General features: G+C 36.9%; 2 protein-coding genes across 2 annotated transcripts; both read right to left on the bottom strand.

Annotated features, from left to right (window-relative positions):
• Nucleotides 1-26,443: 26,443 nt before the first annotated feature.
• LOC137393601 (exonuclease 3'-5' domain-containing protein 2-like) lies at nucleotides 26,444-85,240 on the bottom strand. Its single transcript, XM_068080230.1, has 11 exons — nucleotides 85,169-85,240; nucleotides 84,589-84,791; nucleotides 81,777-81,934; nucleotides 36,301-36,420; nucleotides 36,097-36,208; nucleotides 32,266-32,439; nucleotides 30,963-31,155; nucleotides 30,705-30,881; nucleotides 30,259-30,481; nucleotides 29,290-29,421; nucleotides 26,444-28,093 (listed from the first exon to the last, which is right to left on the bottom strand). Exons 1-11 carry the CDS (start codon nucleotides 85,227-85,229, stop codon nucleotides 27,877-27,879), a joined length of 1,770 nt encoding a protein of 589 aa, XP_067936331.1. The 5' UTR covers nucleotides 85,230-85,240; the 3' UTR covers nucleotides 26,444-27,876.
• LOC137392941 (exonuclease 3'-5' domain-containing protein 2-like) lies at nucleotides 71,565-80,745 on the bottom strand. The gene is made up of 8 exons (XM_068079304.1): nucleotides 80,651-80,745; nucleotides 80,448-80,559; nucleotides 77,429-77,602; nucleotides 76,039-76,231; nucleotides 75,783-75,957; nucleotides 75,335-75,523; nucleotides 74,366-74,497; nucleotides 71,565-73,169 (listed from the first exon to the last, which is right to left on the bottom strand). The coding sequence occupies exons 1-8, from the start codon at nucleotides 80,743-80,745 to the stop codon at nucleotides 72,953-72,955; spliced, it is 1,287 nt and encodes a 428-aa protein (XP_067935405.1). The 3' UTR covers nucleotides 71,565-72,952.
• Nucleotides 85,241-109,796: the final 24,556 nt, after the last annotated feature.

Below are 109,796 nucleotides of genomic sequence, written 5' to 3'. Positions count from 1 at the left end.
CGAGGCAACACGACTTAAATAAATTTTTAATGATGCTTAATTCATCTACGGAATAAAAAAGAAAGTTTCTATTGTACAGTTATTTATGGGTGTTTGCTGTAACTAGTTTATCTACTATTCTACTAACTCTATGATTCCATTGAATGTTCTTGACCTTTCTATTATGCATTGTTGTAACCTTGACCTTATTGAATAAAGGGGACTTCCTGTCTAAATATCTAACATGGTGGCAGCGTGTCCTCCTTTGTCTGTGAAACTATCTATTTAATCCTACTCTCAGCTGATTGCTCGTAGCCATCTAGTGCCTATTCTTAGCTTACAATCATGTCTAAACTAGAGGCACCACAAGGATTTGACTTTTTATTACCAAAATCATTTCCAGAATGGTTGAAACGATTTAAACTGTATAGGGTAGCAACTGGTTTATTGGATAAGGACGGTAGTGTACAGATAGCAACCCTCCTATACACTATGGGTGGTGATGCTGAACAATAGTATGAAAAATTTACATTTACTGATGATAATGAAAAGGATTTTGATATAGTTTCTAAAAAGCTTCTGGATGACTTCAACCCAAAGTGGAACGTAATTCATCTTAGAAGTATATTTCATGCAGGAGCTCAGAGAGCAGACGAGAGTATTGAGAGCTTCATTAGGAACTTATACAAACTCAGTGAGCACTGCGAGTTTGCAGCAGAAAGAGACAAAACTGTCAGAGACAGATTAGTCGTTGGACTGCTAGATAAAGAGCTGTCTGCAAAGCTACGGCTAGAGGAAAGCCTAGACCTTAGCAAGGCTATTTATATGTCTCGACACCATGAGCTAGTCAAAAAGGAGGTTGCTAAACAAGTAGAGGTTGATTCGATTAGCAGATCCCCTGCTAGCTATGGCACCAGCCAGAAGAATAGCAACAACCAAGTAGTAACAAAGTCATACGCCAACTACCAAGAAGCTGTTAGCTGTAATAACTGTGGCCTTATACACAAGAGAAAACAATGCCCGGCATTCGGTAAACAATGTCACCATGACCAGAAGCTAAACCACTTTGCCAAGAAGTGCAGGAGTGGAGCCAGATCAACTCCGGCTGCTGCAGAGATTGTCGATCGGAATATGCCGCAAGGAGCTCAAGGAAAGACCTACTACCTAGATGCAGTGACACAAATACATGACAACAGCGAGTCGTGGTTTGTGAGTATCCCTATGAACAACACAAATATAAAGTTCAAGGTTAACACAGGTGCTGATGTCACCATATTATCCAAAAACACTTATGACTTACTTATTGATAAACCTGTTCTATCTAAAACCAATACTGAATTAAAGTCTGTTAATTCTAATGTAACTGTTTTTGGCTATTTTATATTGAACACTAAGTGCAATGGCCATGAGTACTCACTCAAATGTTACGTAGCTGATTGTAGATCTAGCCTTTTGTAAAGTAATGCGGTTAAGCACATGGCGGTCATTAGCTCCGTGGTTGGTGCTGCCGGGTGTGGCACGACTTTCGCAGTTCGGCCTAATGCTGCGTTGGGTAAGATTAAAGGCAAATCTGTAACCATCAACCTCAACAGTGACATAAAACCTACATGTACTTGCATCAACACCCCCCCCCTCCCCGTCGCATCCCCTTTCCAATTTTAGACAAAGTTGACAAAGAACTAAATATAATGCTCAGTCATAACATCATTAAACCGGTAACACAACCCACTGAGTGGTGCTCCCCCATAGTTTCTGTCCGGAAAAAGTCTGGTGATGTACAACTCTGCAAAGACCTTAGGGCTGTGAACCGCGCAGTAGTTAGGGAAAATTATCCTATACCATCATTCAAAGAACTGACAGCCAAGCTTAGCAATGCAACAGTATTTTCTACACTTGACGCCCGCAGCGGCTACCACCAGATAGCTCTCGATGAGGAATCAAGTCGGCTGACCACATTCATCACACACAGAGGCAGGTTTAGTTTCACACGCCTACCATTTGGAATATTCAGTGCCAGCGAGTTGCTTCAGAGAACCATGGAAGGAATTTCATCGGGTTGTGAAGGAGTTGTTGTCTATCAAGATGACATACTTATTTTTGGTCGCGACATGCAAGAGCATGATCGGAGGTTAGAGGCAGGTTTGAAGCAAGTGGCAGAACATAGACTGGAACTTAACATCGACAAGTGCTCATACAGGTAGTCTAAAGTCAAATTTCTGGGCCATATGTTCGATGCTAGTGGCATATAACCAGACCTATCCCAGCTGACAGCGATTGAGACCATCAGTCATCCCACAGATGTTCATACTCTGCGACGTTTTCTTGGTATGGTAAACTACATGCAACGATACATCCCGAACCTCTCACAACTTGCCAGCCCATTGAACAAGCTGCTAAAAATGAGACTGTCTGGACCTGGGAACAACCACAAGAGGAAGCGATCAAGGTCATAATAGACCGTCTTAAAGGTTCTCCCGGCCTTAGATACTATGATAACAAGCTCCCAGTTTCTCTGTATGCGAGACTTTTATCGCAAGTAGCCGATGTGAATACGAGATATATTGACAGATATATCACGCGTGACATCATTTTGGGCAAGTCTGGGAATGTTTTTTTGGCCTGAGCGTTTTTACCGCGATCAGATTTTTTCGATTTTAATCTTCAAATATCTTGGCAATGAGATCGCCTAACACAACAAACAACATATCAACTGATAGAGAAAAAAATGCTTTCTTTTAAGATCAACTCAAATTTGACGCAACCACATCTTTAATGCCGATATGACAAAGAGCTCTCAGCAAGCTTTCAATCCTAAATTGCTGGGTCTTTCGGATCTAGACCACAACTTGGAGGCCCCGTGTACCACACTGACAACGTGAGCACATTAAAGATCTACCTCTGTCCTGCGCACATTGGGCAATTGAAATGGTTACCTGGCTCTGTCAGACGGAACATGTTGCAAAGGCATCCCTTCAGGTTAATATGACAGTTACTGAAGTGGTACACACTGAGAACTGGGTCACCTCATCTCTACCATACTGCTTGACCCATGCATCACTAAAATGCAAGTCATAGTCGGTTCTCGACAGACAGCCATATATCATTAACATAGTATTTACCAAATACACTGCCAGCTAGACAGTGTATTGGGTAAATAGAAGTCTGCAGAACTGGAGGTTGTGAGTTCAAATCCAGTTTGCAGCAGCTTTCTCATTCTTAAAACTTTATCACTGTAGCTGGGCAGACGAATGTACAGATGGACTAATAATATTGAGATTTATATATATACATGTATATAGAATAAGATGAGAAGACAAATTTAACACTGATGTTGTGTGTGGACTCAGGTTAATTGTGTATAACATAGTTTCTCCTTATTAAACACTCATGATAATTACACAGCAGTTTTAGTAGTTGTTGCTTCTTAAATTATTATTCAATAATAATAGTCATTATTATTATTATAAAATAATTATTATTTTGTGTATTTAGTTATTTATTGCCCGTTTCTCAACTCTCATTGATCAGAACATCAATTAATATTATTGTTATTATATTTGTTTTTAAATTATAATAATTAATTGCAAGAATAATACGTGGTCTCTGCTCTGTTACAAACTTCAGTTGTCTCACATGTTTCACCCACACAGGCCACACATACCTTTCATTAGTTGTTAGACTTATTACTTACATCACTCATTGCACAAGTAATAAGGAAAATGCAATACTAAAGGTAACTAAATAATAAAAGATGATAATAATAATGGTGGTATATAAAATTTTCACTTGTTTTCATTTTTCCAATTTTTCCCGCATCAGGATGGAATTAGTTGTTGCTAGAAAGGAATAAAATATTTGTGTAGACAACATGAGAACGCAGTTATCCAGTAATATTGTGCGAGATGGTGGCAGTCAGCAGCATGTTCTTTTTTTCACTAATTTCTGGCATTTGTTCGGGATTTCCTGTCAACATTGTTGAGAGCAGAGATATATCTCTCCCCAAACTTCTCCTCTAAAGATTTAGCAGTTGCAGAAATTTTTAAAACGAGCCATTCTAATTTCACTATCTATCGCATTGATCATATTGTTTTAATTGAAGCATTTTATTATTGTTGTTATAAGACTTGTTTGTAACTTTATAGTTCACAGTTAATGTTCTAGCATCTAGGAGCTGTTTTCTCTTTTAATTACTAATGATGTTCAGTTTTTGACCTACTTTTGATACAACTGTTTACTAGTGTTGTCGCATGTATTTCTGTTAGCCAATCATATGTTAGTGATTCATCACATATTATAGTGATACTCCTGCCCTTTGCTCTCTTTTTACTATCTGAATGGTGCCAATAAAACTTGCTTAGCTACAAAATAGTTCTCAAACTCCATCAGTTATAAACAAAACAATGCCACCTTTTGTGCTGCATTAGGCTGCAGCAAAAAATTTTTGAAAGCACCTGACAAGTCTTACCACAGGCATTAGAAACATTTCACCGGTTTTTTAATGATGTGATAGGCATCTTATCAAGATTTCAAACATCCCATGTTACTATTTTAAACTTTACATCTGTACTTGGTATTGGTTGTGGGTTTTCTTTTGATCCAGTCGCGTCAGCGGCATCAACAAAAGCGCTGAGACACGAAGGGTTCATTATGAATGAATTTTTTCGAGTCTCCTCTGATTATTTCCCGTTTGACAGCTCTACAGCAGTGCTAGATAGAAAAAAAAATTTGAAGCCAGAAACGATTTCAACTATAGAAACACAGAATATAGAGCTTAGTTGGCTTCATTACATGTCCTAGATACTACAGGATGGGCCTAGCTGTCATTGCAAAAGTTTATTCTTTTCATCTGCCTTCCTTTCATTATTCTTATGGGGTTTTGGTTGTATTGCTGCTACTTCATTATTATTATATTATTATGATTATTATTTATTATTACTTACTACTACCAGTACTACTTTAGTATTAGTTACTACTACCAGTACTGCTTTAGTATTAATTACTACACACTCGCGTACACCCACACTGTTACCACTGCTGACTACTGTCACGGGAGAAAAATTATGAAAATAATAAATTAAATAATATATGTAATAAACGAAATAATATAATATATTTAAATTATATAATTATATTTTTGTTTGTATAAATATAATGTATTTCTAAATTACTCGTAGTGTGGTGCAAAGCTACAGCTTTGTCACTGGAGAAAATTTAATAATATTTTATAAATATGTATGTATATAATTATTCAAACTAAATGAAAGTTTCAAAATTTAATAAAATACAACTTATAAATGCAATTGTGTTTTAGTGTGGTTCTATATAATGTTGTGTAAGGTAGCACTCCTGACTGTTTTTCTCACGTAACAAATAAATTTTTTCGAACTGGCAAAGTGGCTCTTCCTGCCAGGTAAAGAAATGTTCTCTATATCAATCAACTGTCAAATCAATCCTGCGAATTTTGTGTATGATCTGTTACCGTATCTGCAATTCTGACACAATTTGTCTTCTCCAGAATATTTTATACTTATCTGCCAGCTCAGTAGTTGTCTTGCCTCGCTTGGGCACCAATGTATGTTCCTCTGTAGAATGAGTGTTGTTTTATCAGTATATAGCCTCTCTAGGGCGTCAATTTCAAGTGCTGGTTGCAAACTCAAATATTGTTGTCGTATCAATAATAGATTGGCCTATCTCAGGCTTCGATATAAAGTATATTTATCAATAACAAGTCTCACTTGGGCATAAAACGAATAAAGAAATTTGTTCAAGTAATTCGTAATTCGTAGTATAATAAGTGTATATCTCGTCAAAATGAGCGATAAAATGTGTCCTCAGAAACGTACAAATATTATCGTAGTATTCAGCCAAATGGCTTTATCTCTTCGAGGCAACAGTTGTAAAAGGGGTATACAATTTCACCCACTTGGCCTCCCTGGCCCGCTCTCTCTCTGGCCTGTCCGGCGTGGCCTCTCTCTGGCCTGTCTTCTCTTATCTTAATCACTTTCAGAGGCTCCTTATATACAAGCCATCTGAGAATAACAACTTTTAATTGGCTTCTAGTCAGCATTTTGCAAACTTTGTGCAATCGCTGACTGTGCATATCGCAACAGATCAGCTGTAGTGGAGCGGGTGAGCTCATCTTTCTGGAAAGCCCATGATGTTTAAAAAACTTAGCCAACTTTCTGAGTGTGGAATTTATAAAAGTGTCTCTATCTCTTTTGTTTTTAGCTTTAAAAATCTAGAAAAATTCTGGAGTATGTATTTCGCTCCATTCTTTTCATTACTATAAATGTCATATTTTTAAAAAATTTATTTTAGCTGTGAAAATTCTTGAAGCTTATGTTTTTTGAGGCTCTGCTTGCTGCTAGAAGCCAGCTCCTTGGGAAATTCCATGATTAAATGGAATCCCATGGAGACATAGTTGAAAGGACTGTTTTTCATGAGTTTGATAGTTTCTGAGGACTGCTTTGACATTGCTAGTGTATAATAACAAAAATTAGCATAAAACATAAAATTTAAAACCAACATAGAGTAAAAAAAAACATAAAATACAAAGATTAAAGTGTAAGCTCAAGTCATGCAGTTATTGTTTATGTCAATCTTTTTATTGTAGCTCGGGGATGTACGCATGGAGGCTCTCTTCTACTCTGTACTGGCTCTATATAGGATTGGATGGCTGCTCAGCTCTCACGTCTCTCCTTCCAATGTTTATGCAATATTTTGATGAGTTGTGTTGAATCTGAATAAGCATATAAATAAATGTATATATTATGGTGAGATACAGTGATTTGTGGTTTTCCCCGTCCAGCTAGCATCTGACATCCTGGGGTGGTCTGTTTGTTGTGCTAAGATGAATAGGTGATTAAATTTCCTTTCTGCGTGTATTGTTTTCATCATAGGTCATAATAGTTGCTGGTTTCCTTGGCAAAATAGGTTCTCCTGGTTTTCTTCCAGAACTGATATCTGACACTACTAATGCTTTCTCCTCTCACCTACACCCACTGCTATATTTTTTCATTACGAAACAGTAGTTTATGTAGTTGTTTTTTAACTTATTATTCAGTAATAATTATTATTACATGATTTGATAGGTATGGTAAAGTATCCGCTATTTACGGTTTGTCGTCACCGGAGTGCTCTGTAATACTGCTATTTGGTCAATGTTTCAGAGTTGCCTTTTTATGTTTTAATTTATAGATGGGCAAATAAAGAATAAGATGTTATAGTTCAAGTACTCCAAAAGACCAAAACAAGTTGTTGTTACGTGTCATAATATGATGTCAGCTAACATTGTTTAGCTATGGTCATTTGGTGGGTTAACTATGGTCATTAGTTGTGGTGTATCACATCCTATTTCATCATGTTGTTTTTATCATCCTATGTGAAATGTGTCCTCAGTTAATATCCCAATGTTGTCAAGAACAGTCTACTTGTATTCATTCAATATATACCGTACTCAAGCATAATACATTGAGTTTCTATATACGCATCAATTTGACAAAGATGAAAGATAAAGAATAAGATGTTATAGTTCAAGTACTCCAAAAGACCAAAACAAGTTGTTGGTACGTCTACAGTATTTAAATTTCCAGCATTTGCATCTGATTGTTGTATACACATTGATCGCCATGGTGATAGCTGGACAAAATGTCGCTCCAACAAAAAGAATAAGTGGATCCATGTTAGCTTAACGCTTTTCGACCAGAACCGTGTAGCGTGGGCTAATCGGCTTGCCCACGGGCACCGTAAAGCACCGAAGGCATGAAACGTAACGAATCACGTGATGTAAACGTGACTAGGTTGTTATAGATGTTGACAAGGAAGCCAAGCGTAATAGACGACTAATTATACTGCTACCGCGTATCCTGGAGAGGAGGGATGCTTACGATCACTCTAAAAGGTTACATTAAATAGATCCATTAAAAGGATACATTAAATGGTATCAGAAGTAAGCTCCGATGGTCATTCCAGGCGGCTATAGCCGCATTGCGTTAATGTGTTTAATAAATCAGGAAATGAGCATCACTTTCCAGATTACATTCATATTTGCTTATTGAAAAGTTGTAAGTAATAATGACAGACAGCGCTAAGGGAGATCGATTTTGCAAGCGTAATTATTTCTTTTTAATAATCTTAGGTCGGATTGGAAGACTTTCTAAATGCAGTTCTAAACTTACAAGGTTGCGAAAAATTACTCAGCAATGTTCAAAGACTCTCACCTCAGACGGAAGCACAGATAGCAAATATGTTGATCCAAACGGGTCATAATTGTATTCCAACATAAAATCAGTTTGTGTTTCGCGATAACTAGGCGTCTGCTGAAGATCGTGCCAGAAAATTAACTAACACGAGGGTTTGATGACTATTTTGAACCTGTTAAGAATGTTATATATAACAGCAGGAATTTTATTTTATTAAGACATCAAAGGTAGTCTATTCATTAATTGTTTGTGAATATGCAGAGTCAAGCAGACCTGTCTGAGTATGGTGAAGTTTGAGCTGATCTCATCCGGATCACATGGTGATGGGTGTCATCGATAATAAATGTGCAAATATTTGGTGGATATTGATGATTTTGATTTTAACAAACATATTATTCAAAAAGTTTAGCAATGAATTAGCAATCATTTACAGTCTGCCAGGTTTCAGGACACATGGAAAACAATTTATATGCGGCTGTCAAAAAAGGTCAGAAGGTTTACAGACCACAACAGCTCTAGCTCCTCTTTAAGAAGAACCCTGGGAAATTCTGTATGAAAGCTTTACGTAAGAACAAGAAATGTCCAGATGTAGGTTCAACGTGCCATAAACCCAAAACTAAAAGACATTGGGAAAAGTCTCCAATATACAAGCTATTTGGACAAATGGATGAAGTAGAGTCCGCAGCTGAGGAGATGGGTGGCTTGTTCCATGAGAATAGTGCATGACTAGATGTGGACTCTATGATCAAAACGAAAAAAGTTTGTACTATTATGTATCAATAAATAAGTTGCCCATCTGGTTTAAAGGGAATACCGGTGCAGCTGTTTTAGCTGTCCCATCCCACATGATTGAAACACACCAGATCAGTTTACTACCTACAAATAAAGTTCAGTTAGCTGGCTGTGTAATCAGAGGCTGGAGGTGGTAGGCAAAGCTGTGGTAACCTTGTTGATAAAAAAAGTGATGGCGGGAGAAACAGTGTACTTTGTAAAGTGCTCATGGCCTCACGACTAGGTAAGCCTGCAATATCTAAGCTGAACATTTGTAAAGGAACCTGCCCGTTCTTTTACTCTCCACAAGACAGTCCAACAATAAACATACCAAGTGTTAGCCACCATAATATATATTTGAGCAATATATATATATAAATATACATGTATGTCACTGTGCAACTAATGAGCATTCATGCTGAGAGTGTGTGCGCAGTACAACTCTGCTGTAACGATCTAGGCAAGCTCCTTTTATATGCTTCTTCTCATGATAGGCTCTGCCTCCTGCTTAACACTTCCCGCCATCTTCCTTTGTGATGTAACCTCTGTACGTGACTCAGCTCTTGTATCCAGAACATAATGTAGCTGGCTTAGCCAGGCTGAGTATAGCCACATAGGTAGCTGCGCTGACTCTTTTGTTCAAAACAACCGAGGTGGCCCTGGCGGTGCCGACTTGATTCTGTCAGCTGAGCTAGTTATTACGCAATTGCTCAGCTTATAATACATGCCATTACTTTGTGACCTTCTAGCCGGAATGCTCAGTGTTAGTCCTCGGCTAGCTGCCACTACACACGATAGATTTAATGTGTAATGTAAGTGCTGACCGATGGGTAGCCATGTACTTGTGCAAGGAATTATTTTTAGGTTTGTGGTCTTTGCGCATGGCGGTAGAAATTGCTTTGAAGGACAACCACAAGCCATTTGCCCTGACAGTACCCAAAAAACACCAGGAAGCAACCATTGAAAGAGGAGTTGCTATGCATAAAAAATTGGGAATAATACAGAAGGTCGGTGGACCTACACAGTGGTGCTTAACCTGTCTCATTGTTCCAAGGCCTAATGGGAAGATTCGTTTCTATATTGACTTCACTAAACCAGGTGATATGATAAGTGTATCACCTATCGCCTCTACCGAAGGAGCCCTTGTCGAACTCGGTTACTCCAAGACATGGGCTAAGCTTAATGCCAATTGTAGTTATAGGCAAATGCCGTTGAAAGGAATGTTTCGGAAGCTGACTACTCATAACTTCGTTTGGTGTATTTTGTTGCCACAGATTTTTTCAGAAGTGTTTTAGCAGAAGATGCAGGTATTTTAAGGTCTGGATGGGGTGATATGTCAAATGAATGATATTCTGAATTGCGTGTAATCTCAAGAAGAATGCAATATGAGACTGCAGGCAATGCTGTCCAGACTGAAAAATGCAGGCATTACCTCGAACCCTTAGAAATTCAACAGGACATTAGCTGGTCTTCTGGCACAAAGTGAGATTCATATCAATTTAGAAAAGACTGTTGGGATATGTGAATACAGAACAGAAGGAATTGGAGAGGTTCTTTGGCATGATCAATTGCTTGAGAATTTTTTTTGCAGAAGTCTTAGCTTCAGGGTCGAGCTGTTTGCGCTAGCTGCCTCAAAAGAACACAGAGTTTCCAAAGTTGAAGTCTATTATAGCTAGTGCTCCAATGCTCCAACCATTTCACATAAAAGCTAAGATTATGGTCAGCATAAATACAGTTGCCTTTGGACTGGGAACCACTTTGTTGCAGAAGGGAGAGACGGGCTGGAGACTTGTCACCTATTTTTCTTGTTCACAGTCAGCCACAGAACATAGATATGTGCAGATAGAAAAAATCTTGCAGCTCTGTTGATCACGTAAAATTTTTCTAATTACCTTGCGGGCAAGCAGTTCAGGATTGCGATGGACCATGCATCTTTGTTAGCCCATCCAGGTAACAAAGAGTAAACCAAATTGCATTAGTGTTCAGAGGTTTAGGCTGAGGAGTCTAACTTATTCTCACATCATTCACTACACTCCAGGCGAGAAACTGGTTCTAAGATACTGTCATGCTTTGTCCCAGGCACCTCTTCTCGACGTGCCGATTTGAAATGGGGGTTGGATGTTGGTTGCAGAAATCAAGGGTTTTTTGCCCTTTTTTGTAAGAAGACTGGCTAACCTGCAATCATCACCTCAAATGAATACAGAATTTGCTACTCTGTTGAAATATAACATCCAATGCTGGCTGACCTACTATCAACTTGATCTTCTTGTTTAGAAATACTACACAAACAGAGCCTTCTTGATGGCAGCTGATGATAATATATACTTCTGGGATAGTGTTTATTCCGAAAGTTGATAGGTGTAGAGTGCTTGATGACATCTATACGGCACATAAGATACACTATACACTTTCATTTGCTGTGGAATGAAAGCGCATGGCGGCCTGGGATGTGTTCAGAGATACACAAGTTAGTCAAGTTATGTTTGCTGTGCACAGAATATTGGAGAGGTTCATGCGATCATCTTAACACAGCACCACCTCCGAATAGACCCTGGTCTAAACTGGCGGTTTATATATGTAATAAAAATGTTGACAAAATTAAGCAATACACAGGCAGAGCGAGTGGTTCAAATTATTAAGGATTTCCTTAATAAGAACGCCATTTTGTAGGCCAGTCTGGCTAGCTACTGCTACATACTGACTGAAAACGGGTATTCAACAACTCAGCTCATAATTGGCGAATGGCTTAATCTGATGGGCATTCATAATGAGTGTGTATCACACAGTGTTTGCACCCACACTTAGCACTGTGTTGATCAAGACTGGATCCAGTCTCATGATTGCATGCTAAAACTCGGACAGAAAACAGATTATAACTGTCATTACATATTTAACAGAAGGGGAGGATAGCTGAAGACGAGACAAAACTGTGAGTAGCAACAGTGGTAGGCACTACTGGGCCAAAGTAAGGGTCGTATACCCTTAAGAAACTGTTGTCAGATCTGTCTGCTAGCTGCCCAAGGTTAGATTGCCAACACAAAGGGTGTGCTAAATCAACACTATAGGGTGCTCATTCAACTTCTCCAATCTGAAGTGGTCTTGATGCTCCGACTCAATTCTTTGCCTTCCTTGAATAAAATATAGTTTCTATGGTACCAGGGTGTACTTGTTTTGGTAGAAGTAAATACTTCCTGTAAATCACAGGGTGTACATACACCTCACTGTTTTAAGCTTGCAAATGCACCCCAGTCAAGAGAGGTAAATGCATCTTCCGGTAATCAGATTACGGTCCAAATCGTTATCGGACCCAAGTCTATATTATTAGTCTTATATTAGTACTATTTTGTAGACACTTCTCTATTGATCAATTTCTATTATGTGTTTGTGAAGATCAAACAATGTCAGTGGCTGGCAATTAGAGGTGGCATTCAATTAAAGGCTGGCACTATATTTTTCAACCCTTCTTATATAGTGGCCTTCTATTAGAGGTAGCGTTCAACTAAAGGTGCCATTCAAATAAAGGTTTTATGGCGAATGCATTTCAGCCGGCAAGTGTCGCGTATGCCCCACGGTGAAGGGATATACACGGTTTTCCGAACTCTGAAGCGCACTTACCTAGTGAGCCATTGTTAAATATTCCAAGTGCAGGTGCCCTTGCACAGACAAGGTTTTCACTAAAGGCTCACAATCAAACAGTTACACAATCAGAGCGTAGGGTATAATTCAGAAAGGCCCTTGACTTGTAAACTCTAACTGTTGATAGAAACATTTCACTATCTAGTTCCTTTTAAAAGAGTATCTCTTAACCCTTTGTAAGTTGAGCGACATTAATGTCGCCGGTAGTTTTGAGCATAACGACATTTATGTCGTTTGGGAAATTCTAATAATAGTTTTTTGTCAGACGCTCTGTTATTGGCTGTTTCATGTCTAGTTCACCGAATTATGTTTTTAGCTTTATGTTATTCAACAATGTTATTGGGTTCGCTGTAATAGTTAGTTATACCCAAGAAATGGCAAGTCAAACGCAGAGACCACGTCGAAGAAATGCTACCAGAACCAACTACGAAGAAAATATTGCTGGCTATGTGGCTGCAAGTGATGAATCTGACTCTAGTGGAAGCGTTTCTTTCATGTCTCAGATCGTAATAAAGAACCAAAACACGGTTTTCCAGAGTATGACCAAATATACAAATTCCGCCCAGTGTTTGACCATCTGAATGCTACATGGTCACAGCAGTACAAACTGTCATGTACAATATCGATATATGAATCTATTGTTGGATCCAAGGGTCGCCATAACCTTGTCAAGTACATACGAATAAAGCAACACCACCAATGGGGTTGAAAAAAATATAACCTTTGCGATGCAAAAACAGGCTACTGTTTCCGAATCCTCTATCACACAAGTAGAATGCCCACATCACTTCACGATCAGCCTTACAAAGTGTGTGAAACGCTGATATCTGGCCTCTTTAATAGAAATCATCATCGCGTTGTGGTCAGTTATCACACCAGTGTTCCGCTCTGTGAAGAAATGTTGAAAAAAAGAGTGTACGTCACCTGCACTGTTCACTCCAGCCGTAAAGGACTTCCACCAGAAATGAAACAGAAACTGAAACAGAAAAGAGACTTTATTGCATGCACAATAGTAAGCATGATAGCAATAAACTGGATGAATCGCAAACAGGTACAATTACTAACAACTCATGCACCTGCTAAACAAGTGCAAGTGGTGCGACGACGATTCGGTGACCCCCGAACTATCCCTAGACGGTACTGGAATACAACGCAGGAATGGGTGGCATTGATTTGAGTGATCAGATGACAGAGGCGTATGCGGGAAAATTTTGAACAGTAAAATGCTGGAAAAAGTAGTGTTTCACTTGATTGACCAAACTCTCACAAATGCATACATATGTTGCAAAAAAATTCAAATATGACTGGCAAATCACTGACTCATCACCAATTTATTACCGGCATTGTAAAGGGCTTAATTGTCAACTACTAGGAGCCACGCAGTCAAGTCGGGAAACCAAGTATTGGTGCACCTGCTAGCAGAAAGACTGAGAGACACTTCCTGGAAAGCATTCCAGACCAAAAAGCAAAATAAAAGTGCGGTATGTGCTAGCAACTGAGGTGTTGGCAACTACAAAGGCACCAGAATTACTACATGGTACAAGGACTATGGGGTGGGGTTGTGCAAAGGTGACTGCTTTAAAAAATATCACTTGTAAAGATTTCTATGTGTGTAAGTTACATGTATTTCAAATTTCATGTAGCTATTCCTGTAAATAAAAAAGTTATGACGTTTTATGTATCCCTGTGTGCAAAATGTTAGTCATTGTACAAATATATTCACTCTATACACAAAGTTTTAATTAACTAATATAGTTGCGAAAGGATTAATCATCGTGTTTATAGACTATTACTACACCGATGTACTTTAAAACTGGCATATGCCGCATTGTTATCGTATGTTGTTTTTTTTTCTTGTTGCATGTATTCGTTTGCTTGTGGTACTGGGAAATTCTTTAGTCAGGAACCTGGTACATGAATTATTGTTAGTTTTCAGCACTCTTGATTTTTTTGTTTTTCTACTGATGTTTACAAGTGACTTAGTTTATTCACACTTCTTACCATTGCAATTTTTTTCTTGGTCTGCGTTTCACTAAATTTTTATGTACTTGGTACTCACAAATTTTAAAATGACTTTGCTCCTTCCAGTCTGATTGATGGTGTAAAGACAACTATCCAGAGTGCATATGAAAACTTGCGGAAAAAGTCATTGCATTGAAATGTTTTGCTTAAACCCGCCACCTAACAACCTTTGTTAATACGTGAATTAAATCACGTATTCTATACAGTGAACATTTCTATACAGAAATCATTAATCTCCATGATGTATGTTATATCATCCATCTTTCATTTAATTTACTGTATAAATATTCGAGAGCAACGATTTTCTGCAATTGTCCAAACTAATGAAAAACAAAGTACAATGGACGCTGCTTAGTGTGATTATTTTTGTTAATACCAAAAATAAAGTAATACAATCAAGTAAAACAAATATGTATCTTTATTATAATAAGCTCGGTGTCTAATAGTCCATCGTCCATCTGTCTCCAGGGTTCAAGGTTAGAATAAAAGATAGCTTCCGATGATAGGCCTACTCCGACTCTTGACATTAAGATTGGCTGGCCAACTCTTTAATGCTTTCAAGCATTTTCAAGCCACTGGCGCTTCAAGTATTTCTGAATAATTGCCCAGCTACTTCTTTATGCGCTTTATCGACATAACATCCCTGACGATCTCTCACAGTGAACTAGATTTTCACGGTACTTGTATGCGGTATAACCCTAAATGTCGTTTTCTCTGCCAAGTGCGGCAAGAGAGAAAGCAATATTTTAAGACTAACTACAGGATTCTCATTATTCAAATTGAATTTGAGAACTTGCATAACTTAACACTTTCCATATAACGTAGTATATGGAAAGTGTAATACGAAGCAAAATCTTTATATAAATTCTTTACATTGCGTGGAGTTTACGTTATAGGAGCGTCTACTGTGTTTAATAAACAGTAATACTTATAACAGACACAGTACAATACATTATTTTTTTAGGAAATCATCCAGCTTTGTCTGCTTCATGTCTTCTCGCAGCAAATCATTTATAAAGTATTCATAATGTAGCTCATGTTAAGGAGATTAATTTTGCATTCCAAACATCCGAAGGGCTTCAGAATTTCCTTATTTGTTGGAATGTGCACTGCTGGTTGATTTTCCTCTACGCCATCGTCAGTGACTACTTCATTCTCCCCAGCCTGTGTAACAGCGTCGCAGACATCAGCCTCCGTTAACTTTGCAGCCACCTGGAGGTTATTGTCCACAACCATCCACTCCTCAAAGTGGGTGGGTTTACGCGTGCCACTTGGTTTTTAGCAACAAACCCTCTATTGTTGTGGCTGTAGTGGTACTCGAGAAACCGCCTTTCTTGAAACAGTTTTGAATTGTTTCTTCCGAAACACGCTTCCACAACAAGGCTAACAAATGCAAGGCTTTGAGCAGATTAGTTTTTGTGCCCAGTTATTTGCATTCATTTTTATAACATCTTCAATTTAGTATAAAACATTGGCATGCATTTCTCTTCTGTAATGAGCTTTTAATGACCGAATGATTCTTTGATCCAAAGGCTGGAAAAGCGATGTTGCATTGGTTGGTAGAAAGATTAACTTTATGCTATTCACGGTTACACTAACAGTATGCGCTGTGCAGTTGTCAACGAGGAGTACATGTACAATATTTTTGTCAGCTGATTATTCATCTTTATGAGCCATTCTTCCAATGTGACACTGGTCATTCAAACATTAGCATTTTTTCAATATTTTACAGGTAATTTTATAATGCCTTTGAAGCAAGCGGGTTGCGGCTTTTTTCCTACCACTAAAAGCCTCTGCTTCTTACCGCACCTGTTTACACAACGACGCAATTACGCAGATCCTTTGACACTGCACCCATACACATTCTCGTTTTTAAAAAGATATCAGCTGAATTCCCTACGTTGCGCAGGGAATAAAAAACAGCTTATAAATATTACATTACCTTACCTCCTACTATACCTTGACACTACACTAATTGCAACTGTTTATAGGCTGTTTCTATTACTCGTACAATATTGGCATTAACCTAGTGAGGCCGTGAGGCCAGCTGGTAATCGTTACATTTCAACCGATTTAATGAACATGTTTACTATTATTGACCACTATGCTCAGTTGAAGGGGTAGTCTCATCTGTAAGCTCGACGCCTCCAGAACCGAATGTCGCAAGATTGAATCCTTTGTGAATTGGTTTTTTCGTTAGTAAAACTTTATGGACAGACAAACACTCACATTTATATAGGTATACTAGCTGAATGCCTGGCGTTGTCCGGGTATTAAAAATCAGCTTATAAACAATGAGAGGTAATGTAGTTGCCTGCACTTGCTATTCTCTAAATAGGCTTCTTTACGCAGGCTTATTTAGCCTGGCACATTGCCAGTAGCTAATTTGAGTAAGCTTACTAATAAGAGCTAACTACTTGCTCTCTCACGGTTGAGCATGCATAAAATTATGCTACTGCTCTCCATGATGTTGCGTCGTAACAGAGAGCGGTAGCGTATTCGCACCCATATAACGACATATATCGCCTAATGATTCCATCAAGCTCGTGGGCTTAATTGGTAAGGTATGAGAGTGATGAAGGGGAGGGTTCGAGATCAAATCTGCAATACGGATTATTGATTCCAAGATTTTAATAGTTATAGTGAGACATACACAGACACATACCAACATTTAGAAATATAGATATACAAATGTATATTGTAGATAAACTAGCCGGATGGTCGGCTTTGCACAGGTATTTCACTACGTGAAGCCGTTATAACGGCTCACCTGGTACCTCTACAAAAACATTAATTATGGATCACAGAATTAACAAGTCTCCCAAAATTTTGTACAATAAATCTTAGAAATTGTGTTATCATTTCGTCAGAACAAAATAAAGTGGTTATTCTCTTTTTACTCATAATTAAAAGCATAATATCATGGTTTCCATATTTTGTTTATTTCCAGTTTGGCAAAAATGGATAACAATAACCGATGTACTGATTGAATACAGTAAGCAGCATATTTGTAATGCATATTGTTCTTTTCGGCGGGTAAGAGGAATTCCAAGAATATTAACCAATTGATAACATTATTCATGAGTGCATTAAGCGGCGTCCATTCTAGTATACTAAGCTTAATTTGTGTTAGTCTCCCATGAGCATTGCATTCTCATAACAAAAACCTCTTTTGACATTGCTTATGTGATTTATAGTAAATCACTGCCAATTACCTTGTAAAGTTAACATGCTTTGAGCTACATAGCTCAATAGCTACACCACTCGCATATGCGTTTGCAAATTCGCTTATCTGTATGGAAAATGCCTCAAAGCTGCAAAAAGAGAATTTCTGAATGCCTCGTGGAAGTTATCTATTCACAGGATTTTGAAATTCACACTTGTGAACAAAAATTGTGAATAAAAATGTCTGGCTGTCTGCCAAGTAGCTTTTGGCTTAATTTTTTCATTTTCCGATTGCATGTTATAAACTTTTTTGATAATTAGAGCATTGCTAAACCTGTTTAGTTTGATAGGTAAAATTTGCACATTGCCACTTCCAGATAACATTTTACAATGTACAGCAATAATCTAAGTGTATGATTTTTGATCATGCTTTACTATGTTATTTGTTTCAAATAGAACTATTGCAAAGTTTTATGGATCATGGTTAACTTGCTCCTTGTTTTCAAAAAACAATTTATCTTTGAAGAACAAAGTTCAATTTTTTTAAATTAATTTCAAAGAAGCCTATGCCGGGCTTGAGTTTGTTGGAGTTCAAGTGATGATCATATATAAATACATATCTTTTATGCTGTATCTATTAAATCAATGATAGGTTTGTCACATGTATTTTTCAACCCTTTTCTATAGTGGCGGTCAAATAAAGGTGGCGTTCAAATAAAGGTGACGTTCAAATAGAGGTGGTGTTTAAATAGAGGTGGCGTTCAAATAAAGGTGGCGGTCAAATAGAGGTTTTATGATATATATTTTTTTGCGGTTTCTATTAAATCAATGATAGGTTTGTCACATGTATTTTTCAACTTTTTTATTGTGGCGATCAAATAGAGTTCAAATGAAGGTGACGGTCAAATAGAGGTGGCTTTTAAATAAAGGTGGCATTCAAATAGAGGTGGTGTTCAAATAGAGGTGGCGTTCAAATAAAGGTGGCAGTCTAATAGAGGTGGTGTTCAAATAGAGGTTTTACGGTATATATCTTTTATGCTGTATCTATTAAATCAATGATAGGTTTGTTAGACGTAAAAACTTAATACTAATAGGTAACTCCAACTAGTAACACACAAACATAGCAGTATAAGCATATAGTTTGTAATAAGCATTAACGAATCACTTTTAAATTACTCATTCACACATTTGTAAATCTAAAAATCTGTTTTCCTTTTTATGGCAGACAACATGCAGCAAATATATCAATTTGGGCATTCCCTCTTTTCACTTTGAATCTACTTTTGGAATCCATTTTGTGAATCTATTTGCAAGCCTGTCCATAGCGTCAGAAACTGGTAACATTAAATTTTTATTTGCCAGGCTTAAGGTATTTTCACATCAGCTATTTGTTCAAGTGTTTTGCAACTTATACATGTAGATTTTCTTTACTGTTGAAGTTAAAACTTCAAAATGCATGGAAATAGTCCATCATCAGTACAAAATTACTGCTGTAAGGCAAATCTTTTCATGGGACAAACGAGTTTTATATGTTGTACCCCTTACTTTGTTTCTTTTGGAGTTTGCAAGTTATTTAGAGAATTGTTATTTTCTAATTAATTTGCTAAAAAAATCACGAAATTCACTATATTGTAACAATTTTGTATTTACAGGTTGATAGAAACTTATTGTTGAGTGCCATGCCTCGACCATCTGGTGAGTCATGAAAGTAATTTACTCTTTGCTTTTTTATGCTGCTTACTAAACTAACTAATGTGGTACACAATCATCAAACTTCATTATGTCACTGATTCAATTTGAGCTCAATGATTTTTACATCAGAATTTTAATATTTGATATCCTTCATGATACTGTCTGCTGATCATTATGCTAAATGTATTAAATCATTATGTGTAGATAATCGCTTGTGTTTTTGTAGGGCATTTATTATATGTGCATTTTCCTTCTCCCTACTAACTTTGCTTAATTTTCTGATCATTTTGTGATTCAGGGTTAGTCATACAACACGTTGCCCATGAAGATACCACAAGAATTAGAAGAGCTGTTGCAAGAAATGACACACTTGATATCAAGCGTTATTTACATGAGCAACGACACAAAGGAATGTATATTCCTAGATGTCCGATTGTGGGTGATGGCACCTCGATGATTTGTTTTGTTAGACAAGCTACATCATTTTCACAGCATCAACAAAATGACAGAGATGCAAATTCAGGTGTAGCCACATCAAGTCATTTTATTGGACTTGCTGATATAAGCAATTCAATATTCTCGATGAAATATAATGGAGTCGAACTGACCTTTGCTATCATGGATAGCAGCAATATAGACTGCCCAAGCCGAGGTGTGAGGCGTGTAGCGATCAACTCCATGAATAGCTTTTCATTGGTTAATGACGAAACTGGACAAATACTTGTTGAAGTAGATTGCGCAGGGCATAATCTACTGGCAACCAATGCTTCGCTTGATGGGGATCTTGTATTGTTAAACGAAAGCAATGCAGTGGAGCCATGGAGCTCCATTTCAGTGCAACGTATTCATAACAGCTCTGAAATCATCTCCTTTATATTAGAGATGGTTCCTCCTGAAAACAGGACTGACTTTTGCACTAAAGTCGATGAAATGGGCTGGAACTCGTTGTCTTGGTTGTGTTATATGGATGATGAAGAACGCGTGACATCTATGATGAACAAATTGTCATTGGAACAGCAATTGGATGTTGCTCAGAAGAGAACTTCAGATAGCAGAGGTTGGACTCTGCTTCACTGTGCAGCAGCTGGTGGAAATTCATCCAAAACTGTCAAAACTCTAATGGATAAGTTCCCGAAAGACGAAAAATGGCATTATTTATTATGTCAGGCAGCTGATGGGAAGACAGCATTGCACATCGCTGTAGCCGAAGGGGATGTTAAAACGGTTATCATTTTGCTAGATGAGGCAGCTGATGACTGTACTAATCTTCTTGATGCCAGGGATAACGATAATTGTTACCCTGCGAACTACACAACAGAGTCATCTTTGCTTCAGCAACTACTTATAACTGTCCGAACGGTAAACAGCTCAAGCCTGCATGAACTGGCTAAAAAGGGTGACAGACATTTGGTAGGTTTGCGATTAGATAATTTGTGTAATACGACGCCCGAGGCTGAAATTAACAAGAAGGACGAGCAAGGGATGACAGCACTGCATGTTGCTGTAAAAACGATAAGCATCGAGGTCTTGGAAGTTTTCTTTCAGTCGCTGTCCCATGAGGAGTTAATGAGATGCATTCTAAAACCAACACCAGATGGAGATACCGCACTACATCTTGCTGCTCAATCAAACTGTCCGATGGTCCTGTGGATGCTCCTCAATGAAATCAAACGGGAAGAAAGAGAGGAGTTTCTTTATAAAACAAATGATAAAGCAGAATCTGTTTATTGCATTGGAGGACAACAAAATTTTATTGATGACCTACTGAAGTGTAAGTATAATATACACTAGGATGCAGTTAGTCACACTAAACACATGGAAGCTATAGAGAATCAGCGTAAAGTTTCACAAAATTTTTTGCTCTTTTTCAGAGCGTATTTAAAGAGTTAGGCTTTATCTTATCTGTTTCTACAGTTGCAGTAAGATATCAGATTTTTGACAGTTATTAGTGCCTGCCTAATATTTGTCTAGAATAGTGTCTAGAATATGTCTAGAAGAATTTCATAGTGGGTATCATCAGGTTTGCCTCTTGTTTCTTCATTTTGCATTAAAGTTAATCTTTGAATTCCAACTACACTAGTAGACCATCTAGTATATTAGTATTGCAATCTTCTTGCAATGTTTGACGAACCAGGCTGCATTTTGTTTTTCTATTTAAACGTAAACATGTACAATTGTTTTTAAGTTCACAAATAATTGGCTATTAAAAAAGTTTCTCCTTTAACACGTTGGTCAGCCCTGGAAAATCTAAAGTAAATGCTTCAGCCTAGGTACAATTTTGCTGTCATCAGCTAGTCAACAACTGGAGGCGTAGTAAAGCTGTCATTGATAGTTTATGTCAAAGTGTGACATGCACTATTAATGTTTTGTGGAATCTGTTGTTCTACATAAAACATTTATAGCGGAACAGATTTTTGTAAAGTGGTCCTGCCAGTAGGCGAGAGCAGTCTTACATAGCAGAAATAACAGTCATAAAAATTAGCTTATCGTCGATGTTAGATACCAGACTGAGTAGATGGACTTGATTTGGCATGAAACTCACATTTTATATAAGTAGATTTAAATTACGTTTTCAGAGTTGGCTTGAACTTAAGGCACAAAGAGCTTATGATAATTATTCTAGAACACTTCAGGCTAGCCTGTCTTGACAAACTGTTGTTTTTACGGAGTTGTCCCCCGGCAAGCGCGGCGAGCGAAACAACAACTTGTCACAAGACGCACTGCACCTGATGCATCAGCTGCACTGAAAGGGAGTTGTTCTCTTCTCTCTATGCTGCTTGGCTGCGACGTTATGTCGGTCGCTCCATTAGTAATCATAACGGATTTCGCGCAAAAATTTATGTAGAAAATTATAAGATTAAAACGTTTAACCAAAGGCTAGTCATTGCTGTAAAATTTAGTAGAACTTAAGAATAAAATAAATTACAAATAAAATCAATAAGAACAAATAATACTGACTGATACAAAAATAGAAATAAAACTGACTGAGCGCACAAATAATGACATGTTTAGTTGTTGCTGTTGCCTAAGTTTCTAAGTTCTACTAAAGTTTACCGCAGAGACTGGTCTCTGGTTAAACGTTCTTATCTTAATTTTTCTACAAAAATTTTTGCGCGAAATGTGTTATGATTACCAATGGAGCGACTGACATAGCATAACCACATAGATGGAAAAGAACAACTACCTTTCAGTGCAGCTGACGCATCAGGTGCAGTGCGTCTTGTGACAATCTGCTGTTTTGCTAGCCGCACTTGCTGGGGGACAACTCCGCAAAAACAACAGTTTGTCAAGACAGGCTAACCTCAGGCCTATTTGTACTTGTTTATACGTTCATTCTTCAAATGAAGTGTATTTGATGTTGCAAACTGCTCACTATATAATCACATGGGAAATTTCACTTGCCAGATAAATCACTGTTGTATTGCTTGTAGTTGATCATTGGATTTCGGAGAATGATTTCCACAAGTTCTTCTATAGTTTTGCGTTCTCACTCTTGAACATAGAGCTTTCTCCGGCAACCATTAGGAACAAGTACGGTTTGATTGAAACAAGAACTCCGTTAGCGTTAGGCTATGAACGATGTATTAACTATGACGCTGCTACATGTCTACTGTACGAAAAATATGCACACGCGGATCAGTTAATTCGCACTGCACTGGATAAGGATCCCGATGGCATTCAGGCTCTCTGTAACAAAGGTGCACATCTGCTGAAAACAGGTGCCCATCGAGATGAGCTAGAAGAAATAGCAACAAGGGTCTTGAAATCGTATTCTAATCGAAGTGGAAAAGCACGGTTTTACGCCAAAGTAGACTATGCCTATTGGTTAGCTAGGACAGATCGCACAGAGAAGGCTAGAGATAAAAGCTGTCAGATATTTGAAGAATGTACAGAGGAAGCACAATCGTTCACTAAGGATGACGACCTTGTGGCTTACTGCTGTTACTTTCACACTAAAATATTAGTGGGAATACTCAAGGAAAAAACCTCTCAACGCAATCAAAATTTCTTCACAGAAATTCTTAAAAAAACCTTTCTTAACTTCCTCACATTATCTAAAGCCTGCAAAAATGCATATCGTGGAGACCTTTTCTTGTTGATCGCAGAAGTGCGAACATCAATTGTGTGGAAGCGTACTAAAACCGCTCTGGAAGGTGAACTTGCCCAACTCGTGGAAGCATGTAAAAATGACCTTGGCTGTAGTGAGTATTCACTTGAAACATGCATAGGTGAAGCTGAGAAGTGCCAGCGTAGATACCGCTGTGACAGAAAATTCAGAATGAGGATCGGAAAGCTTAGCCTTGAGATTGCGTATGAGACTGAAGACCTACGGGATAAAACACAGTGGTTTACGAAAGCGCTTGATCTCAGTCGAGAATGTAGTGAGAGTCCAGATTGGTATTTCATGTGCTCATCCAACATTTCGCAGGCTCTTCTGAATTTATGGGCAATTGACTTGTACAACCGCGACAAACCAGCTGTGGAAAAACAGTACCGGGCTCGCACAGGTATGTGATCGCAATATGAATGGCTGTGGTTTATGGCATTGTGAAAATGTCTCTACATGCAGACTTTCAAGCAAGTTCCTTTCTTGCGATATGGGTAACCTTTGAGATATGAGCATACAAGACAGTTCTCGATAGCCAAGTATACGACAGGCCGCTTTCAAGAACAGCATCGGTCAGTCTTTCTCCTCGAATCAGTTTGAAAATTTTTTCCAAAAGGTTGGCTAAGAGTTATAGTGAACACGAGGCAAAAAGCGCCAAACCGGAAGCATATATAATAAAAAATAGGACAACAAAAATGAAGTAAGTTTAGGAAAATATTAAAACATAGGTTCAAGTGTGTTCAGTAAGCTAAATTCAATTAAGTTACATTTAAATTTCGTGTTACATAGCGTCACAAGTTTCGTGCACCGAACGCGCTGCTGTCAAGTCTCTCAGGCTGCCAATATCCACAATGGCTGTCTCGAAAGAGACAGGTGACTGCCTTCAGACACGAGTAAATTGACATACAAGCTCATTCCCAAGGCGCATTAAGCTTGTATGTCAAGCAGGGATCGCTAAACATATTATGGAAATATTTACTTTTCCATATCCATTTCCATAAACATAAATATTTCCATAATTTTATGGAAATGGATATGGAAATTTTATTTTAGAAATATGGAAATGTTATGGAAATGGAAATAATATAGAAATGAATTATTGAAATGTTATGGAAATGGAAAAAATATAGAAATAAATTATGGAAATGTTATGGAAATGGAAAAATATATGGAAATGAATTATGGAAATGTTATGGAAATAGAAATAATATGGAAATGAATTATGGAAATGGAAATAATATGGAAATTATGGAAAGGAAATGGAAATTATGGAAATGAATTATGGAAATTTTATGGAAATGGAAATAATATAGAAATGAATTATGGAAATTGTAACATACACGTAATCCAAGATATAAACAGAGGGGAGTTATATTGTATAGACTAGGCTACATGTATAGACAATGGTAGTACATAAACCCAGCTAACATTCGTGATATTACAAAAACTATTAAAGGGGTCTGGAAGAAATTAACTCAAATTGTCTCGGGACTTGGCTACTTGTACAGACAATGGTACCACACACCCAGCTAACGTCAGTGGTATTACAGAAACTATTAAGGGAGTCTGAAAGAAACTATCTCAAATCGTCTCTGGCTTAGTTATAGGCAATGGTAGCATACAGCTTTGATGTTGCCTGGACCCTAAATAAAGTATATTAGCAAGCAAATATCATATTCATATTATGTATAAATTAATCAGATGTTCGGGAAGATTGGACGATTGCACACACACACGCTCATTTGATACGCAAGCGCGCACACATACGTACACACCAGGGATCGCTAAACATATTATGGAAATGTTTACTTTTCCATATCCATTTTCATAAACATAAATATTTCCATAATTTTATGGAAATGGATATGGAAATTTTATTTTAGAAATATGGAAATGTTATGGAAATGGAAATAATATAGAAATGAATTATTGAAATGTTATGGAAATGGAAAAAATATAGAAATAAATTATGGAAATGTTATGGAAATAATATGGAAATGAATTATGGAAATGGAAATAATATAGAAATAAATTATGGAAATGTTATGGAAATGGAAATAATATGGAAATAAATTATGGAAATGTTATGGAAATGGAAAAAACTATGGAAATGTTATGAAAATGGAAATAATATGGAGATGAATTATGGAAATAATATGGAAATAAATTATGGAAATGTTATAGAAATGGAAATAATATGGAAATGAATTATGGAAATGTTATGGAAATGGAAATTGGGACAAACACGTAATCCCTGATGTCAAGGTATGACAGTATAGGATATAATTCTTCCAACAATACATTTTAGGTTTAAAAAATATACCTATATATCATCTTAAATTTGTCAGATTTATATTCGAGTGTATGATATATATAGAGTAATTATTTATATTTGCAATCGGTTTTATCTATGAACATGTATATATATATATATATATATATATATAATATATATATTATATATATATAATATATATATGTAAATCTCCATCTGTCAAGTGTGTATCCAGCTATAACAATTGAAATCTAGCAACGAACAATCCGCATTGCACTGAATTGAAACTCGTAACCACCAGTTCTAGAGGCAGCGAGTTAACCCATTAAGCCACACGGTCTACTTGCGATACAATGAATTAATCGTGCACATAGTCATTATATCAAATAAGCATAACGATGCTGTGTGACACGTAACGTCACTAGAGATGGCGTCACGAATCACGGCTTTGACGGCTCTTATTATAGCAAGTTTAACAACATACCAGCTTCAAGTTACCCAAATTAGCCAATGTCAACCGCATTACCTGCCATTGTTTATAAGCTGATTTTTATTACAACACCTGGCATTCATTAGTATACACATATTTTAATACTAATAATTATTGTTCTATGAACAGGTACACGTCCACGGTATCCATTTGAAGTTCTGAGATTCCTCGTGGATGAGTACTACAATTATGCAACTATAAGAAACTGTTCACGCATAGGGTATCTTACAGAAGCTAAAAAGCATCTTGAACTAATTGTTGAGCGTGGTACAAAAGGCTGGGTAACACATGGAGTCAAACTGGCAAGGGTAAATCATTTACTGGCTGAACGTCCTGCAACGATCATCTCAACCTTTGAAAAGTCTCTCCAAGAGCTGAAGATGGACTCAGGGGCGAATCCTACTCGTGATTACATGATTGCACATGAAAAGTTTGGTCGATACTACGAAGTCACAAAAGATTTTTCTCATGCGCTGTTCTACTATGATGAGGCAATACAGCTTGCTGAAAGGATCCATCAACAGGCACATATTGCGAAGCATGGCAAAAATACGATCAGAACATATAACAATGATTATTTCTGCCAATACTACCGTCGCAGGTACTAACTCAATGATGCTGTAATGTCATTGTATCTGTATAAATTTTTTCGATTTACACATGAGAAGGAGGCTTAAGAAGTTTAATGTTGTTTTATATTATTGACAGTATATTTGTTAACAGTTTCCTCCTTGTATTGTAGTATTGACTTGACTGCCGGCAAGTAGCCTTTTTATAAGTGAGGGAGTCTTTCCTACTCATATTAAGGATACATTTTATCTTCTATTTATATCATTATATTCTATATAGCTGAATTTTTGTTACTATAATTTGTATGACTTGTTTATTGTTGTAGTCATTTAGAACTATTTCTACTTTTAATTGATTTATTAATAAAAATGATTTGATGCTCTCACTAATAATTCTGAACGAAACTATCATTGACAGGCTAATATATGCTGATAAAAGATTCTTGTCAGCTTATAAAACTTTACCTACGCTCAGAAACTGTTATCCTAAAACTCAAAAAACCTAATCAAACTACTAGCGGAATAACAATACTCTAAGATATGTAAGAGCTTCCATCAATCAGAAATGTAGTAGTATTACTTTCATAACATGTGAAATCATTGCAATGTAAACAAATATGCCAAAACATTTAAGTTAAGTTGAGCTTGTCCCTAAAACCTGCAATACTCAGATTCAAGTTCGATTATAATGAACTACTGTTGGTAATTCACAAAAGTGTCAATTACAAAATTTTATAAGAAAGTGCCTTGTTTTGTATAACATTATTAAAACCTGCATCTGGAATGTGTTAAAACCTTGTTGTCAGTCCTGTCAAACCAACTTTAGTCGGTTACCAATGCACAACAATATTTTCATAAAACAGACTGTACTCTAAAAATGATCATCACAGCCACAGGAATGTCAAGTCATTTGAAGCAAGGAATACACTAGCTTTAAGTTACGCAAACTAGCCAATGGCTATAGAAGTCTAAGAGGAGTCGGTGTCAGAGCCATCCATCTCTCTGTCTGTTTTAACCCAGAGATAGTCTAGATGATTGTAGTCAACATGCCAGTACTCTCCTAAGTGTTTGGGTGACATTACCTCTAGAAATCTCACTCTCCACAATCTCTGGAACTCTTGCACACTCGAGTTGTCCATAAAATACTGCACCACCATCCTCCCATGATCTTGAGGAGTGGAATCACTGTAGTGCAACAATTCCAGTTAATTTTACATTATTTCAACTTCATGGCACAAGAACGAATAGAGACTAGAAAAGCACTTTCACAAACATGAGACGACCTTCTATTAGGTAAACAAAGCCAATCAGTTCTGTTTAATACAGTGCAGCAGAGGCGATGGCTCCAGAGAGGCATCCGTGCAAAGAACCATTTCGGATGTGATTTGGCAATTATGTAAGAGAATTGAGAGAGTTCAATGAAAACGGATCCATAAGAAAACACAACTAGATCAAAACAGATCTTTTGGTTTTCTGATTAATCTATTATATGCAGAAGTAATCAAAAAACCAAAATCTTTTCATATTCATTACATATTTATATAAAATATAAACAAACTGGCCAGGGGCTAATTATTTTGGTTCTGAAATAATATGAATATCCTATAAAAGATATGAAAATATAGACAAAGAATTTTTGGAGACGAATTAACACAATATTTTTTGCGCAAAATATTTAATCAAGTACTTACAACGCATTAATTTTTGAAAGGTTCTGCCAATTAATAAAACGCTATTAATTTTTTGCATCTGCTGTTTAGTTGGGACGCTACAACTTCAACTATGTGTCGGCCCAAAGACATTAGATCGCAGTGTAGAAGAAGATCTGTATGTCGCAGCTCTTGAGATCCCTTTAAATAAGGTGGACAAGGGAGTGAAAAGGTATTGCTCGTATGTTTAACTAGTCAGGCCTAAGTTATGGTAACGAAACAGGCTTTCAACAATTACCCTCTGGACTCAGCTAATACAGGCGTAGACTGGTGTAATATCAGCAATTGTACATTTGAACAACAATTTTGAAAACGGCAAAATAAAATATTATTTTGTTCGCACGAAAAAATAACAAATTGTGAGATTCTTTACCTCTCAAATTTTTCATACAAAATCTTCTCCACAGCAAGAGATTGTCATTTTTAGATGATCATAATCTACACGCCAGAGTTCATGGAGGTTTTCTGGCTTCATTTTGTCAATGAACCTCTGTCTCCAGAGCTTCTCAAAATGCTGGAGTTGCCCTCTCTGACCCATATACTGTACAACTAAATATCCGTGAGAGGGAACATCACTCGCTATCACTCTAAAAGCATATGGTTCCTAAAGTCAAAGATGTCCGAATGAATAGGCCTAAAAAAAGAACCAAAGTAAGTCTTTCATCTGCTCACCGCTCATCGAGAGATGACGCTGACTCTATGTGTTCACGAGTAATATCATCCGTCTTGTAAAACTCTCTCAATATGCTTCTGCACTCCTCAACTCTTTTGGCTGGAATTTTATCCATATATCCATTCAGAGTTCTAAAATAAGCTGAGCCCACTGGACCAATTGTATTATACGATACGGCGTGACACCATGTAAGCCTGAATGAAGGACTCTGCATAAAAAATCTGTTATGATTAACAGAACAACAACAGATGCATTGGTGTACATGAACCAATGTGACTGACAGGTCAGACTCTAGAAAGACCCATAGCAATATGTTAGTGTTGACACGAGACATCACCACGCAGGCTCCTTGAAATGCCGATCATCAATCAGCCATGTTCCAGGTAAGTACATGTATGTGCTCTTTACAAACAAATTCAAGTAAACATTTGACGAGAAACTACTCTCAGTTACAGTGTGCAGTAAGAAATGGTTTGTTGAGAGGCTAGTTAGTGCAGTCATGATATAGTAGTGATTGGCCATCCCTTCCGTTACCTACCCGGTATATTTATATAATGCGTACATTCATACTAATGAACATAGCCACATTATGCTATTCAATCCCATCGACATGTAATTCCAAATTCTAACCCGTGTTCACCATACCTTTCAATTCACAGACAGCTCTCAAAGCATACAGTTTACAACAAGTTCACATAACATCAGGTTTAAACACGTCCACATGGTATCCACTTTAAAGCATGCCCACATGGTATCCAGTTCACAACACATCCACATGCTATACAGAGTACAACACCTCTGCATGGCATCGAGTATATAACACGTCCACATGATATCCAATTACAAGGCAACTCTTAATTAAAGCATACAGTTTATGATGCCCTCAAGGTTTCCAGTTCATGCAACTTTTGCTTCACTGGGCCATCTGAACAGTCTCAACCACTGTGAATTTAATTGAGGGCACTTACCTCGCCGCACTTTTAACTTTCTTCAATTCTTGATTGACAGTTACTGCTCCAGTCGTATAGGGAGCATTACAGAGATCGGCAAAATGCATCTTATACCGCTGATCTGAGATACCAGACTTTTGATGACATAAAGCGCACAGGAGCACCACATCGTGAGAAGAATGCGACTTTAGAATTTCAGGGAAATGTCTACAGAATGAGAAAGAGCATAGAGAAATTATATTACATGAATAGAGTGCATGGACAGTCGGTAGTTATCACTCTTACCCGCTGCAGTTGGACTAAGCCTGTAGCAGCGCTCGACACCATAATAAACACAACTTAAGACACTAAGGCAGTACAAAGTTTACTATGTGAGAATACCGCAAATTCATCTTAGAAACTGCTTTCAGGAAACTTGAAATCCACTTATTTATTTTATGAGAATTTATTAAAATAATACACTTACTTCCTATACTCTCTAGGCACAATATTCTTTCTGAGAAAAGATTCATCAGCTCCGCATACAACGCAGATGTTTTCCTTACGAGATCGGTAGTAGTCTCTCTCAGTGGTCGGCCTTCCTCTTGGCTCAAACCTTAGCCTGATGACCAGCTCCTCTGCTCCTTCCTCAGACACTTTATCTAGACATTACAACACACTACAGATTGCTGGCTGATGTATTGCGCAGCAGTTAGCATTTCGAAGCAATTACAATAGGTTACCTGCGAGCTCCTTGTCACAATACCACTGCGCCTTCCTCACGTCACAAACGCAAAGCACCTGACCATCTGGAGCTTGCATCACACAATTACTGTACATAGCCTTAGAGCGGAGAGCGTTAGAAGAGATGCACTTGGATGGAGCCCGAATGGAAGGTGTTAATACAACTGATATGGCTGCAGTGCCAGGTGTAGGCTGAAGTGAACCAACAAAATCCTATTAGCCAATCAACTTATTTACATTTTCTTTCAGCCAATCAACTTAATTACATTTCCTTACAGCCAATCAACTCATTTACATTTTCTTTCAGTCAACCAACTCATCTAAATTTCCTTTCAGCCAATCAATTCATTTAGATCTCCTTTCAGCCAATTAACGCATTTACATTTCCTTTCAGCCAATCAATCCATATTTTACATTTCCTTTCAGCCAATCAACTAATTTACATTTCCTTTCAGCCAATAGACTCAATTAGATTTCCTTTCAGCCAATCAACTCATTTACATTTCCTTTCAGCCAATCAACTCATTTACAGTTCCTTTCAGCCAATCAACTCATTTAGATTTTCTTTCAGCCAATCAACCCATTTACACTTCCGTTCAGCCAATCAACTCATTTAGATTTAACACCAGACCAACTCTGTTGTGCTGCTATACATACAGTTTCACGTATTTAACAATTGACCATTGAATACACGTGTTATATATATATGGCTTGATAAGATGTATTGAATAGCTAGCCAATTTCAAGATAGACAAACCACTCTGCTGCTTTCTTCCTGAACAGCTAAACCGCCGTAAACACACCGGTATTATTCTAGTTCAGCTGACAGCATCAAGGAAATGACTAAGCAGATAAAGTAAAAGAAGCTGATATCAAGACAACTACCAATGTGAATCTGAACCATAAACATACCATACATAAAAGTAAATATTACATCTGCTACGTAATACAATCGACAATATATTTTATTCAAAAGAAAAACTAGCTACAAAATGCAGCGCAAAGTCATATTCTCTTTTCGCATACCTTGTCATGAGTTAACATGGAAGACTATTCATTATTCACAATATTTCTGTATGTTTGAATTATCAGCTTTATAAATTTTAATACAAGTTGAATTATTATGAATCACGTAACGTAATTATATAAAAATATAAAACATGCTCAGAAATGTAACAAAATTTAACTCGACTATTTGACTGCAAGATGTTGTAAATAAAATAAAATATTGATAAGTAATTTAATGACTATTTATCCTGCAGACATCTGTGAGCACTGAATGACCAAATGAAGAATACTCACGCTGCCGGCCTTGTAGCGGAGGTCTACGATGCCATGGCACATGGGCAGGGCTCGTGTCTGTATTGCGCAAATTGCTTTGGCCTCATTTTCCCACATGAGAGACGTAAGCTTCAATGCCACGAGACACATGAATATGGCGAGTCCCGATTGAGAGTCTTTGGCTGCATAGCAACTCTACAAGGTCAAGGAGGATGCGGCCTGGTGTGAATTCATATGACTTTTGCTAGTGCATATACATACAACTAACAACACCAAAACTGAAGAGTATTAAGGTGTGGCGCGGAAACGTCAAAATTGAGACAAGTCTAGTCTTGCTCAGTTTTTTATTTACAAGTTAAGACAGTGAAAGATGTTTTACGCATGTATATATATATACTATATCAGAGAAAAGTATTTTAAACACGCTATGTCAAACATTTACTTGATTATATTGGCTAACTGTTGCTGGTTTTTTGTTTTGATTTAAGATTGTTGTATGGCCTAATTTGAACAAAAATTTGTTTGAAATAAAATTATTGCCAATCTATATATTTCTCAAAGTTTATCTGTGTGTTTGTCAAGCTATAGCTATTAAAATCTTGGAATAAAGAATCCTTATCACAGATGATTAGATCTCGGACTACTCAATCACCAGTTCAATTCCTTACCAATTAAGCCACACGAGCCTGATGGACTTATTGAGCAATATAAGTCGTTATATAAATGCAAATACACTACAGCTTTCCGTTACGACGCAACATCAAGGAGAGCAGTAGCTAGTGTAATTTTATGCATACTCAATCATGAGAGAGCAAGTAGTTAGCTCTTATTAGTAAGCTTACTCAAATTATCCATTGACAATGTACCAGGCTAATAGCAAGTGGCAGGATACTCTCATTACCTCTCATTGTTTATAAGCTGATTTTTAATACTGGGCAACGCCGGATAGCACAGCTAATATATATATACAGTCAAACATGGATAACTCGAACTTCACGGGACTGAGCAAAAGTGTTCGAATTATCAGAGCGTTCAAGTTATCAGAGCACTGTCACAAGTCCATATATTTACTTATTTATTAGTAGATACATGTACATATACAAACTATAATATAAATCAAAAGCACAAATGGCTTGTTTCAAATTAAATGCTTCTAATGTAAAGTTTAAAACGTTTTTATGAAAAAGTATAGATATTTTTCTATCACTTGAGATTGGTTTGTTGTTTGAGGTGATGTTATTGCCAGGATGTTTTTTAGATTGACTTTGGCAAAACTTGATTGTTGTTGAAATGCTCAAAAGAAAAGACTTTTTTTTCTTTTGGTGTTTTACCCACGATCAATTTTGCCGTTTTTTCTTGAAGTTTATGCAAAGATTACCTTACTTTACCTGGGACCATACAAAAACAACATGCGATTTTTGTTTTGTATGTGCGTGGCGAAAATCCTTGGGCGCGTGACCCGGCTAGCCCGTGCTAGTCATCGTATAGCAGTATAAATCAAATTTCTCCAAACCTTTAGAAAAGTCATTGACAAAAATATTTTGCCGATGGTGGTAATAACGACGCTTATGAATTACGAAAAGATGAAGTTTACCTCTATGGCTTTGAATAAAGTGATTTTCTAAAGCGATAACAACCGTTACGGTAGCCGTTGGGCAAAAAAACAGTTTAAATTAACAGTGTTGAGTTCGAGTTATCTATAGCAATTTATCATTACGTGGGAACGGACCAAAGAAACCGTTAGAATTAACCATGTGTTTGAGCTATCCGTGGATGAGTTATCCATGTTTGACTGTATATATATCTGTGTGTATATATATATATATATATATATATATATACTCATGCTACAGACAGTACTGTCTCGGCTAATGAAGCCTCATCAGTGCAGCTCAGTGCAGGCAAGGGACACAAATCCCATTACTAATGAGAGTTGATTTTCTGCCATGAAACAAGTGAGTTGCCTCACAGACTTGAAGAAAGTCAATGTGCTGACACCAAAAAGCTCAAATCACAATGGTGATGAGCTATGCACAAAGGCTAATAGTGCTGCACCTCTTACTGAAAGCTCAACCGAACCAAAGGGAGCATATACTTTTATGGGTTTTATGGTATATATTTATATTGTATATATGTATATATATTGTATATATATATATACCGTAAAACCTCTAATTGAACGACAAGGCGCTCTACTTTTCAACCCTTCCTCTCTAGTAGTGGTCAATTGGAAGTGGCGTTCAAATAGAGGCTGGCGTTTTATTTCTCAAATGGCTCCTCAGAATTTTGGGAAGATAAATTTAGCTCTGTTTCGGACGAAACAAATATCACCTATATTTTGCCCTCTTCTTCCGGTAGAGCAATGTTAAAACTTCTGGATGCAATAAATCTGCTAATTTACCTTTAACTTGTCAAAGATTTCTAAATAAAATACGCATTGGGAAGCCGAAAGATATCTCTACCAGTTATTATCTATTGCTTGCAAGTGATCTATGATCTATATTATAGCCTGTGCCTTGCTTCGCGATTTGTTGGCGCTTTAAATTTCTTGTTTCGATCTAAATTTAAAGGCATATTTTAATTTTATATTTATATTTACCAATGTTGAATAAAATCTCATTGCACTCATTAATATGTTTGCTACAGTTTGCAGCCAACGTTAGCTTTTTATATGCTATAGAAGAGGTGCTACGAGCGTCAATCCATTGTAAACTGTGTTAAGATAACTGCAAGAATGCTATTAAATAATATGCTATAAAACTGCGAATTTATAAGTTATAGAACGGTAATCGATCAAATGCTACAAACATATATATTCATGAACAAGTGACATAAATGAACCATACTTATATTTCATGCAGAAACAAAAGTTAACATTTTTAAAACAAAGATATTTGCATCGTTTGATCGAATAGCTGCGTTTTGATTGTTGCTTTCGATGGCATGTGTTTTTCTGGTTGTTCAATGCCTTTTACAATGTCTTCTAAACTCAACTCTTCCTTTGCACTACTGAACTAGTCGATATTAGCATTCAAACAATTTTTTGGCAGAGCAACACTTTTAACCGTTTTATTTAGCACAAATGCAATGCGTAAAGGTTTTGCTCGCTAAACACAACCTTCACCCTAAAACTAGTCGTTCATCTACCATCGTAAATGTAAACCGCTTTTTATATACGTGTACTTCGAAGTACCAAGATGGCGTTAAACAAGGAACTACTATTAGCCTGTGGCAGTTATTGATTATTTCTATGGTGTTGTTTTTAAAATTTTAGCGAAAAAAATCCGATAAGTTTTGGAATTGGACAACGAGAGAATTAACTGTTATTAATGTAAACGATTCATTATTAATACGGTTTTGTGGACACTTTTCTACTGATCAATTGATATAATGAACTCGAAAAGACCAAATAATCCCAAAGTGGCGGCAGTCTAATGGAGGTGGCGTTCAATTAGAGAATGGCGCTCTATTTGTCAACCCTTCTCTCAGGGAGGCGGTCAATTGGAGGTGGCGTTCAAATAGAGGTAGCGTTCAAGTAGAGGTTTTACAGTGTATACATATATAAAATAGATATACATTATGTATATTAGGAGGTGAACGCAATCACTGCAAATTTAAACTAGCGATGCATTTAACTATTACCTTAAGATCAAACTGTTGGAAAATCAATTTCTCAAAACGAGTGATGTGCTGATCATTGGAGATTTTCAACACTTATAAATTAGCTACTAGAGAAGGCCATTATAAAAACTAATAACAGCGCATCTTGCAATTGCACTAAAAGTGTACCAAGGAATTCATAACACAGAGTGAATGAACTACAGTAAATATCATTCTGTTTATGAGAATCACCATGCTGTGTGGTAGCTGTTCTTGCTCCCAATCTCCGCATCTTAGCTGATTGGATTTGTTCAGTGAGATTCCAGCAACTTCTTGAGCTAGGCTTTGAAGGCCACCTTTGTTCCTACATGAACACAGTTGTGGAATAACTATTCTCAATCAGGAGCTAACAAATAGGAACTATAACAATAATGACAAATAGCATATTCCACTCACCAGGATTTTTTATACCTGCCAGCCACATATCGGAGGTCGACACAGCCAAACATAGACATCAGGTAATCTGTGAAAAGCGTATCTCTGTCATCCATGACTCCCACACCTACTTTGAGAATTCTAAAAACAAACCAGCACAATATCTGTTAAAAATCTGCTTATATGTATCAGAAAGACAAGAATACAAAATATATTTGTTCATGCACAGGAATTCCTACAAGCTAGTTGCTCCTAATATGCATGCAAAGGGTGGATAACTTCTAAAGCTGACAAAAGATATTATTTTTTTAGAGTGGCAATGCGCTATCGGGTGTCATGAATGTTGCATCTATGATATAAAACAATTGTATAACAATATATTGATGACAACAATACAAATCTATGAGACATCTTGAATCGAGGCTATTCAGCAAGCCTTCTGCTCAAGCTTGGAATCTGCATAAGACATTTGAAATGTCTAATATGACCTGGTAACACAGCCATGTAGTTGTAATCAGTAGATGTAGTCAGTACGATGTAGTCAGTGCGATGTAGTCAGTACGATGTAGTCATTGCCATGTAGTCAGTACAATGTAGTCATTACGATGTAGTCATTACGATGTAGTCAGTACGATGTAGTCATTACGATGTAATCAGTAGATGTAGTCAGTACAATCTAGTCAGTATGATGTAGTCATTGCAATGTAGTCAGTATGATGTAGTCAGTACGATGTAGTCAGTACGATGTAGTCATTTCGATGTAGTCAGTACGATGTAGTCAGTGCGATGTAGTCAGTGCGATGTAGTCAGTGCGATGTAGTCAGTGCGATGTAGTCAGTACAATGTAGTCAGTACGATGTAATCATTGCAATGTAGTCAGTACGATGTAGTCAGTACGATGTAGTCAGTCAATGTAGTCAGTATGATGTAGTCAGTACGATGTAGTCAGTACGATGTAGTCAGTGCGATGTAGTCAGTACGATGTAATCAGTGCGATGTGGTCAGTACGATGTAGTGAGTGCGATATAGTCAGTACGATGTAATCAGTGCGATGTGGTCAGTACGATGTAGTCAGTGCGATGTAGTCAGTACGGTGTAGTCAGTACGATGTAGTCAGTGCAATGTAGTCAGTATGATGTAGTCAGTGCAATGTAGTCAGTACCATGTAGTTAGTACGATATAGTCAGTACGATGTAATCAGTGCGATGTAGTCAGTGCGATGTGGTCAGTACGGTGTAGTCAGTACGATGTAGTTAGTACCATGTAGTCAATACGATGTAGTCAGTGCAATGCATTCAAATTAAAATCAATGTAGATGATCCCAAACTAGCGTAGAGAAATAGGGGTGAACTCAATAGACACTATCCTAACTTACACGGATAGAGATTAATGTCTTACGTTTTATCTTCGATGAGAGCAATTAAAGAACCAGGAATGTGTAGAGTAAATAAGTGCAACCTAACCAGGGCTGTGCAATGCGACGTGGACAACTGTAGCATTGACACAGGTTTTCTCTTTTTTCCTTTTGTGACCCACTCACAATCCATTCCAATCACCTGGTAAAAGTTGTGTACAATGTATTCACTACGTGAAAATATGGAACAGTGCTTATTCCCCTAGTAGATTTTTATGGGTCAATTAAAGATAAATTATTAAAAGGACACTTTATATCTAAACATGAATTTAGTCACATAGTAACAGATATTCATTTCCAGGATTTTTAAAAATATTTGCATGACAACCAAAGCAAGTGCTCCAGTCTATCTAAGCTATGTTCTCACAAAGGTTTGACAACCGATATTCAGAGCAGATAAGAATTACTGTACACTGATAATAATAATACACTGATAAGCTAAAGGAATGAACATAAACACTTCAAAGGGTTAATGTTAACATTGCTAGAATGAACACCTGCAGCTTTATAATTTAACATTTATTCTGAAACATTGACATTCAATACTAGGTGTAACATGTAAATATTCATTCAAGAACTTTTTCCCATTCTTTTCAGACCAGTTTATGATAGAGGTGAGTTACCTCCTCTTACCCTTTGTCAATACAATTGCGCTATAAACTATACTCATGCTTATCAAAATACAGTCAAACATGGATAACTCGCCCACGGATAGCTCAAACACATGGTTAATTCGAACGGTTTCTTTGGTCCGTTCCCACGTAATGATAAATTGCTATAGATAACTCGAACTCAACACTGTTAATTCGAACTGTTTTTTTGCCCAACGGCTACCGAAACGGTTGTTATCGCTTTAGAAAATCACTTTATTCAAAGCCATAGAGGTAAACCTCATCTTTTCGTAATTCATAATCGTCGTTATTACCACCATCGGCAAAATATTTTTGTCAACGACTTTTCTAAAGGTTTGGTGAAATTTGATTTATACTGCTATACGATGAATAGCACGGGCTAGCCGGGTCACGCGCGCAAGGATTTTCGCCACGCACATACAAAACAAAAATCGCATGTTGTTTTTGTTTTGTATGTGCGTGGCGAAAATCCTTGAGTGCGTGGCGTGACCCGGCTAGCCCGTGATGAATAGTTTTCCGACGTTGACTCCGTGTTGAATCAACGTCGGAATATTGAATGTTTAAAACGTCTTAAAAATGGTTGTAATTAAACGTATACGTTGTCTTAGCTACAAAAAACTATTCATCGTTTGACCTAAACACAGAATACGTGTGTACATTCAATAAGTATCTATTAAAAAAGCGTGAGTGATATAGAATGTACCGTAAAACCTCGTAAAACTTCTAATTGAACTGCCTCGGAGTGTTGCTCTTAACGAATCCCAGGTAAAGTAAGGTAATCTTTGCATAAACTTCAAGAAAAAACTGCAAAATTGATCGTGGGTAAACCCCCAAAAGAAAAAAATGTCTTTTCTTTTGAGCATTTCAACAACGATCAAGTTTTGCCAATGTCAATCTAAAAAACGTCCCGGCAATAACATCACCTCAAACAACAAACGATTCTCAAGTGATAGAAAAATCTCTATAATTTTTGATAAAAAGTTTTAAACTTTACATTAGAAGCATTTAATTTGAAACAAGCCATTTGTGCTTTTGATTTATATTATAGTTTGTATATGTACATAAATCTACTAATAAATAAGTAAATACATGGACTTGTGACAGTGCTCTGATAACTTGAAGGCTTTGATAATTCGAACACTTGCTCGGTCCCGTGAAGTTCGAGTTATCCATGTTTGACTGTATTAGTTATATATTATCACATTGAATTCACAAATTTTATCATGATGATTTGACAAAAAATATGGAAGAAAATTTTTGGAAATGTAAAACAGTATCTAAGTTTAATGATATTAAGTTTATCTTTGATTATCATAATGGTGACATTATTACTGGCAAGACAGCAAGATGGTTGCAATAGCCTTTTAGTCCTCAGCAATAAATTAATTTGGAGCATGCAAAAATACCATTTTACCATGTCAATGACTTCATATTAAATAAAGACTAATTGCGCCGATGGCATAAATAAGGTACAAGAAAGAGAGTTTTGCAGAATGATACAAAAACATGATTCTAAAAATATGACAGAAATCTTTAAAGGTTTACTTGCAACAAAATTCAAATTATAGTTATTTGTTATCAAAAAAATTCACCATGTCTTACTCTGCTGCGTTGTAGGTGCCAAATATGTAGAAATGTGATTACAAGCTCTTAAAAGCTCAAAAACGAACAGTTAATCGCAGCCATCACAAAAACGCCAGAGATTGGAATCTCTTGTCAAAACGGCTTAAATGGGATGTAGCTGAACAAGATGGCTTGTTTACACTTTCATGCAACCTCATTCGTCGAAATATTTTCACAAATATGCTTCTCGCATTCAATAAAACCATGTCTATTGTCATTATGCGTCTATTTCATCATCATTGTAATGCTGTCATTTTGAGCACTGATATCTCAAAACCCACTGTAAAAAATTCGTTTAATTTTGTAACCTTAGCTCGAAGGAGTTCATATCATCCGCTGATAAACATGACGAGCCTGTTGGTCACCTGTGATAGATGAAAAATGCTGCAGAAATTATTCGCGCTGTTTGACAGGAGGTATGGGCCACATGATCAAATTACGACTAGACGATAACACCAAGCCGAAACAAAACCGTAAAGTAGCGAGCATCTATATTTGATACGAGCTTTCCGGTAGAACCTAAAGTGTTTGTCATAAACTAGTGCTACGAGGAGTTTTATATTAAGCCTTTTAATGGCCTTTCAATCCACGTGATAACATCACGTGTCAAAACAATAACCAAATTGTTTGAGTATTTCAGAGAAATAAATTGATTCCAATCTACAGCGTTTTCGTGATGGCTGTGATTAACTGTTCGTTATTGAGCTTTTAAGAGCTTGTAAATCACGTTTCCACATATTTTTCACTTACAACACAGCAGAGTAAGACATGGTGAATTTTCTGATACCAAATAACTGTAATATGAATTTGGTTGCAAGTCAACCTTTAAAGTGAACGCATGAACATTTTATATATTCAATAGGTATTCATGCCACTTTTTATTTGTTTAACCGAAACCAAGAACTTGGTGTATTCAGTTTAAACCCTTTGTACAAACTTTCAGTGATGATCTTTAGCTTAAACAGCAGTTTTAAATCGAATAAGAACAAATGTCAGTATGAGGCAAACACTAAGCAGAATGCCTTGAAAAAAGCTCTGCAGTAGCTTCTTATGCTGCTATATTGTAGCGCAAATGAACCATGTGGCAGCGTGCATTTCGGCATAAAGCTTGTTTTAGACCAGCAATGGAACCTTATACCCAATTGTGCCTACATCGATGGCATGATTATTTGTACTGTCATACTATAATACATGAAGGAGGTATGTACCAAAACAAACATTGTGATCAAAATGGTGTGTTTGACTGTAATATTGGAAATCTATGCTTTAAAGGTAAGCTTAACAACTCAGCAAAAGTTAGCCGATGTAATGCTTTAAATTTGATGAACTATGTGAAAGTGTTTACTCTTAAAATAGAAGAAAAGAATGGGCATAAATGCATCAACAGATCCGAGTAAAAATTCTTGACAATGTAATTTGATTAACAACTCTTAGGCATAGGCGAGGTATGGCAAAATATATAAATTCCTATTGCGTTAAAAAACCGGGTCTCCAATAAGGAAAAGGGGTGAAACCGAGGCTAAAATATTTTTATCACCTTGAGAGTGGCGAGATCCTCACATATCAGTGTGTAAGCTCGGTCCCAGTCGCATTCTGACTCAACAAGAATAACTTCTGCTTGCTCGATGCATTCCTTGCAGAGAGATTTTACTTTATCATAAATATTACTTTGAATATTTTGTACGGCTGGTTTGCCTTGTTTTCGTTTTGTTCTTTGAAACAAATAATAGATTAATAAGCCTACAAGAAAGCATCAACAGTTAAATAGTAACAAATAGTAACAATAGAAACTCTCAGTATTATGTACAGCATACGCAATGCAGCTAACTGCAGTAATTTCAAAGAACACCATCAAGTGAGATAGTTTAGTTGATGTTTCATCTAACAATCTTACATTATATGATAAACCAAAGTATGAAGATAAATGCATAAATTGGGTCTTACATTCATGATGAACAACTTGTATCAAGCAACATAAGAAACTGATTTTGTCTATCAACTCTTCATAAATACACGTAGTTTTGAAATAGCTAAAATTTAACAGCAGCCATTAGTACCATTGCTGACTCATGTGTTCATGTTTCATAACAAGCTCATGTAAAATTGGTAAATATACCTCCAGCAGCCAAGAGTGTTGCAGTCGCAAAGCTTTTCTGCAGAAGGCTGTTTCCAGTCATGCTTGGTTTCCGATTCTAGTCAAGAAAACAACAAGAAACAGAAATGAGGAATATTTCCTCTCCAGCAAATACCATGTTCATGTCTCACCTTTAATCCTATCTTCAGAATGAAATACTTAAATTGTAGCGATTTACTGACAAACAGAAGACAATCAAGATGATGACTAACGAGCGAAATTACGACACAAGAATTCAGACAATACTTTAGACGGCTCATTTATGTGAAAAAATGCTCAATTTATAAACATACATCTTGGTTGATTCGTTAATCTAACAGTTTTAGCAAAAAATATCATTGTGAAATATCACAACGGATGCATATATACTATCATATAATGATCTATCTTAAAAACAACAGGGTGTAAATTTAATGTTTTCTACCACATAGAATACACCCCAAACATTATTGTACAATTTTTATTTACAATACGCATCTTTGCTTTAGAATATAGAACAAACAGTTATTGTTAGATTTGGCAGCGGTCCAATATCATAATTGCTGTTATCATATGCTCTTGCCTTGCATGTGTATTTTAGATATTGGTCTAACGAAAATTTATGCTAATTTTCTTCAGTTTAAACAGTATTTGTGAACTACCAAATCAATTAACACTTAGTGCAAAGTTCTTTTTTTCAGCTTACTTTAATTGCTGAAAATTAAAATACAAAAAATTTTAAAAATTGATGATCGCTATTGAACAGGCAATATACTCTATACAACAACAAATTGATTTTGCATTTCTTAACTGTATTAAATATATAATAATAGTCGAAATGGCTTCACTTTTTAAGGTTTTTAAAAGACAAGACCAACTAGCTGTGGCCAAGTCTCTTGCTTTAGTAGTATCAGAATAACAAGCTGGTAAATTGTTCAAGAACAGTTTGAAAGTGTTGATGTACACACAGCTGGACTGAACCAAATGCCGGTGATTCCAATTTTTTAAAGAAATGTTATAAAACTGACATCGATCCTGACTCTTATACCTAATATAACACACTGTTACCAACATGAACAGCATTTACAAGCAGAAGTCTCTCTTGCATCGAACTAAACTATAATAAATAATTCTCCAAAAACTTAGCGAATCAAAATGAACCAACATAATTATATTCTCTAAAGCAGCAACTGATAGACTTACGACAGACGAAAAAATAATTTCACAAAAACAATAAGTGATGATATAGAACAAATAAAAAAATAGTAAAACTATTGCTCTGTTGACACCCAAATCTGTAAATCCTTTGAGAATATTAATACCATCTTTTGGAACAATCATCGAGCATAGGCCCACTAGTAGCTAATTCAAGTCTATAAAAGATTACTCTCGAGTTTACATTATTTCACTGAAACATAAACGGCTTTTCTGGATGCATATGCCTGATGGTAAAGACTCACATAGAAAGCATGAGTAAATAAAACTATCAGGTAAGTAGCTTAACATAATATCTGACTTACACTAGTTAAAATTTCCTAATACTAATTTGCTCTGCTAGAACATGCATTTGAAATGTATTATGGTGTACACCATCGCAAAAGCTGTAGAGCTAAATAAGAAGATGGAGACTTAACATCTAGGTGGTCGAGCTGGTCGGATGGATCTTGGTGATAACGCAAGAGAAGTTAAACAGCATTTCATAGTGATTTAGCATAATAAACAAAAATATAGAATTGTCTGCCTGAAAAAATGGTTCTTGCAGATATTTTATGAATTGCAATTTTTCGCAAGTTTCGCTCTGTTCTCATTGTGGTTCAGAAAAATTAATAGTAATGCTAACGCCTTCTGCTTTGTGGGTAATGCATTATGCCATCACATCATGAATTTATTTTTCCATCTATTTTCAAAATACAAGTATGTCTTTGAGAGCAGTTGTCATTGATAATTAGCAAACTCATGGCTAAATCCCAAATCCATCTTCAACCGCGAGATAAGAAACAAACATACTGTTTGCAGTTTTAACCTGCGAGGCAACACGACTTAAATAAATTTTTAATGATGCTTAATTCATCTACGGAATAAAAAAGAAAGTTTCTATTATACAGTTATTTATGGGTGTTTGCTGTAACTAGTTCATCTACTATTCTACTAACTCTATGATTCTATTGAATGTTCTTGACCTTTTTATTATTGTTGTAACCTTGACCTTATTGAATAAAGGAACTTCTTGTCTAAATATCTAACATGGTGGCAGCGTGTCCTCCTTTGTTTGCAAAACTATCTATTTAATCCTACTCTTAGCTGATTGCTCGTAGCCATCTAGTACCTATTCTTAGCTTACAATCATGTCTAAACTAGAGGCACCACAAGGATTCGATTTCTCATCACCAGCATCGTTTCTAAAATGGATGAAACGATTTAAACTGTATAGGGTAGCAACTGGTTTATTGGATACGGATGGTAGTGTACAGATAGCAACCCTTCTATACACTATGGGTGGTGATGCTGAACAATAGTATGAAAAATTTACATTTACTGACGATAATGAGAAGGATTTTGATATAGTTCCTAAAAAGCTTCTGGATGACTTTAACCCAAAGCGGAACGAAATTCATCTTAGAAGTATATCTCATTCAAGAGCTCAGAGAGCAGACGAGAATATTGAGAGCTTTATTAGGAACTTATACAAACTCAGTGAGCACTGCGAGTTCGCAGCAGAAAGAGACAAAACTATCAGATACAGATTAGTCGTTGGACTGCTAGATAAAGAACTGTCTGCAAAGCTACGGCTAGAGGAAAACCTAAACCTTAGCAAGGCTATTTATGTCTCGACACCATGAGCTAGTCAAAAAGGAGGTTGCTAAACAAGTAGAAATTGACTCGATTAGCAGATCCCCTGCTAGCTGTGGCACCAGCCAGAAGAATAGCAACAACCAGGTAGTAACAAAGTCATACGCCAACTACCAAGAAGCTGTTAGCTGTAATAACTGTGGCCTTAAACACAAGAGAAGACAATGCCCAGCATTCGGTAAACAATGTCACCATGACCAGAAGCTAAACCACTTTGCCAAGAAGTGCAGGAGTAGAGCCAGATCAACTCCGGCTGCTGCAGAGATTGTCGATCGGAAGATGCCGCAAGGAGCTCAAGGAGAGATCTACTACCTAGATGCAGTGACACAAATACATGACAACAGTGAGTCGTGGTTTGTGAGTATCCCTATGAACAACACAAATATAAAGTTCAAGGTTAACACAGGTGCTGATGTCACCATATTATCCAAAAACACTTATGACTTACTTATTGATAAACCTGTTCTATCTAAAGCCAATACTGAATTAAAGTCTGTTAATTCTAATGTAACTGTTTTTGGCTATTTTATATTGAACGCTAAGTGCAATGGCCATGAATACTCACTCAAATGTTATACGTAGCTGATTGTAGATCTAGCCTTTTTAAAGTAATGCGGTTAAGCACATGGCGGTTATTAGCTCCGTGGTTGGTGCTGCCGGGTGTGGCACGACTTTGGCAGTTCGGCCTGATGCTGCGTTGGGTAAGATTAAAGGCAAATCTGTAACCATCAACCTCAACAGTGACATAAAACCTACATGTACTTGCATCAACACCCCCCCCCTCCCCGTCGCATCCCCTTTCCAATTTTAGACAAAGTTGACAAAAAACTAAATACAATGATCAGTCATAACATCATTAAATCGGTAACACAACCCACTGAGTGGTGCTCCCCCATAGTTTCTGTCCGAAAAAAGTCTGGCGATGTACAACTCTGCAAAGACCTTAGGGCTGTGAACCGCGCAGTAGTTAGAGAAAATTATCCTATACCATCATTCGAAGAACTGACAGCCAAGTTTAGCAATGCAACAGTATTTTCTACACTTGACGCCCGCAGCGGCTACCACCAGATAGCTCTCGATGAGGAATCAAGTCCGCTGACCACATTCATCACACACAGAGGCAGGTTTAGTTTCACACGCCTACCATTTGGGATATCCAGTGCCAGTGAGTTGTTTCAGAGGACCATGGAAGGAATTTTATCGGGTTGTGAAGGAGTAATTGTTGTCTATCAAGATGACATACTTGTTTTTGGTCGCGACATGCAAGAGCATGATCGGAGGTTAGAGGTAGGTTTGAAGCGAGTGGCAGAACATAGACTGGAACTGAACAACGACAAGTGCTCATACAGGTAGTCTAAAGTCAAATTTCTGGGCCATATGTTCGATGCTAGTGGCATATAACCAGACCCATTCAAGCTGACAGCGATTGAGACCATCAGTCATCCCACAGATGTTCATACTCTGCGACGTTTTCTTGGTATGGTAAACTACACGCAACGATAAATCCCGAACCTCTCACAACTTGCCAGCCCATTGAACAAGCTGCTAAGAATGAGACTGTCTGGACCTGGGAACAACCACAAGAGGAAGCGATGAAGGCCATAATAGACCGTCTCAAAGGTTCTCCTGGCCTTAGATACTATGATAACAAGCTCCCAGTTTCTCTGTATGCGAGACTTTTATCGCAAGTAGCCGATGTGAATACGAGATACATTGACAGATATATCACGCGTGACATCATTTTGGGCAAGTCTGGGAATGTTTTTTTGGCCTGAGCGTTTTTACCGCGATCAGATTTTTTCGATTTTAATCTTCAAATATCTTGGCAATGAGATCGCCTAACACAACAAACAACATATCAACTGATAGAGAAAAAATGCTTTCTTTTAAGATCAACTCAAATTTGACGCATGCACATCTTTAATGCCGATATGACAAAGAGCTCTCAGCAAGCTTTCAATCCTAAATTGCTGGGTCTTTCGGATCTAGACCACAACTTGGAGGCCCCGTGTACCACACTGACAACGTGAGCACATTAAAGATCTACCTCTGTCCTGCGCACATTGGGCAATTGAAATGGTTACCTGGCTCTGTCAGACGGAACGTGTTGCAAAGGCATCCTTTCAGGTTAATATGACAGTTACGGAAGTGGTACATACTGAGAACTGGGTCACCTTATCTCTACCATACTGCTTGACCCATGCATCACTAAAATGTAAGTCATAGTCGGTTCTCGACCGACAGCCATATATCATTAACATAGTATTTACCCAATACACTGCCAGTTAGACAGTGTATTGGGTAAATAGAAGTCTGCAGAACTGAAGGTTGTGAGTTCAAATCCAGTTTGCAGCAGCTTTCTCATTCTTAAAACTTTATCACTGTAGCTGGGCAGACCAATGTACAGATGGACTAATAATATTGAGATTTATATATATACATGTATATAGAATAAGATGAGAAGACAAATTTAACACTGATGTTGTGTGTGGACTCAGGTTAATTGTGTACAGTCATACTTCAACTTACGAGCTTAATGCGTTCCGAGACTGAGCTCGTACGTCAATTTACTCGCATGTTGGTGCAATTAATTTATATATAGAACAATTAAATATATATTGATTGGTTTCCATACTCTAAAAAAAGGCAAATAAAACACTCAAAACAAGATGTTGTAACAGAAAGAACATGTTGGCTATTGTCCTTACGTACTACATGCTTTCAAAAAGCAACAAATAAAAAATAATGCAAGGAAATGTGATTAATTAAAATGTAAAATTAAATACATACATTAGCAGTTAACACTCGCATTTGCCAGGGAGGGAGATATAAGTTATCCTTCGTTATAACAGTTGACTTTGATAAATTTAGATTTTATCAAAGTGTTAAAAGACAAACTTAGAAGCAAACCTAAAAGCAAACTTTCATTTTCAACTAAACGTAATTAAAATTTCTTCGGCGTTCATAGTTTGAAATTTCTCACTGGTTAGCGAGAAATCTTTCCTTTTTTTCGCTTTCACGACTAGCCGGCCGTTTTAAGATAAACCTATCTAAGGACGTTTGCCTTTGTCGCCCTTGCAACATGTTGCGATTAGGACGAACACAGGTGTCGTCACAAATGGTTAACACACGATCACTAGCCAACTTGTCCGAATGTCTATTAAACAGTTTGGATAGATAGCGCCGGCCTTTTCACATTGCATCGTTTCAGTTACGCTGTCACCGGCCAATTGTTTGTCCAATGACATGAGCGGTCGTGAAGATCGCTGCACCGTTTAGAAACTATGGCTAGTCCTTTTGCGAACTAAATGCCCTGAATATAATCCTTCTGTTTGATAATTATGAATGTATTTCTGTCATATTGCCGAGCTATCTGAATCACGCATACACATTTCGCATATTTTTCAATACTTTTCTGTTTAATATCGACTGTTATCATTTGCTTTTTCTTTGTATTATCTTTCATTTTACTGGCAAACTTTCGGTCTACGCACAGTACTTTTAATTCACATAATTCTGCACAGAAAATCGTGCACAAAAAACACGGTACAACAGTATAACCTGAGCAGTTGAAAAATACAGAGTGATGCTGTTCTAATAAAACACCTCCGGCATACTTGGCAACTCACTCAAGTGCTCGTATCTCAAACATGGCCTCGTATGTTAGTGCTAAAACTTGCTAGAAAGCTGGCTCGTATCTTAAGTTTCTCGTACGTTGGAGCACTCGTAAGTTGAAGTATTACTGTATAACATAGTTTCTCCTTATTAAACACTCATGATAATTACACAGCAGTTTTAGTAGTTGTTGCTTCTTAAATTATTATTCAATAATAATAGTCATTATTATTATTATAAAATAATTATTATTTTCTGTATTTAGTTATTTATTGCCCGTTTCTCAACTCTCATTGATCAGAACATCAATTAATATTATTGTTATTATATTTGTTTTTAAATTATAATAATTAATTGCAAGAATAATACGTGGTCTCCGCTCTGTTACAAACTTCAGTTGTCTCACATGTTTCACCCACACAGGCCACACATACCTTTCATTAGTTGTTAGACTTATTACTTATATCACTCATTGCACAAGTAATAAGGAAAATGCAATACTAAAGGTAACTAAATAATAAAAGATGATAATAATAATAATGGTGGTATATAAAATTTTCACTTGTTTTCATTTTTCCAATTTTTCCCGCATCAGGATGGAATTAGTTGTTGCTAGAAAGGAATAAAATATTTGTGTAGACAACATGAAAACGCAGTTATCCAGTAATATTGTGCGAGATGGTGGCAGTCAGCAGCATGTTCTTTTTTTCACTAATTTCTGGCATTTGTTCGGGATTTCCTGTCAACATTGTTGAGAGCAGAGATATATCTCTCCCCAAACTTCTCCTCTAAAGATTTAGCAGTTGCAGAAATTTTTAAAACGAGCCATTCTAATTTCACTATCTATCGCATTGATCATATTGTTTTAATTGAAGCATTTTATTATTGTTGTTATAAGACTTGTTTGTAACTTTATAGTTCACAGTTAATGTTCTAGCATCTAGGAGCTGTTTTCTCTTTTAATTACTAATGATGTTCAGTTTTTGACCTACTTTTGATACAACTGTTTACTAGTGTTGTCGCGTGTATTTCTGTTAGCCAATCATATGTTAGTGATTCATCACATATTATAGTGATACTCCTGCCCTTTGCTCTATTTTTACTATCTGAATGGTGCCAATAAAACTTGCTTAGCTACAAAATAGTTCTCAAACTCCATCAGTTATAAACAAAACAATGCCACCTTTTGTGCTGCATTAGGCTGCAGCAAAAATTTTTTGAAAGCACCTGACAAGTCTTACCACAGGCATTAGAAACATTTCACCGGTTTTTAAATGATGTGATAGGCATCTTATCAAGATTTCAAACATCCCATGTTACTATTTTAAATTTTACACCTGTACTTGGTATTGGTTGTGGGTTTTCTTTTGATCCAGTCGCGTCAGCGGCATCAACAAAAGCGCTGAGACACGAAGGGTTCATTATGAATGAATTTTTTCGAGTCTCCTCTGATTACTTCCCGTTTGACAGCTCTACAGCAGTGCTAGATAGAAAAAAAAATTTGAAGCCAGAAACGATTTCAACTATAGAAACACAGAATATAGAGCTTAGTTGGCTTCATTACATGTCCTAAATACTACAGAATGGGCCTAACTGTCATTGCAAAAGTTTATTCTTTTCATCTGCCTTCCTTTCATTATTCTTATGGGGTTTTGGTTGTGTTGCTGCTACTTCATTATTATTATATTATTATGATTATTATTTATTATTACTTACTACTACCAGTACTACTTTAGTATTAGTTACTACACACTCGCGCACACCCACACTGTTACCACTGCTGACTACTGTCACGGGAGAAAAATTATGAAAATAATAAATTAAATAATATATGTAATAAACGAAATAATATAATATATTTAAATTATATAAATATATTTTTGTTTGTATAAATATAATGTATTTCTAAATTACTCGTAGTGTGGTGCAAAGCTACAGCTTTGTCACTGGAGAAAATTTAATAATATTTTATAAATATGTATGTATATAATTATTCAAACTAAATGAAAGTTTCAAAATTTAATAAAATACAACTTATAAATGCAATTGTGTTTTAGTGTGGTTCTATATAATGTTGTGTAAGGTAGCACTCCTGACTGTTTTTCTCATGTAACAAATAAATTTTTTCGAACTGGCAAAGTGGCTCTTCCTGCCAGGTAAAGAAATGTTTTCTATATCAATCAACTGTCAAATCAATCCTGCGAATTTTGTGTATGATCTGTTACCGTATCTGCAATTCTGACACAAGTTGTCTTCTCCAGAATATTTTATACTTATCTGCCAACTCAGTAGTTGTCTTGCCTCGCTTGGGCACCAATGTATGTTCCTCTGTAGAATGAGTGTTGTTTTATCAGTATATAGCCTCTCTAGGGCGTCAATTTCAAGTGCTGGTTGCAAACTCAAATATTGTTGTCGTATCAATAATAGATTGGCCTATCTCAGGCTTCGATATAAAGTATATTTATCAATAACAAGTCTCACTTGGGCATAAAACGAATAAAGAAATTTGTTCAAGTAATTCGTAATTCGTAGTATAATAAGTGTATATCTCGTCAAAATGAGCGATAAAATGTGTCCTCAGAAACGTACAAATATTATCGTAGTATTCAGCCAAATGGCTTTATCTCTTCGAGGCAACAGTTGTAAAAGGGGTATACAATTTCACCCACTTGGCCTCCCTGGCCCGCTCTCTCTCTGGCCTGTCCGGCGTGGCCTCTCTCTGGCCTGTCTTCTCTTATCTTAATCACTTTCAAAGGCTCCTTATATACAAGCCATCTGAGAATAACAACTTTTAATTGGCTTCTAGTCAGCATTTTGCAAACTTTGTGCAATCGCTGACTGTGCATATCGCAACAGATCAGCTGTAGTAGAGCGGGTGAGCTCATCTTTCTGGGAAGCCCATGATGTTTAAAAAACTTAGCCAATTTTCTGAGTGTGGAATTTATAAAAGTGTCTCTATCTCTTTTGTTTTTAGCTTTAAAAATCTAGAAAAATTCTGGAGTATGTATTTCGCTCCATTCTTTTCATTACTATAAATGTCATATTTTTAAAAAATTTATTTTAGCTGTGAAAATTCTTGAAGCTTATGTTTTTTGAGGCTCTGCTTGCTGCTAGAAGCCAGCTCCTTGGGAAATTCCATGATTAAATGGAATCCCATGGAGACATAGTTGAAAGGACTGTTTTTCATGAGTTTGATAGTTTCTGAGGACTGCTTTGACATTGCTAGTGTATAATAACAAAAATTAGCATAAAACATAAAATTTAAAACCAACATAAAGTAAAAAAAAACATAAAATACAAAGATTAAAGTGTAAGCTCAAGTCATGCAGTTATTGTTTATGTCAATCTTTTTATTGTAGCTCGGGGATGTACGCATGGAGGCTCTCTTCTACTCTGTACTGGCTCTATATAGGATTGGATGGCTGCTCAGCTCTCACGTCTCTCCTTCCAATGTTTATGCAATATTTTGATGAGTTGTGTTGAATCTGAATAAGCATATAAATAAATGTATATATTATGGTGAGATACAGTGATTTGTGGTTTTCCCCGTCCAGCTAGCATCTGACATCCTGGGGTGGTCTGTTTGTTGTGCTAAGATGAATAGGTGATTAAATTTCTTTTCTGCGTGTATTGTTTTCATCATAGGTCATAATAGTTGCTGGTTTCCTTGGCAAAATAGGTTCTCCTGGTTTTCTTCCAGAACTGATATCTGACACTACTAATGCTTTCTCCTCTCACCTACACCCACTGCTATATTTTTTCATTACGAAACAGTAGTTTATGTAGTTGTTTTTTAACTTATTATTCAGTAATAATTATTATTACATGATTTGATAGATATGGTAAAGTATCCGCTATTTACGGTTTGTCGTCACCGGAGTGCTCTGTAATACTGCTATTTGGTCAATGTTTCAGAGTTGCCTTTTTATGTTTTAATTTATAGATGGGCAAATAAAGAATAAGATGTTATAGTTCAAGTACTCCAAAAGACCAAAACAAGTTGTTGTTACGTCTACAGTATTTAAATTTCCAGCATTTGCATCTGATTGTTGTATACACATTGATCGCCATGGTGATAGCTGGACAAAATGTCGCTCCAACAAAAAGAATAAGTGGATCCATGTTAGCTTAACGCTTTTCGACCAGAACCGTGTAGCGTGGGCTAATCGGCTTGCCCACGGGCACCGTAAAGCACCGAAGGCATGAAACGTAACGAATCACGTGATGTAAACGTGACTAGGTTGTTATAGATGTTGACAAGGAAGCCAAGCGTAATAGACGACTAATTATACTGCTACCGCGTATCCTGGAGAGGAGGGATGCTTACGATCACTCTAAAAGGTTACATTAAATAGATCCATTAAAAGGATACATTAAATGGTATCAGAAGTAAGCTCCGATGGTCATTCCAGGCGGCTATAGCCGCATTGCGTTAATGTGTTTAATAAATCAGGAAATGAGCATCACTTTCCAGATTACATTCATATTTGCTTATTGAAAAGTTGTAAGTAATAATGACAGACAGCGCTAAGGGAGATCGATTTTGCAAGCGTAATTATTTCTTTTTAATAATCTTAGGTCGGTTTGGAAGACTTTCTAAATGCAGTTCTAAACTTACAAGGTTGCGAAAAATTACTCAGCAATGTTCAAAGACTCTCACCTCAGATGGAAGCACAGATAGCAAATATGTTGATCCAAACGGGTCATAATTGTATTCCAACATAAAATCAGTTTGTGTTTCGCGATAACTAAGCGTCTGCTGAAGATCGTGCCAGAAAATTAACTAACACGAGGGTTTGATGACTATTTTGAACCTGTTAAGAATGTTATATATAACAGCAGGAATTTTATTTTATTAAGACATCAAAGGTAGTCTATTCATTAATTGTTTGTGAATATGCAGAGTCAAGCAGACCTGTCTGAGTATGGTGAAGTTTGAGCTGATCTCATCCGGATCACATGGTGATGGGTGTCATCGATAATAAATGTGCAAATATTTGGTGGATATTGATGATTTTGATTTTAACAAACATATTATTCAAAAAGTTTAGCAATGAATTAGCAATCATTTACAGTCTGCCAGGCTTCAGGACACATGGAAAACAATTTATATGCGGCTGTCAAAAAAGGTCAGAAGGTTTACAGACTACAACAGCTCTAGCTCCTCTTTAAGAAGAACCCTGGGAAATTCTGTATGAAAGCTTTACGTAAGAACAAGAAATGTCCAGATGTAGGTTCAACGTGCCATAAACCCAAAACTAAAAGACATTGGGAAAAGTCTCCAATATACAAGCTATTTGGACAAATGGATGAAGTAGAGTCCGCAGCTGAGGAGATGGGTGGCTTGTTCCATGAGAATAGTGCATGACTAGATGTGGACTCTATGATCAAAACGAAAAAAGTTTGTACTATTATGTATCAATAAATAAGTTGCCCATCTGGTTTAAAGGGAATACCGGTGCAGCTGTTTTAGCTGTCCCATCCCACATGATTGAAACACACCAGATCAGTTTACTACCTACAAATAAAGTTCAGTTAGCTGGCTGTGTAATCAGAGGCTGGAGGTGGTAGGCAAAGCTGTGGTAATCTTGTTGATAAAAAAAGTGATGGCGGGAGAAACAGTGTACTTTGTAAAGTGCTCATGGCCTCACGACTAGGTAAGCCTGCAATATCTAAGCTGAACATTTGTAAAGGAACCTGCCCGTTCTTTTACTCTCCACAAGACAGTCCAACAATAAACATACCAAGTGTTAGCCACCATAATATATATTTGAGCAATATATATAAATATACATGTATGTCACTGTGCAACTAATGAGCATTCATGCTGAGAGTGTGTGCGCAGTACAACACTGCTGTAACGATCTAGGCAAGCTCCTTTTATATGCTTCTTCTCATGATAGGCTCTGCCTCCTGCTTAACACTTCCCGCCATCTTCCTTTGTGATGTAACCTCTGTACGTGACTCAGCTCTTGTATCCAGACCATAATGTAGCTGGCTTAGCCAAGCTGAGTATAGCCACATAGGTAGCTGCGCTGACTCTTTTGTTCAAAACAACCGAGGTGGCCCTGGCGGTGCCGACTTGATTCTGTCAGCTGAGCTAGTTATTACGCAATTGCTCAGCTTATAATACATGCCATTACTTTGTGACCTTCTAGCCGGAATGCTCAGTGTTAGTCCTCGGCTAGCTGCCACTACACACGATAGATTTAATGTGTAATGTAAGTGCTGACCGATGGGTAGCCATGTACTTGTGCAAGGAATTATTTTTAGGTTTGTGGTCTTTGCGCATGGCGGTAGAAATTGCTTTGAAGGACAACCACAAGCCATTTGCCCTGACAGTACCCAAAAAACACCAGGAAGCAACCATTGAAAGAGGAGTTGCTATGCATAAAAAATTGGGAATAATACAGAAGGTCGGTGGACCTACACAGTGGTGCTTAACCTGTCTCATTGTTCCAAGGCCTAATGGGAAGATTCGTTTCTATATTGACTTCACTAAACCAGGTGATATGATAAGTGTATCACCTATCGCCTCTACCGAAGGAGCCCTTGTCGAACTCGGTTACTCCAAGACATGGGCTAAGCTTAATGCCAATTGTAGTTATAGGCAAATGCCGTTGAAAGGAATGTCTCGGAAGCTGACTACTCATAACTTCGTTTGGTGTATTTTGTTGCCACAGATTTACTCAGAAGTGTTTTAGCAGAAGATGCAGGTATTTTAAGGTCTGGATGGGGTGATATGTCAAATGAATGATATTCTGAATTGCGTGTAATCTCAAGAAGAATGCAATATGAGACTGCAGGCAATGCTGTCCAGACTGAAAAATGCAGGCATTACCTCGAACCCTTAGAAATTCAACAGGACATTAGCTGGTCTTCTGGCACAAAGTGAGATTCATATCAATTCAGAAAAGACTGTTGGGATATGTGAATACAGAACAGAAGGAATTGGAGAGGTTCTTTGGCATGATCAATTGCTTGAGAATTTTTTTTGCAGAAGTCTTAGCTTCAGGGTCGAGCTGTTTGCGCTAGCTGCCTCAAAAGAACACAGAGTTTCCAAAGTTGAAGTCTATTATAGCTAGTGCTCCAATGCTCCAACCATTTCACATAAAAGCTAAGATTATGGTCAGCATAAATACAGTTGCCTTTGGACTGGGAACCACTTTGTTGCAGAAGGGAGAGACGGGCTGGAGACTTGTCACCTACTTTTCTTGTTCACAGTCAGCCACAGAACATAGATATGTGCAGATAGAAAAAATCTTGCAGCTCTGTTGATCACGTAAAATTTTTTTAATTACCTTGCGGGCAAGCAGTTCAGGATTGCGATGGACCATGCATCTTTGTTAGCCCATCCAGGTAACAAAGAGTAAACCAAATTGCATTAGTGTTCAGAGGTTTAGGCTGAGGAGTCTAACTTATTCTCACATCATTCACTACACTCCAGGCGAGAAACTGGTTCTAAGATACTGTCATGCTTTGTCCCAGGCACCTCTTCTCGACGTGCCGATTTGAAATGGGGGTTGGATGTTGGTTGCAGAAATCAAGGGTTTTTTGCCCTTTTTTGTAAGAAGACTGGCTAACCTGCAATCATCACCTCAAATGAATACAGAATTTGCTACTCTGTTGAAATATAACATCCAATGCTGGCTGACCTACTATCAACTTGATCTCCTTGTTTAGAAATACTACACAAACAGAGCCTTCTTGATGGCAGCTGATGATAATATATACTTCTGGGATAGTGTTTATTCCGAAAGTTGATAGGTGTAGAGTGCTTGATGACATCTATACGGCACATAAGATACACTATACACTTTCATTTGCTGTGGAATGAAAGCGCATGGCGGCCTGGGATGTGTTCAGAGATACACAAGTTAGTCAAGTTATGTTTGCTGTGCACAGAATATCGGAGAGGTTCATGCGATCATCTTAACACAGCACCACCTCCGAATAGACCCTGGTCTAAACTGGCGGTTTATATATGTAATAAAAATGTTGACAAAATTAAGCAATACACAGGCAGAGCGAGTGGTTCAAATTATTAAGGATTTCCTTAATAAGAACGCCATTTTGTAGGCCAGTCTGGCTAGCTACTGCTACATACTGACTGAAAACGGGTATTCAACAACTCAGCTCATAATTGGCGAATGGCTTAATCTGATGGGCATTCATAATGAGTGTGTATCACACAGTGTTTGCACCCACACTTAGCACTGTGTTGATCAAGACTGGATCCAGTCTCATGATTGCATGCTAAAACTCGGACAGAAAACAGATTATAACTGTCATTACATATTTAACAGAAGGGGAGGATAGCTGAAGACGAGACAAAACTGTGAGTAGCAACAGTGGTAGGCACTACTGGGCCAAAGTAAGGGTCGTATACCCTTAAGAAACTGTTGTCAGATCTGTCTGCTAGCTGCCCAAGGTTAGATTGCCAACACAAAGGGTGTGCTAAATCAACACTATAGGGTGCTCATTCGACTTCTCCAATCTGAAGTGGTCTTGATGCTCCGACTCAATTCTTTGCCTTCCTTGAATAAAATATAGTTTCTATGGTACCAGGGTGTACTTGTTTTGGTAGAAGTAAATACTTCCTGTAAATCACAGGGTGTACATACACCTCACTGTTTTAAGCTTGCAAATGCACCCCAGTCAAGAGAGGTAAATGCATCTTCCGGTAATCAGATTACGGTCCGAATTGTTATCGGACCCAAGTCTATATTATTAGTCTTATATTAGTACTATTTTGTAGACACTTCTCTATTGATCAATTTCTATTATGTGTTTGTGAAGATCAAACAATGTCAGTGGCTGGCAATTAGAGGTGGCATTCAATTAAAGGCTGGCACTATATTTTTCAACCCTTCTTATATAGTGGCCTTCTATTAGAGGTAGCGTTCAACTAAAGGTGCCATTCAAATAAAGGTTTTATGGCGAATGCATTTCAGCCGGCAAGTGTCGCGTATGCCCCACGGTGAAGGGATATACACGGTTTTCCGAACTCTGAAGCGCACTTACCTAGTGAGCCATTGTTAAATATTCCAAGTGCAGGTGCCCTTGCACAGACAAGGTTTTCACTAAAGGCTCACAATCAAACAGTTACACAATCAGAGCGTAGGGTATAATTCAGAAAGGCCCTTGACTTGTAAACTCTAACTGTTGATAGAAACATTTCACTATCTAGTTCCTTTTAAAAGAGTATCTCTTAACCCTTTGTAAGTTGAGCGACATTAATGTCGCCGGTAGTTTTGAGCATAACGACATTTATGTCGTTTGGGAAATTCTAATAATAGTTTTTTGTCAGACGCTCTGTTATTGGCAGTTTCATGTCTAGTTCACCGAATTATGTTTTTAGCTTTATGTTATTCAACAATGTTATTGGGTTCGCTGTAATAGTTAGTTATACCCAAGAAATGGCAAGTCAAACACAGAGACCACGTCGAAGAAATGCTACCAGAACCAACTACGAAGAAAATATTGCTGGCTATGTGGCTGCAAGTGATGAATCTGACTCTAGTGGAAGCGTTTCTTTCATGTCTCAGATCGTAATAAAGAACCAAAACATGGTTTTCCAGAGTATGACCAGATATACAAATTCCGCCCAGTGTTTGACCACCTGAATGCTACATGGTCACAGCAGTACAAACTGTCATGTACAATATCGATATATGAATCTATTGTTGGATTCAAGGGTCGCCATAACCTTGTCAAGTACATACGAATAAAGCAACACCACCAATGGGGTTGAAAAAAATATAACCTTTGCGATGCAAAAACAGGCTACTGTTTCCGAATCCTCTATCACACAAGTAGAATGCCCACATCACTTCACGATCAGCCTTACAAAGTGTGTGAAACGCTGATATCTGGCCTCTTTAATAGAAATCATCATCGCGTTGTAGTCAGTTATCACACCAGTGTTCCGCTCTGTGAAGAAATGTTGAAAAAAAGAGTGTACGTCACCCGCACTGTTCACTCCAGCCGTAAAGGACTTCCACCAGAAATGAAACAGAAACTGAAACAGAAAAGAGACTTTATTGCATGCACAATAGTAAGCATGATAGCAATAAACTGGATGAATCGCAAACAGGTACAATTACTAACAACTCATGCACCTGCTAAACAAGTGCAAGTGGTGCGACGACGATTCGGTGACCCCCGAACTATCCCTAGACGGTACAGGAATACAACGCAGGAATGGGTGGCATTGATTTGAGTGATCAGATGACAGAGGCGTATGCGGGAAAATTTTGAACAGTAAAATGCTGGAAAAAGTAGTGTTTCACTTGATTGACCAAACTCTCACAAATGCATACATATGTTGCAAAAAAAATTCAAATATGACCGGCAAATCACTGACTCATCACCAATTTATTACCGGCGTTGTCGAAAGCTTGATTGGCGACTACAAGGAACCACGCAGTCAAGTCGGAAGACCTAGTATTGGCACACCTGCTAGCAGAAAGACTGAGAGACACTTCCTGGAAAGCATTCCAGACCAAAAAGCAAAATAAAAGTGCGGTATGTGCTAGCAACTGAGGTGTTGGCAACTACAAAGGCACCAGAATTACTACATGGTACAAGGACTATGGGGTGGGGTTGTGCAAAGGTGACTGCTTTAAAAAATATCACTTGTAAAGATTTCTATGTGTGTAAGTTACATGTATTTCAAATTTCATGTAGCTATTCCTGTAAATAAAAAAGTTATGACGTTTTATGTATCCCTGTGTGCAAAATGTTAGTCGTTGTACAAATATATTCACTCTATACACAAAATTTTAATTAACTAATATAGTTGCGAAAGGATTAATCATCGTGTTTATAGACTATTACTACACCGATGTACTTTAAAACTGGCATATGCCGCATTGTTATCGTATGTTGTTTTTTTTTCTTGTTGCATGTATTCGTTTGCTTGTGGTACTGGGAAATTTTTTAGTCAGGAACCTGGTACATGAATTATTGTTAGTTTTCAGCACTCTTGATTTTTTGTTTTTCCACTGATGTTTACAAGCGACTTAGTTTATTCACACTTCTTACCATTGCAATTTTTTTCTTGGTCTGCGTTTCACTAAATTTTTATGTACTTGGTACTCACAAATTTTAAAATGACTTTGCTCCTTCCAGTCTGATTGATGGTGTAAAGACAACTATCCAGAGTGCATATGAAAACTTGCGGAAAAAGTCATTGCATTGAAATGTTTTGCTTAAACCCGCCACCTAACAACCTTTGTTAATACGTGAATTAAATCACGTATTCTATACAGTGAATATTTCTATACAGAAATCATTAATCTCCATGATGTATGTTATATCATCCATCTTTCATTTAATTTACTGTATAAATATTCGAGAGCAACGATTTTCTGCAATTGTCCAAACTAATGAAAAACAAAGTACAATGGACGCTGCTTAGTGTGATTATTTTTGTTAATACCAAAAATAAAGTAATACAATCAAGTAAAACAAATATGTATCTTTATTATAATAAGCTCGGTGTCTAATAGTCCATCGTCCATCTGTCTCCAGGGTTCAAGGTTAGAATAAAAGATAGCTTCCGATGATAGGCCTACTCCGACTCTTGACATTAAGATTGGCTAGCCAACTCTTTTAACGCTTTCAAGCATTTTCAAGCCACTGGCGCTTCAAGTATTTCTGAATAATTGCCCAGCTACTTTTTTATGCGCTTTATCGACATAACATCCCTGACGATCTCTCACAGTGAACTAGATTTTCACGGTACTTGTATGCGGTATAACCCTTAATGTCGTTTTCTCTGCCAAGTGCGGCAAGAGAGAAAGCAATATTTTAAGACTAACTACAGGATTCTCATTATTCAAATTGAATTTGAGAACTTGTATAACTTAACACTTTCCATATAACGTAGTATATGGAAAGTGTAATACGAAGCAAAATCTTTATATAAATTCTTTACATTAGGTGGAGTTTACGTTATAGGAACGTCTACTGTGTTTAATAAATAGTAATACTTATAACAGACACAGTACAATACATTATTTTTTTAGGAAATCATCCAGCTTTGTCTGCTTCATGTCTTCTCGCAGCAAATCATTTATAAAGTATTCATAATGTAGCTCATGTTAAGGAGATTAATTTTGCATTCCAAACTGTAGCATGCGAAGCGCTTCTGCATTTCCTTATTTGTTGGAATGTGCACTGCTGGTTGATTTTCCTCTACGTCATCGTCAGTGACTACTTCATTCTCCCCAGCCTGTGTAACAGCGTCGCAGACATCAGCCTCCGTTAACTTTGCAGCCACCTGGAGGTTATTGTCCACAACCATCCACTCCTCAAAGTGGATGGGTTTACGCGTGCCACTTGGTTTTTAGCAACAAACCCTCTATTGTTGTGGCTGTAGTGGTACTCGAGAAACCCCCTTTCTTGAAACAGTTTTGAATTGTTTCTTCCGAAACACGCTTCCACAACAAGGCTAACAAATGCAAGGCTTTGAGCAGATTAGTTTTTGTGCCCAGTTATTTGCATTCATTTTTATAACATCTTCAATTTAGTATAAAACATTGGCATGCATTTCTCTTCTGTAATGAGCTTTTAATGACCGAATGATTCTTTGATCCAAAGGCTGGAAAAGCGATGTTGCATTGGTTGGTAGAAAGATTAACTTTATGCTATTCATGGTTACACTAACAGTATGCGCTGTGCAGTTGTCAACAAGGAGTACATGTACAATATTTTTGTCAGCTGATTATTCATCTTTATGAGCCATTCTTCCAATGTAACACTGGTCATTCAAGCATTAGCATTTTTTCAATATTTCACAGGTAATTTTATAATGCCTTTGAAGCAAGCGGGTTGCGGCTTTTTTCCTACCACTAAAAGCCTCTGCTTCTTACCTCACCTGTTTACACAACGACGCAATTACGCAGATCCTTTGACACTGCACCCATACACATTCTCGTTTTTAAAAAGATATCAGCTGAATTCCCTACGTTGCGCAGGGAATAAAAAACAGCTTATAAATATTACATTACCTTACCTCCTACTATACCTTGACACTACACTAATTGCAACTGTTTATAGGCTGTTCTATTACTCGTACAATATTGGCATTAACCTAGTGAGGCCGTGAGGCCAGCTGGTAATCGTTACATTTCAACCGATTTAATGAACATGTTTACTATTATTGACCACTATGCTCAGTTGAAGGGGTAGTCTCATCTGTAAGCTCGACGCCTCCAGAACCGAATGTCGCAAGATTGAATCCTTTGTGAATTGGTTTTTTCGTTAGTAAAACTTTATGGACAGACAAACACTCACATTTATATAGGTATACTAGCTGAATGCCTGGCGTTGTCCGGGTATTAAAAATCAGCTTATAAACAATGAGAGGTAATGTAGTTGCCTGCACTTGCTATTCTCTAAATAGGCTTCTTTACGCAGGCTTATTTAGCCTGGCACATTGCCAGTAGCTAATTTGAGTAAGCTTACTAATAAGAGCTAACTACTTGCTCTCTCACGGTTGAGCATGCATAAAATTACGCTACTGCTCTCCATGATGTTGCGTCGTAACGGAGAGCGGTAGCGTATTCGCACCCATATAACGACATATATCGCCTAATGATTCCATCAAGCTCGTGGGCTTAATTGGTAAGGTATGAGAGTGATGAAGGGGAGGGTCCGAGATCAAATCTGCAATACGGATTATTGATTCCAAGATTTTAATAGTTATAGTGAGACATACACAGACACATACCAACATTTAGAAATATAGATATACAAATGTATATTGTAGATAAACTAGCCGGATGGTCGGCTTTGCACAGGTATTTCACTACGTGAAGCCGTTATAACGGCTCACCTGGTACCTTTACAGAAACATTAATTATGGATCACAGAATTAACAAGTCTCCCAAAATTTTGTACAATAAGTCTTAGAAATTGTGTTATCATTTCGTCAGAACAAAATAAAGTGGTTATTCTCTTTTTACTCATAATTAAAAGCATAATATCATGGTTTCCATATTTTGTTTATTTCCAGTTTGGCAAAAATGGATAACAATAACCGATGTACTGATTGAATACAGTAAGCAGCATATTTGTAATGCATATTGTTCTTTTCGGCGGGTAAGAGGAATTCCAAGAATATTAACCAATTGATAACATTATTCATGAGTGCATTAAGCGGCGTCCATTCTAGTATACTAAGCTTAATTTGTGTTAGTCTCCCATGAGCATTGCATTCTCATAACAAAAACCTCTTTTGACATTGCTTATGTGATTTATAGTAAATATGCCAATTACCTTGTAAAGTTAACATGCTTTGAGCTACATAGCTCAATAGCTACACCACTCGCATATGCGTTTGCAAATTCGCTTATCTGTATGGAAAATGCCTCAAAGCTGCAAAAAGAGAATTTCTGAATGCCTCGTGGAAGTTATCTATTCACAGGATTTTGAAATTCACACTTGTGAACAAAAAATGTGAATAAAAATTTCTGGCTGTCTGCCAAGTAGCTTTTGGCTTAATTTTTTCATTTTCCGATTGCATGTTATAAACTTTTTTGATAATTAGAGCGTTGCTAAACCTGTGTAGTTTGATAGGTAAAATTTGCACATTGCCACTTCCAGATAACATTTTACAATGTACAGCAATAATCTAAGTGTATGATTTTTGATCATGCTTTACTATGTTATTTGTTTCAAATAGAACTATTGCAAAGTTTTATGGATCATGGTTAACTTGCTCCTTGTTTTCAAAAAACAATTTATCTTTGAAGAACAAAGTTCAATTTTTTTAAATTAATTTCAAGGAAGCCTATGCCGGGCTTGAGTTTGTTGGAGTTCAAGTGATGATCATATATAAATACATATCTTTTATGCTGTATCTATTAAATCAATGATAGGTTTGTCACATGTATTTTTCAACCCTTTTCTATAGTGGCGGTCAAATAAAGGTGGCGTTCAAATAAAGGTGACGTTCAAATAGAGGTGGTGTTTAAATAGAGGTGGCGTTCAAATAAAGGTGGCGGTCAAATAGAGGTTTTATGATATATATTTTTTTGCGGTTTCTATTAAATCAATGATAGGTTTGTCACATGTATTTTTCAACTTTTTTATTGTGGCGATCAAATAGAGTTCAAATGAAGGTGACGGTCAAATAGAGGTGGCTTTTAAATAAAGGTGGCATTCAAATAGAGGTGGTGTTCAAATAGAGGTGGCGTTCAAATAAAGGTGGCAGTCTAATAGAGGTGGTGTTCAAATAGAGGTTTTACGGTATATATCTTTTATGCTGTATCTATTAAATCAATGATAGGTTTGTTAGACGTAAAAACTTAATACTAATAGGTAACTCCAACTAGTAACACACAAACATAGCAGTATAAGCATATAGTTTGTAATAAGCATTAACGAATCACTTTTAAATTACTCATTCACACATTTGTAAATCTATGAATCTGTTTTCCTTTTTATGGCAGACAACATGCAGCAAATATATCAATTTGTGCATTCCCTCTTTTCACTTTGAATCTACTTTTGGAATCCATTTTGTGAATCTATTTGCAAGCCTGTCCATAGCTTCAGAAACTGGTAACATTAAATTTTTATTTGCCAGGCTTAAGGTATTTTGACATCAGCTATTTGTTCAAGTGTTTTGCAACTTATACATGTAGATTTTCTTTACTGTTGAAGTTAAAGCTTCAAAATGCATGGAAATAGTCCATCATCAGTACAAAATTACTGCTGTAAGGCAAATCTTTTCATGGGACAAACGGGTTTTATATGTTGTACCCCTTACTTTGTTTCTTTTGGAGTTTGCAAGTTATTTAGAGAATTGTTATTTTCTAATTAATTTGCTAAAAAAATCACGAAATTCACTATATTGTAACAATTTTGTATTTACAGGTTGATAGAAACTTATTGTTGAGTGCCATGCCTCGACCATCTGGTGAGTCATGAAAGTAATTTACTCTTTGCTTTTTTATGCTGCTTACTAAACTAACTATTGTGGTACACAATCATCAAACTTCATTATGTCACTGATTCAATTTGAGCTCAATGATTTCTACATCAGAATTTTAATATTTGATATCCTTCATGATACTGTCTGCTGATCATTATGCTAAATGTATTAAATCATTTTGTGTAGATAATCGCTTGTGTTTTTGTAGGGCATTTATTATATGTGCATTTTCCTTCTCCCTACTAACTTTGCTTAATTTTCTGATCATTTTGTGATTCAGGGTTAGTCATACAACACGTTGCCCATGAAGATACCACAAGAATTAGAAGAGCTGTTGCAAGAAATGACACACTTGATATCAAGCGTTATTTACATGAGCAACGACACGAAGGAATGTATATTCCTGGATGTCCGATTGTGGGTGATGGCACCTCGAAAATTTGTTTTGTTAGACAAGCTACATCATTTTCACAGCATCAACAAAATGACAGAGATGCAAATTCAGGTGTAGCCACATCAAGTCATTTTATTGGACTCGCTGATATAAGCAATTCAATATTCTCGATGAAATATAATGGAGTAGAACTGACCTTTGCTATCATGGATAGCAGCAAGATAGACTGCCCAAGCCGAGGTGTGAGGCGTGTAGCGATCAACTCTGTGAATAGCTTTTCACTGGTTAATGATGAAACTGGGCAAATACTTGTTGAAGTAGATCGCACAGGGGATAATCTACTGGCAACCAATGCTTCACTTGATGGCGATCTTGTATTGTTAAACGAAAGCAATGCAGCGGAGCCATGAAGTTCAATTTCAGTGCAACGTATTCATAACAGCTCTGAAATCATCTCCTTTATATTAGAGATGGTTCCTCCTGAAAACAGGACTGACTTTTGCACTAAAGTCGATGAAATGGGCTGGAACTCGTTGTCTTGGTTGTGTTATATGGATGATGAAGAACGCGTGACATCTATGATGAACAAATTGTCATTGGAACAGCAATTGGATGTTGCTCAGACGAGAACTTCAGATAGCAGAGGTTGGACTCTGCTGCACTGTGCAGCAGCTGGTGGAAATTCATCCAAAACTGTCAAAACTCTAATGGATAAGTTCCCGAAAGACGAAAAATGGCATTATTTATTATGTCAGGCAGCTGATGGGAAGACAGCATTGCACATCGCTGTAGCCGAAGGGGATGTTAAAACGGTTATCATTTTGCTAGATGAGGCAGCTGATGACTGTACTAATCTTCTTGATGCCAGGGATAACGATAATTGTTACCCTGCGAACTACACAACAGAGTCATCTTTGCTTCAGCAACTACTTATAACTGTCCGAACGGTAAACAGCTCAAGCCTGCATGAACTGGCTAAAAAGGGTGACAGACATTTGGTAGGTTTGCGATTAGATAATTTGTGTAATACGACGCCCGAGGCTGAAATTAACAAGAAGGACGAGCAAGGGATGACAGCACTGCATGTTGCTGTAAAAACGATAAGCATCGAGGTCTTGGAAGTTTTCTTTCAGTCGCTGTCCCATGAGGAGTTAATGAGATGCATTCTAAAACCAACACCAGATGGAGATACCGCACTACATCTTGCTGCTCAATCAAACTGTCCGATGGTCCTGTGGATGCTCCTCAATGAAATCAAACGGGAAGAAAGAGAGGAGTTTCTTTATAAAACAAATGATAAAGCAGAATCTGTTTATTGCATTGGAGGACAACAAAATTTTATTGATGACCTACTGAAGTGTAAGTATAATATACACTAGGATGCAGTTAGTCACACTAAACACATGGAAGCTATAGAGAATCAGCGTAAAGTTTCACAAAATTTTTTGCTCTTTTTCAGAGCGTATTTAAGGAGTTAGGCTATATCTTATCTGTTTCTACAGTTGCAGTAAGATATCAGATTTTTGACAGTTATTAGTGCCTGCCTAATATTTGTCTAGAATAGTGTCTAGAATATTTGTCTAGAAGAATTTCATAGTGGGTATCATCAGGTTTGCCTCTTGTTTCTTCATTTTGCATTAAAGTTAATCTTTGAATTCCAACTACACTAGTAGACCATCTAGTATATTAGTATTGCAAGCTTCTTGCAATGTTTGACGAACCAGGCTGCATTTTATTTTCTATTTAAACGTAAACATGTACGATTGTTTTTAAGTTCACAAATAATTGGCTATTAAAAAAGTTTCTCCTTTAACACGTTGGTCAGTCCTGCAAAATCTAAAGTAAATGCTTCAGCCTAGGTACAATTTTGCTGTCATCAGCTAGTCAACAACTGGAGGCGTAGTAAAGCTGTCATTGATAGTGTATGTCAAAGTGTGACATGCACTATTAATGTTTTGTGGAATCTGTTGTTCTACATAAAACATTTATAGCGGAACAGATTTTTGTAAAGTGGTCCTGCCAGTAGGCGAGAGCAGTCTTACATAGCAGAAATAACAGTCATAAAAATTAGCTTATCGTCGATGTTAGATACCAGACTGAGTAGATGGACTTGATTTGGCATGAAACTCACATTTTATATAGGTAGATTTAAATTACGTTTTCAGAGTTGGCTTGAACTTAAGGCACAAAGAGCTTATGATAATTATTCTAGAACACTTCAGGCTAGCCTGTCTTGACAAACTGTTGTTTTTACGGAGTTGTCCCCCGGCAAGCGCGGCGAGCGAAACAACAACTTGTCACAAGACGCACTGCACCTGATGCATCAGCTGCACTGAAAGGGAGTTGTTCTCTTCTGTCTATGCTGCTTGGCTGCGACGTTATGTCGGTCGCTCCATTGGTAATCATAACGGATTTCGCGCAAAAATTTATGTAGAAAATTATAAGATTAAAACGTTTAACCAAAGGCTAGTCATTGCTGTAAAATTTAGTAGAACTTAAGAATAAAATAAATTACAAATAAAATCAATAAGAACAAATAATACTGACTGATACAAAAATAGAAATAAAACTGACTGAGCGCACAAATAATGACATGTTTAGTTGTTGCTGTTGCCTAAGTTTCTAAGTTCTACTAAAGTTTACCGCAGAGACTGGTCTCTGGTTAAACGTTCTTATCTTAATTTTTCTACAAAAATTTTTGCGCGAAATGTGTTATGATTACCAATGGAGCGACCGACATAGCATAACCACATAGATGGAAAAGAACAACTACCTTTCAGTGCAGCTGACGCATCAGGTGCAGTGCGTCTTGTGACAAGCTGCTGTTTTGCTAGCCGCACTTGCTGGGGGACAACTCCGCAAAAACAACAGTTTGTCAAGACAGGCTAACCTCAGGCCTATTTGTACTTGTTTATACGTTCATTCTTCAAATGAAGCGTATTTGATGTTGCAAACTGCTCACTATATAATCACATGGGAAATTTCACTTGCCAGATAAATCACTGTTGTATTGCTTGTAGTTGATCATTGGATTTCGGAGAATGATTTCCACAAGTTCTTCTATAGTTTTGCGTTCTCACTCTTGAACATAGAGCTTTCTCCGGCAACCATTAGGAACAAGTACGGTTTGATTGAAACAAGAACTCCGTTAGCGTTAGGCTATAAACGATGTATTAACTATGACGCTGCTACATGTCTACTGTACGAAAAATATGCACACGCAGATCAGTTAATTCGCACTGCACTGGATAAGGATCCCGATGGCATTCAGGCTCTCTGTAACAAAGGTGCACATCTGCTGAAAACAGGTGACCATCGAGATGAGCTAGAAGAAATAGCAACAAGGGTCTTGAAATCGTATTCTAATCGAAGTGGAAAAGCACGGTTTTACGCCAAAGTAGACTATGCCTATTGGTTAGCTAGGACAGATCGCTCAGAGAAGGCTAGAGATAAAAGCTGTCAGATATTTGAAGAATGTACAGAGGAAGCACAATCGTTCACTAAGGATGACGACCTTGTGGCTTACTGCTGTTACTTTCACACTAAAATATTAGTGGGAATACTCAAGGAAAAAACCTCTCTTCGCAAACAAGATTTCTTCACAGAAATTCTTAAAAAAACCTTTCTTAACTTCCTCACATTATCTAAAGCCTGCACAAATAAATATCGTGGAGACCTTTTCTTGTTGATCGCAGAAGTGCGAACATCGATTGTGTGGAAACGTACTGACACTGCTCTGGAACGTGAACTTGTCCAACTCATGGAAGCATGTAAAGATGACCTTGGCTGTAATGAGTATTCACTTGAAACATGCATAGGTGAAGCTGAGAAGTGCCAGCATAGATACCGCTGTGACAGAAAATTCAGAATGAGGATCGGAAAGCTTAGCCTTGAGATTGCGTATGAGACTGAAGACCTACGGGATAAAACACAGTGGTTTACGAAAGCGCTTGATCTCAGTCGAGAATGTAGTGAGAGTCCAGATTGGTATTTCATGTGCTCATCCAACATTTCGCAGGCTCTTCTGAATTTATGGGCAATTGACTTGTACAACCGCGAAAAACCAGCTGTGGAAAAACAGTACCGGGCTCGCACAGGTATGTGATCGCAATATGAATGGCTGTGGTTTATGGCATTGTGAAAATGTCTCTACATGCAGACTTTCAAGCAAGTTCCTTTCTTGCGATATGGGTAACCTTTGAGATATGAGCATACAAGACAGTTCTCGATAGCCAAGTATACGACAGGCCGCTTTCAAGAACAGCATCGGTCAGTCTTTCTCCTCGAATCAGTTTGAAAATTTTTTCCAAAAGGTTGGCTAAGAGTTATAGTGAACACGAGGCAAAAAGCGCCAAACCGGAAGCATATATAATAAAAAATAGGACAACAAAAATGAAGTAAGTTTAGGAAAATATTAAAACATAGGTTCAAGTGTGTTCAGTAAGCTAAATTCAATTAAGTTACATTTAAATTTCGTGTTACATAGCGTCACAAGTTTCGTGCGCCGAACGCGCTGCTGTCAAGTCTCTCAGGCTGCCAATATCCACAATGGCTGTCTCGAAAGAGACAGGTGACTGCCTTCAGACACGAGTAAATTGACATACAAGCTCATTCCCAAGGCGCATTAAGCTTGTATGTCAAGCAGGGATCGCTAAACATATTATGGAAATATTTACTTTTCCATATCCATTTCCATAAACATAAATATTTCCATAATTTTATGGAAATGGATATGGAAATTTTATTTTAGAAATATGGAAATGTTATGGAAATAATATGGAAATGAATTATGGAAATGTTATGGAAATGGAAATAATATGGAAATGAATTATGGAAATGTTATGGAAATGGAGATAATATGGAAATAAATTATGGAAAGGTTATGGAAATGGAAATAATATGGAAATAAATTATGGAAATGTTATGGAAATGGAAAAAATATAGAAATAAATTATGGAAATGTTATGGAAATGGAAAAATATATGGAAATGAATTATGGAAATGTTATGGAAATAGAAATAATATGGAAATGAATTATGGAAATGGAAATAATACGGAAATTATGGAATGGAAATTATGGAAATGAATTATGGAAATTTTATGGAAATGGAAATAATATAGAAATGAATTATGGAAATTGTAACATACACGTAATCCAAGATATAAACAGAGGGGAGTTATATTGTATAGACTAGGCTACATGTATAGACAATGGTAGTACACAAACCCAGCTAACATTCGTGATATTACAAAAACTATTAAAGGGGTCTGGAAGAAATTAACTCAAATTGTCTCGGGACTTGGCTACTTGTACAGACAATGGTACCACACACCCAGCTAACGTCAGTGGTATTACAGAAACTATTAAGGGAGTCTGAAAGAAACTATCTCAAATCGTCTCTGGCTTAGTTATAGGCAATGGTAGCATACAGCTTTGATGTTGCCTGGACCCTAAATAAAGTATATTAGCAAGCAAATATCATATTCATATTATGTATAAATTAATCAGATGTTCGGGAAGATTGGACGATTGCACACACACACGCTCATTTGATACGCAAGCGCGCACACATACGTACACACCAGGGATCGCTAAACATATTATGGAAATGTTTACTTTTCCATATCCATTTTCATAAACATAAATATTTCCATAATTTTATGGAAATGGATATGGAAATTTTATTTTAGAAATATGGAAATGTTATGGAAATGGAAATAATATAGAAATGAATTATTGAAATGTTATGGAAATGGAAAAAATATGGAAATAAATTATGGAAATGTTATGGAAATAATATGGAAATGAATTATGGAAATGGAAATAATATAGAAATAAATTATGGAAATGTTATGGAAATGGAAATAATATGGAAATAAATTATGGAAATGTTATGGAAATGGAAAAAACTATGGAAATGTTATGGAAATAATATGGAAATGAATTATGGAAATAATATGGAAATAAATTATGGAAATGTTATAGAAATGGAAATAATATGGAAATGAATTATGGAAATGTTATGGAAATGGAAATTGGGACAAACACGTAATCCCTGATGTCAAGGTATGACAGTATAGGATATAATTCTTCCAACAATACATTTTAGGTTTAAAAAATATACCTATATATCATCTTAAATTTGTCAGATTTATATTCGAGTGTATGATATATATAGAGGAATTATTTATATTTGCAATCGGTTTTATCTATGAACATGTATATATATATAATATATATATTATATATATAATATATATATGTAAATCTCCATCTGTCAAGTGTGTATCCAGCTATAACAATTGAAATCTAGCAACGAACAATCCGCATTGCACTGAATTGAAACTCGTAACCGCCAGTTCTAGAGGCAGCGAGTTAACCCATTAAGCCACACGGTCTACTTGCGATACAATGAATTAATCGTGCACATAGTCATTATATCAAATAAGCATAACGATGCTGTGTGACACGTAACGTCACTAGAGATGGCGTCACGAATCACGGCTTTGACGGCTCTTATTATAGCAAGTTTAACAATATACCAGCTTCAAGTTACCCAAATTAGCCAATGTCAACCGCATTACCTGCCATTGTTTATAAGCTGATTTTTATTACAACACCTGGCATTCATTAGTATACACATATTTTAATACTAATAATTATTGTTCTATGAACAGGTACACGTCCACGGTATCCATTTGAAGTTCTGAGATTCCTCGTGGATGAGTACTACAATTATGCAACTATAAGAAACTGTTCACGCATAGGGTATCTTACAGAAGCTAAAAAGCATCTTGAACTAATTGTTGAGCGTGGTACAAAAGGCTGGGTAACACATGGAGTCAAACTGGCAAGGGTAAATCATTTACTGGCTGAACGTCCTGCAACGATCATCTCAACCTTTGAAAAGTCTCTCCAAGAGCTGAAGATGGACTCAGAGGCGAATCCTACTCGTGATTACATGATTGCACATGAAAAGTTTGGTCGATACTACGAAGTCACAAAAGATTTTTCTCATGCGCTGTTCTACTATGATGAGGCAATACAGCTTGCTGAAAGGATCCATCAACAGGCACATATTGCGAAGCATGGCAAAAATACGATCAGGACATATAACAATGATTATTTCTGCCAATACTACCGTCGCAGGTACTAACTCAATGATGCTGTAATGTCATTGTATCTGTACAAATTTTTTCGATTTACACATGAGAAGGAGGCTTAAGAAGTTTAATGTTGTTTTATATTATTGACAGTATATTTGTTAACAGTTTCCTCCTTGTATTGTAGTATTGACTTGACTGCCGGCAAGTAGCCTTTTTATAAGTGAGGGAGTCTTTCCTACTCATATTAAGGATACATTTTATCTTCTATTTATATCATTATATTCTATATAGCTGAATTTTTGTTACTATAATTTGTATGACTTGTTTATTGTTGTAGTCATTTAGAACTATTTCTACTTTTAATTGATTTATTAATAAAAATGATTTGATGCTCTCACTAATAATTCTGAACGAAACTATCATTGACAGGCTAATATATGCTGATAAAAGATTCTTGTCAGCTTATAAAACTTTACCTACGCTCAGAAACTGTTATCCTAAAACTCAAAAAACCTAATCAAACTACTAGCGGAATAACAATACTCTAAGATATGTAAGAGCTTCCATCAATCAGAAATGTAGTAGTATTACTTTCATAACATGTGAAATCATTGCAATGTAAACAAATATGCCAAAACATTTAAGTTAAGTTGAGCTTGTCCCTAAAACCTGCAATACTCAGATTCAAGTTCGATTATAATGAACTACTGTTGGTAATTCACAAAAGTGTCAATTACAAAATTTTATAAGAAAGTGCCTTGTTTTGTATAACATTATTAAAACCTGCATCTGGAATGTGTTAAGACCTTGTTGTCAGTCCTGTCAAACCAACTTTAGTCGGTTACCAATGCACAACAATATTTTCATAAAACAGACTGTACTCTAAAAATGATCATCACAGCCACAGGAATGTCAAGTCATTTGAAGCAAGGAATACACTAGCTTTAAGTTACGCAAACTAGCCAATGGCTATAGAAGTCTAAGAGGAGTCGGTGTCAGAGCCATCCATCTCTCTGTCTGTTTTAACCCAGAGATAGTCTAGATGATTGTAGTCAACATGCCAGTACTCTCCTAAGTGTTTGGGTGACATTACCTCTAGAAATCTCACTCTCCACAATCTCTGGAACTCTTGCACACTCGAGTTGTCCATAAAATACTGCACCACGATCCTCCCATGATCTTGAGGAGTGGAATCACTGTAGTGCAACAATTCCAGTTAATTTTACATTATTTCAACTTCATGGCACAAGAACGAATAGAGACTAGAAAAGCACTTTCACAAACATGAGACTACCTTCTATTAGGTAAACAAAGCCAATCAGTTCTGTTTAATACAGTGCAGCAGAGGCGATGGCTCCAGAGAGGTATCCGTGCAAAGAACCATTTCGGATGTGATTTGGCAATTATGTAAGAGAATTGAGAGAGTTGAATGAAAACGGATCCATAAGAAAACACAACTAGATCAAAACAGATCTTTTGGTTTTCTGATTAATCTATTATATGCAGAAGTAATCAAAAAACCAAAATCTTTTCATATTCATTACATATTTATATAAAATATAAACAAACTGGCCAGGGGCTAATTATTTTGGTTCTGAAATAATATGAATATCCTATAAAAGATATGAAAATATAGACAAAGAATTTTTGGAGACGAATTAACACAATATTTTTTGCGCAAAATATTTAATCAAGTACTTACAACGCATTAATTTTTGAAAGGTTCTGCCAATTAATAAAACGCTATTAATTTTTTGCATCTGCTGTTTAGTTGGGACGCTACAACTTCAACTATGTGTCGGCCCAAAGACGTTAGATCGCAGTGTAGAAGAAGATCTGTATGTCGCAGCTCTTGAGATCCCTTTAAATAAGGTGGACAAGGGAGTGAAAAGGTATTGCTCGTATGTTTAACTAGTCAGGCCTAAGTTATGGTAACGAAACAGGCTTTCAACAATTACCCTCTGGACTCAGCTAATACAGGCGTAGACTGGTGTAATATCAGCAATTGTACATTTGAACAACAATTTTGAAAACGGCAAAATAAAATATTATTTTGTTCGCACGAAAAAATAACAAATTGTGAGATTCTTTACCTCTCAAATTTTTCATACAAAATCTTCTCCACAGCAAGGGATTGTCATTTTTAGATGATCATAATCTACACGCCAGAGTTCATGGAGGTTTTCTGGCTTCATTTTGTCAATGAACCTCTGTCTCCAGAGCTTCTCAAAATGCTGGAGTTGCCCTCTCTGACCCATATACTGTACAACTAAATATCCGTGAGAGGGAACATCACTCGCTATCACTCTAAAAGCATATGGTTCCTAAAGTCAAAGATGTCCGAATGAATAGGCCTAAAAAAAGAACCAAAGTAAGTCTTTCATCTGCTCACCGCTCATCGAGAGATGACGCTGACTCTATGTGCTCACGAGTAATATCATCCGTCTTGTAAAACTCTCTCAATATGCTTCTGCACTCCTCAACTCTTTTGGCTGGAACTTTATCCATATATCCATTCAGAGTTCTAAAATAAGCTGAGCCCACTGGACAAATTGCATTACACGATACGGAGTGACACCATGTAAGCCTGAATGAAGGACTCTGCATAAAAAATCTGTTATGATTAACAGAACAACAACAGATGCATTTGTGCGCATGAACCAATGTGACTGACAGGTCAGATTCTAGAAAGACCCATAGCAATATGTTAGTGTTGACACGAGACATCACCACGCAGGCTCCTTGAAATGCCGATCATCAACCAGCCATGTTCCAGGTAAGTACATGTATGTGCTCTTTACAAACAAAATCAAGTAAACATTTGACGAGAAACTACTCTCGGTTACAGTGTGCAGTAAGAAACGGTTTGTTGAGAGGCTAGTTAGTGCAGTCATGATATAGTAGTGATTGGCCATCCCTTCCGTTACCTACCCGGTATATTTATATAATGCGTACATTCATACTAATGAACATAGCCACATTATGCTATTCAGTCCCATCGACATGTAATTCCAAATTCTAACCCGTGTTCACCATACCTTTCAATTCACAGACTGCTCTCAAAGCATACAGTTTACAACAAGTTCACATAACATCAGGTTTAAACACGTCCACATAATATCCACTTTAAAGCATGCCCACATGGTATCCAGTTCACAACAGGTCCACATGGTATACAGAGTACAACACCTCTGCATGGCATCGAGTATATAACACGCCCACATGATATCCAATTACAAGGCAACTCTTAATTAAAGCATACAGTTTATGATGCCCTCAAGGTTTCCAGTTCATGCAACTTTTGCTTCACTGGGCCATCTGAACAGTCTCAACCACTGTGAATTTAATTGAGGGCACTTACCTCGCCGCACTTTTAACTTTCTTCAATTCTTGATTGACAGTTACTGCTCCAGTCGTATAGGGAGCATTACAGAGATCGGCAAAGTGCATCTTATACCGCTGATCTGAGATACCAGACTTTTGATGGCATAAAGCGCACAGGAGCACCACATCGTGAGAAGAATGCGACTTTAGAATTTCAGGGAAATGTCTACAGAATGAGAAAGAGCATAGAGAAATTATATTACATGAATAGAGTGCATGGACAGTCGGTAGTTATCACTCTTACCCGCTGCAGTTGGACTAAGCCTGTAGCAGCGCTCGACACCAAAATAAACACAACTTAAGACACTAAGGTAGTACAAAGTTTACTATGTGAGAATACCGCAAATTCATCTTAGAAACTGCTTTCAGGAAACTTGAAATCCACTTATTTATTTTATGAGAATTTATTAAAATAATACACTTACTTCCTATACTCTCTAGGCACAATATTCTTTCTGAGAAAAGATTCATCAGCTCCGCATACAACGCAGATGTTTTCCTTACGAGATCGGTAGTAGTCTCTCTCAGTGGTCGGCCTTCCTCTTGGCTCAAACCTTAGCCTGATGACCAGCTCCTCTGCTCCTTCCTCAGACACTTTATCTAGACATTACAACACACTACAGATTGCTGGCTGATGTATTGCGCAGCAGTTAGCATTTCGAAGCAATTACAATAGGTTACCTGCGAGCTCCTTGTCACAATACCACTGCGCCTTCCTCACGTCACAAACGCAAAGCACCTGACCATCTGGAGCTTGCATCACACAATTACTGTACATAGCCTTAGAGCGGAGAGCGTTAGAAGAGATGCACTTGGATGGAGCCCGAATGGAAGGTGTTGATACAACTGATATGGCTGCAGTGCCAGGTGTAGGCTGAAGTGAACCAACAAAATCCTATTAGCCAATCAACTTATTTACATTTTTTTTCAGCCAATCAACTTAATTACATTTCCTTACAGCCAATCAACTCATTTACATTTTCTTTCAGTCAACCAACTCATCTAAATTTCCTTTCAGCCAATCAACTCATTTAGATCTCCTTACAGCCAATCAACTCATTTACATTTTCTTTCAGTCAACCAACTCATCTAAGTTTCCTTTCAGCCAATCAACTCATTTAGATCTCCTTTCAGCCAATCAACGCATTTACATTTCCTTTCAGCCAATCAATCCATATTTTACATTTCCTTTCAACCAATCAACTAATTTACATTTCCTTTCAGCCAATAGACTTAATTAGATTTCCTTTCAGCCAATCAACTCATTTACATTTCCTTTCAGCCAATCAACTCATTTACAGTTCCTTTCAGCCAATCAACTCATTTAGATTTTCTTTCAGCCAATCAACTCATTTACACTTCCTTTCAGCCAATCAACTCATTTAGATTTAACACCAGACCAACTCTGTTGTGCTGCTATACATACAGTTTCACGTATTTAACAATTGACCATTGAATACACGTGTTATATATATATGGCTTGATAAGATGTGTTGAGTAGCTAGCCAATTTCAAGATAGACAAACCACTCTGCTGCTTTCTTCCTGAACAGCTAAACCGCCGTAAACACACCGGTATTATTCTAGTTCAGCTGACAGCATCAAGGAAATGACTAAGCAGATAAAGTAAAAGAAGCTGATATCAAGACAACTACCAATGTGAATCTGAACCATAAAAATACCATACATAAAAGTAAATATTACATCTGCTATGTAATACAATCGACAATATATTTTATTCAAAAGAAAAACTAGCTACAAAATGCAGCGCAAAGTCATATTCTCTTTTCGCATACCTTGTCATCAGTTAACATGGAAGACTATTCATTATTCACAATATTTCTGTATGTTTGAATTATCAGCTTTATATATTTTAATACAAGTTGAATTATTATGAATCAGGTAACGTAATTATATAAAAATATAAAACATGCTCAGAAATGTAACAAAATTTAACTCGACTATTTGACTGCAAGATGTTGTAAATAAAATAAAATATTGATAAGTAATTTAATGACTATTTATCCTGCAGACATCTGTAAGCACTGAATGACCAAATGAAGAATACTCACGCTGCCGGCCTTGTAGCGAAGGTCTACGATGCCATGGCACATGGGCAGGGCTCGTGTCTGTATTGCGAAAATTGCTTTGGCCTCATTTTCCCACATGAGAGATGTAAGCTTCAATGCCACGAGACACATGAATATGGCGAGTCCCGATTGAGAGTCTTTGGCTGCATAGCAACTCTACAAGGTCAAGGAGGATGCGGCCTGGTGTGAATTCATATGACTTTTGCTAGTGCATATACATACAACTAACAACACCAAAACTGAAGAGTATTAAGGTGTGGCGCGAAAACGTCAAAATTGAGACAAGTCTAGTCTTGCTCAGTTTTTCTTTACAATTTAAGACAGTGAAAGATGTTTTACGCATGTATATATATATACTATACCAGAGAAAAGTATTTTAAACACTCTACGTCAAACATTTACTTGATTATATTGGCTAACTGTTGCTGGTTTTTTGTTTTGATTTAAGATTGTTGTATGGCCTAATTTGAACAAAAATTTGTTTGAAATAAAATTATTGCCAATCTATATATTTCTCAAAGTTTGTCTGTGTGTTTGTCAAGCTATAGCTATTAAAATCTTGGAATAAAGAATCCTTATCACAGATGATTAGATCTCGGACTACTCAATCACCAGTCCAATTCCTTACCAATTAAGCCACACGAGCTTGATGGACTTATTGAGCAATATAAGTCGTTATATGAATGCAAATACACTACAGCTCTCCGTTACGACGCAACATCAAGGAGAGCAGTAGCTAGTGTAATTTTATGCATACTCAATCATGAGAGAGCAAGTAGTTAGCTCTTATTAGTAAGCTTACTCAAATTATCCATTGACAATGTACCAGGCTAATAGCAAGTGGCAGGATACTCTCATTACCTCTCATTGTTTATAAGCTGATTATTAATACCGGGCAACGCCGGATAGCACAGCTAATATATATATATATATATATATATATATATATATATATATATATATATATATATATATATATATATATATATATATATATATACTCATGCTACAGACAGTACTGTCTCGGCTAATGAAGCCTCATCAGTGCAACTCAGTGCAGGCAAGGGACACAAATCCCATTACTAATGAGAGTTGACTTTCTGCCATGAAACAAGTGAGCTGCCTCACAGACTTGAAGAAAGTCAATGTGCTGACACCAAAAAGCTCAAATCACAATGGTGATGAGCTATGCACAAAAGCTAATAGTGCTGCACCTCTCACTGAAAGCTCAACCGAACCAAAGGGAGCATATACTTTTATGGGTTTTATGGTATATATTTATATTGTATATATGTATATATATTGTATATATGTGTATATATTGTATATATATATATATATACCATAAAACCTCTAATTGAACGACAAGGCGCTCTACTTTTCAACCCTTCCTCTCTAGTAGTGGTCAATTGGAAGTGGCGTTCAAATAGAGGCTGGCGTTATATTTCTCAAATGGCTCCTCAGAATTTTGGGAAGATAAATTTAGTTCTGTTTCGGACGAAACAAATATCACCTATATTTTGCCCTCTTCTTCCGGTAGAGCAATGTTAAAACTTCTGGATGCAATAAATCTGCTAATTTACCTTTAACTTGTCAAAGATTTCTAAATAAAATATGCATTGGGAAGCCGAAGGATATCTCTACCAGTTATTATCTATTGCTTGCAAGTGATCTATGATCTATATTATAGCCTGTGCCTTGCTTCGCGATTTGTTGGCGCTTTCAATTTTTTGTTCCGATCTAAATTTAAAGGCATATTTTTATTTTATATTTATATTTACCAATGTTGAATAAAATCTCATTGCACTCATTAATATGTTTGCTGCAGTTTGCAGCCAACGTTAGCTTTTTATATGCTATAGAAGAGGTGCTACGAGCGTCAATCCATTGTAAGCTGTGTTAAAATAACTGCAAGAATGCTATTAAATAATATGATACAAATCTGCGAATTTATAAGTTATATAACGATAATCGATCAAATGCTACAAACATATATACTCATGAACACGTGACATAAATGAACCATACTTATATTACATGCAGAAACAAAAGTTAACATTTTTAAAACAAAGATATTTGCATCGATTGATCGAATAGCTGCGTTCTGACTGTTGCTTTCGATGGCATGTGTTTCTTCTGGTTGTCCAATGCCTTTTACAATGTCTTCTAAACTCAACTTTTCCTTTGCACTACTGAACTAGTCGATATTAGCGTCCAAACAAGTTTTTTGGCAGAGCAATACTTTTACCCATTGTATTTAGCACAAATGCAACGCGTAAAAGTTTTGCTCGCTAAACACAACCTTCACCCTAAAACTAGTCATTCATCTACCATCGTAAATGTAAACCGCTTTTTATATACATGTACTTCGAAGTATCAAGATGGCGTTAAACAAGGAACTACTATTAGCCTGTGGCAGTTATTGATTATTTCTATGGTATTGTTTTTTAAAGTTTTGGCAAAAGATATCCTAAAAGTTTTGGAATTGGACAACGAGAGAATTAACTGTTATTAATGTAAACGATGAATTATTAATACGATTTTGTGGACACTATTCTACTGATCAATTGATATAATGGGCTCATAGATCAAATAATGTCAACGGCGGTCTAATGGAGGTGGCGTTCAAATAGAGGTAGCGTTAATTAGAGGTTTTACGGTATATATATATACCTGTATATATAAAATAGATATATATATATATATATATATACATATATATAATAGATACATGTATATTAGGAGGTGAACGCAATCACTGCAAATTTAAACTAGTGGTGCATTTGACTATTACCTTAAGATCAAACTGTTGGAAAATCAATTTCTCAAAACGAGTGATGTGCTGATCACTAGAGATTTCTAACACTTATAAATTAGCTACCAGAGAAGGCCATTATAAAAACTAATAGCGCATCTTGCAATTGCACTAAAAGTGTACCAAGGAATTCATAACACAGAGTGAATGAACTACAGTAAATATCATTCTGTTTATGAGAGTCACCATGCTGTGTGGTAGCTGTTCTTGCTCCCAATCTCCGCATCTTAGCTGATTGGATTTGTTCAGTGAGATTCCAGCAACCTCTTGAGCTAGGCTTTGAAGGCCACCTTTGTTCCTACATGACACAGTTGTGGAATAGCTATTCTCAAACAGGAGCTAACAAATAGGAACTATAACAATAATGACAAATAGCATATTCCACTCACCAGGATTTTTTATACCTGCCAGCCACATATCGGAGGTCGACACAGCCAAACATAGACATCAGATAATCTGTAAAAAGCTTATCTCTGTCATCCATAACTCCCACACCTACTTTGAGAATTCTAAAAACAAACCAGCATAATATCTGTTAAAAATCTGCTTATATGTATCAGAAAGACAAGAATACAAAATATGTTTGTTCATACACAGGAATTCCTACCAGCTAGTTGCTCCTAATATGCATGCAAAGGGTGGATAACTTCTAAAGCTGACAAAATATATTATTTTTTAGAGTGGCAATGCGCTATCGGGTGTCATGAAAGTTGCATCTATGATATAGAACAATTATATAAAAATACATTGATGACAACAATACAAATCTATGACACATCTTGAATCGAGGCTATTCAGCAAGCCTGCTCAAGCTTGGAATTTGCAGAAGACATTTGAATTGTCTAATATGACCTGGTAACACAGCCATGTAATTGTAATCAGTAGATGTAGTCAGTACGATGTGGTCAGTACGATGTAGTCGGTGCAAATTAATCAGTACGATGTGGCCAGTGCAATGTAGTCAGTACGATGTAGTCGGTGCAATGTAGTCAGTACGATGTAGTCAGTGCAATGTAGTCAGGACGATTTAGTAGGTACAATATAATCAGTACAATGTAGCCAGTACGATGTAGTGATTGTAATGTAGTCAGTACGATGTAGTCAGTGCAAATTAGTCAGTACGATGTGGCCAGTGCAATGTAGTCAGTACGATGTAGTCGGTGCAATGTAGTCAGTACGATCTAGTCAGTGCAATGTAGTCAGGACGATTTAGTAGGTACAATATAATCAGTACAATGTAGCCAGTACAATGTAGTCAGTGCAATGTAGTCAGTACGTTGTAGTCAGTATGATGTAGTCAGTACGATGTAGTCAATCAATATAGTCAGTACGATGTAGTCAGTATGATGTAGTGAGTACGATGTAGTCAATCAATATAGTCAGTACGATGTAGTCAGTGCAATGTACTAAAATTAAAATCAGTGTGGGTGATTCAAACTAGCGTAGAGAAATAGAGGTAAACACAGTAGACACTATCCTAACTTACATGTACATGGATAGAGATTAATGTCTTACGTTTTATCTTCGATGAGAGCAATTAAAGAACCAGGAATGTGTAGAGTAAATAAGTGCAACCTAACCAGGGCTGTGCAATGCAACGTGGACAACTGTAGCATTGACACAGGTTTTCTCTTTTTTCCTTTTGTGACCCACTCACAATCCATTCCAATCACCTGGTAAAAGTTGTGTGAAATGTACTCACTATGTGAAAAAATGGAACAGTGCTTATTTCCCTAGTAGTTTTTTATGAGTTAATTAAAAGATAAATTATTAAAAGATACCTTATATCTAAACATGAATCTAGTCACGCTGTTAGTAACAGATATTCGTTTCCAGGATTTTCAAAAATATTTGCATGACAACCAAAGCAAGCGCTCCAGTCTATCTAAGCTATGTTCTCACAAAGGTTTGACAACCGATATTCAGAGCAGATAAGAATTCCTGTACACTGATAATAATAATAATACACTGATAAGCTAAAGGAATGAACATAAACACTTCAAAGGGTTAATGTTAACATTGCTAGAATGAACACCAGCAGCTTTATCATTTAACATTTATTCTGAAACATTGACATTCAATACCAGGTGTAGCATGTGAATATTCGTTCAATAACTTTTTCTCATTCTTTTCAGACCAGTTTATGATAGAGGGGAATTACCTCCTCTTACCCTTTGTCAATACAAATGCACTATAAACTATACTCATGCTTATCAAAATATTAGTTATATACTATCACATTGAATTCACAAATTTTATCATGATGATTTGACAAAAAATAAGGAAGAAAATTTTTAGAAATGTAGAACAGTATCTAAAAGGAAATGATGACAGAACAGCGTTACCGCGTCACATGAAATTATCTACGCCGTGTTAGCACGGCTGATAGATGTAACAGAACAATCATTGTCGATGTAAGAAACTAAATTCATAAATAAGATGATGAAGTTGATATTAAGTTTATCATTGATTATCATAATGGTGAGATTATTACTGGCAAGGCAGCAAGATGGTTGCCATAGCCTTTTAGTCCTCAGCAATAAATTAATTTGGAGCATGCAAAAATACCATTTTACCATGTCAATGACTTCATATTAAATAAAGACTAATTGCGCCGATGGCATAAATAAGGTACAAGAAAGGGAGTTTTGCAGAATGATACACAAATATGATTCTAAAAATATGACAGAAATATTTAAAGGTTGACTTGCAACAAAATTCACATTACAGTTATTTGGTATCAAAAGATTCACCATGTCTTACTCTGCTGCGTTGTAGGTGCCAAATATGTAGAAATGTGATTACAAGCTCTTAAAAGCTCAAAAACGAACAGTTAATCGCAGCCATCACAAAAACGCCAGAGATTGGAATCCCTTTCCCAAACGGCTTAAATGGGACGTAGCTGAACAAGACGGCTTGTTTACACTTTCATGCAACCTCAATCGTCGAAATATTTTCACAAATATACTTCATGCATTCAATAAAACCATGTCTATTGTCATTATGCGTCTATTTCATCATCATTGTAATGCTGTCATTTTGAGCACTGATATCTCAAAACCCACTGTAAAAATTCGTTTAATTTTGTAACCTTAGCTCGAAGGAGTTTATATCATCCGCTGATAAACATGACGAGGCTGTTGGTCACCTGTGATAGACGAAAAATGCTGCAGAAATTATTCGCACTGTTTGACAGGAAGTATGGGCCACATGATCAGATTACGACTAGACGATTAGACCAAGTCGAAACAAAACCGTAAAGTAGCGAGCATCTATATTTGATACGGACTTTCCGGTAGAACCCAAAGTGTTTGTCATAAACTAGTGCTACGAGAAGTTTTATATTAAGCCTTTTAATGGCCTTTCAATCCACGTGATAACATCAAATGTCAAAACAATAACCAAATTGTTTGAGTACATCAGAGAAATAAATTGATTCCAATCTACGGCAGTCTCGTGTGGCTGTGATTAACTGTTCGTTTTTGAGCTTTTAAGGAAATGTAATCACATTTCCACATATTTTTCACTTACAACACAGCAGAGTAAGACATGGTGAATTTTCTGATACCAAATAACTGTAATATGAATTTGGTTGCAAGTCAACCTTTAAAATGAATGCATGAACATTTTATATATTCAATAGGTATTCATGCCACTTTTTATTTGTTTAACTCAAGCCAATAACTTGGTGTATTCAGCTTAAACCCTTTGTACAAACTTTCAGTGACGATCTTTAGTTTAAACAGCAGTTTTAAATCAGAATAAGAACAAATGTCAGTATGAGGCACTTGTTGCAAACACTAAGCAGAATGCCTTGAAAAAAGCTCTGCAGTAGCTTCTCATGCTGCTATATTGAAGCGCAAATGAACCAGGTGGCAGCGTGCATTTCAGCATAAAGCTTGTTTTAGACCAGCAATGGAACCTTATACCCAATTGTGCCTAAACCGATGGCATGATTATTTGTACTGTCATACTATAATACATGAAGGAGGTATGTACCAAAACAAACATTGTGATCAAAATGGTGTGTTTGACTGTAATATTGGAAATCTATGCTTTAAAGGTAAGCTTAAAAACTCAGCAAAAGTTAGCCGATGTAATGCTTTAAATTTGATGAACTATGTGAAAGTGTTTATTCTTAAAATAGAAGAAAAGGATGGGCATAAATGCATCAACAGATCCGAGTAAAAATTCTTGACAATGTAATTTGATTAACAACTCCCATTATAGGCGAGGTATGGCAAAATATATAAATTCCTATTGCGTTAAAAAACCGGGTCTCCAATAAGGAAAAGGGGTGAAACCGAGGCTAAAATATTTTTATCACCTTGAGAGTGGCGAGATCCTCACATATCAGTGTGTAAGCTCGGTCCCAGTCGCATTCTGACTCAACAAGAATAACTTCTGCTTGCTCGATGCATTCCTTGCAGAGAGATTTTACTTTATCATAAATATTACTTTGAATATTTTGTACGGCTGGTTTGCCTTGTTTTCGTTTTGTTCTTTGAAACAAATAATAGATTAATAAGCCTACAAGAAAGCATCAACAGTTAAATAGTAACAAATAGTAACAATAGAAGCTCTCAATATTATGTACAGCATACACAGTGCAGCTAACTGCAGTAATTTTAAAGAACACCATCGACGTGAGATATTGTGGTTGATGCTTCATCCAACAATCTTACAGTATTTGATGAACTAAAGTATGAAGATAAATGCATATATTGAGTCTTACATACATGCGGAACAACTTGTATCAAGCAACAAAAGAAACTGATTTTATCTATCAACTCTTCATAAATACACGTAGTTTTGAAATAGCTAAAATTTAACAGCAGCCATTAGTACCATTGCTGACTCATGTGTTCATGTTTCAGAACAAGCCCAGGTACAATTGATAAATATACCTCCAGCAGCCAAGAGTGTTGCAGTCGCAAAGCTTTTCTGCAGAAGGCTGTTTCCAGTCATGCCTGGCTTCCGATTCTAGTCAAGAAAACAACAAGAAACAGAAATGAGGAATATTTCATCTCCAGCAAATACAATGTTCATGTCTCACCTTTATTCCTGTCTTCAGAATGAAATACTTAAATTGTAGCAATTTGCTGACAAACAGAAGACAATCAAGATGATGACTAACGAGCGAAATTACGACACAAGAACTCAGAAAATACTTTAGACGGCTCATTTATGTGAAAGAACGTTTAATTTATAAACATACATCTTGGTTGATTCGTTAATCTAACAGTTTTAGCAAAAAATATCATTGTGAAATATCACAACGGATGCATATATACTATCATATAATGATCTGTCTTAAAAACAACAGGGTGTAAATTTAATGTTTTCTACCACATAGAATACACCCCAAACACTATTGTACAATTTTTATTTACAATACGCATCTTTGCCTTAGAATATAGAACAAACAGTTATTGTTAGATTTGGCATCGGTCCAATATCATAATTGCTGTTATCATATGCTCTTGCCTTGCATGTGTATTCCAGATATTGGTATAACAAAAAATTATGCTAATTTTCTTCAGTTTAAACAGCATTTGTGAACTACCAAATGAATTAACACTTAGTGCAAAGTTGTTTTTTTTCAGTTTACTTTATTTGCTGAAAATTAAAATACAAAGAATTTTAAAAATTGATGATCGCTATTGAACAGGCAATATACGTTATACAACAACAAATTGATTTTGCATTTCTTAACTGTATTAAATATATAATAATAGTCGAAATGGCTTCACTTTTTAAGGTTTTTAAAAGACAAGACCAACTAGCTGTGGCCAAGTCTCTTGCTTTAGTAGTATCAGAATAACAAGCTGGTAAATTGTTCAAGAACAGTTTGAAAGTGTTGATGTACACACAGCTGGACTGAACCAAATGCCGGTGATTCAAATTTTTTAAAGAAATGTAATAAAACTGACATCAATCCTGACTCTTATACCTAATATAACACACTGTTACCAACATGAACAGCATTTACATGCAGAAGTCCCTCTTGTATCGAACTAAACTATAATAAATAATTCTCCAAAAACTTAGCGAATCAAAATGAAACAACATAATTATATACTCTAAAGCAGCAACTGATAGACTTACGACAGACGAAAAACATAAAACTAATTTCACAAAAACAATAAGTGATGATATAGAACAAATAAAAAAACAGTAAAACTATTGCTCTGTTGATACCCAAATCTGTAAATCCTTTGAGAATATTAATACCACCTTTGGGAACAATCATGGAGCATAGGCCCACTAGTAGCTAATTCAAGTCTATAAAGGATTACTCTCGAGTTTACATTATTTCACGGCAACATAAATGGCTTTTCTGGGTGCATATGCCTGATGGTAAAGACTCACATAGAAAGCATGAGTAAATAAAACTATCAGGTATCTAGCTTACATAATATCTGACTTACACTAGTTAAAATTTCCAAATGCTCTGCTAGAACAGGCATTTGAAATATATCATGGTATACATCATCGCAAAAGTTGTAGAGCTAAATAAGAAGATGGAGACTTGACCTCGAACACCTAGGTGGTCGAGCTGGTCGGATGGATCTTGGTGATAACGTAAGAGAAGTTAAACAGCAATTCATAGTGATTTAGTATAATAAACAAAAATATAGAATTGTCTGCCTGAAAAAATGGTTCTTGCAGATATTTTATGAATTGCAATTTTTCACAAGTTTCGCTCTGTTCTCATTGTGGTTCAAAAAAATTAGTAGCAATGCTAATGTCTTCTGCTTCGTGAGTAATGCGTTATGTCATCACATCATGAAGTTATTTTTCCATCCTTTTTCAAAATACAACTATGTCTTTGAGAGCAGTTGTCATTGATAATTAGCAAACTCATGGCCAAAATGCAAATCCATCTCTAACTGCGAGATAAGAAACAAACATACTGTCTGCTTGCAGTTTTAACCTGCGAGGCAACACAACTTAAATAAACTTTTAATGATGCTTAATTCATCTACAGAATAAAAAAGAAAGTTCCTATTATACAGTTATTTATGGGTGTTTGCTGTAACTAGTTCATCTACTATTCTACTAACTCTATGGTTCTATTGATTGTTCTTGACCTTTTTATTACGCATTGATGTAACCTTGACCTTATTGAATAAAGGAACTTCCTGTCTAAATATCTAACATGGTGGCAGCGTGTCCTCCTTTGTCTGTGAAACTGTCTATTTAATCCTACTCTTAGCTGATTGCTCGTAGCCATCTAGTACCTATTCTTAGCTGACAATCATGTCTAAACTAGAGGCACCACAAGGATTTGATTTTTCATCACCAGCATCGTTTCTAAAATGGATGAAACGATTTAAACTGTATAGAGTAGCAACTGGTTTATTGGATAAGGACGGCAGTGTACAGATAGCAACCCTTCTATACACTATGGGTGGTGATGCTGAACAATAGTATGAAAAATTTACATTTACTGATGATAATGAGAAGGATTTTGATATAGTTTCTAGGAAGCTTCTGGATGACTTCAACCCAAAGCGGAACATAATTCATCTTAGAAGTATATTTCATTCAAGAGCTCAGAGAGCAGAAGAGAGTATTGAGAGCTTTATTAGGAACTTACACAAACTCAGTGAGCACTGCGAGTTTGCAGCAGAAAGAGACAAAACTATCAGATACACATTAGTCGTTGGACTGCTAGATAAAGAACTGTCTGCAAAGCTACGGCTAGAGGAAAACCTAGACCTTAGCAAGGCTATTTATGTCTCGACACCATGAGCTAGTCAGAAAGGAGGTTGCTAAACAAGTAGAGATTGATTCGATTAGCAGATTACCTGCTGCTAGCTGTGGCACCAGCCAGAAAAATAGCGACAAGCAGGCAGTGACAAAGTCATACGCCAACTACCAAGAAGCTGTTAGCTGTAATAACGGTGGCCTTAAACACAAGAGAAAACAATGCCCAGCATTCGGTAAACAATGTTACCATGACCAGAAGCTAAACCACTTTGCCAAGAAGTGCAGGAGTAGAGCCAGATCAACTCCGGCTGCTGCAAAAATTGTCGATCAGAATATGCCGCAATGAGCTCAAGGAAAGACCTACTACCTAGATGCAGTGACACAAATACATGACAACAGCGAGCCGTGGTTTGTGAGTATCCCTATGAACAACACAAACATAAAGTTCAAGGTTGACACAGGTGCTGATGTCACCGTATTATCCAAAACCACTTATGACTTACTTATTGATAAACCTGTTTTATCTAAAGCCAATATTGAATTAAAGTTTGTTAATTCTTATGTAAATGTTTTTGGCTATTTTATATTGAACGCTAAGTGCAATGGCCATGAGTACTCACTCAAATGTTACGTAGCTGATTGTAGATCTAGCCTTTTGTAAAGTAATGCGGTTAAGCACATGGCGGTCATTAGCTCCGTGGTTGGTGCTGCCGGGTGTGGCACAACTTTCGCAGTTCGGCCTGATGCTGCGTTGGGTAAGATTAAAGGCAAACCTTTAACCATCAACCTCAACAGTGACATAAAACCTACTTGCATTAACACCCCACGTCGCATCTCTTTTTCAGTGTTAGACAAAGTTGACAAAGAACTAAATATAATGCTCAGTCATAACATCATTAAACCGGTAACACAACCCACTGAGTGGTGCTCCCCCATAGTTTCTGTCCAGAAAAAGTCTGGCGATGTACGACTCTGCGTAGACCTTAGGGCTGTCAACCGCACAGTAGTTAGGGAAAATTATCTTATACCATTCTTCGAAGAACTGACAGCCAAGTTTAGCAATGCAACAGTATTTTCTACACTCGACGCTCGCAGCGGCTACCACCAGATAGCTCTCGATGAGGAATCAAGTCGGCTGACCACATTCATCACACACAGAGGCAGGTTTAGTTTCACACGCCTACCATTTGGGATATCCAGTGCCAGTGAGTTGTTTCAGAGGACCATGGAAGGAATTTTATCGGGTTGTGAAGGAGTAATTGTTGTCTATCAAGATGACATACTTGTTTTTGGTCGCGACATGCAAGAGCATGATCGGAGGTTAGAGGTAGGTTTGAAGCGAGTGGCAGAACATAGACTGGAACTGAACAACGACAAGTGCTCATACAGGTAGTCTAAAGTCAAATTTCTGGGCCATATGTTCGATGCTAGTGGCATATAACCAGACCCATTCAAGCTGACAGCGATTGAGACCATCAGTCATCCCACAGATGTTCATACTCTGCGACGTTTTCTTGGTATGGTAAACTACACGCAACGATAAATCCCGAACCTCTCACAACTTGCCAGCCCATTGAACAAGCTGCTAAGAATGAGACTGTCTGGACCTGGGAACAACCACAAGAGGAAGCGATGAAGGCCATAATAGACCGTCTTAAAGGTTCTCCCGGCCTTAGATACTATGATAACAAGCTCCCAGTTTCTCTGTATGCGAGACTTTTATCGCAAGTAGCCGATGTGAATACGAGATACATTGACAGATATATCACGCGTGACATCATTTTGGGCAAGTCTGGGAATGTTTTTTTGGCCTGAGCGTTTTTACCGCGATCAGATTTTTTCGATTTTAATCTTCAAATATCTTGGCAATGAGATCGCCTAACACAACAAACAACATATCAACTGATAGAGAAAAAAAAATGCTTTCTTTTAAGATCAACTCAAATTTGACGCAACCACATCTTTAATGCCGATATGACAAAGAGCTCTCAGCAAGCTTTCAATCCTAAATTGCTTGGTCTTTCGGATCTAGACCACAACTTGGAGGCCCCGTGTACCACACTGACAACGTGAGCACATTAAAGATCTACCTCTGTCCTGCGCACATTGAGCAATTGAAATGGTTACCTGGCTCTGTCAGACGGAACGTGTTGCAAAGGCATCCCTTCAGGTTAATATGACAGTTACGGAAGTGGTACATACTGAGAACTGGGTCACCTCATCTCTACCATACTGCTTGACCCATGCATCACTAAAATGCAAGTCATAGTCGGTTCTCGACAGACAGCCATTTATCATTAACATAGTATTTACCAAATACACTGCCAGTTAGACAGTGTATTGGGTAAATAGAAGTCTGCAGAACTGGAGGTTGTGAGTTCAAATCCAGTTTGCAGCAGCTTTCTCATTCTTAAAACTTTATCACTGTAGCTGGGCAGACGAATGTACAGATGGACTAATAATATTGAGATTTATATATATATATATATAGAATAAGATGACAAGACAAATTTAACACTGATGTTGTGTGTGGACTCGGGTTAATTGTGTATAACATAGTTTCTCCTTATTAAACACTCATGATAATTACACAGCAGTTTTAGTAGTTGTTGCTTCTTAAATTATTATTCAATAATAATAGTCATTATTATTATTATAAAATAATTATTATTTTGTGTATTTAGTTATTTATTGCCCGTTTCTCAACTCTCATTGATCAGAACATCAATTAATATTATTGTTATTATATTTGTTTTTAAATTATAATAATTAATTGCAAGAATAATACGTGGTCTCCGCTCTGTTACAAACTTCAGTTGTCTCACATGTTTCACCCACACAGGCCACACATACCTTTCATTAGTTGTTAGACTTATTACTTATATCACTCATTGCACAAGTAATAAGGAAAATGCAATACTAAAGGTAACTAAATAATAAAAGATGATAATAATAATGGTGGTATATAAAATTTTCACTTGTTTTCATTTTTCCAATTTTTCCCGCATCAGGATGGAATTAGTTGTTGCTAGAAAGGAATAAAATATTTGTGTAGACAACATGAAAACGCAGTTATCCAGTAATATTGTGCGAGATGGTGGCAGTCAGCAGCATGTTCTTTTTTTCACTAATTTCTGGCATTTGTTCGGGATTTCCTGTCAACATTGTTGAGAGCAGAGATATATCTCTCCCCAAACTTCTCCTCTAAAGATTTAGCAGTTGCAGAAATTTTTAAAACGAGCCATTCTAATTTCACTATCTATCGCATTGATCATATTGTTTTAATTGAAGCATTTTATTATTGTTGTTATAAGACTTGTTTGTAACTTTATAGTTCACAGTTAATGTTCTAGCATCTAGGAGCTGTTTTCTCTTTTAATTACTAATGATGTTCAGTTTTTGACCTACTTTTGATACAACTGTTTACTAGTGTTGTCGCGTGTATTTCTGTTAGCCAATCATATGTTAGTGATTCATCACATATTATAGTGATACTCCTGCCCTTTGCTCTCTTTTTACTATCTGAATGGTGCCAATAAAACTTGCTTAGCTACAAAATAGTTCTCAAACTCCATCAGTTATAAACAAAACAATGCCACCTTTTGTGCTGCATTAGGCTGCAGCAAAAAATTTTTGAAAGCACCTGACAAGTCTTACCACAGGCATTAGAAACATTTCACCGGTGGTTTTTAAATGATGTGATAGGCATCTTATCAAGCTTTCAAACATCCCATGTTACTATTTTAAACTTTACACCTGTACTTGGTATTGGTTGTGGGTTTTCTTTTGATCCAGTCGCGTCAGCGGCATCAACAAAAGCGCTGAGACACGAAGGGTTCATTATGAATGAATTTTTTCGAGTCTCTGATTATTTCCCGTTTGACAGCTCTACAGCAGTGCTAGATAGAAAAAAAAATTTGAAGCCAGAAACGATTTCAACTATAGAAACACAGAATATAGAGCTTAGTTGGCTTCATTACATGTCCTAGATACTACAGAATGGGCCTAACTGTCATTGCAAAAGTTTATTCTTTTCATCTGCCTTCCTTTCATAATTCTTATGGGGTTTTGGTTGTATTGCTGCTACTTCATTATTATTATATTATTATGATTATTATTTATTATTACTTACTACTACCAGTACTACTTTAGTATTAGTTACTACTACCAGTACTACTTTAGTATTAGTTACTACACACTCGCGCACACCCACACTGTTACCACTGCTGACTACTGTCACGGGAGAAAAATTATGAAAATAATAAATTAAATAATATATGTAATAAACGAAATAATATAATATATTTAAATTATATAAATATATTTTTGTTTGTATAAATATAATGTATTTCTAAATTACTCGTAGTGTGGTGCAAAGCTACAGCTTTGTCACTGGAGAAAATTTAATAATATTTTATAAATATGTATGTATATAATTATTCAAACTAAATGAAAGTTTCAAAATTTAATAAAATACAACTTATAAATGCAATTGTGTTTTAGTGTGGTTCTATATAATGTTGTGTAAGGAAGCACTCCTGACTGTTTTTCTCACGTAACAAATAAATCTTTTCGAACTGGCAAAGTGGCTCTTCCTGCCAGGTAAAGAAATGTTCTCTATATCAATCAACTGTCAAATCAATCCTGCGAATTTTGTGTATGATCTGTTACCGTATCTGCAATTCTGACACAAGTTGTCTTCTCCAGAATATTTTATACTTATCTGCCAGCTCAGTAGTTGTCTTGCCTCGCTTGGGCACCAATGTATGTTCCTCTGTAGAATGAGTGTTGTTTTATCAGTATATAGCCTCTCTAGGGCGTCAATTTCAAGTGCTGGTTGCAAACTCAAATATTGTTGTCGTATCAATAATAGATTGGCCTATCTCAGGCTTCGATATAAAGTATATTTATCAATAACAAGCCTCACTTGGGCATAAAACGAATAAAGAAATTTGTTCAAGTAATTCGTAATTCGTAGTATAATAAGTGTATATCTCGTCAAAATGAGCGATAAAATGTGTCCTCAGAAACGTACAAATATTATCGTAGTAATCAGCCAAATGGCTTTATCTCTTCGAGGCAACAGTTGTAAAAGGGGTATACAATTTCACCCACTTGGCCTCCCTGGCCCGCTCTCTCTCTGGCCTGTCCGGCGTGGCCTCTCTCTGGCCTGTCTTCTCTTATCTTAATCACTTTCAGAGGCTCCTTATATACAAGCCATCTGAGAATAACAACTTTTAATTGGCTTCTAGTCAGCATTTTGCACACTTTGTGCAATCGCTGACTGTGCATATCGCAACAGATCAGCTGTAGTGGAGCGGGTGAGCTCATCTTTCTGGGAAGCCCATGATGTTTAAAAAACTTAGCCAATTTTCCGAGTGTGGAATTTATAAATGTGTCTCTATCTCTTTTGTTTTTAGCTTTAAAAATCTAGAAAAATTCTGGAGTATGTATTTCGCTCCATTCTTTTCATTACTATAAATGTCATATTTTTAAAAAATTTATTTTAGCTGTGAAAATTCTTGAAGCTTATGTTTTTTGAGGCTCTGCTTGCTGCTAGAAGCCAGCTCCTTGGGAATCTGGATCTGGATGATGTTTAGTCCCTAGAGCCTCATGAGAAGCAAGAGAGGGACCCTCCGATCACTAGGTCTTTTTTTTTTGTTTTTTTGTTAGTCCGCTACAATCTCCCCAGTGCGGATTTCCCGAGATGTCCTGAGAATGAATCCCTGCAAAAACTGACCAGAGTCACAGGAAAGGGCGTTTAGATTGTTAGAACGTGTGGTCATGTAGTGAGTAGATGCGTTCATTTCGGTCAGTGTGTCATGGATGGATGGAAACGTATCTTTGTTTGATACGATATTAATGTACAAAGACAATCTCTGTTGCTGTCTTCTGTGTTTTAAAGACTTTAAGCCACACATGAATTTTTCTTCTGAGACGGACACATCTCTGCCTTTAATATTTTTAATGAACCTCACAGCTTTATTTTGTATGCGTTCCAGCATGTCGGAAATTCCATGATTAAATGGAATCCCATGGAGACATAGTTGAAAGGACTGTTTTTCATGAGTTTGATAGTTTCTGAGGACTGCTTTGACATTGCTAGTGTATAATAACAAAAATTAGCATAAAACATAAAATTTAAAACCAACATAAAGTAAAAAAAACATAAAATACAAAGATTAAAGTGTAAGCTCAAGTCATGCAGTTATTGTTTATGTCAATCTTTTTATTGTAGCTCGGGGATGTACGCATGGAGGCTCTCTTCTACTCTGTACTGGCTCTATATAGGATTGGATGGCTGCTCAGCTCTCACGTCTCTCCTTCCAATGTTTATGCAATATTTTGATGAGTTGTGTTGAATCTGAATAAGCATATAAATAAATGTATATATTATGGTGAGATACAGTGATTTGTGGTTTTCCTCGTCCAGCTAGCATCTGACATCCTGGGGTGGTCTGTTTGTTGTGCTAAGATGAATAGGTGATTAAATTTCCTTTCTGCGTGTATTGTTTTCATCATAGGTCATAATAGTTGCTGGTTTCCTTGGCAAAATAGGTTCTCCTGGTTTTCTTCCAGAACTGATATCTGACACTACTAATGCTTTCTCCTCTCACCTACACCCACTGCTATATTTTTTCATTACGAAACAGTAGTTTATGTAGTTGTTTTTTAACTTATTATTCAGTAATAATTATTATTACATGATTTGATAGGTATGGTAAAGTATCCGCTATTTACGGTTTGTCGTCACCGGAGTGCTCTGTAATACTGCTATTTGGTCAATGTTTCAGAGTTGCCTTTTTATGTTTTAATTTATAGATGGGCAAATAAAGAATAAGATGTTATAGTTCAAGTACTCCAAAAGACCAAAACAAGTTGTTGTTACGTCTACAGTATTTAAATTTCCAGCATTTGCATCTGATTGTTGTATACACATTGATCGCCATGGTGATAGCTGGACAAAATGTCGCTCCAACAAAAAGAATAAGTGGATCCATGTTAGCTTAACGCTTTTCGACCAGAACCGTGTAGCGTGGGCTAATCGGCTTGCCCACGGGCACCGTAAAGCACCGAAGGCATGAAACGTAACGAATCACGTGATGTAAACGTGACTAGGTTGTTATAGATGTTGACAAGGAAGCCAAGCGTAATAGACGACTAATTATACTGCTACCGCGTATCCTGGAGAGGAGGGATGCTTACGATCACTCTAAAAGGTTACATTAAATAGATCCATTAAAAGGATACATTAAATGGTATCAGAAGTAAGCTCCGATGGTCATTCCAGGCGGCTATAGCCGCATTGCGTTAATGTGTTTAATAAATCAGGAAATGAGCATCACTTTCCAGATTACATTCATATTTGCTTATTGAAAAGTTGTAAGTAATAATGACAGACAGCGCTAAGGGAGATCGATTTTGCAAGCGTAATTATTTCTTTTTAATAATCTTAGGTCGGTTTGGAAGACTTTCTAAATGCAGTTCTAAACTTACAAGGTTGCGAAAAATTACTCAGCAATGTTCAAAGACTCTCACCTCAGATGGAAGCACAGATAGCAAATATGTTGATCCAAACGGGTCATAATTGTATTCCAACATAAAATCAGTTTGTGTTTCGCGATAACTAAGCGTCTGCTGAAGATCGTGCCAGAAAATTAACTAACACGAGGGTTTGATGACTATTTTGAACCTGTTAAGAATGTTATATATAACAGCAGGAATTTTATTTTATTAAGACATCAAAGGTAGTCTATTCATTAATTGTTTGTGAATATGCAGAGTCAAGCAGACCTGTCTGAGTATGGTGAAGTTTGAGCTGATCTCATCCGGATCACATGGTGATGGGTGTCATCGATAATAAATGTGCAAATATTTGGTGGATATTGATGATTTTGATTTTAACAAACATATTATTCAAAAAGTTTAGCAATGAATTAGCAATCATTTACAGTCTGCCAGGCTTCAGGACACATGGAAAACAATTTATATGCGGCTGTCAAAAAAGGTCAGAAGGTTTACAGACTACAACAGCTCTAGCTCCTCTTTAAGAAGAACCCTGGGAAATTCTGTATGAAAGCTTTACGTAAGAACAAGAAATGTCCAGATGTAGGTTCAACGTGCCATAAACCCAAAACTAAAAGACATTGGGAAAAGTCTCCAATATACAAGCTATTTGGACAAATGGATGAAGTAGAGTCCGCAGCTGAGGAGATGGGTGGCTTGTTCCATGAGAATAGTGCATGACTAGATGTGGACTCTATGATCAAAACGAAAAAAGTTTGTACTATTATGTATCAATAAATAAGTTGCCCATCTGGTTTAAAGGGAATACCGGTGCAGCTGTTTTAGCTGTCCCATCCCACATGATTGAAACACACCAGATCAGTTTACTACCTACAAATAAAGTTCAGTTAGCTGGCTGTGTAATCAGAGGCTGGAGGTGGTAGGCAAAGCTGTGGTAATCTTGTTGATAAAAAAAGTGATGGCGGGAGAAACAGTGTACTTTGTAAAGTGCTCATGGCCTCACGACTAGGTAAGCCTGCAATATCTAAGCTGAACATTTGTAAAGGAACCTGCCCGTTCTTTTACTCTCCACAAGACAGTCCAACAATAAACATACCAAGTGTTAGCCACCATAATATATATTTGAGCAATATATATAAATATACATGTATGTCACTGTGCAACTAATGAGCATTCATGCTGAGAGTGTGTGCGCAGTACAACACTGCTGTAACGATCTAGGCAAGCTCCTTTTATATGCTTCTTCTCATGATAGGCTCTGCCTCCTGCTTAACACTTCCCGCCATCTTCCTTTGTGATGTAACCTCTGTACGTGACTCAGCTCTTGTATCCAGACCATAATGTAGCTGGCTTAGCCAAGCTGAGTATAGCCACATAGGTAGCTGCGCTGACTCTTTTGTTCAAAACAACCGAGGTGGCCCTGGCGGTGCCGACTTGATTCTGTCAGCTGAGCTAGTTATTACGCAATTGCTCAGCTTATAATACATGCCATTACTTTGTGACCTTCTAGCCGGAATGCTCAGTGTTAGTCCTCGGCTAGCTGCCACTACACACGATAGATTTAATGTGTAATGTAAGTGCTGACCGATGGGTAGCCATGTACTTGTGCAAGGAATTATTTTTAGGTTTGTGGTCTTTGCGCATGGCGGTAGAAATTGCTTTGAAGGACAACCACAAGCCATTTGCCCTGACAGTACCCAAAAAACACCAGGAAGCAACCATTGAAAGAGGAGTTGCTATGCATAAAAAATTGGGAATAATACAGAAGGTCGGTGGACCTACACAGTGGTGCTTAACCTGTCTCATTGTTCCAAGGCCTAATGGGAAGATTCGTTTCTATATTGACTTCACTAAACCAGGTGATATGATAAGTGTATCACCTATCGCCTCTACCGAAGGAGCCCTTGTCGAACTCGGTTACTCCAAGACATGGGCTAAGCTTAATGCCAATTGTAGTTATAGGCAAATGCCGTTGAAAGGAATGTCTCGGAAGCTGACTACTCATAACTTCGTTTGGTGTATTTTGTTGCCACAGATTTACTCAGAAGTGTTTTAGCAGAAGATGCAGGTATTTTAAGGTCTGGATGGGGTGATATGTCAAATGAATGATATTCTGAATTGCGTGTAATCTCAAGAAGAATGCAATATGAGACTGCAGGCAATGCTGTCCAGACTGAAAAATGCAGGCATTACCTCGAACCCTTAGAAATTCAACAGGACATTAGCTGGTCTTCTGGCACAAAGTGAGATTCATATCAATTCAGAAAAGACTGTTGGGATATGTGAATACAGAACAGAAGGAATTGGAGAGGTTCTTTGGCATGATCAATTGCTTGAGAATTTTTTTTGCAGAAGTCTTAGCTTCAGGGTCGAGCTGTTTGCGCTAGCTGCCTCAAAAGAACACAGAGTTTCCAAAGTTGAAGTCTATTATAGCTAGTGCTCCAATGCTCCAACCATTTCACATAAAAGCTAAGATTATGGTCAGCATAAATACAGTTGCCTTTGGACTGGGAACCACTTTGTTGCAGAAGGGAGAGACGGGCTGGAGACTTGTCACCTACTTTTCTTGTTCACAGTCAGCCACAGAACATAGATATGTGCAGATAGAAAAAATCTTGCAGCTCTGTTGATCACGTAAAATTTTTTTAATTACCTTGCGGGCAAGCAGTTCAGGATTGCGATGGACCATGCATCTTTGTTAGCCCATCCAGGTAACAAAGAGTAAACCAAATTGCATTAGTGTTCAGAGGTTTAGGCTGAGGAGTCTAACTTATTCTCACATCATTCACTACACTCCAGGCGAGAAACTGGTTCTAAGATACTGTCATGCTTTGTCCCAGGCACCTCTTCTCGACGTGCCGATTTGAAATGGGGGTTGGATGTTGGTTGCAGAAATCAAGGGTTTTTTGCCCTTTTTTGTAAGAAGACTGGCTAACCTGCAATCATCACCTCAAATGAATACAGAATTTGCTACTCTGTTGAAATATAACATCCAATGCTGGCTGACCTACTATCAACTTGATCTCCTTGTTTAGAAATACTACACAAACAGAGCCTTCTTGATGGCAGCTGATGATAATATATACTTCTGGGATAGTGTTTATTCCGAAAGTTGATAGGTGTAGAGTGCTTGATGACATCTATACGGCACATAAGATACACTATACACTTTCATTTGCTGTGGAATGAAAGCGCATGGCGGCCTGGGATGTGTTCAGAGATACACAAGTTAGTCAAGTTATGTTTGCTGTGCACAGAATATCGGAGAGGTTCATGCGATCATCTTAACACAGCACCACCTCCGAATAGACCCTGGTCTAAACTGGCGGTTTATATATGTAATAAAAATGTTGACAAAATTAAGCAATACACAGGCAGAGCGAGTGGTTCAAATTATTAAGGATTTCCTTAATAAGAACGCCATTTTGTAGGCCAGTCTGGCTAGCTACTGCTACATACTGACTGAAAACGGGTATTCAACAACTCAGCTCATAATTGGCGAATGGCTTAATCTGATGGGCATTCATAATGAGTGTGTATCACACAGTGTTTGCACCCACACTTAGCACTGTGTTGATCAAGACTGGATCCAGTCTCATGATTGCATGCTAAAACTCGGACAGAAAACAGATTATAACTGTCATTACATATTTAACAGAAGGGGAGGATAGCTGAAGACGAGACAAAACTGTGAGTAGCAACAGTGGTAGGCACTACTGGGCCAAAGTAAGGGTCGTATACCCTTAAGAAACTGTTGTCAGATCTGTCTGCTAGCTGCCCAAGGTTAGATTGCCAACACAAAGGGTGTGCTAAATCAACACTATAGGGTGCTCATTCGACTTCTCCAATCTGAAGTGGTCTTGATGCTCCGACTCAATTCTTTGCCTTCCTTGAATAAAATATAGTTTCTATGGTACCAGGGTGTACTTGTTTTGGTAGAAGTAAATACTTCCTGTAAATCACAGGGTGTACATACACCTCACTGTTTTAAGCTTGCAAATGCACCCCAGTCAAGAGAGGTAAATGCATCTTCCGGTAATCAGATTACGGTCCGAATTGTTATCGGACCCAAGTCTATATTATTAGTCTTATATTAGTACTATTTTGTAGACACTTCTCTATTGATCAATTTCTATTATGTGTTTGTGAAGATCAAACAATGTCAGTGGCTGGCAATTAGAGGTGGCATTCAATTAAAGGCTGGCACTATATTTTTCAACCCTTCTTATATAGTGGCCTTCTATTAGAGGTAGCGTTCAACTAAAGGTGCCATTCAAATAAAGGTTTTATGGCGAATGCATTTCAGCCGGCAAGTGTCGCGTATGCCCCACGGTGAAGGGATATACACGGTTTTCCGAACTCTGAAGCGCACTTACCTAGTGAGCCATTGTTAAATATTCCAAGTGCAGGTGCCCTTGCACAGACAAGGTTTTCACTAAAGGCTCACAATCAAACAGTTACACAATCAGAGCGTAGGGTATAATTCAGAAAGGCCCTTGACTTGTAAACTCTAACTGTTGATAGAAACATTTCACTATCTAGTTCCTTTTAAAAGAGTATCTCTTAACCCTTTGTAAGTTGAGCGACATTAATGTCGCCGGTAGTTTTGAGCATAACGACATTTATGTCGTTTGGGAAATTCTAATAATAGTTTTTTGTCAGACGCTCTGTTATTGGCTGTTTCATGTCTAGTTCACCGAATTATGTTTTTAGCTTTATGTTATTCAACAATGTTATTGGGTTCGCTGTAATAGTTAGTTATACCCAAGAAATGGCAAGTCAAACACAGAGACCACGTCGAAGAAATGCTACCAGAACCAACTACGAAGAAAATATTGCTGGCTATGTGGCTGCAAGTGATGAATCTGACTCTAGTGGAAGCGTTTCTTTCATGTCTCAGATCGTAATAAAGAACCAAAACATGGTTTTCCAGAGTATGACCAGATATACAAATTCCGCCCAGTGTTTGACCACCTGAATGCTACATGGTCACAGCAGTACAAACTGTCATGTACAATATCGATATATGAATCTATTGTTGGATTCAAGGGTCGCCATAACCTTGTCAAGTACATACGAATAAAGCAACACCACCAATGGGGTTGAAAAAAATATAACCTTTGCGATGCAAAAACAGGCTACTGTTTCCGAATCCTCTATCACACAAGTAGAATGCCCACATCACTTCACGATCAGCCTTACAAAGTGTGTGAAACGCTGATATCTGGCCTCTTTAATAGAAATCATCATTGCGTTGTAGTCAGTTATCACACCAGTGTTCCGCTCTGTGAAGAAATGTTGAAAAAAAGAGTGTACGTCACCCGCACTGTTCACTCCAGCCGTAAAGGACTTCCACCAGAAATGAAACAGAAACTGAAACAGAAAAGAGACTTTATTGCATGCACAATAGTAAGCATGATAGCAATAAACTGGATGAATCGCAAACAGGTACAATTACTAACAACTCATGCACCTGCTAAACAAGTGCAAGTGGTGCGACGACGATTCGGTGACCCCCGAACTATCCCTAGACGGTACAGGAATACAACGCAGGAATGGGTGGCATTGATTTGAGTGATCAGATGACAGAGGCGTATGCGGGAAAATTTTGAACAGTAAAATGCTGGAAAAAGTAGTGTTTCACTTGATTGACCAAACTCTCACAAATGCATACATATGTTGCAAAAAAAATTCAAATATGACCGGCAAATCACTGACTCATCACCAATTTATTACCGGCGTTGTCGAAAGCTTGATTGGCGACTACAAGGAACCACGCAGTCAAGTCGGAAGACCTAGTATTGGCACACCTGCTAGCAGAAAGACTGAGAGACACTTCCTGGAAAGCATTCCAGACCAAAAAGCAAAATAAAAGTGCGGTATGTGCTAGCAACTGAGGTGTTGGCAACTACAAAGGCACCAGAATTACTACATGGTACAAGGACTATGGGGTGGGGTTGTGCAAAGGTGACTGCTTTAAAAAATATCACTTGTAAAGATTTCTATGTGTGTAAGTTACATGTATTTCAAATTTCATGTAGCTATTCCTGTAAATAAAAAAGTTATGACGTTTTATGTATCCCTGTGTGCAAAATGTTAGTCGTTGTACAAATATATTCACTCTATACACAAAATTTTAATTAACTAATATAGTTGCGAAAGGATTAATCATCGTGTTTATAGACTATTACTACACCGATGTACTTTAAAACTGGCATATGCCGCATTGTTATCGTATGTTGTTTTTTTTTCTTGTTGCATGTATTCGTTTGCTTGTGGTACTGGGAAATTCTTTAGTCAGGAACCTGGTACATGAATTATTGTTAGTTTTCAGCACTCTTGATTTTTTTGTTTTTCCACTGATGTTTACAAGCGACTTAGTTTATTCACACTTCTTACCATTGCAATTTTTTTCTTGGTCTGCGTTTCACTAAATTTTTATGTACTTGGTACTCACAAATTTTAAAATGACTTTGCTCCTTCCAGTCTGATTGATGGTGTAAAGACAACTATCCAGAGTGCATATGAAAACTTGCGGAAAAAGTCATTGCATTGAAATGTTTTGCTTAAACCCGCCACCTAACAACCTTTGTTAATACGTGAATTAAATCACGTATTCTATACAGTGAATATTTCTATACAGAAATCATTAATCTCCATGATGTATGTTATATCATCCATCTTTCATTTAATTTACTGTATAAATATTCGAGAGCAACGATTTTCTGCAATTGTCCAAACTAATGAAAAACAAAGTACAATGGACGCTGCTTAGTGTGATTATTTTTGTTAATACCAAAAATAAAGTAATACAATCAAGTAAAACAAATATGTATCTTTATTATAATAAGCTCGGTGTCTAATAGTCCATCGTCCATCTGTCTCCAGGGTTCAAGGTTAGAATAAAAGATAGCTTCCGATGATAGGCCTACTCCGACTCTTGACATTAAGATTGGCTGGCCAACTCTTTTAACGCTTTCAAGCATTTTCAAGCCACTGGCGCTTCAAGTATTTCTGAATAATTGCCCAGCTACTTCTTTATGCGCTTTATCGACATAACATCCCTGACGATCTCTCACAGTGAACTAGATTTTCACGGTACTTGTATGCGGTATAACCCTTAATGTCGTTTTCTCTGCCAAGTGCGGCAAGAGAGAAAGCAATATTTTAAGACTAACTACAGGATTCTCATTATTCAAATTGAATTTGAGAACTTGTATAACTTAACACTTTCCATATAACGTAGTATATGGAAAGTGTAATACGAAGCAAAATCTTTATATAAATTCTTTACATTAGGTGGAGTTTACGTTATAGGAACGTCTACTGTGTTTAATAAACAGTAATACTTATAACAGACACAGTACAATACATTATTTTTTTAGGAAATCATCCAGCTTTGTCTGCTTCATGTCTTCTCGCAGCAAATCATTTATAAAGTATTCATAATGTAGCTCATGTTAAGGAGATTAATTTTGCATTCCAAACTGTAGCATGCGAAGTGCTTCTGCATTTCCTTATTTGTTGGAATGTGCACTGCTGGTTGATTTTCCTCTACGTCATCGTCAGTGACTACTTCATTCTCCCCAGCCTGTGTAACAGCGTCGCAGACATCAGCCTCCGTTAACTTTGCAGCCACCTGGAGGTTATTGTCCACAACCATCCACTCCTCAAAGTGGATGGGTTTACGCGTGCCACTTGGTTTTTAGCAACAAACCCTCTATTGTTGTGGCTGTAGTGGTACTCGAGAAACCCCCTTTCTTGAAACAGTTTTGAATTGTTTCTTCCGAAACACGCTTCCACAACAAGGCTAACAAATGCAAGGCTTTGAGCAGATTAGTTTTTGTGCCCAGTTATTTGCATTCATTTTTATAACATCTTCAATTTAGTATAAAACATTGGCATGCATTTCTCTTCTGTAATGAGCTTTTAATGACCGAATGATTCTTTGATCCAAAGGCTGGAAAAGCGATGTTGCATTGGTTGGTAGAAAGATTAACTTTATGCTATTCATGGTTACACTAACAGTATGCGCTGTGCAGTTGTCAACAAGGAGTACATGTACAATATTTTTGTCAGCTGATTATTCATCTTTATGAGCCATTCTTCCAATGTAACACTGGTCATTCAAGCATTAGCATTTTTTCAATATTTCACAGGTAATTTTATAATGCCTTTGAAGCAAGCGGGTTGCGGCTTTTTTCCTACCACTAAAAGCCTCTGCTTCTTACCTCACCTGTTTACACAACGACGCAATTACGCAGATCCTTTGACACTGCACCCATACACATTCTCGTTTTTAAAAAGATATCAGCTGAATTCCCTACGTTGCGCAGGGAATAAAAAACAGCTTATAAATATTACATTACCTTACCTCCTACTATACCTTGACACTACACTAATTGCAACTGTTTATAGGCTGTTCTATTACTCGTACAATATTGGCATTAACCTAGTGAGGCCGTGAGGCCAGCTGGTAATCGTTACATTTCAACCGATTTAATGAACATGTTTACTATTATTGACCACTATGCTCAGTTGAAGGGGTAGTCTCATCTGTAAGCTCGACGCCTCCAGAACCGAATGTCGCAAGATTGAATCCTTTGTGAATTGGTTTTTTCGTTAGTAAAACTTTATGGACAGACAAACACTCACATTTATATAGGTATACTAGCTGAATGCCTGGCGTTGTCCGGGTATTAAAAATCAGCTTATAAACAATGAGAGGTAATGTAGTTGCCTGCACTTGCTATTCTCTAAATAGGCTTCTTTACGCAGGCTTATTTAGCCTGGCACATTGCCAGTAGCTAATTTGAGTAAGCTTACTAATAAGAGCTAACTACTTGCTCTCTCACGGTTGAGCATGCATAAAATTACGCTACTGCTCTCCATGATGTTGCGTCGTAACGGAGAGCGGTAGCGTATTCGCACCCATATAACGACATATATCGCCTAATGATTCCATCAAGCTCGTGGGCTTAATTGGTAAGGTATGAGAGTGATGAAGGGGAGGGTCCGAGATCAAATCTGCAATACGGATTATTGATTCCAAGATTTTAATAGTTATAGTGAGACATACACAGACACATACCAACATTTAGAAATATAGATATACAAATGTATATTGTAGATAAACTAGCCGGATGGTCGGCTTTGCACAGGTATTTCACTACGTGAAGCCGTTATAACGGCTCACCTGGTACCTTTACAGAAACATTAATTATGGATCACAGAATTAACAAGTCTCCCAAAATTTTGTACAATAAGTCTTAGAAATTGTGTTATCATTTCGTCAGAACAAAATAAAGTGGTTATTCTCTTTTTACTCATAATTAAAAGCATAATATCATGGTTTCCATATTTTGTTTATTTCCAGTTTGGCAAAAATGGATAACAATAACCGATGTACTGATTGAATACAGTAAGCAGCATATTTGTAATGCATATTGTTCTTTTCGGCGGGTAAGAGGAATTCCAAGAATATTAACCAATTGATAACATTATTCATGAGTGCATTAAGCGGCGTCCATTCTAGTATACTAAGCTTAATTTGTGTTAGTCTCCCATGAGCATTGCATTCTCATAACAAAAACCTCTTTTGACATTGCTTATGTGATTTATAGTAAATATGCCAATTACCTTGTAAAGTTAACATGCTTTGAGCTACATAGCTCAATAGCTACACCACTCGCATATGCGTTTGCAAATTCGCTTATCTGTATGGAAAATGCCTCAAAGCTGCAAAAAGAGAATTTCTGAATGCCTCGTGGAAGTTATCTATTCACAGGATTTTGAAATTCACACTTGTGAACAAAAAATGTGAATAAAAATTTCTGGCTGTCTGCCAAGTAGCTTTTGGCTTAATTTTTTCATTTTCCGATTGCATGTTTTAAACTTTTTTGATAATTAGAGCGTTGCTAAACCTGTGTAGTTTGATAGGTAAAATTTGCACATTGCCACTTCCAGATAACATTTTACAATGTACAGCAATAATCTAAGTGTATGATTTTTGATCATGCTTTACTATGTTATTTGTTTCAAATAGAACTATTGCAAAGTTTTATGGATCATGGTTAACTTGCTCCTTGTTTTCAAAAAACAATTTATCTTTGAAGAACAAAGTTCAATTTTTTTAAATTAATTTCAAGGAAGCCTATGCCGGGCTTGAGTTTGTTGGAGTTCAAGTGATGATCATATATAAATACATATCTTTTATGCTGTATCTATTAAATCAATGATAGGTTTGTCACATGTATTTTTCAACCCTTTTCTATAGTGGCGGTCAAATAAAGGTGGCGTTCAAATAAAGGTGACGTTCAAATAGAGGTGGTGTTTAAATAGAGGTGGCGTTCAAATAAAGGTGGCGGTCAAATAGAGGTTTTATGATATATATTTTTTTGCGGTTTCTATTAAATCAATGATAGGTTTGTCACATGTATTTTTCAACTTTTTTATTGTGGCGATCAAATAGAGTTCAAATAAAGGTGACGGTCAAATAGAGGTGGCTTTTAAATAAAGGTGGCATTCAAATAGAGGTGGTGTTCAAATAGAGGTGGCGTTCAAATAAAGGTGGCAGTCTAATAGAGGTGGTGTTCAAATAGAGGTTTTACGGTATATATCTTTTATGCTGTATCTATTAAATCAATGATAGGTTTGTTAGACGTAAAAACTTAATACTAATAGGTAACTCCAACTAGTAACACACAAACATAGCAGTATAAGCATATAGTTTGTAATAAGCATTAACGAATCACTTTTAAATTACTCATTCACACATTTGTAAATCTATGAATCTGTTTTCCTTTTTATGGCAGACAACATGCAGCAAATATATCAATTTGTGCATTCCCTCTTTTCACTTTGAATCTACTTTTGGAATCCATTTTGTGAATCTATTTGCAAGCCTGTCCATAGCGTCAGAAACTGGTAACATTAAATTTTTATTTGCCAGGCTTAAGGTATTTTGACATCAGCTATTTGTTCAAGTGTTTTGCAACTTATACATGTAGATTTTCTTTACTGTTGAAGTTAAAGCTTCAAAATGCATGGAAATAGTCCATCATCAGTACAAAATTACTGCTGTAAGGCAAATCTTTTCATGGGACAAACGGGTTTTATATGTTGTACCCCTTACTTTGTTTCTTTTGGAGTTTGCAAGTTATTTAGAGAATTGTTATTTTCTAATTAATTTGCTAAAAAAATCACGAAATTCACTATATTGTAACAATTTTGTATTTACAGGTTGATAGAAACTTATTGTTGAGTGCCATGCCTCGACCATCTGGTGAGTCATGAAAGTAATTTACTCTTTGCTTTTTTATGCTGCTTACTAAACTAACTATTGTGGTACACAATCATCAAACTTCATTATGTCACTGATTCAATTTGAGCTCAATGATTTCTACATCAGAATTTTAATATTTGATATCCTTCATGATACTGTCTGCTGATCATTATGCTAAATGTATTAAATCATTTTGTGTAGATAATCGCTTGTGTTTTTGTAGGGCATTTATTATATGTGCATTTTCCTTCTCCCTACTAACTTTGCTTAATTTTCTGATCATTTTGTGATTCAGGGTTAGTCATACAACACGTTGCCCATGAAGATACCACAAGAATTAGAAGAGCTGTTGCAAGAAATGACACACTTGATATCAAGCGTTATTTACATGAGCAACGACACAAAGGAATGTATATTCCTGGATGTCCGATTGTGGGTGATGGCACCTCGAAAATTTGTTTTGTTAGACAAGCTACATCATTTTCACAGCATCAACAAAATGACAGAGATGCAAATTCAGGTGTAGCCACATCAAGTCATTTTATTGGACTCGCTGATATAAGCAATTCAATATTCTCGATGAAATATAATGGAGTAGAACTGACCTTTGCTATCATGGATAGCAGCAAGATAGACTGCCCAAGCCGAGGTGTGAGGCGTGTAGCGATCAACTCTGTGAATAGCTTTTCACTGGTTAATGATGAAACTGGGCAAATACTTGTTGAAGTAGATCGCACAGGGGATAATCTACTGGCAACCAATGCTTCACTTGATGGCGATCTTGTATTGTTAAACGAAAGCAATGCAGCGGAGCCATGGAGTTCAATTTCAGTGCAACGTATTCATAACAGCTCTGAAATCATCTCCTTTATATTAGAGATGGTTCCTCCTGAAAACAGGACTGACTTTTGCACTAAAGTCGATGAAATGGGCTGGAACTCGTTGTCTTGGTTGTGTTATATGGATGATGAAGAACGCGTGACATCTATGATGAACAAATTGTCATTGGAACAGCAATTGGATGTTGCTCAGACGAGAACTTCAGATAGCAGAGGTTTGACTCTGCTGCACTGTGCAGCAGCTGGTGGAAATTCATCCAAAACTGTCAAAACTCTAATGGATAAGTTCCCGAAAGACGAAAAATGGCATTATTTATTATGTCAGGCAGCTGATGGGAAGACAGCATTGCACATCGCTGTAGCCGAAGGGGATGTTAAAACGGTTATCATTTTGCTAGATGAGGCAGCTGATGACTGTACTAATCTTCTTGATGCCAGGGATAACGATAATTGTTACCCTGCGAACTACACAACAGAGTCATCTTTGCTTCAGCAACTACTTATAACTGTCCGAACGGTAAACAGCTCAAGCCTGCATGAACTGGCTAAAAAGGGTGACAGACATTTGGTAGGTTTGCGATTAGATAATTTGTGTAATACGACGCCCGAGGCTGAAATTAACAAGAAGGACGAGCAAGGGATGACAGCACTGCATGTTGCTGTAAAAACGATAAGCATCGAGGTCTTGGAAGTTTTCTTTCAGTCGCTGTCCCATGAGGAGTTAATGAGATGCATTCTAAAACCAACACCAGATGGAGATACCGCACTACATCTTGCTGCTCAATCAAACTGTCCGATGGTCCTGTGGATGCTCCTCAATGAAATCAAACGGGAAGAAAGAGAGGAGTTTCTTTATAAAACAAATGATAAAGCAGAATCTGTTTATTGCATTGGAGGACAACAAAATTTTATTGATGACCTACTGAAGTGTAAGTATAATATACACTAGGATGCAGTTAGTCACACTAAACACATGGAAGCTATAGAGAATCAGCGTAAAGTTTCACAAAATTTTTTGCTCTTTTTCAGAGCGTATTTAAGGAGTTAGGCTATATCTTATCTGTTTCTACAGTTGCAGTAAGATATCAGATTTTTGACAGTTATTAGTGCCTGCCTAATATTTGTCTAGAATAGTGTCTAGAATATTTGTCTAGAAGAATTTCATAGTGGGTATCATCAGGTTTGCCTCTTGTTTCTTCATTTTGCATTAAAGTTAATCTTTGAATTCCAACTACACTAGTAGACCATCTAGTATATTAGTATTGCAAGCTTCTTGCAATGTTTGACGAACCAGGCTGCATTTTATTTTCTATTTAAACGTAAACATGTACGATTGTTTTTAAGTTCACAAATAATTGGCTATTAAAAAAGTTTCTCCTTTAACACGTTGGTCAGCCCTGCAAAATCTAAAGTAAATGCTTCAGCCTAGGTACAATTTTGCTGTCATCAGCTAGTCAACAACTGGAGGCGTAGTAAAGCTGTCATTGATAGTGTATGTCAAAGTGTGACATGCACTATTAATGTTTTGTGGAATCTGTTGTTCTACATAAAACATTTATAGCGGAACAGATTTTTGTAAAGTGGTCCTGCCAGTAGGCGAGAGCAGTCTTACATAGCAGAAATAACAGTCATAAAAATTAGCTTATCGTCGATGTTAGATACCAGACTGAGTAGATGGACTTGATTTGGCATGAAACTCACATTTTATATAGGTAGATTTAAATTACGTTTTCAGAGTTGGCTTGAACTTAAGGCACAAAGAGCTTATGATAATTATTCTAGAACACTTCAGGCTAGCCTGTCTTGACAAACTGTTGTTTTTACGGAGTTGTCCCCCGGCAAGCGCGGCGAGCGAAACAACAACTTGTCACAAGACGCACTGCACCTGATGCATCAGCTGCACTGAAAGGGAGTTGTTCTCTTCTGTCTATGCTGCTTGGCTGCGACGTTATGTCGGTCGCTCCATTGGTAATCATAACGGATTTCGCGCAAAAATTTATGTAGAAAATTATAAGATTAAAACGTTTAACCAAAGGCTAGTCATTGCTGTAAAATTTAGTAGAACTTAAGAATAAAATAAATTACAAATAAAATCAATAAGAACAAATAATACTGACTGATACAAAAATAGAAATAAAACTGACTGAGCGCACAAATAATGACATGTTT

This window comes from Watersipora subatra, chromosome 4 (genome assembly GCF_963576615.1).
Source record: "Watersipora subatra chromosome 4, tzWatSuba1.1, whole genome shotgun sequence".
In the NCBI taxonomy this organism is placed as follows: Eukaryota; Metazoa; Bryozoa; class Gymnolaemata; order Cheilostomatida; family Watersiporidae; genus Watersipora; species Watersipora subatra.
This window is presented reverse-complemented; position numbering and strand designations above follow the sequence as displayed.

Excerpts from the sequence above, each read along its gene's own strand:
- LOC137392941 (XM_068079304.1), bottom strand. The coding sequence starts at position 80,745 with ATGGATGACAGAGATAAGCTTTTTACAGATTATCTGATGTCTATGTTT. Across the intron at positions 80,560-80,650 it reads GGCAGGTATAAAAAATCCTG|GAACAAAGGTGGCCTTCAAA; the intron begins GTGAGTGGAATA and ends TGTGTCATGTAG. Across the intron at positions 75,958-76,038 it reads TTGTGACAAGGAGCTCGCAG|ATAAAGTGTCTGAGGAAGGA; the intron begins GTAACCTATTGT and ends TGTAATGTCTAG.
- LOC137393601 (XM_068080230.1), bottom strand. The coding sequence starts at position 85,229 with ATGACTGGAAACAGCCTTCTGCAGAAAAGCTTTGCGACTGCAACACTC. Across the intron at positions 30,882-30,962 it reads TTGTGACAAGGAGCTCGCAG|ATAAAGTGTCTGAGGAAGGA; the intron begins GTAACCTATTGT and ends TGTAATGTCTAG. Across the intron at positions 30,482-30,704 it reads GCCTAGAGAGTATAGGAAGT|ATATAATTTCTCTATGCTCT; the intron begins AAGTGTATTATT and ends TCTATTCATGTA.